Source organism: Silene latifolia, chromosome 9 (genome assembly GCF_048544455.1).
Source record: "Silene latifolia isolate original U9 population chromosome 9, ASM4854445v1, whole genome shotgun sequence".
Classification (NCBI taxonomy): Eukaryota; Viridiplantae; Streptophyta; class Magnoliopsida; order Caryophyllales; family Caryophyllaceae; genus Silene; species Silene latifolia.
Window position 1 is genome coordinate 133531691 of NC_133534.1, and position 144179 is coordinate 133675869.

The following is a 144179-nucleotide window of genomic DNA, read 5'->3' on the forward strand; positions in this document are numbered from 1 at the left end:
AAACATTTTTCACCCTTGGTTCTTCATACCATGACGGTTAAATCCGTGTTTCGGTGATAATATTTGGTTAATGACACTTAAAAGGTATTTTAAAGCCTTTTATTTCATTTCTTCATATTTTCAAACAAACATATTAGTCACCAACACGAAATCATCCTTGGTTCTACATACCATGCCGGATTTTAACCCGGGTACGATGATGAGTATCGACTAATTACATTCAAAATGGACTTAAAACAATTAGTCCATAATCATTTTCAAAGCTATTCATGTCAAGTTTGTCAAATCGAACCTGACACCGAATATTATCAAATAATGATGATTATTCGAGTCTAGTTCTTCAAATCAACAAAGGCGGTCTAAACGACCCTTTCAAAATCAAACCGGGTTCAAAAACCCATTTTTAACACGTTTTACAACGTTTTCTAAACAGTCAGAACACGGCATACAACCGTTGGCTAACCCGCGCCTCAAGCAGGCCTTTTCTTTCTCATTTTCAAAACCAGAGGGAGACCCCTTACACCGCCGGCTGGCTCGCGCCTCTTATAGCCGTCCCTGCAGTGCAGGCCTGTTCCCTTCCAAAGATTAGTCTAGGACGATCCCGACTCCGGCTAACCCAGATATAGGACGGATCAGATGACTATTCAAACCATATTTGCAAAATGCCTTACTAAGACAAATGGATCATGTTATGCACCCTAAACCTAATACGGTAAATGGATGTTTAATTTCCGTCTTGCATGCAAATCAACCATTAATCCAACTCGACATCTTATACTTGATATTTGGATTAAATCAACCGACTTAGAAAGCTCTCACATGTTAGGTTTAAATTATTGGATGCCCATTCATGCATTTAAACCGTTTTATCAACTTTTGCATTCAACCAACCAAGATCGATCAGTAGAGGCCGCTAAACGCGGGCGGGATTGGGTGTCTGATTAAAGGGCTTCCCAATACGTATCTTCACCTCTTACTCAGAAACTTTGGATAGTGGACGACCTTATCCAGGGCGTACGAGAGTCATTCTAGAAATAGGATTCTAAAGAGGGACGATTTCCTTATCTTTAGTACCTATGTCAAACGCTGCTTTGTGCTTCGATTTGACCGAGGTATAAAGTGGAATTCGAACGGGTTCCAGGCATCCCACAAATGCTTGGTGGCGACTCCGAACATCTCTAATCGTTTCGAGACCCTTACCGAGACGAAACCGACCGATCTAAAACGATCCGGTCGAAGGCATTTTTACGCCGCCGAGCGTGGCTTTCAAAAGACCGCTATACGTCCACAGATTGGTTAGGCGTGTAGGTGGCCATGTCCACAGATTGGCGACTCCGCTGGGGAAAACTAGGACACTTACGTCTTTGTGATCCCTAGATGGTGAGACTCGAACGAGGTCTTGGTTGGAATGCATTAATTGATATTACGGTCAAGGTCGGGTTCCTTGTCCGGGCCCACAACCTAACCCTTTTCGACCAATTGGCTCGTCCCGTCGGTGTGAGTTTTCTCATCCCCGCGTTTCGAATCCCGATTGAGTCAAGCATACCATTGACGTTACACATTTCTGTTTCGTCAAAGAGCTTTCATCACTTTCGAGCACGAGGCTAGGGCACCCTCCTTACACATTTTGTTTGGATTGGTATCCCTCTCGCAAATCGGGGTTTGATTGCTTGGTGTGTAACCCACCCTTCTAAGCCAAAACCCGTGTCAGCATGATGCATAATATAATGAACTGTGAGTGCTTATGTGCTATCTGATCATAAGTCCTTCCGTGTCATTTTCAAACTTTCAAAAACACCCTTGTTGCGCCGTTATAATGGCCATTTCAAAACTCGGTCTTTCGCCGACCGATGCACGCCTTTCTAGGCCGTCGTAATGACGATTTTCAAACCCGGTTTTGTATAACCATTTCAACACGCCTTTTTAGGCCGTCATAATGACGATTTTCAAACCCAGTTTTGTATAACCATTTCAACACGCCTTTCTAGGCCGTCATGATTACGATTTTCAAACCCGGTTTTGTATAACCATTTCAACACGCCTTTCTAGGCTGTCGTGATGACGATTTTCAAACCCGGTTTTGTATAACCATTTCAACACGCCTTTCTAGGCCGTCGTGATGACGATTTTCAAACCCGGTTTTGTATAACCATTTCAACACGCCTTTCTAGGCCATCGTCATGACGATTTTTCAAACCCGGTTTTGTATAACCGTTTCAAATCACCTTTTCACGCCGTTATAATCGCCGCGTCTAGACACGGATTTTAACCCGTTTCGCGCCGACAATGGCTTTCTTTCAAAACCCGAGAAAAGCGCACACCCTTTTCTCGAGACACTTTCGGGATCCCGAGGACCATGCACCGTCCCCGAGACCTTTTCAAACATTTCAAACTCGATTTTCAAAACATACAATTTTGAATTTCAAAACCGTCTTGGGAAGCAACACACTGTTTTCCGAGCCGACTCAAACCATCGTTTGCAAACAAACTTAAGACAACCTTTTTCAACTGATCGACTTGCAGGGATCTCTATCCTCGGAAGCCGCCTTTTAAAGTGACAAATGAATCTTTTTGAAAATTTCTATTTTTGAAAACTTCAGTCCACCATTCCAATTCCGCCTCGTGTCTATCGAGTCAAAGCAAACGTACTTATGGGTCTTTACTTATGAGTCGTCTCACCACGATAACCGTCCAATGGCGTCACGCCGTCATGATTGGACTCGTGTCAAAGGTTCGGTCAAACACCGTCACGTCATAAATCGAGTCAGCACCGAGGGACCACACACGGTCGCCCCGTCTTGTTGAGTCGATCTTTGTCTCGTCCTCTGTGTTGTCTGCGTTCAATCTTGGAACCGTGTCGGATTGAGTTGTAATATGAGCCGTTTTTCTGCCTCAGAGCCATGGCCCCGTCTTCAACTTCGTCTGTTAACCACAACAACAATGATAACAACAGAGATGTCACAACTGATCAGCTAGCCAGCCTGCTTACCGCTCTTATGGTCACCCCCGGATCGCGTCGAGACCCGTGCATCAAGCCCTGAGAACAAGGAAGTTGGGGAACATAATACCCCACCTCGATCGAAATCGGGAAGAGGTCAAACTCTTGGAAGAACAGCTCCTAGCTCGGGGCAACAATATCCACCTTGAAAATAACCGAAGGTTCGAACCTGTTGGGGACCACTTACCTGACAACTTCACCCTGACTGACGTGCCTAAGTTCAAGGGAGTGGAGGACCCACTCAACCACATCCGTGCTTTCAAAGACTACATGGCCATTAAAGGGGTCAAACATGAGCTTTTTACCAGGATCTTCCCATTCTCTTTAGAGTCGATTCCTCGCCAATGGTACTACTCCTTGGACCCGAAAAACCTTACCACTTGGGATGAGATCGCAGTTGAGTTTGCCAAACAGTATGCCGACAACGTCGAAACCCAGGCCAACACCCGTACTCTCGATGTGCTAACCCAAAACGACAAGGAAGGGTTCACTGAGTTCCTAACCCGCTGGAGGAGGGTGAGTACTCAGTTGGTCAGTAAGCCGAGTGAATCAACTCTGGTGGAAAAATTTATCAACAACCTCCGCCCGGTTTATGCCAACCTACTGAGGTATCAGAATATCAAAACTTTTCAAGATCTGCAGATTCTGGGGACACGAATTGAGGACGACCTCCGAAAGGGTGTCTTAGTAAAGACCACTGGCAGGGGTTATCAGGGATCCACCTCAACCGGGTCACGCCCTTACGGTCAGACAAACAAGATTGATGAGGTTAACCTCGTCGAACCATCTGCCAAGAAAACCGAGCGCCCCCAGAGAGTGTTCACCAACATAGGGTCGACTTATGCAAGTGCCTTGAAAAGGCTCAACCGATCGGGCCCACCCCGGACCCGGCCGACGCCAAGAAGTCCCGATTTTGGAACCCCAACGCCTACTGCCAGTATCATCGAGGGAAGGGGCATGATACCGAAAATTGCTTCAAACTCAAGCACCTCATTCAAGACATGATTGAGAAGGGAGATTTGCCTATACCCCCGCCAACTAAACCGAACAACAAAACGAATCCCCTAGGAATCCACGCCATCTCTGACGATAAGCTGACCCAAGACTGCTCTCATCTCATCTCGCCAATTGACGACGAGATGAATGTTCTGGAAAAGGATCCTTCAGATGGAGGGTTCGTGTTCAGTGCTGCCACCATGCTCACTATGTTTCAGCAAGTTGAAGAGGCCATAGCCAGCCTCTCTGAGAGAATCACCCGACTCGACGACGCCTACCGTAGACTCATCTTCAATCCCCCAACACCGCGTCCGAGGGAGAATTCCCCAAGCATTCAAAACTACTCACCCCAGGATAGATTGCTCCCGCGACCATTCTGGCATAGACCTCACGAAAATCACCCTCAAAATAACTACCCTCAAAATAATTACCCTCAAAATAACTACCCCCATAAAAATCGCCCTCACAAAAATATTCCCCACAAGAACTACCCACCGAGGAATACCCCTCCAAGGTATCCTCGAGACCCTGAAATTAACGGCATATGGCGGGATGATGTTGAGGATGTCTAAGTCATCCCGGGGAAGGAAAAGCGGACGAAGGAAATCGGACATCTCACCCGGTCCGGACGTCCCTATCAGAATCCGAGCAACCCAGCGGTCGTTCCAACAACGAATGACCAAATCGTCCCGGAAGCGGACACTCAACCAAAGGCTCCCGAGAACTCAATCCTGAAACAGCTCCAGAAAGCAAAGGCCGAAATCTCAATTTGGCAACTGATCACAACGTCTTTTGAGCATCGACAGGCCTTGCTGCAGGCCTTGGGAAAATTAACCGTGCCCTCCACCTCTTCCCCAAAAGAAATAGTGGCACACATGATGAGAGACGCCCCTGATCTGAGTAACCCGGTCGTCTTCTCCGACGAGGATATCCCTCTGTTCGGAGCCAATCATAACCTGGCCCTGTACATCACCCTACAATGCCTCCAAAAGAATATACCAATGGTCCTCGTGGATGATGGTTCCGCTGTGAATGTCATTCCTCTCAAAACTGCCCACAGGCTGGGTATCAAGGAATCTGATCTAATCCCGACGAATCAAGGAGTACGCGCCTACGACGGCACTCGTCGCAAGGTCGCTGGGCTAGTCACTTTGACCGTCGCAATTGGGCCACTGGAAAGACAAACCAGTTTTCAAGTGGTCGACATCGACGCGTCCTTAAACATGCTCCTGGGACGTCCCTGGATTCACGCCGTCAAGACGGTCACATCAACGCTCCATCAAAAGATCAGGGTCCCCTTCAACGGGAAAACGATCACGATCCCCGCTTCCCCAATCAAAGCAGTTATGATAAGAGGGGTAGCCTCCCAAGCCATTGAGGAGGACGACAATGAAATGTGGGGTTTCCAAGCCGTGAACGCCATAATTGATGAATCGGTGATCTCTGAGTGTGACCCGTTCACCAACCTCACGATCAACCGTATCATGATGCGTCAGGGTTATTTCCCGGGTTTGCCGCTCAATCCACTAAAGGACCCATTGCCTCCCTTGAAACAGGCTAAGGTCCCCAACATTCCCTTTGGGCTGGGATACGAACCTACTGACAAACATATCCAGGAGATGAACCTCCTAATCCGAAAACGCAAGAAGCACGGGGTTATCCTCCGTCCCTACCACCTTACCCTCAACGGATACTTTGTCCCCGAGGGAGAGTCCGAGCTCTACCACGGCTTTCCGGAGCCGATCTATGACTCTGTGGCCAGGGCTAGATAACCGAGAGTGGAAGTCTTCCAGGACTGCTACTTTATCCCCGACAACATCGAAGTTGCGTCAACTGAGTCCAAACCGTCACCATGCCTTGACGGACAAGCTGTCACACTCCTATTCGGGGAAGATAACGTCAAACACCTCGACTATGAGGACATCATCAACATCGCCCTGAAAGACGATCAGTTTGACCCAGCCGCCTTGATCTCCGATACTAACCCGGAGAAAGCCACCCAGGGCTGGAGGAAAACCATCAAGTGGACCGATCGCCAAGGCCGCATTCTCAAGATAACAACTGGAGAAGGCCCTATGTTCAAGGAGGGAAGTGAGGAAGAGTCTGAGTCGGAGTCGGAGTCAGAGTCTGTCATAGCTCCTAACACTCCGGATGTCCCAGTCAAGGTCCCTTTCCCACTGTTTTATCACAAAGTCGTGGCTGATTGAGAGGCTGAGTCTACTAGGGTCACCCCTACTCCCATGAAAGGTGACAACCCGGAGCCTGTTCCAGGGGCCACTTCCTCCGTCGTGTCGCCTCTGACTGACCACGAGATGTCTATCCTTTCCGAGCTTTTCGCTCGTGTCAACTTAATGAACGCTAAGTTTGCTTATGACTCGTCTCAATTTAACTGCAATGCAATTCTGAATGATTATGAGGAACTTGACTTGAGTGACTACCCACCTCACTTAGCCAAAGAACTTGACAAACGGGAAACCAGAACCCCCATCATTGAGGAAACCGAACCTATTAACGTAGGAACCGACAATACACCTCAAGAACTTAGGATATGGACAACCCTGGACCCCTCGGAAAGACAACAGTTCATTGACCTCCTCCACAAATACAAGGACGTGTTCGCCTGGTCTTACAGAGATATGTCTGGGATTGACAGAGAAATTGCAGAGCACCGGATACCCATTAAACCCGGAGCTAAGCCTGTGAAACAGAAGCTACGCCGGATGCGTCCTGAGTGGGCCCTAAAAATCAAAGAAGAAGTGGACAAACAGTTCAAGGCTGGGTTCATCAAAGTGTCTAAATACTCGGATTGGGTGGCCAACATTGTGCCTGTGCCAAAGAAAGACGGAAGAATTCGGGTTTGCGTCGACTTCAGGGATCTGAACAAGGCAAGTCCAAAAGACAACTTCCCTTTGCCACATGTTGACATTCTGGTAGACAACACCGCCGAGCATGCTCTCCTATCATTCATGGACGGGTATGCTGGGTACAACCAGATTAAGATGGCTGAGGAAGACATGCACAAGACTGCATTCACTACACAGTGGGGTACATATTGCTACACGGTCATGCCTTTCGGCCTCATCAACGCCGGAGCAACCTATCAAAGAACCGCTACCACTCTCCTACATGATATGATGCACAAGGAGGTAGAGGTATATGTCGATGACATGATCGTCAAATCAAAAGAACGGGACGGCCACATCAGTGCCCTCTGGAAATTCTTCGCTCGTCTGCGGAAATATAACATGAGACTAAATCCTCAGAAGTGTGCATTCGGGGTCACCTCCGGAAAACTCTTGGGACATGTCGTTAGCAAAAGAGGAATTGAGATTGATCCAACCAAAATCAAAGCCCTTCAACAAATGCCTCGGCCTAGGAACGAGAAGGAGATTCGGGGATTTCTCGGTCAGGTCCAGTACATCAGCCGGTTCATTGCCAAGCTCACTATGATCTATGAACCAATAGTCAAGAAGCTTCGTGCCTCCGATCACACCGATTGGGACGACGACTCTCAGAAGGCATTCGACAGGATAAAGGAAATCCTATCCAAACCTCCTGTCCTCATGCCACCTCAACCGGGGATTCCTCTATCCCTATACCTGACTGTTACCAACACAGCCATGGGAGCAATGCTAGCACAAACAGTCGGCAACGAAGAGCGAGCCATCTACTACATCAACAAAAAGTTCATTGATTACGAGACGAGGTATACCCAACTGGAAAAGACATGCCTTGCCCTAGTATGGTCAACAAAGAAGCTGCGGCATTACATGCTCAGCTACACGGTCCACATCTACTCCAAGATGGACCCAGTTAAATACATCTTCGAAAAACCCGTACTAAACGGAAGGCTGTCTAGATAGACACTCATGCTGTCCGAATTTGATCTCAAGTTTGTACCTCTCAAGGCTATCATCAAGGGAAGAGAAGTTGCCGATTTCCTAGCAGAAAATCCCATTGATCGGTCCGTTTCGTGTTCACAATTAAAGGTGTGGTCGTTGGGTCACGTCCGAATTAAAACACAATTTATAGCTTCACAAACAACTCTACAATTAGTAAAGAGGCAAGTAAAGGTCGGATCCCAAGGGACGGGTATTGAGATGAGATTTCTATTGAAACTAGTGGTGTCTTAGGGGTGTCACAATTTAGGTTGATGTAGAAGGTCACTAACTAAAATAGCAATGAAAATAAACAAGCAAGATGAATTAAAAGGGTTGTAGACAATTGATAAAAAGCACTAGGGTGTCATGGGGTCATAGGGGAATCATGGGAATTGATCATACAAACATGTTCTCAAATTATAAGCAAGCAATTATTGTTGTGATGGATTGAGTTGGGTTATATCTTACAATCCTAGGAAAGTTTGGGTCCCGGAGCCGAATCGATTAGATTGTACAACACCTACAAGTCGACTTAATCTTCCCTACTCAACAACATGCATGGTCTAATGAGACTCGAGTTGGTTTATGTCTTACAAGTCTCATTGAAAAGATAGGTGATGGTAGTAAATGCAAGGATTCATAGGCTTAGCATATCATCAAACATAACATGTGCATGAGTTGAGATCAAAACAAGCAAGCAAATAAAACATGAAAGCATATTAATTTAAGCATGAATCATTCCCCATGTTGGTTTCCCCTAATCACCCATTAACCCTAGCTAAGAGACTACTCACTCATTATCATGTTGATCATGCTAGCAAGGTTGTCAATCATACCAACAAAATGAAACATGATGAATAAATGAAAGTAATTAACAATAATTAAAGAGGAATTAAGAGAATTATACCTACTAATGATTCCAATAATAAAGCAAAGATAAAAGAAGTACTTGATGCTTGATTGAGAGGTTGTCAATCTCCCAATAATAACCCAAATAATCTTCAATTACCCAAAATAAAGGATGAACAAAAGAGAGATTAAGGAAATAAAACTTGTATTAGAACTTGATTAATTGTTGATTACAAAACTAAAGAGAGATTTGATTGATATTAACTACCCTAATTATTGATAAGAAGAACATGCTCTTCTAATTAGACTAATGGGGTATTTATAGTGGAAATTAGGGGGATGCATTAGGGTTAACTAAGGACTAAACTAGTAATTACACTTTTTAGATTGAGCAGGGAGGAGCCGATATTTTTCGAAGGAAGGGCTTCTTTCTTTGTAGCTTGGAGAAGACGAAATTGTGCTGTACAGGAATCCGTGCGTTTTGGAGTCGGGACGGGCGGATTCTGGCGGTGGAACACGTGCGGCTTGGGAGGAATCCGGGCGGATTGTGGTGGTGGAAAACCCGAGCGTCTTGGGAAGAAACCGCATGGATTGTGCATATGGAGGATGGCCGGATTGTAGACAATCCGCACGGATTGTTCCTCAGCAGGATTTCTTCTTCTTTTCTTCCCTTTTCTTCATAAATTCCTTGGGGATTTCCTTGGGGACTCAAGGATCCTTTCTCAACATTGCTCATCTACTATAATATGTACAAAGGCCTTCTAATCTTGTCTCTCCTTGATGCTTGGTCATTGGATTCGATCAATTTAGTCTCGTTTTGCCATGAAAATGCAAGATTCTTACTCCTTTCCTACCAAGGGATCAAAATCTCAAAGAATATGCAAAACAAAGAACTAAAGATAATAAATGACCCAAATATGCACTAAAAAGCATGGGAACAAGGCTAATTCGGGGGCTAAATATGCGCTAATTATGGTCACATCAAATATCCCCAAACCGAACCTTTGCTCGTCCCGAGTAAAGAGGTGACAAAGACTAGGACCATTATTTAAACTAACCTAATAACATAGCCAATATGAGACAATTAGCGGGTCTCACTCCGCCCCTTCAACTCACAACAAGACAACCATGAGGTAGGATGCCTTCTTGCAAGGCAAGGTGGGTCTTGCCAAAATGGCGACACATCCAAACATTAAGCACACAAAATCACATAATGGATGCATCTACAAAAGGAATAGCCACTTCCTCATCAAGTGGCGGAGGCACTAAAGAGGAACAAATTTAAGAGCATGTAATCCTTCACAAATACTAGTTCAACAAATTACTAAGGCTAAGAGGATGGCACTAAATCACCTCTAAATGGTGTTAAACTAGACTACTTTCGTCCTCAATTTCCAAATGCTTTCGTCAAGAGCGATCGGATGGTGGTGGAATGATGATCCCTATGATGCTAGTAGCATATGACATGACAAGTCTCGAATTCTCTACAAAAGTAAAGGTCATGGATCGTCCCAAGCTCGACAAAGTAGCTTGACAAAAAGGCTTTTTGGGAATGAAATGCTCAAATCTTTATACACAACGGGTGGATATGACTAGTATTCAAAAATTGACCTCATTTGACTTTCACATTTCAAAAATTCAAGATGGGGTTTGTCCCTTCCGGGCTAGTGTCCTTTGCTTTCGCCAATCGCTTATTAAGCAACCGGTTAACCTCTAGACAATAGCTTTTCGAGGTGATAGTCACTCTGTCTCTGGGCGGCCGAATTCACAACCGTGTGGGGGCCCAATTCAATGGATCCCGCTCCAAAGCACATCGAAGTGGTACGCCTCCATCAAAACAATTAAATTTCTCAACATTTCATAACATTTGAGGTTTCCTTGGCATTAAATTACTTCCACATGACAAAACTTTTTGAAATGAGCACTTCAAACTTATTGATAGAAAGTATTTTTGGGTTGCCTTACCACAAGGTCAATCAAGGTCACCTAGACAAGTTAACCAAGTCCACATCGCATCACGGGGTTGGATAGGTGACTCACATGCAAACCCTTGACTAGGCTTTGGGTCATGGGTCAAAAGACACTAGTATGACACTATCTAGGGTGTCTTACAACCATTCTAGTAGGCAAAGTCTTAAGTTGAAAAAGTATTTGAAATGGCTTAGTTGCTCTTGTCAAAGTTCCTAATTAGGCATTTTTTCAAAACTTTTCTATCATGCAACTACATGCTATGATGCAACTAATATAAACATCCTAATGCAAGTGATTCTATCAACTAATATGACATATAAACTAAATGCAAGTCCTAAATTCACATTTATACCGCATCAATCAAAATAAAGCCACATAGTCATTAACATAAAGAGGAAAAAGGAGATTGGAAAGATCATACCATGCGGTCTTCATGAACCTCATGTCTCGGATGTGGCGTAGTCAATCAATGTGAACAAGGATGAACAAACACAATATATACAAAATAATATATACAAGACTACACTACAAAAGGAAATAAACATGTTTTTGGGTTTTCAAATTTCAAATTTTTATGATTTTCGAAATTTTTCAATTTTTTTGGGTTTTTGAATAAGAGTTAAGTGTTAGAATTCCCATCCCCACACTAATATGGGCATTGTCCTCAATGGCCAAAATGATGGGAAATTATGCAAAGATGATGCATGATTTCTACACTAAATGCAATCTACACTAGTCTACACTACATGATGCATGGTTTTTGTTTATGACGGAGAGGATAATTTAGATTACCTCCCGTTGTGTATGCATTAACTTCCCCAAACCGAGTGAGACACTATTGCTAATGTCCAAGGATGGGTGTAGTTCATGCACACACTATGAAATGCATGAAACTAATTTGTCATTTTGGATTTTGAAAGTGGGAACAATAAAATGAGAACACCTCAATGGTACCGAGGTGTGAGTCCTCTATGGTGCTAGGACTACTCCAACAATGATCAAGAAAAATAATTAAAACAAAGAGAGAAATAGACAAACTATGAGAGGGTAGGAGCCTCCAAGGCTTGCTTATCTTCCATCATATCATCACCATCATCACTTTCCTTATTAGAAGTGGTCTCATTGCCACTTCCCTCTTCATTTGCTTCTTCACTTTATTCTTCACCTTGCTCATCATCTTGCTCACCATCCTCTTCTCCTTCTTCACTTGCTTCCTCATCAATGTTATCATCAACCTCTTCATTACCGACAACCTCATTGTCACCCGAAACGACCCTAGATGCACCCGGAAAAAGGACTTCTCTATCCGCCCAACTAGGCAAAGGACATGATGGGTCAAGTAGTCCTTGCCTAGCTAAGTGTAGGAGGGGTGGATATTGAGCCAAGTAAGCATTTTTCCGATCCTCAAAGGCTTGCTTGTGCATTGCTTGCATGAGAAGAGTTAAATAATCATTTCTTGCTTCAACACCTTCCGGCTTGAACTCTTGGTACTCAAAAGGGTAAGGTGGTGTGACAATGGAAGAGGAGGGCATTTCAAGTTCACCCTTTTGTTGTCGGATAATATACTCGACCTCTTTTGAAAGGGGAAGTAGATAATTGGTCCGGTGGACGCTTAAACGACAAATCTTTGAAGGCAAAGTAAACGATCTAGCCTCACTAGTGAGCCATCCATACTTGGTGTCAAGAGGGTTATGGGCAACCCACTTATACTTGTGTATCATAGTATGCATATCAACAAGATGACCACCCTCCTTTGCTTCATACTTGTTATCTTTGTTGAAGTTAGGATCAAAGTACTTAGCTAGGACAGTGACTAAGCCGCCATTCACAATAACGGTAGTGCCTTTCTTCCCACAATCAATGTTGAGCCATCTATCTACCAAAAGCCTCAAAGAGTTGAAAGGCTTGGTGTGTACTCTTCCAATGTTCAAAGCCGACTCAAGAAGAATAAAATCAAGTTTGGTGAAATGGTTGGTATCTTTCCTTGCAATAATGGTGTTTCCTATGACCTTGTGCCATACTCTTATGCCCGGATGGTGGACTAAAAGAGCACGACTCGCATGAAAGTCCTCAAATTTCCTTCCCGAAATTTCCTCCCAAAGAGGGTCGGGGTCATACTTTCCATAATTCTTAAAATAACTCGGTTCATCACTAAGACCCAAAATTTCACCCAATTCCCTAAAGGAAATGCATCTACTAACATTAGCTAGACGAAACTCGAGGTTCTCCCTAGTCTCAACTTTGTTGACTTTCAAAGAACTCAAAAATTCCAAGGTAAGGGAGGGGTATGTCAATTCTTTTGATTCAAACAATTTCTTCAACCCCATGGCTTTGAAGAAGGCTCTAGTTTGCTCAAGGACACCCAACTTATCTAAGGTATCTTCACAAATAAACTTGGTGGATTGAAATGATTTCCTAGCAAACTTGGCAAAAGTATCTCTATGGGTTTTGGAAATAAAAGTTACCTCCGGATAATGCAAAAGTTGATCAATTTCCGGAGTAGTAGATGTTGTTGCTCCCATAGAAGGTTGTTGTTGTTGTTGCACTTCCAAGTTTGGGTTTGCTACCACCATAGCCAATGCTTTCTTTGCTTGAAGAGCCTTTTGCCTTGATGAAAGTGTCTTTGGTGCCTTTGTTGCCTTTGTTGCTCCCTTAGTCCTTGCCATTGATGAATTAACCAAGAAAAGAATGAAAAATCTTCAATTTGTAGTGTACCCAAATCGATTTAAAGGTGAAAGGCTTTGCCTTTATGAATTCGAAAATGGACTCAAAGGTTGAAGATTTTGTGCTTGGTTTTGATTTTTATTGAAAAAGGAGTGATGGATTTGTTGTTGAAAGGATGGTTTGATTTGATTTTGGTGAATGTAGTTGAGGGATTTTGTTTTTGTGATGGAGAGGATGAGGGTTTTGATGTTTTTGAGTAGTGTTATGAACGAATGAATGAAGAAATGAAGGTGGGAGGGGTTTTATAAAGGCCGAAAAAATTCGAACTGCAGGGGCAATCCGTGCGGTTTCTGCTCAAGACGGGCGGATTCTGCACTTTCTGGGTTGGGAAAAACTCGCCTAAAGACGGGCGTCTTTCAGTGAAGACGCTCGGATTCGCTGACACGGGACGGGCGGATTCTACAGAAGACGGACGGATTCCTTCACAGGGATTTTTCCTTGTTTTCCTCAGCTAAGAAGACGGGCGTCTTCCCTTCAATACGGGCGGATTTTTAGAGACGGGCGGATTTTGATTCAGGACGCCCGGATTCTCTTTCAGTCAAAAATATTTCAAAAGTTCGGCTCAGAGGGACGTGCGTCTTCTACCCAACACGGCCGGATTGCACGAAAACGGGCGGATTCTTCTGAATCCGCTCGGATGCGACCCTTTTGTATCCGGATTCAGTTCCATCCGTGTACAATGCATATCCCTTGTCATTCTTCCATTCTTCTTCATATCTTGTGTTCTTCATTGTGGGGGCACTACTAAGGCATGGATAGCCTAGGCAATTGTCATCCCCACATTAAGCTAAAGCACTGCACATCAATCAAAATTATTAGTCCCTCCCTCACTTCTCTCAAACATGACAATTATCTTGATCAAAGTATATAAAAATCCAAAGATGACAAAAATGCAACATAAGAATTGAAATGCGAGTTAGGGAGTTAGAAATATTTACAAATGGTGGTTTAAGGAGGACTCCACCAAACTCTCATTCTTGATGAGATGTCAAGGGGGCATGTTCAAGGTGTTGTTGATGTTGCTCAACACCTTGAAGAAATAATCAAAAGCTTGTTCATTGTCGTTATAAAGCTCTTCAATAGACCTTGGCCCTTGTTGTCGGTCTTGATCGATGGCATTACCAATGTAGGGATTAAAAATCCCTTCAAATTCGTCGTCCCAAAGACCACAAACTTCATTAAGTTGATCATTGAAAATCTCTTGATTTGATGGAGACAACTCTCCCAATTTCTTCTCTTGGCCAATGAGGCCATCCTCTTCTTCTTTGCTTGATTTTGATGAGCTTTGCAAGCTCTCCTTGTCACAATTCACTTGCTCTTTGAATGGAGCATCTTCAATTTTCTTCTTCCATTGGAGTTCCGACTTCTTCCTATCATCCTTTCGGCTATAATGATCAATCATGAAACACGGTTCATGCAAACGAGGAGCTCTCATAGTCTTGTCAAGATTAAAGGTTATGCTTTCATCTCCCACTTCTAGAGTGAGCTCACCATGTTTCACATCAATCACCGCACCCGCGGTGTGTAGGAAAGGTCTTCCTAGAATGATTGGAATGTTGGAATCTTCCTCCATATCAACAATGACAAAGTCCACCGGGATGAAAAACTTCCCAATTCGTACGGGAACATCTTCCCATATCCCTAATGGTGTCTTCGTCGATCTATCGGCCATTTAGAGTGTGATATTGGTGCATTTAAGCTCTCCCATCCCCAACCTTTTACTCACCGAGTACGGCATAACACTCACACTAGCCCCTAGATCACATAAGGCTTTGTTGATCGTTGTGTCGCCAATGGTACACGGTATTGAGAAGCTTCCCGGATCCTTTAGTTTTGGAGGTGAACTCCCTTGAAGTATTGCACTACTCACCTTAGTGAAGGCGATAGTCTCAAGTTTCCGGATCGACTTCTTCTTTGTGAGGATATCTTTCATATATTTCGCATAGGCCGGCACGTGATTGATTAATTCCGTGAAAGGAATCGAGACTTCCAAATTCTTCACAATTTCCACAAACTTTCCAAGTTGGTCATCAAATTTGGGCTTGGCTTGACGACTTGGAAAAGGAAGTCTAATCACAATGGGCTCCTTCTCCTTGACCTTGTCTTCATTTTTCTTTGAACTTTCTTCTTTTGATGATTCTCCATCTTTGGAGTTTTGCACAATTTCTTCCTTATCACTAGCTTCCACAACTTCATCCTCAACTTGCTTCTTCGGTGCTTCATACCTTGTACCACTTCTCAAGTGAATGGCACTAACCGTTTCATGTCTTGGGGGATTACTTTGAGGTGGTAATTGCCCCTTTTGTCTTTGTGAGCTTGAAGATGCTAGTTGAGTCAATTGGGTTTCCAACATCTTGGTGTGAGCTAGGATGTTGTTGATGGTGGTTTCCTTTGCTTGGCTATCTTTTTGCATTTGAGTGAAAAATTCTTGTTGATTCTTTTGCATTTGGAGGACCGCTTTTTGGACATCAAAACCTTGGTCATTTTGGTGATTGTATGGATTTTGAATTTGGTAACCTTGGTTTTGATTGTAAAAGGGTCTTTGATTTTGGTTTCTCATGGGAGGTGGGGTGTATGTTGTATGAGGGTTTTGAACATTTTGGCTTTTGCATGAGAGATTTGGGTGGAATTTGGTGTTTTCTTTGTAATAGTTGGAATAAGGGGTACCACTCTTGTATGCTTGGAAAGCATTCACTTGTTCATTTGTTCCCCTACATTCACTTTGGTCATGTCCCAAAGTTCCACAATTCTCACATATCCCACTTGGGATTGATGAAGATGCCGTCATGGCATTAACATGATGTTTTGGTGATTTTGAGACTTCTTCAAGTCTAGCCATAGCTTTTTCAAACTTCAAATTGATTGTGTCAATGTGAGCACTAAGTTGAGCACCCAATTGAGTAACGGAGTCCACTTCATGCTTTCCTCCTCTAGTAGCCTTGCGAGGTCTACTATATTGTGAGTTATGGACCGTCATTTCCTCAATTTTGTTCCATGTTTGATTGTCATCAACTTCGGTGAACATTCCATTTGATCCCATATTGAGAATGTTCCTTGAATCTTCATATAAACCGTTCCAAAATTGTTGTACCAAGAACCATTCGCTAAGTCCATGGTGAGGACATGAGCGACAAATTCCCTTGAACCGCTCCCAAGCTTCATACAAAGATTCTTCATCCCTTTGCTTAAAACCCGTAATTTGAGCTCTTAGCATGTTAGTCTTTTCCGGTGGGTAGAATTTTTTGTAGAAAGCTAGAGCCAACTTCTTCCAAGAATCAATTCCGAGAGTGGCCTTATCAAGGCCCTTTAACCATTGTTTCGCGGTGCCAATTAGAGAAAAAGGAAATAAGACCCATCGAATTTGGTCTTGAGTTACACCGGTTTGAGAAATCGCATCACAATAGTCACAAAAGGTTTCCATATGAGAATGAGGGTCTTCACTAGGCATCCCCCCAAATTGGCTCCTTTCGACTAATTGGATAAAGGCGGATTTAGCAATAAAATTTCCGGTTAGACGTTGTGGTGTGGGAGTACCATTGGGTAGGTTCTCCTCGGTGGGTACGGAATGTGATGAAAACTTAGGCATTGTAGGTTGATTTTGTGGGGTATTTTGTAATGGGTTCTCCTCACCTTCTCTTGCAAAAGGGTTGATGAACTCAATAGTTAGTTGAACAACCTCACTAATACCTCTCAAATTCCTCCTAGCAAATCTCCTATTGGTTGTCAAAGTTCTTTCAATTTCACGGTCAAAAGGTAACAAGTCACCTTGTGATCTTCTAGACATGCAAAATATCAAACAACTCGAAAACAATAAAAACAAACCTTGAGGAGTTTTACTTCCCCAAGGCAAAGAAAGACACAACTAATAACAATATAAGGAAATCTAAATCAAGCTAAAACCGTCCCCGGCAACGGCGCTATTTTTGATCGGTCCGTTTCGTGTTCACAATTAAAGGTGTGGTCGTTGGGTCACGTCCGAATCAAAACACAATTTATAGCTTCACAAACAACTCTACAATTAGTAAAGAGGCAAGTAAAGGTCGGATCCCAAGGGACGGGTATTGAGATGAGATTTCTATTGAAACTAGTGGTGTCTTAGGGGCAGTGGCGGATCCAGGATTTGAGTAAAGGGGGGGCATACTAAGAAAAAAAAAATGTGGACACTAAGAAAAAAAAAATTGTGACTTTCGACTCAACAAGTATTGTAAGCTATTCGTGTTCATCATCAATGATTCAATCTACAAACAAACAACAAATTCTAAGCTAAATTAATTGAATAGGAACAAATTTGGGATCTAGGTTTTGGGGAACAAATTAATCAAACTAATAACTAATAAGAACAAATTAATTGAATTTGGGGAAGAAATGAATCGAATTAATCAAAACTAATAACTACTAACTTACTAAGAACAAACTAATCTAATTAATCAACAATCAACAACAAATTAATCGAATTAATAAGATTATAAGAAAACATACCGAGACAACCGAGTACGTCAGTGACGCCAGACGGTGACGGACTGACTGCCGGAGTAAAGATGAGTGAGGGATGAGCCAGACGGACGACGGACTGTCTTTATCGTCTTCTACAGTTCTACCTTTATGTTTGTGTCATTGTGTGGTTTATGTTTATGTTGTTTCTGACTTTCTATGTGTGGTTCTTTTTTTTTTTTTTTTTTTTTTTTTTTTTTTTTTTTTTGAGGGCACGTGCCCTCACTTTCCCCCCCCCCCCCCCCCCCCAAATCCGCCCCTGCTTAGGGGTGTCACAATTTGGGTTGATGTAGAAGGTCACTAACTAAAATAGCAATGAAAATAAACAAGCAAGATGAATTAAAAGGGTTGTAAACAATTGATAAAAAGCACTAGGGTGTCATGGGGTCATAGGGGAATCATGGGAATTTATCATACAAACATGTTCTCAAATTATAAGCAAGCAATTATTGTTGTGATGGATTGAGTTGGGTTATATCTTACAATCCTAGGAAAGTTTGGGTCCCGGAGCCGAATCGATTAGATTGTACAACACCTACAAGTCGACTTAATCTTCCCTACTTAACAACATGCATGGTCTAATGAGACTCGAGTTGGTTTATGTCTTACAAGTCTCATTGAAAAGATAGGTGATGGTAGTAAATGCAAGGATTCATAGGCTTAGCATTTCATCAAACATAACATGTGCATGAGTTGAGATCAAAACAAGCAAGCAAATAAAACATGAAAGCATATTAATTTAAGCATGAATCATTCCCCATGTTGGTTTCCCCTAATCACCCATTAACCCTAGCTAAGAGACTACTCACTCATTATCATGTTGATCATGCTAGCAAGGTTGTCAATCATACCAACAAAATGAAACATGATGAATAAATGAAAGTAATTAACAATAATTAAAGAGGGATTAAGAGAATTATACCTACTAATGATTCCAATAATAAAGCAAAGATAAAAGAAGTACTTGATGCTTGATTGAGAGGTTGCCAATCTCCCAATAATAACCCAAATAATCTTCAATTACCCAAAATAAAGGATGAACAAAAGAGAGATTAAGGAAATAAAACTTGTATTAGAACTTGATTAATTGTTGATTACAAAACTAAAGAGAGATTTGATTGATATTAACTACCCTAATTATTGATAAGAAGAACATGCTCTTCTAATTAGACTAATGGGGTATTTATAGTGGAAATTAGGGGGATGCATTAGGGTTAACTAAGGGCTAAACTAGTAATTACACTTTTTAGATTGAGCAGGGAGGAGCCGGTATTTTTCGAAGGAAGGGCTTATTTCTTTGTAGCTTGGAGAAGACGAAATTGTGCTGTACAGGAATCCGTGCGTTTTGGAGTCGGGACGGGCGGATTCTGGCGGTGGAACACGGGCGGCTTGGGAGGAATCCGGGCGGATTGTGGTGGTGGAAAACCTGAGCGTCTTGGGAAGAAACCGCACGGATTGTGCATATGGAGGACGGCCGGATTGTAGACAATCCGCACGGATTGTTCCTCAGCAGGATTTCTTCTTCTTTTCTTCCCTTTTCTTCATAAATTCCTTGGGGATTTCCTTGGGGACTCAAGGATCCTTTCTCAACATTGCTCATCTACTATAATATGTACAAAGGCCTTTTAATCTTGTCTCTCCTTGATGCTTGGTCATTGGATTCGATCAATTTAGTCTCATTTTGCCATGAAAATGCAAGATTCTTACTCCTTTCCTACCAAGGGATCAAAATCTCAAAGAATATGCAAAACAAAGAACTAAAGATAATAAATGACCCAAATATGCACTAAAAAGCATGGGAACAAGGCTAATTCGGGGGCTAAATATGCGCTAATTATGGTCACATCACCCGTCAACGAGGATCCAACGACCGACACATGGTCACTTCCTGACGAGGACATCCTTTGTGCCGACTCCGACGCTTGGGACCTATACTTCGATGGTGCATCTAATCTGAGAGGCTTCGGGGTAGGAATCCTTCTAATATCACCAGAGGGAGAACACGTTCCGATCTCGGTCAAGCTGGACTTCGCCGTCACCAACAATGCCGCTGAATATGAAGCATGTCTCATCGGCCTACAAGCAGCCATCACACTTGGCATCAAGAGATTGAGGGTCCATGGCGATTCCTCACTCATCATCAATCAGGTATCCGGATCATGGAAAATCCGATCTGACAGTTTAGCTCCCTACCGAGCAAAGATAAATCAAGAGGCCGAATTCTTCGACCAAGTCGACTACTTCCACTTGCCACGAGAGGAAAATCAATTTGCTGATGCCCTGGCAAAACTGGCCGCGCTCGTCAACATACCTGACGACATGACATCGATGCCCCTATGTGTCGAGAGAAGGAGCGAGCCAGCTCACATTTGTGCCATTATCGACGACGAGGAAAGCCATGATGAACCTTGGTACCAAGCCATCCTCAATTACAAAACCAAAAACGAATCCCCTCCTAACTCTGATCAAAGAGGACAAAGAGCCATCCGTTTACTTGCATCACAATTCGTGATAAACCAAAATCAACTCTACAAAAGAACGCCCCAAGGAATTCTCCTCCTTTGCATTAACCATCACAAAGCCAAGAAGGTCATGGGAGAGGTCCACGACGGAGAATGTGGCCCTCACATGAGTGCAATGATGCTTACACGGAAAATCATGCGGCTAGGTTACTACTGGACAACCATGGAAGCCGATTGCCGTAACTACGTCAAACATTGCCACAATTGCCAAATTTTCGCCAACATACAACACGTACCACCATCCCTTTTATACACCATGACATCACCCTGGCCATTCTCGACCTGGGGCATCAACATCATCGGAAAAGTCAACCCGATAGGCACCAAGGGGCATTGTTTCGTCCTCGTCGCCATCGACTACTTCACCAAATGGGTGGAAGCGCAGTCATATGCAGTCTTGACCGCCAAACAAGTGGCCAAGTTCATTCAAAACAACATCATCTGCCGATATGGGGTACCCCATGAAATCATCAGCGATCAAGGCTCTCACTTCCGGGCGGAAACTCAAGCCTTGCTGGACAAATACAAGATCAAGCGACATCGATCATCCCCCTACCGTCCCCAAACCAGCAGAGCGGTGGAGGCAGCGAACAAAACTCTTGTTACCATTATCAAGAAAATGCAAGACAACTACCGCGATTGGCCGAGCAAACTCCCATTCGCACTCTGGGGATACCGAACCTCCATTCGAACACCGACAGGCGCCACACCCTTCTACCTAGCATACGGTATGGAGGCGGTTCAACCGGTAGATTTAGAGGTCCCTTCTCTACGCATCCTACTGGAGAGTCAAGTCCCTGAGGCGGAATGGACCCGTCGAAGGTACGAACAACTCACTCTTCTAGACGAACGGCGACTCAACGCCTTGCACAACGTCCAGCTATACCAACGACGTATACAACGGGCATTCAATAAGAAGGTTAAACCCAGAAACATCCAGGAGGGCGACTTGGTCCTCAAGTCAGTTCGAGCACCATTACCCGTCGATCCGAGGGGAAAGTTCAAACCCAACTGGGCCGGGCCATACCTGGTCAAGAAAATACTTTCGGGGGGCGCGGTGAGACTGAGCGACCTAGACGGGGAGGACTTTACAAACCTGACCAACCTAGACCAACTCAAGAAATACTACTCTTGAGCCGCAGCAACCGACAACCTAGCCTAGTTTTGCAACTAGCATCGACCTCAACCCTTTTCAAGTCAAGTTCCTCAATACGTTCTGATTTGAAATTGCATGTTTTATCGAGTCTAAGCTGCGGCACCTTGCCCGTTTCGAATGTCCTTTGACCCGTCAAAGGCAACGTCCATTTGCACTACAAATTTACCAAACCCCCTGAACTACGAGCATGGTTTGATTTCACCTCTTCAGGTGGATACGTAGGCAGTCCCTCTTACGCCTGAGGGATACAACCACAAAACCCAATTCAAATTCACAAAACATTTCGAACTACGATCATGGTTTGATTTCACCTCTTCAGGTGAATACGTAGGCAGTCCTTTCTTACACAAGAAGGATACAACCATCCCCACAATCAAAAATAAAACATCCAAAAAAAAGAGGAAAACGGAAAACCATTCCCTTTCCCCACCAAAACACAAAATGAGCCTTTCTCCCTTTCCACAAAATACCACTTTCCCAAGTGCAATTGTTTAGGACGATTTGAATTGAATTGCCTTTACCAAACGGATGGAAGAAATAAGTGTTCACGATTTTCAACACGAGCATTCCTCTTATTTAATTAATAATGGGAGGGATTACAATTTCAACAACAAATAAAGCTCGACAAGTCTACAACTTGTCAAGGCTAAGGTGTCCACTAACACACTTCACATAGTAAAACTAGCACAAAACACACAACAACTAGCTAGTACAACATAATAAAAACACACAACAACTAACTAGTACAACATAATAAAAACTCACAACAATAATACAACATAATAATAAAGTGGGTAATGGAGGTCCTCACTCTTCCATTCTACCCTTGCCTTTTCCCTCGGGGTACATCTTCCCCTTGTTCTTCTTGTTGGCCCGCCTAGCATGGACTTCTTCCTCGGAACGGATCCTAAACGGATCTAAGACGGCGACGGCCTCCGGTCTAGCACAAGACCACATGTTCGACCCAAGACGAGCCAATGCACGGCCCACCATATTCTTGGGGCCGGAACTCCTCCTCTTCAGTGGTCTCATCACATCGGGGGTAGCTCCATCAACATACTCCTCAAAGAAGGCACGGTTGGCCTTCCCAACCTCTCGGTACTTCAAGTCGACAACCTCGTCCTTACGAAATTTGGATCTCTCTTCCAAGGACGGAGCACGTGACCACTTGACATAAGCGGGAGTCACCCATGTCGTGGCAACGGGGTTTGGCACCTCCCAAAGCGGCCGAGTGGCCCACCATCTTTCGAAGAACTCCACAAGCTCGGAGTTCCGGAACACATTCTCTTGAACAAGAGTATCTTGAGCGGGCACCTTTTGTTGACGCCTCATTTGCCTCATGAGCCTTTTGGGATAAATGAAGGAAACAACCTTCAAACCCACCACCATCAAAGAACGAGGACTAGCACCCGAAGCGGGCAACCCCGTGAAGGACCTCAAGTGCCACCACGGCACCACCCAACGGATATGAGGACCACCCTCCTCCGCCAATCTTGCGGCCCAATAGGCCTCGGTGGAAGCAAAACTATCCGGGTACAACTTATTCCTCATGGTAAGGTGACGGAAGGAGTAGGAAGAAGGATTAACCGGAGGCTCTACATACCTTAGCCTCTCCAATAGCCACACTTGAAGGATCCTTGGCGATCCAAAAGAGGGAGCTCCTCCACAAGAGCCTTCCTTGTCCAAAGCTTGGATAATCTCTCCAAGCACCAACCATGATGGATCTCTACCATGCTCCATTTGCTCAATCACATGGATGAGGGTCATGCTACCATGGCATCTTGGCCCCTCCTTCTTCAAGACATCATTAAAGAGGTATACATGGATAAGGCAAAATGCAAGAGCCCTTCTCCTAGCCACCTCCGAGACATTAGCATCTAATCGGTTTGAAAAGATGTTGATAAGAGCCAACATATCCACACCATGTGGAGCAAGAAGAAAGTTGACTTGGCTTGTTGATAAGCCCAACATGGAACGGAATTTCTCCTTGTAGCACAACCGAGTCGGAGGAAGCACCGGAGCACAACCCGGCCACCCACCAATGACTCCAACTTCTTCGGCAAGAGGACAAAGCTCACCTTTCGGGAAAACGAAAACATGATGTTTCGAATCCCAAAACCGAGAACATGCTTCAAGAAATGAAGGTTGCACCTTGACTTGACGAAGCACCAACAATTGACCAACTCCCATGCAATCGAGTTGATACTTCTCGGGAGGCGACAAATCCCGGCACCATTGTCGCAATGCATTCTCAAAAGCATCCATGAAATATTTTTGTGGAAGAAGAGGAGGTTTTGTAGAGATGTTTTTGTGTTTCGGATGATGAAACAATGAAACGCAAACGTCCTTATTTATGCAAAATGATCAGCGCATTTTTCAGGAAAAGAGGAGAGCCGGCTTCCATCGCCATGTGTTTTCTCTTGACACCTCAAACCTCCCGCCAGGAACCTCGCGCCTCTTCAGGATGATCCGGGAAATTTTGTGTTTCTTCACACTCACATTTCCTTGTTTTCGCGTTTTACGAAATCCGACACGGTTTCCATGACGAAGCTTTAAACATACGGATTTTTCTTTCTTTTTTAAAAGAGGGGAAGGGCTAGTCGCCCCGATCCGCGATGGATCGTTTCCATGTCAGTCGAAATTCCGAAAAAAATTTCGCTTTTTCGCAAATCAAAAATCAAAATCGAAAATTGATAATACGACATCAATTTTCCTCAAAAATTCAAGCACTCACAAATTCGAGTCTCCAAATATACTCGCAAAAATCCTTTCCTAAAAAAATTCTTTCCCGACGGTTTGAGTTTTTATATTTTTTTCGAGTCAATTTTCAAAATTTCAATGCAATTTAATTCACGGCACGATTTAATTGCTCAAATTTTCAACAATTCCTTTTGAATTCCAAACGTGACGATTTGTCACAGAATTTTCAAAATTTCAATTTTAACTTCAAGTCATCTTGGTTAATTTTGATTTTCAAATGCTTTACGTGTTTTCAATCAAATGCTTCTACGTGTTTACATTTATGCGTATGTGCTATCTGTTGCCTGTTTTCTATACTAACGATGCAGGAACTGGTGCAAAGCAAAAGGAGAATCAACAGCCGACAAGCGCTCCTCCGAAACACAACACAAAAAAAAAAGCCAAAAATCACAAAACAAACCACAATCCAAAAACACATATATACAAACCGCCTTACGTAAAATACATCGACAAACGTCTATCATACGGACGTACACCGCCTAAAACAAACGTCTATCATACGTACATCGCCTAAAATAAACGTCTCTCATACGACATCGGCCTAAAACAAATGTCTATCATACGTACAACGGCCTAAGACAACGAATCGGGGCTATCTCGCCACCTACCGAACTAAGCACCTCTATCCTCTCAAACAGAAAGGAAAGGGAGCAACACGGGAAACAGGGAGCAACAAATAAAAGCAGAGGAGGTTACCATGACGATAACCCCTCACTCCTGCTCCATGACAAAAAAGAAGACAATGTCTTGCAGATTTCGGACGATACGACAACCGAGGACCGTAGCTTAGCATGCTACCCCGATGTTGGACCCCACTCAGCTGAATTCAACTGCGATCAAGGTCAACACCAGGGGATAACACACTCGTACTGACCCCCAATCATCAGTCATCCTGTCCATGAGCCACAACGAAAAGGACAAACCGGCCATATTAGCCGCCCATCCGGATCTCTGCAGACGACGACCAACGATCGATACCCGATCATTGGCCGGACAAAGGCCGCCAGGGAGAAACACAACCAAGCCTGTAAAAAAAAAAACAGTCGACCCCCCCTCCAGGATCGACTTCCTCCTCCAAAGACTCAACAACGGACCCCATCGGTCCCAGACGATACCCTGCGATCAAAAAACAACAACAAAAAAACGTCAACCGAAATTTCGGCATTACGACGGCATGAGATGGATAAACCCAAAAACAAAACTCAACCTGCAATACAAAAAACAAAGGGTAATCCCGCCCCCAAATCACTCACAAAAAAACAACACAAAAACGACTCGCCCCTCTTTTCAAGCAAAAGACGAGTCAAAACCACAAAAACGACATTTCAAGACCCATACAAGGTCTGCCAACAACCCAAAATACATTCCCGACACAATGGGGATTTTTCTACGGTTCAAAAATGCAATTCATACGCTAATTTGAGCCCAAACCGGTCAAAAATTCAAAAACGACCGCAAGAAGACAAACGTGATTTTATCACGCCCCAAGGTGACCTGAAATACAAATAAGGTCCATTTCAAGGCAAACTGACTCAATTCAAGCCCAAACAGGCGCTTATTTTGTCAGACGTAAGACCGTCGCAAAAGGCAAAAATCCAATTTTGCCCACAAACACCCAACGAAGGTCCTTAAATGGCAAACACGGGTTTTCCCAACTACAATGCAATCTAGTGGGACCCACTACCCAAGCAAATAAACTTGGCATTGTGAAATGAGACGATTTCTCGCCTCACTCACGTTTTTCGAGCATAGGGAGCGGGAACGGGGACCAAAATGCAAACTAAAAGCACCCCTATACTCCTAAACAGGTTTCTAACCTAATGCAAACATCAATTTCACTCGAAATTGGCTCAATCAAAAACGCCCAATTCGATTTTTAGGGCAAAATTTCGCCCTAATTCAATCAAGCTAAAATCGACAAATTTGAAAGGATTCAAGAGGAAATACTTACCTTGAGATGACATTTGTTGACAATGGCACAAGCGAAAGCAAGCTAGAAGGTCCTTTGATGGCGATTTTGCGAGATTTTTGAGGTTGAAGATGAATAATCATCCGCAGCTCAACCTCGCGTCTTTTTAACAGAAAATAGGGAAGCCGACTTCTATCGCCAGATGGCTCGCGCCTAAACCAGGCCTCCCCTTTGCTTTTTCAGCAAAATTTGGGCTTTGGCCCAATTTCCACACAACGAATTCGAGTTTTCATTGACGATATTGAATGTCGTCATTTCCTCGAAAACAAACAAAACCAAATAGTGAAAATTCAAATTCGCTATTTTCAAAAATTTCAAGCAAACAGCGATCAAAACCGCCAACTTCAAAAATAATGGTGAAATCAAACTCGCTATTTTCCTTCAATTTCAAAATAATAGCGAAAATTCAAAATCGCTATTCCTCAAAATCCGAACGACGGCATTTTAAAACCGGCAATTTCAAAAATAATAGCGAAAATTCAAAAACCGCTATCTCTCCAAATTTCAAGCAACGACGGCACATAAACCGTCACTTCAATCAATAGTGAAGATTCCAAATTCACTATTTTCATCAAATGTCAACGGCGGCGCATAAACCGTCACTTCAATCAATAGTGAAGATTCCAAATTCACTATTTCCATCACATGTCAACGGCGGTACATAAACCGTCACTTCAATCAATAGTGAAGATTCCAAATTCACTATTTCTTTCAAATGTCAACGGCGGCACATAAACCGTCACTTCAAACGCAATAGCAAACTCAAATTTGCTATTTTCCTTCAAAATTAGAACAAACGGCAATCAAAACCGCCAATGCGAATCCAAGCCGACGAATGGTGAAAATTCCAAATTCACTATTCCTTCAAATACCAGCAGGGGGCTTCCTCGCGAAACCCACTCATTCCAAAAATAGTGATAGTGAGAACCCACACTCACTATTTCCCCAGCGACATCACGAGTTCGCTATTCTCAAAACAAGCCCAATCGACACGGCTACTCCCAGGGTCCGTTAACCGACCGTATCATTGGCTGGCGAGCCTTTGTCCGCAACCATTCAAGGATAGATCCCGAAGATGCCTCGGGTACATTTCCGCACCATGGCTGGCGAGCCTTTATCCGCAACCTTTCAAGGATACATCCCGAAGATGCCTCGGGTACATTTCCTTGTCTCGGCTGGCGAGCCTTACAACGCATCTCGGCTGGCGAGCCTTACAACGCATCGCGGCTGGCGAACCCTCCTCACATACGCACCATGGCTGGCGAGCCTTTGTCCGCAACCTTTCAAGGACACATCCCGAAGATGCCTCGGGTACATTTCCTTGTCTCGGCTGGCGAGCCTTACAACGCATCTCGGCTGGCGAGCCTTACAACGCATCGCGGCTGGCGAGCCCTCCTCACATACGCACCATGGCTGGCGAGCCTTTATCCGCAACCTTTCAAGGATACATCCCGAAGATGCCTCGGGTACATTTCCTTATCTCGGCTGGCGAGCCTTACAACGCATCTCGGCTGGCGAGCCTTACAACGCATCGCGGCTGGCGAGCCCTCCTCACATACGCACCATGGCGGGCGAGCCTTTGTCCGCAACCTTTCAAGGACACATCCCGAAGATGCCTCGGGTACATTTCCTTGTCTCGGCTGGCGAGCCTTACAACGCATCTCGGCTGGTGAGCCTTACAACGCCCCACGGCTGGCGAGCCTTACAACGCACCACGGCTGGCGAGCCTTACAACGCATCGCGGCTGGCGAGCCCTCCTCACATACGCACCATGGCTGGCGAGTCTTTGTCCGCAACCTTTCAAGGACACATCCCGAAGATGCCTCGGGTACATTTCTTTGTCTCGGCTGGCGAGCCTTACAATGCATCTCGGCTGGCGAGCCTTACAACGCATCGCGGCTGGCGAGCCCTCCTCACATACACACCGCAGCTGGCGAGCATTTATCCCCAACCATGCAAGGACATATCCGAAGATGCCTCAGGTATGACTCCTTCTTATGGCTGGCGAGCCTTTGTACGTAGTCTAACGGACTTTAAACGACCCGCACGGACAGTCGACAGACTCTAAAATGTTCCCGACGATAGGTCCTTGACTCATACCCTCGAGTCGCCTTGGTGTCGCCCTTCCCGACGGCAGGTCCTTGGCCTGAATCCTTTCGAGTCGCCTCGACGTCGCTTGGGTGGTTGTAATCTTCGATTGACCTGGTGACTCTACTTTGACTTTCGCCCTGTCCAAGCCTCAGTCAAAGTGGGGGCTCTGTAGATACCCAGTATCTGCTGAGACTCCAACAAACACCCGATGATTATCGGATTACAACATGTTTTGGAATCGCAGCGTTTGATCGACAGTTTGTGTACAACTTTACGTCGGAAAACTTAAAACGATTTCGAAAACAAAACATTTCAAAACATTTCAAAGATACCTGGAGTGTTTAATGCACGACGACGGGGTCGCAATGACACTAAATAGAGTCAAAACCGGCACCGGACCAAAAACCGACTCAAAAATTCACATCCCGACTCCAACAACGAGTCAAACCGAGTCAACCACAAAAAACAAACATTTCAAACCTTCTACCTTAAGTTTTCCCGGATTCATGTTGGTCAAGTACCAAACATGTGACTACAAAACCTAGGATAGAACAAATCATGATTGCGTTTGTTGTGAAAGTGACAACACAAAATCGAAGACCCGCGACGTGGCTCGCGCCTCTTTGAGCACCCAGTGGCCACGCGCTCAAAACTCACACAACCACTCATTCTCCTATAAATACCCTTCAAATGCCACCCATTTGAGACTTACGCGAGTGTCCGCCCCCTCTTTTCTCCCTTAAAATTCTCGACTCGACTTCTTAAGTCACAATCCGACGCGTATTTACGACCTACCGATCGTAAACACGAGCCTTACACATTGTTTGGTACCGTCATCGTGCATTAAACCACTTGACCGACCACTTTGACCACTACACCATCACTAAACTTTTAAAACACTCTTTTACTTGCCAAAACGGTTTTAAACCGAATTTTTTCCGATCAAACGAGTTGTTACACTTACGTCGGTCACTCGCCATAACCAAACATGTAAGTATGAGGGTGTAAAAATCCTCTTTTATTATGTTTTCATTCGTTTCATGACTCTAACATGCTAAAACATGCATAACATGAACCAAAACATGGAATAAACGAGCCAAAACCGATTTTTGGTCTGAGGCAGAAGCCCCTTAGGTCGCCAACTGGCTCGCGCCTAAATGGGGTACTCAGACCAGAGATCAACCGTGTTTGTTCTCGTCATTTCCTTTAATCCATTTTTCATATTTGTAATCGGTTTTTACCATTTCAAGTATTTTCGAAACCTTTTTGTTTCATTTCACATGTTTTAACCATAAAATATTTTTCACCCTTGGTTCTTCATACCATGACTGATAATATTTGGTTAATGACACTTAAAAGGTATTTTAAAGCCTTTTATTTAATTTCTTCATATTTTCAAACAAACATATTAGTCACCAACACGAAATCATCCTTGGTTCTACATACCATGCCGGATTTTAACCCGGGTACGATGATGAGTATCGACTAATTACATTCAAAATGGACTTAAAACAATTAGTCCATAATCATTTTCAAAGCTATTCATGTCAAGTTTGTCAAATCGAACCCGACACCGAATATTATCAAATAATGATGATTATTCGAGTCCAGTTCTTCAAATCAACAAAGGCGGTCTAAACGACCCTTTCAAAATCAAACCGGGTTCAAAAACCCATTTTTAACACGTTTTACAACGTTTTCTAAACAGTCAGAACACGGCATACAACCGTTGGCTAACCCGCGCCTCAAGCAGGCCTTTTCTTTCTCATTTTCAAAACCAGAGGGAGACCCCTTACACCGCCGGCTGCTCGCGCCTCTTATAGCCGTCAGTGCAGTGGCTGTTCCCTTCCAAAGATTAGTCTAGACGATCCCGACTCCGGTTAACCCGGATATAGGACGGATCGATGACTATTCAAACCATATTTGCAAAATGCCTTACTAAGACAAATGGATCATGTTATGCACCCTAAACCTAATACGGTAAATGGATGTTTAATTTCCGTCTTGCATGCAAATCAACCATTAATCCAACTCGACATCTTATACTTGATATTTGGATTAAATCAACCGACTTAGAAAGCTCTCACATGTTAGGTTTAAATTATTGGATGCGCATTCATGCATTTAAACCGGTTTATCAACTTTTGCATTCAACCAACCAAGATCGATCAGTAGAGGCCGCTAAACGTGGGCGGGATTGGGTGTCTGATTAAAGGGCTTCCCAATACGTACCTTCACCTCTTACTCAGAAACTTTGGATAGTGGACGACCTTATCCAGGGCGTACGAGAGTCATTCTAGAGATATGATGCTAAAGAGGGACGATTTCCTTATCTTTAGTACCTATGTCAAACGCTGCTTTGTGCTTCGATTTGACCGAGGTATAAAGTGGAATTCGAACGGGTTCCAGGCATCCCACAAATGCTTGGTGGCGACTCCGAACATCTCTAATCGTTTCGAGACCCTTACCGAGACGAAACCGACCGATCTAAAACGATCCGGTCGAAGGCATTTTTACGCCGCCGAGCGTGGCTTTCAAAAGACCGCTATACGTCCACAGATTGGCTAGGCGTGTAGGTGGCCATGTCCACAAGTATGTACGTATATTAAATCGTAGAAGTTGAAGAGGCGTATACAGGAATGTGTACGTATACTAAAGGTATACATAAATATACGAAATATTAAAGGTATACATAAATACTAAAAATAATAAAAGGTATTAGTAATAAATTAGAGTTAAATAAAAAATTATAAGAAAAGTAATTTTAATTAATATGGTTGTTTTGATTACCGAGAAACAATTATTAGGGGTGTAATTAATGAAGGAATCAAGCTAATTAAGGGATTAATTGAGATTCTTCAAAATTGATAAGTGGAGCTTTTTTATTGGTGGTGTATAAAGGCCTCATACACCTAGTGTAACTCTAATACGTTCCACCCTAGTGAAATTAAGTCCAATAAAAAAGGAATTCATTTTTGAAATAATGCTCAAAAATAAAATATTTGTTGTTTTAGGTCGATTTTGAAAATATTTGTCAAAATGGTGTCCACGTAGGCTCGAGATTTCTGGACCTAAAACACGCCACTACCAATGGCGTGTTTACAATGAGTAGGGAAAGACACTTCATTAAAATAGACTAAAACAAACACGCCATTGGGAATGGCGGGTTTCGGAGCGGAAACACGCCACTCCCTATGGCGTGTCTATGTATACTTTTTTTTTTTTTTTTTTCAAGTTCTGTCAGTTGAAGAAAAAAATTGTTGTAAAGACACGCCACTGCTAATGGCGTGTTTCCTTCACAAAATACGCCATTGGTAGTGGCGTGTTTCAGGGCTAGAAATCCCGAGCCTACGTGGACACCATTTTGACAAATATTTTCAAAATCGACCCAAAACGACAAATATTTTATTTTTAGCATTATTTTAAAAATGGATTCATAAAAAAAGTCTTTTTTTTTTTTTTTGTTGACAACATAAACTGATATAAATAAAGAAAGTCGACAATTTTATTAATTTTTAATAAGTCAACAATCTCCTCTTGATCTTCAATTTTAGATGTTGATGAATTCAAGTTGAGGACCCTTGTATGTTTCCCAGAAAATGCAAACAATCGGTGAAGCATGGCCTGAATTCAATGGTGGTCTCACCTACAACGACGTCGTATCTGCTTCTCACTCAGGTTTTCGCTCCCTCCTTTTTTTTCAACTTCATCTTCATTACTCCCTATTTATTTAACTATTCATGTAACATTAATTTTTAAATATTATGCTAATTATTTTCTATTATTTTTTTTTTGTCATAAGGTTTAACTTTAATCCAATTTTACTCCTCCAAGTACACCAGCTCAGCTCCTCTGCACGGGTATTTTTTTTTTTTTTAACTCGATTCAATTTTTTTTTTTTTTTAATTTGTTAATTTGGGTGCATATACATGAATTATTAACGTTGACAATTGTCTTTTTGTTGTTGTTGTTGTTGTTGTTGTTTGATTAGTTGGTTGCAGCGAATTCATAATAAACAGGTTAGTAAGTTTATATATTTATGTTACTCCCTTGAAATATTTTACTTTGAGCTAAAGCTCAAATGCTTTATTAATTAATAAAAATGTTGACTGACTACGGTCAATCGATACGCTCATTATGAAAAGATGATGTACCATATGAAAGAGTTAGTTTGAGCTAAAAAGGTTACGAAAAACACATCAAGAGATACGGAAAAAAAGTGGTTATTCAATAACTTACTCAGAGAGCGTCTCACAAGTCACAAGTCTTTGTGTTACTGCATCAATCATTACTGTACTATAAGCAAATATCAATCTTTTTAATTTTTTTTTTTTTTTGAAATTGTCTGAATTGCGATTGTTTTCCATTGTAGATTATGATTGACGGTGAAACAGTGATTGATCCAAATACTATTCTCAGGTAGTAATTCTATAATTGATTCTTTAGTTTTGTTAACATTTGAGTTGAGATATGTGTTTTTCAAAACTCATCTCGTCTGTCTGTTTGCCTTTCTTTGCTCTATGTCTAAAAGGGTGTTTGATTAATGTTGTCAAATCACAAATGTGTGTAGAGTTGGTTCAGAGTTGGTATATCACCGGCTTCCATGGAAGGAACCTGAAGCACCCTACTTGCTTGAAGTTCTTTATGAAGATGATGCCATGGTAAGACATTTTCGTAAGTTGCTTTTTTGGATATAATTGTGCTTAATTGATGTTTTCTGCAAAGAACTGGGCTTTCTTCTGAGAGTGGTTCTCATGTTATATTGGCTTTGGTGACTAGCATAATATCAGTTAGCCTTGTAAATTAAGATGATAGTCTCCCAACTTAATTTTGGTGGGTTTGTTGTTCAAGAAGTTGAAATTTGATAGTTTTATTGCTGTTACCTACACATGATTGCCCAATCAAGCTTGTATTTTGTTTTTTGTGTAATTAGGTTGAATAACAAGTGCTCTTAATTGAATTTGAGAGATCCCTCACTTGGTTAATGGTTTAGATTGTCGTATATGCAAGAAAGATGATTGGAGAACCACGACTCTGTTGCTTTTAATGTTTAGTCACTTAGATTCAACTTTTACTTCACAAGAATGGATTCTGTCAAATTTACACGTAGTGTTTGTTGTTGTAACTGCATGAGCTGTCAGACTTAATATTTTCCTAACAAATCACGTTTCAGCCTAAAATGAAGTGTCAAGTTAAGCGTTTCTATCTACTGTCGAGTGTAACATGGGTACCTGAGGAACAGCGAGTATGAGCAACATAGATCATAATAGACTATATCTCTTTTTTGATAGATCACTGCTATTATGTTCATATTTTCAGTTCATTGAGTAAGTTTCTCTTCTCGATGGTTGTATTAACTGGCTATTTTTGATAGATTGCTTTGAATAAGCCATCTGGCCTTCAAGTTTTACCTGGGGGACTCTTCCAGCAGCGGACTGTTTTGTCGCAACTTCAGTGGCATGCTAACAAAACTAGCAAGCAACGATTGAGCCGAGAACCACATCCTGTTCCTGTTCACCGTCTAGGAAGGGGTACCTCGGGTTAGTATTTTGCTTTGTATGGACAACGACAGGTGATAATATATTGTTGATATGGCTTATCCTTTGGTTTGACGGAGAACTTAATGCCACTACTATTTCAAACAGAACTCCAAGGTCTCCAACCACCTAGATTGTTTGTCATTTTCAAAAAAAAGTATTTTCTAACTTTGCCAGACCTTGTTTGGTGTAAATACCTTTTTTAATGAACAACATTACATTTTTATCTGATTTCATCTAAATATTACCGAGCAATCAGATGAATTTTGATCTGTGATCTATACAATAATTGTTACTCAAGTTGGTGCTCTATGTTATGTGTTATCGTGGTCCAGATCTTGATATATCCACATGTGCATATATTTGGATGACATACAAAGCCTAAAAAAAAGCTCCATGCCAAGGCTTGTGTTTCTGTGTACAGAGTAATTATTTTGTTATTCCCACGAGCAAGACCTACTTTATAAACAGTTAACATTGAGACCATAGATCAAAATTCTGTCTGATTGATCAGTCATATTAGGTGCAAGTTTCATAACAAGGCTATTCTGATCTTTCTGTCTGCTTATGTGCATATGTACATATATGCAGCATATAGTTGGATGGAGTCACCCCCCACCCCAACAAAAAAAAACCTAAAAAACTCTGCCATTAAAGCGCGTGTTTCTCTATACTGAGTGGTTGCATTGACCTTATGCCTAATGGCTGAGTGCCCTACTGGATACCTTATTTCTGGGTTGCTAACTGTTGTTACCGTGTATCGGTTTATGCTCAAATACCTCATCTAGCTGTTATAATGGCATAGTGTCATACAGGTGTATTACTCTGTGCGAAGACTAAACATGCAAAGACTTGCCTTGCAGCATATTTTGCCGATGGAACATCATTATTGCATGGCAAAAGGCGAGTAATGAAATACTTGTTTCTCTATATCTTTGCATTACTATTAAAGTCATGGATATAGGCTATAATTGGCACATGAAGCATGGCTGATATATACTTTTTGTTGATCTCAAGTACTGTTATAAATATTTTGTTCTTCCGTAAAATTTTGATATCCTTGAAAAAATATATTCCTCCTGCTTTTATAGAACTTCTCTCATTCATTATTACATCTCCTTAGTTCAGGGTCAACCATTATAAGTGCTTCTGCTGACCAAAAATCACCAAGAAGCCCCTTCATCATTTTCGTTGTATAAGTTGGTCTGTTTTAACCTACATGCATCACCAGTTTGTTATGATCCTAAGAATCCGAAACTTCTGTCTGAATCCTTTGTAATTTGGTGAGGATACTGGATGCACACTATTGATTTTATGTTGGTTAACTGTTAGTAGATGTTTTCTTTTGAATGAGACCTATTGTTATCTTCAGCTCTGCAACGTATTTTGTGTTGGTTAACTGTGATGGTGCAAATTTAAATTTCTGGCAATTCAGAGCGATAAATGTCAGAGAACGGAAGATTACGAAGATTTACCGCGCATTGGTGAAGGGAATAATAAATGAGAATGAGGTAAATATGAGTAAAGTACACTAAGCCTGTGTGTGTGATGTTAAAGAATTAGTTTGTGATATCGTGATATGTAATGCGTAACCTGTGTTCCTTTCATCACATTCAAGTTTTGTTCAGTGAATTGTCTAGTACTTCGGTAATCCTGACATCTAATGACGTCTTTTTTATGATGTATAAATAGATTGAGATTGACCAGCCCATAGGAACAATGCGCTATCCTGGGGTTTCAAGGGGTCTATATGTCGCCTTACCTTCAGGTAATATCTTTTTCACATTTATGCTTTGTCTGTGGTTCAGCTGTAGTGCTTCTGAGGCACTTAGGTTAGGCTACAGATGGGGTATTAGATAGGTATTTAAGTCACTATTCAATATCTTGTGACCAAATTTGTAATTTTAGAGAGCTAGACCGTTGGTAGCGTGAGTCCCATATAGAGCTTCAGGTATAGGACAAGTCCTAACTGACCAAAAGTCCGAAACACAGAACATTCAACGGGTGAGCACCTTTACTTATCCCTGTGCAATAAGAGCAAACAATCTTAGGCTAGAAGCAAAGATAAATAGAAATGAGATTTTGAAAGGTAAATTGACGAGAGAGTTGCATGCTTCAGAGGGAATATGTGTACAAGTGCATCCATGACTGTCAAATAATAAATAACAAGAATTTTTGTTGCAGAATTTTATGGCTGACTTTCCTCGACACATGCAAGCAACTCGTGCGCGTGTGCCACTCTTCAGTTGTGACACCCCGCGATAAAGCGGAAAATATAACTACTAAATTAAAGCGGAAATTTGTGATATTTTTAAAACTTTTAAAATTACTAGTTAAAGAATAGCACGCGGGTGCCACTAAAGAAATGAAACAAAAACAACAATAGACAAATTTAGGTTATTACAACCCAAGTCTAGAAAACGGGGAAAAGATATCCCACGAATAAACAGATAAGGGGTTTCTAAACTAGCAACTAAGGTCCAAGGGTTTAGTTCTCGCTAGCCCACACGTCTTCCCCACGTAAGCATCTTCACCACCTGTCATTCATGTAAACATGAACGCCACAGTCAGTGGGGAGTAACTCAAGGTTCTCCCAGCCACAAAATGTCGAAACGAACATAACAAAGAACTAAAACCGGTAAGTCATATAGGATACTTACAAAAGATAAGGATATCAAGTTTATATTTAAACACGGCAATTGAATGAGATGGAACAAGATAGATCAACCTTAGCATGATAACGATTAAACTATTCATGTGAGACAATTAAATAATATGAAACACGAGAATACGGTAATCTACACCAAAGCACGCATTTCAAGGAAATACAACATAGATATGAGATTAGAATCTGAATCATGTGAAGCAGTTAAGTAAGGGATCAATCAATGCAAATTTCAAGAATAGAAACTGTAGCCATTACTTCGAAAACCACTTAGCAAACATTGCACGGGACGTGGCTACTAATGTCACATTCATACTTATGGCTTGCATCTCACCATAAGAACGGATGGGAACATCAATCCCGACGATCATATCGCAACTAGAGAGCTTATAGCTCACCCGTAGTATCCGATAGGACCAAGACAAACAACACAAGGCATAACTCTTACCTTGAAAGATAAATGCCAATATCTATAACCAAGCAAGACCTTTACTACTCATATATCAATATATAATTCCCCTGGTAGGACGACAATGGTACTCCCAAGACTCAGTCCTAGTCTAAATCTAGTCTAAATCTGGCCAGACTCTCGGGACAACACAGTTCCCGATTCGACATGCGGCAGAACAGTCCGCATCCAAGACCCGAACCCTAAATCGGAAATCGAGAACCCACAATCGGCAGGACAGTCCGAAAGAGGCGGAAAATATGAGCTAAACCCAGAATCGGCAGGACAGTCCGAAAGAGGCGTAAAGATAAGTCAAGCAATACGGTATAGCATAAAGGCATTATCATAAGAATACGACTCAACCAAGCGATACGAATCAACTTGGAAAGAGACTACTACAAGTAATGAACCGATGATAATCCAAGTGAGACATTTAATGCCACATCATAATCATGAATATGAATAAGTAACCCATTTCCTCAATATTGTCACTTGAATAAAAATGTAAACAAACGGAGATAAACCATTTATGATGAGCAAAACAAGCATTCAATCATAAATAACTCAAATGTAGGATAAACCATTTACTACTCAGAAGGCACAAATAATTAAATTGGATTCATATTAAAATGGAAGCATGTCATTTCATAGACAAATGGGATGATTAATAAATGTATTCCATAATTATAAATCATGTGAGAAGAATATAAAAATGAACGATATTTAACGAATTACGTAATATGAAACAAGAGACGGGATTTAAATAATTCAATCAACCCGAAATTGGCACCAAAAGTACCTATAATAAGTGTGGCCCAATAATATAAAATGTGAGCAACCAAATCAGAATAACATTACTAACCCAACCTATCAAACATAACTAACCCAACTTACTAAGTATAACTAGTACAATTCATTAAGCCTAACTAGCCCAATTTATCAAACATGACTAGCCCAAATTACCAAGTATAGCTAGCCCAATTACCAAAATCAAATGAGCCCAACCAACTAAATCAAATGAGCCCACAAAATGACTATGTGAAAGAACGATATTATCGAATTATCGTTATATAAAATACGAGACGGAAATTAAATAATTTCAAATGACCAAATTTGCGCCAAGGGTAATATACCACAACAAAGAGGCTGTTGCACAACTCCATACCCGTCACCAAACAACCCGCCATTACTCCACCCAATTGACCACCCAACCCAGTCACTATAACCAGTCAAGTCAGCCGCAACGACCGTACGACACCGACAGACCATAGGCAGTCCCCCGCACTAGGGTACCCACCGAGCAAGACAGTCCATACTTAGGGTCGCTCAACCCGACTCAAATACTCCTGCAGAACCAGAATTTAGACGGGCCTGACCCTATTCAAATCGTTTACGCATGCTACCCAAAACCACCCACGACAAACCCAAAACGGCCCACAAAACAACCATCTAAACACGCCAAGCACGGTCGTGTCGGGCAACCTGCAAAAACCATACAAGCTTGATCTCACAGAGACCGTGACAGTGGTTCACAACTCCTATCTCGACTGCCCCAAACACACGACACTAGTCCCGCGACCATTATTACGACGGTCCCCAAAACAGAGGACGAACCATCCCAAAACAGCATTACCAACAACAATTTGAGACGGAACTTTACATATGAAGGAGAAAGGACGCAAGAACCAAACTTTATCGAATAAAAGCATATAAAACGACCCATAAGACGAAAGTTTGACATTTTGTCGAGTAACCTTTCACCGTTACCTTTAACTCTCGAATTCCCGAGTAAAAACGTCCAAAACACGAGCCTATCTTCAGTCTTCAACTAAAAAGGAGGAAAAACGAGTTGTTTGAGACAAGAATTCGAGCTGTCATTTAAGACGGTATTTCGAAAGCTCAACAAAATAGAAGCTTTCTTACCTTAAAAGAACGAGGAAGGGACGAGGAAGCTAATGGTACAAAAATAATGGAATTTGGTTGAGAAATGAAGGCGGGATCGGAGTTTGAAGGGTCGACTAAAAATGGTGGTTGAAAGTTTGTGTTGTTGCTGTGTGTGTTTGTTTTTCGCAGGGGAAAAGGAAGAAGAAAGGGGGGTGGGGACGGGACTCCTAATAACCACAACAATAAATAATAATAATGCTACTACATAATAATAATATATAATAATAGTGATAATAATATATAATAATAATGTGTAAGATATTTAAAAGTAGAGTTTGTAAGAGGTAGGTGAGCTTCTTGTCAAATTCTGGTTGGTCCGGATTAAAGTAGGTACAAAGTGAAATGTGACGGTCTATAGCTAGACGGAATAATGTCTCGAGTTTATTTTAACTTGAGACGGAAACTAATATTATTACTGTCACTATTATTGTCCGACCAAAAATACGTATATATATATTCTTATATAAATTATGTCTTAAAAATATAATTTAATAATACGTATTTTTATATAAACGAGCTTTTATATAATACGTTCATAAAAATCGTGTTTGACATAAAATTAATTAAATTGAATAATTCAAAATATATAATAAAGTGATTAAACGGTTTAATAAATTTTAAATGTCAAAAAGGGAGATTCGCGGGTGTTACATCAGTAGTCAGTAGTCAGTAGTCAACTGTTAACGAGTCAGACTTCCCAAATTGGCTCAATTTTGTGCCTCTCATTTTTATGCACCCATGAGCTAAGGATTGATGCTCATTATACACACAAAACTTGATTGTCCCTCACACGTTTTGTATCCAAGTGTTATGGGACTAAGGTCGAAATAAAGAGAACACTCAGGAGATTTTGGGGAAAGGTTGGATGAAACTATTAATCACTCAAATGTAGATAATAGATATATAAGCCTTGGTCTATTTATAGAGCTTCAACCCTATATTTAACTTCCTAAGTTCTACAAACATGCATCCTCGAAATCCCAAAAAACATTCTAGGCCTAAACTAGATCATTCTACACACAACTACATGAACATTCTACAATATACAAGATCTAGAATCATCTACACAACTCTTGAGTGTTCTAATCCTCTCTACAAATATCTAGATGAATCCAAGATGTGTAGATGATTCTAGCATGATCTAGACGTGTCTAGAAAATTCTAAACAACTCGTGAAAGTCCTTGAAACTTATTGAAATTTCCGCCAAATGTAGCACATCGAACGATTATATCCGAACAAACTAGTGCTTTTGGATCGGTGATGTGCCATCACTCCATCAGTGACATGTAGCCTCAAAATACTTTGGATCAGCTAACATGAACTGTATCTAAAACTATGTACAAACAAATACTACCTCCATTTTTGTTAACAAGTCCCTTTGTTCAATATCCTCTAAAAGAAGAAGGCTAGTGGAACTAATTGACTAAAATGGAGGGAGTAATGAGGTAGAAAGAAAGAAATAAAGAGGAAGGGGTAGAAAATAAGGAAAAGATGGCAACAGAAGGATATGGAGTAAACGAGAGTAAAATAACATAGGGATATAAGTGATACAAGGGAAGAAGGGAAGATGGAGAAAACTGATATAAAAGCAAAAATTCGAAGAAGAAACTCAAAAGGAAAACCTAGACACAACAAACCCTCCATCATCCATTAAGAGTCGTCATCTTCATTCCTTTCTTTTCAAACTCTTACTTTCTTCAATACCAAATGTGCTTATGTCACTCTCACATCACCTTTACCCAAGTATGTGGGTCTTCCTCTACCCCTCGCAACAGAGAGAATTTACTAGATAATATGCATGAGTATATAATATATACTGGAAAGTGCTACAGTACCACTAGGTGGTATGGTAGTGTGTTTCTGTACCACCGACTCAGATAGAATATTTTAATTATATTATCACAGTATAAAATGATCGAATGTGTATTGTTTTTTTTTTTGGTGACATGATCCAATGTGAGTTTGGTGGTACCCAATTTGGTATCCCCAGCTGACGCTATCTCATTTTACATATATTCTTGCTGTATGTGTTGTTTTTCTTTTCTACGGATTCCATCTTTTATGTTATTATGCTTCTTTCCTTGCCTCAGTTTTACTTTATACTTCTATGTCTAGGTAAACCCGCTTTGAGTAAAGTTGGGGTTGTTGAAAGAGATGTACAAAAGGATCAAACATGGGTGAAGGTAATATGTTATTCACTTAGAGCTACAGTCTCCCATCTACCAACAAACTTAAAATGATCTAAAATGATTGTGGTTTACTTGAGAAAATATAATATCGGAGATGACACACTGGAGGAAAATAATCCTTTTCGATGAGGAGTTTGGCTTGTTATTTTTCCCTCTTACCATATGATTATTCTTAACTTTCTTTTGTTTTTTTTTTCCCAAGAAAAATCTTTTACATTAATTATATTCTTTATTATCTCTGCCAGTGATTTGTAACACTCTTTATCGTAATTCAATATCTGTTTAACTCTCTTTTAAAATTTTCTCCACATTGTCATGTCTTTTCCAATGCCTTTTATTTACACCATACTACTTTTATTGTATTTTTTGCTTTCTCCATTTTTCATTATTTTGCCTGTGTTGATGATTCTAATGATGATTCATGTAACCTGATCCCCGAGATCATTTTGACCATGGCTCTGCCCATTGTTGTTATGGATTGTCCACTTTTAATACAAGACGACTAGTTCATTGATCTTGGTCCGTGCACGTCATTTGTATACTATAGAATCAATAACTTGTAGCTGGTATGCTGCTTCTGACAGGTTAACGATGGACTGCACATACTTCACCTGCTAGAAATCTAGATACAAAGTTATAATTTTTTAGACTGTCAAATCCAAATAACTTCTCCCTCTTAATTTCTTAGCCGATAAATTTTCCGCGATATCTGTCAAAAGTTCATCGAGTAGAGTTACGAAGTGCATCTTAATGTGGAATGTGAATTACAATACTTTTGAATGTGGGATATAATCATGAATCCCTAAATTGTGTTGAGAAATTGCTTCAGGTTTTGTGCGTGAAACTCTATTAATATCCAAATCTCAGGCTCTTTTTTGGATTCTTATGGCGTATGGATATATGTGATCTCATGCATGCGCCATGCAGTGGTAGAAAGGTGGTTTGAGCCTGACGTAGAACTCCACAATTACTTCAAGTTAGTTTAAGTTATTGCATTACAAAGCACAAGAGCTGACACATTTAGATTGTTCTGTTTTTTGTAAGATGGTTATGGTCTACTTCTTTCCTCTGTTTGAGTTCATTTTGCACTAGTAACTTCTCTTCATCTTCAGTAGGTTGCATTTCTATGTTTCTTAGCTGTTGATTATTTGAACAGGTGGAGATACAGTCAGGAAGACCTCATCAAATCCGTATTCATCTTTCCTACATAGGACATCCTCTTTTAGGTAAATTTTTATGATGTTGATTCGAACTCCTAGTTTTCAACTGGGTTACCTGATTCGGTCAACCCCACAGCAAATCGGGAATCTGTTCGGGGCTTATTAACATCATGGCGTGTTCTTGAATTTATTTATCAAATTATTTTTTAAGAGTGTTACGTAGATCATATATTACGTTTTCGTAAAGAAGTAGGCAACCTTGACTTTCAGCTTCATGGTTTGGTGGTTTGTGAAAGAGACTAATTCTTTTTACACAAATTCTTGTTTACAACTGTTGTAAACAAGAACAATTTACAACGACAGTGGAAAATATCCAAACTCACACTTTTTTTGGGGTGATGGTGCTTACCACCCCTTCGTTGTAACTTACAACGGTTGGAAGCAAGACTTACGGTTTTTTTTATGGTAGTAAAAAAGGGGGGGAAATGGAAAGTTACCAGGACTGAGTTTTGCCGTTTTCTCATATTACCCCTCGTTTGAACGTTCTTCACATGGTACAACTGTGATTAGGATTTACTTCCAATCATGCCCTTCTTTCATTTTTTTAATCATAATATATAATTTTGCTCATTAAGACACTAATAACCTATTTGGAACGACAGAAGAAGCTGTAAAACAATCTAATTTTTCGTAAATTTACAAAATTTTATTTGTGCACATGTTACTCTGGTTTTTGATTATGCGCAAGGTATCCCTAATTAAGTTAATTTCTGCACATGGTACCCGTGATGTATTAATTACGCATAAATGCCCCATTATCATTTTTGAGATTAAGGTTCTAATGTTGTTAATAAAGTATCCCTAACTTGAAAAATATAACTTCTACTTTTATAATTGTTAAAATAGTTACAAATTTTCTCTTTTTTGAGAATTTTATGATGTCAGATTTCTTCGGATATCTAGGATGTATTATTCAAAAAGATGGGGAGTTAGACAGAGATGTGGCTAACGGAATTAAAGCGGGATGGTTGAAATGGAAAAGTGCTATAGGGTTTTTATGCGATAAAGATATGCCCCAAGGATTAAAGGAAAAATTTTATCGTATGACGATTTGGCCTACCTTACTTTACGGCTCCGAGTGTTGGGCCGTGAAACATTGTCACATTCAAAAGATGAGTGTGGCGGAGATGCGTATGTTGAGGTGGATGTGCGGCCATACAAGGAAAGATCGATTAAGGAATGAGGTGATTAGGGAAAAGGTGAAAGTGGCGCCAATAGAGGACAAGATGATGGAAAACCGACTAAGATGGTGTGACCATGTGAGAAGGAGACCTATGGACGCACCATTTACGAGGTTGGAGACCTAGGGAACAGAAAAGGTTGCTAGGGGTAGAGGGAGACCAAAACAGACATGGCTAAGAGTGATACAACACGATATGAGGTTTTTAGGGCTTGATGAGGGAATGTTGACGGAGAGGGCAATGATACATGTGGATTTTTAGTATTTGACATTATTTGAAATATTTAATGTTTTTATTTAATTTTTAAAAATTTATTTGTTCTTTTCAGATTTATTACACCCTTTTACCAACAATTTTCTTATATATTAATACTTGGTTTATTTTTAAGGTATTTCGGACCCTTAAGTTTTACTTCGGTTTTCAAAATCGTTTTAATCTTTATTCTCGATTTAAATTCTAAGTTTTTATAAAAGAAATCCGGACTTCGATTTTAAAACCTATAAGTTTACCTGGCTTTTGTATTATGTTTCACTCCCCTTTTGTTTTTCACTTTTTCTTTTCTATTTTTTTCGCATTTTGAGGTGTGCGTTCACCCATAGACGGTTCTAAAGGATGATTCATGTCAGACGACCCCAAATCATTTTGGGATTAAGGCTCTGATGTTGTTGTTGTGGTGGTTTGAGAATTTTTAAAATATATTTTTGTAACATTTTAATCTTCTTGATTAGATTGTTATAGTGTCTAAAGTAAACTCGAATCTCATGGGTACCAAGCGAAGGAAGTTAAAACGAGGGGTAATATGGGGAAAACGGTAAAACTCATGAGTACCATGAGAACTTTTCCAATAAAATAAGATGCCTAGTTAAATTTTTAAAATTTCTGAGAGACTCATTGATGTGATGATGTCGTAGAGAATTATCATAAGGAACAATCCTCTGCTTAAGTATTTTTTTTTTTAAATTATGGGAAATGCACTGAGGGACTCTTGTTGATACGCTTCATATGGCTCAAAGTTACAATGTGCACCTTGTCCTTTATGGAGTATCAATATTTCTTTTTTCAAAAAATGTCACGTTCCTGGAGGCCGGGGTAATGTTGTTGTTGTTGTACAATGTCACGCTTCCAACACACCAGTGCTCGCGACGGGAAAATTAATGACTCCATTTTCACTATGATTGAGATGACACTTTAACCGTATTTTATAGTGTATATTGCATGTATGCATTTCTTTTCTGATGGTGAAAAGATTGTTTTGTGAACGATCTTATTATTTATGTAGATATTTTAGTATTATATTATAATTTTTTATATTTTCCAATACATTTGAAGCCAAAGTTTTGAAGCTTTGACCACAAAAGGCCAAACATGAAGATCATATTGAAAAGGATACAGTACAAAACTAAGGTGTCATTGGTGTTTACTTAATTTTAACATGTGCTGCTTTTCAGGTGATCCGCTTTATGTTGCCGGGGGTCAGCCACAATGCTCTGATATGGAGCTTGTTGATGAAAGTTACGCTGAAGATGGGTATGGAAGTTCATCTTATTTTCAACTAAGCTTTCCCATTGACAGTGATGATGAAAGTGTGTGAAACAACTTGCAAAACATCAGCGTAGTTTGAAACAACAGCATCTTATACGACGATTATTTCACTTTTGACTTACAATTAAGTCCCGACTCCTGAGCATAAATTCACTACTCTTTAAAAGAGACTTCACGACTATACAATGGCCGGTCGTCAAATTTATTGTCACCTGAGCGAAGTACAGAAACAGATATGGAGTTGAACGGAATCTGTAGTGGTGTCCTTTCTGTGAGGTCTTGGGCTCTTGATGACAAACTGACAGTGTGGATGCTACATTAAGCTTTACCTAAAAAATTCCAATGCATTTGCTCAAAAAAAAAAGAAGAAATTCCAATGCATGGTGGTCCAACTTCTGTTTCTACATGACTTCTTCATTTGCGTGGAAACTTCAATTTGCACTGTACTCTCTGTTGTCCTAGAGCTATTTGTCTTTTGTATATTGACTATTGATTGTATTTTTCCTTTTTTTTTTTTTTCCTACTTTCTTATGATTATTACTTGTTATTGACTAACAAATGATGATTCATGTTAGTCAACCCTAAATCAACTTGGGATTAAGGCTGTACTGTATTGTTGTCTTAGTGTTTGGGATAAATTAGTGAATGACATAGGCAGTTACATGCCTGTCGATTAATCTCATTGGTTCCGTTCTTTCCTGCTGTCATGCAGTGGTTATCAGCGGCCTTCAAAACCTGTTCCAGGAGACATTGGGTATCACCTGCATGCCCATGAAGTGATCCTTTCCCATCCAACCACGAATGAGGTATTAACATTTTCAATATACATTCTTCTTTTTTGTAGCTTGGCGGCATACCTGATGTGCTAAGCTTATGATCTATTTCCTGCTGATCCTTATAACAGTAGTCACACTTGCATCTAATGCATGTGTGTACAGCTACTCGATTCATACTTAGGATTATCAGGTAAAATACATCATACCCATCCACGTGTGAAATTCATCATGCCTCAAATTTTGAGACACGAGAACTCTGTTCAAGATGAGGATACGGGGCTCGTCTTCCCAATGAATTTAGTTCGGAAATTAAACTGTTATTTGAGAGTGAAATAGACTAAGAGCTTGTTTGAATACAATGTTAGGAGGGAGTCGGAAGGGAGGGTAATGGAGAGAAAGGGAAGGAGAGGAGGAATGAGTAGGTCCCTCCAAACTTTTTTCCCTATGTTGGAGGGATTCTAATTTCCCTTGGAGGTGGCCCCCTCCTTTTCCTCATACCTTATTTTCCAACCAAGGAAGGGAAAGTGTATTAATCCCTTTCATTCCCCTCCCTTTTTCCCCCTCTAAACTCCTCCATCAAAACAAGCCCTAGTAGAGAGGACGAATTCTGTAAAAATTATACGTTATACAATACATCAAAATGGCAATCCGCTATATTGAGCGGTTTTGTAGTGGGGATAACTGGTTGGTCGAAGGGAACTGGAGGGATTGCATCGGGGTGGAGGTGTTTGCTAACAATGGGAGATGTGGCAGAGTGGTGACTGGTGGTGGTGGGTGGCAGTGGAAAATGTGGATTGTAAGAGTTAAGTTGTAAGGAGAGAAATAAAATGGTGGCTTACATTAGACGTAGTCAATAGAGAGATTTTTGAGAAATGCTTTATGTAAGTCTCGTTCTCAACATTTGTAATGTGAGCCTTCATGTACTAGGATAAGTGTCAGATTTACTAGGAAGAGTCGCGTGCAAATTCATGCCCATTTCCGTGGGTGTTGTGTTAGACATGGTTGGCCCCCGGAAGTAAAGAGTCGAAGTAACGTACTATACATGATAATACAATATCTCATCCTTTTTTATGTCCACTCCCCTTCCCGGTAAAACACTATCTCCTTGTCAATTGTTGGAACAACTTCTATTGTAGTTTGTTCTCCACCTATTTATCGAATGTATAACTTTGCCTAGTATCAACTGCGTTGGTTACTTCTTCGCATGCAGACGCGTGGTTTAATTTAGATGGGGCACTGAACCACAAAACCCTCAAGGGTATAAGGCAGCTACAAGCCTACAATGGTTGCTCTATTTGACTTTATTTAAAAGCTCCTTGACAATAAGTGTCGCCTTATAAAGGAGTAGGTCTAGCTCATAGAAGTTGATTCTTTGTTTTTGCAAAGGAAGAGGTGAAAGAATGTGGGGTTCATTTAAATATCATTTGTGGTTTTTCGCTTCTTTGTTTTTAAGAGGTGAAAGGAGGAGTCCATTTAAATAATCCCTCCATTTTCCTAATTTTTTCCCACTTTCTTTTTTGCTAATTTTTTTTCTTTTCTTCCCACTTCCCTTTGTTTCCCAGGCGGCATTTTTTGTGCATTTTACCATATTGCACTTATAACTTTCTTGTAATTACCCAATAATCCATATACCTACTTCATTGTCTCTTTCCTCCCACTCCAGCATAGTGCATCACCACCATCTGTCCACTGCCTCACCACCACCTGACATCCCCACTTTCCCACCAACTCCTGACAGCCCAACGCCTCCACCACCATCTCCCGGCCAGTCAACCCCACCGAACCTCTTTCCTCAACCACATCAACGCCACTAGACTGCCACATCACTTCCTTCATCTCCTCAACAACCTCCTTGCGCTGCCTCATTTCGTCTAGTCGTACACTCCACCGCACGCTTCGCTCTCCCCACCTCTTCCTCCTCTTAGTTTATGGTGTTAGAGTATAAAATCAATCTTGGGCCTCTAACCATCAACTTAAACTTGGGGGTCGTCTGTTGTGGTCGTCGTCAGAGAGTGGCTGAGGCGTTGATTTGATGGTTATGGTGATGTTGTCGTTCACGTGTTGGGTGGTGGTGGTGGGGTTGGCAATGGAGGGAAGGGAATCAATGAAATGAGCATGTGAGGGTAGAATGGTCTTTTGGGCCAGTTTTGTAAAGAGTATGCAAAATTAAGTTGGAAAAAATTAAAAAAATGGAGGGAGTATCATTTGTGGTATAGATTTTTGGAGAAATTGGGTATTGAAGTTGCATTTCCTAGAAGATGTTTTAGTAGTCATACTCGTCAACTCAAATTTGCTTTCTAAATTATCGAGAGGTTAGATGTTTTAGTAGTCATAGACCTCATAGTAGTCAACGCAAATTTGCTTTTTGAGTTGTCAAGAGGGTACATCTTTAGAGAAAAAAAAAAATACTTGATTGTAGTGACTATTATACCTTCTTGAGGGTTGATGGTAGTGGCTTGACTAATTTGGAGTACACTCTCGATTCATACTTGATTAAATCCAGGTTGGTCCCCGTAGCAAAAATGAGTTTGTTTTTTGTCTACAATAAGGTGCTCTCTTATGTTTGTGTGCTCTCCAACAAATAAAAGGGTGGTGAGAAGCTCTTTCGGAGCTCTTGGGGACGAGGAAAGGAGAGCTATGGGTCACTAACATGTGAGGATGTGAGGGAATATTGGTTTTTCCAATTTTTGTAAAACATAAAAAAGTTGGCACAAGGTGTGAACGAATTTCTGCTCTCCATTGAGAGTTGTAAGGAGAGCGAAATAGATGTTTTTTTTACATGTTTTATTGATTAGAGTTGCCAAACAATCACACGACACAAAAAAAAAACACCATGAAAAGACATTAAAAAACACGACATGGGCTTAATGACCTATTTATTTAAGTGGGTTCGATATGACACGAGATTTAATTGGGTCGGATTTACGTTGAACTTTCTAAACAAGAATAAGCTGCTTAAATTAACTCCTCTATATTAATCCCCCATTATATTTACACTTTCCACACATTGACATAGACGAAAACACGGCATGAATCTGACACGAAATTACGGGTTTGGGTTGACGGTTGATGACCCATCAATACGATCACGAAACGAGATTTATTTGGAGTGGGTTGGCTTAAATCTGACGGTTAAAGGGTCCGTGACCCGTTTACTTGTGATACAAATACAAACCCGACATGACCATATCTATGTGATACAAATAATGATTGGTCTTTTCTCTCTTTTGTGGGCAGGTGATGAAGATTCTTGCCCCGCTTCCGTCAATGCTGAAGTCAGTGCATGAGTAATACCTGCTTAACTGCTTTGAATTATAATTTCAATTATCACCTTCAATGTCTTGTTAAATTAGCATGTACCCATTAGTTGTATTTCGCTGTTATCTTAGAAGTTTCTTGCTTTCAGGACATCAGGACATTGGTAACACAGCTACGTGTTAGAAACCAAATTTGATTACAAGAACATTAAAGCTTTTGATCTAAATCACCTAATACTTCCAAAAAAATTCGAGCTAAACCAATGCATTCGCATGGGAACAAACCCAAAAACCCAAGAACATTAAAGCATTTGATCTGTCAACTAAATCGCTTAGTACTTTCAAAAAAAATCACACTAAACTAATGCGTTCTATGGGAAATCTAGTACGATCACTGAACAATAACAAAAACCCAAAAACCCTTGTGTATACCACCAAACTCCTCTGCCTTGCAATCTCATCGCTGTACAATACTCAATTAGACCGATTCCTCAGCGTAAACTCTTCATTTGCTCCAAACCTTTTTATCTTTTCTTAAAGTCTAACGTGAAAATCGGATAGTCCACCAAACTGCCATTCGCATCGTTATATTCCCTTGGTGAAAACTGACAGGCATTATTTTGATTGCATTTACCAGAAATCACAGGTGGATATTTGGCCAATAACAAAGCTGAAGACGACTCTGTCGAAGGTGGATAGCCCACAACCTTTATCTTATTTCCATCCCATATACCATAGTTCCTAACTGGAACATTCTCAAGGCCCGCAATGCCAACTGAAGATGTTTTGCTAAAACTATTTTCGAACTGTTTAACACCACCACTACCTCTACAAGTGTCTGAAGATCTGCTCAGACCCATATGATCATTCTGAGAAGCTGAACCACTGCATTTCCTGAAATGACGCTCTTGAAAAGACTGCACTTTTCTACTTCCCGGCTTATGAGTACGGTCATCGTTCGATTCCGTCTCAACTGTCAAATCAACAAGCAGATCTGTCACAACTTCACAATCACCGTGGTTAGAGCTGCCGGAATACCTTGAGTGTTTGCATTCCCCGTTGCGAGAACTGGTGCAGTCAGGATCTAGAATTTCACATGAAACAACTGAATTCACATTGGTAGCCTCTGAAACTGATTCAGGATCTATAGCACATGATACATGGGATACTTCAGTACTGCCGTCAAATACCCCACTAAGACCAATATCTGAAATATCTGCTGGCCATAAAACTTCAGCTTCCATATCAATTTCATTGCAACCCAATTGCCCCGGGCCACAATTCTCCGTAGAATCAAGCTTTGAAACGTTTTGACTCACATGTTGCAACTCTCTTTCTGTTCTAGAATCTGACTTACCACTACAACCAGCATACCTCATCTTTACAACTCCGGCTCCATCTTCAATATCACATCCACTACCTTTTGTAGCGTTGCTTCCAAGAAGTCTTCCACTACAACTTCCCGAGATCAAATTTTCGAGACCTAGGCACTTCCGACCCTTACTGAAGAACACTTTGCACTGATCTCGAGTCTTTGTCCTCACAACTCCTGATATTGTCAAAAAGTCCTTCCCATGAGTTGAAAAAGCCCGAACAAATAAAAATTTCTCTTCATCTGTCCAGTCCCCAAAATCTCTCTCTCCACAAATTTCATCTGAACAAATATCCTCGTCATCGTCATCGTCACCAACATCCAGTGAGATATCAGGTGTTGAGAGTCGCCTAACAATTACTTTACGGTGTTTCAACTCATGCTTGCCATCGTTGGGATCCAAAGAATTAGTGATGCAGGAATCCATAGCCTCAGAAGACAAAAGATCAGCTTCGGGACTTTTTGTCGCTACTTCAGTGACAAAATCTGATTTTCTGGAGTTCTTGTTGGTTAAAGTTTTCATGGCTTGATCAGTTAGGGCTGCAATAGCTGAAGCTTCTCCCAAGATATCAAGAGAAGCCGATTTCACCTCTCTACCCCATTTCTTCTCAGACGTCAACATGTATGTATCTGAATACAGAGGCTTCACTTGCTTTTTCGCACCCAGCTTTTTAATTTTCTCAAAACTTTCTGATTTATGATTTTTGTAATAGAATTGAATGCAATCTGCTATGGTCTTGTGATCAAGAAAAGAAGCAATTTTCCTGAAATCTTTTCCATGAGTGATGAGTTTGTCCATGAAAATTTCCTTCTCTTCGAAGGTCCAAGGGTTGATCAACGCTCTCTCCTTCTCAACTGCACATGGATCTTCAACTAATCCATTACTCGACATAAACCTTGATGACATCTTGTCCTTCTCATCTAAGACCATAGCTGGCATCTTCAAACTGCTTCTGTAGTTTTTCATATTGGTATCTGAGAGTAGGTTTCTAGTAAAATTCAAGATCTCAGTACTCAGATCTGAGCTCAAGCTTCCAGCTGAAAACGCAAAAAAGAAGAAAAAAAACATAACATTCAATGTAAGCAAATAATTTATACACTGTTGATCTGCATTAATATTGAGATTAAACCAGTAAATACTTTGGTATGACCGTAACTATACTGAGATTGAACCATATGAGCAAATAACATTTAGACCACACAATGATATAGATACCTGGAAAAACCTTTAGTACATGGGTTACTTCGAGTGTCACCAACCCTCACTAAAGCGGTATGGGTTTGGCATACTTAAGATTATCCTTCTTACTATTGCTCAAAAGTCAAAACCCACAAACCAGACTTGATAAAAGTTTACCACAGAGTCGGGGATCCAAGGCTGTAAAATCTCAGTAGATGGACACATGGAACCCCCATACTACCATAGGCTGCAAGTACTTCTCTAACACATAACACAGATATGATAAAAACAAAATTCCTACACCATCTGTTCTAGTGACTCGGTGTTTATTTTTATGAAGACAACAACGCAAATCCACAGACCCACCACTTATTTTTCCTTTAGCTTGCCTCACATGGCTAATAAGGAGGGCCATTTCTTTTAATTAATCTGTGTATTTTCTGTTCCTTTGCAAATTGCCAATTCAAGGTGACATTCAATAAGCTATGTGCCATTAGAAATATAACATGAGGCAAACGAATCTAAAAAAGTACCTAATTCTGACCAAAAGAGGGTAAAGAGTGCACAGGCATGACAATTCCAATGTCAATAACTACTATGTAAATATCCAACAGTACTCCATTCTTGAATTTATTTTCTATTTCATAATCGTGGGTAGTCTGACTTCCTTGGCATTTAGCATGCTCAGTTTCTTCAAATCATGTCTCTTTTGCCAAGTACATACCCATAACTTTCATTAAAAATGCGAAATTCATAGGCATGTCGTTTATTTAAGTGCATCATACCTTGTGAGCCAAAGCGTGCACGAACGGCCGAGCGACGCTTTTGTTTCCCCTTGTGCAACGTTTGAGAAGTCGCATCAAGCTTCTTATGTGATTTCAATCGGTGATTTCTCAAAGAATCTAAGCATAGATCCTCCTTCCAAAGGTGATAAAAAGCTCTATACTTCAAAGAAATCACTCTCTCCTTGAATCTGAGAAGCTGCTTCCGACTCCAAAACTTCTTTTTGATTGTGATATCAGGAGTCAAGCAAGAACGTCTACAAGCCTCCATACCACGAGCCCTATTATCAGTATTGTCATCAGGAAGCAGCTTAGTAAGCATCTCAGATGCTATACAAGACGTTTCCTTGTTAGAAGCTAATATGAGATCACATATGTTGTCCTCTTTCTTATCGCACACATGTGGGTTCTCAACCACAGCAGCAACACTAGCATCTTTAATAGCCTTCTCACCATTAACATGACGATGTGTCCCCTCAATCGTCCTCTTATTATCACAAGTGTGCACATTTTCTAGGGTAGTTCCAGAGGATTTGCCAAACTCACTGTCTGAAGAACACGAGTTTTGCCACCCACAAGGGGAGACTGCCTTCTGAGCAAAAAATAGTTCAGAAAATTCTGAAGTGGCGGTTCCAGGACTACCAATATGCTCACCCTTGCTTTCTGCATGATTATCTCTTGCATAATGACTAGGAAGCGCACTTTCCATAATTATGTCTTCAGATGAACCTACTCCCAAAGGAAGCGGTCTAGCAAAGCCATTCGGACCATCACCATGAACATTTTTATCGTCTATTGGGGAATATTTTGACAAATCAGAACATGGAATACCTTGAGAAGAATTGCCATTTAATGACTTCAGTTCAGTTTCAAGCGAATCAGTTTCAGTTTCAGTCAACTCTAATGTCTTCGAAATTTCACCTTTCCACAACAGTAGCTTACTTAAAGCTGATGATCTCATTAATCCGGAATCTGTAGAGAACTGTTCATCTACATGCAGCAATTCATCAAGCAAAGAACTTAAATTGGCTATCAAGTTTAGTTCCAATTTCTCCAAATTGAACTGCATTCCTTCAGTCTGTTTCTCAGACAGAGGTATCAACGACGCACTAAAGTTATTAAAATCATCCCCAATTGTCTTCGCATATGTCTTTTCCTCTAGCCCTGTCACAGGTTGAAAATATGAGAATCTAAAGATTCACCACATGATACATTGTTAACTTGCATCCACAAGATGACATTATTAAATGTTAACTTTGCATATATTTTCTAATCTTATACAATCGAACATCTCATGGAACATTAGAGAGCCAACATTTCTAGTAATAAACCTGCTTGTCTGATCTAAAAAACAAAACAACTGCATGAATCAGTGAGCTTTATTAAAGACGTTTATTTGTAGGGTTTCAGGAAAGGGAAAGAAATTTGCCCATTCGCTTGCTGTTAGTTTGCTTCTTTTTTTCCTTTCTCTTTACCCATTTTTCAGATTGAGTTACCCCTTAGGCCCTTACTCTTGCCCACCCCCAAGGATTTCCCAAACCCTTTCCCTATAAACTCTACTCATCACCACCATTCACCACTCAACCACCAACACGACCACTAATAAACTACAAGCTTCCACCACTACAAGTTTCGGTGCCCGCTCCCCATACCCCCAGAATTCCACAAATGACTACCACTTTCCTCTTGATTCCCTTCTAACCCCTTAGCAAACCAAACGCCCCCTAAAACGAAAGGAGACTGGTACCAAGCCAGGCGCACAGTATTTTGTCTATTGAATCTAGATTCAAAATCATATTTCCCATGTTTCAGACTAGTCTACAAGGCTCTAAAACAAGTTGTGTGGCTTAAATCAGTCTGAATCATTTAAACTTCACAAGAATAGAACAGTATGTGGCTCTATCAGCTTTAGCATAGCAGACCAAATAAGGTAGCCAAAAAAAAAGATATGTACTGCACACACATTTAATTTTAAACCCTTTGAGATTCAGCAAACTGCACATATAAAAACTACCGATATATATCCCTGGTCTACACTAGTTAGATGGCCACAAACACCGCAACAAGGACTATTGACATGAATAGAATAAAAATGAAAGATGAAAACAGAGAGTAAAGTGAACTTTATAAATATACTTTGCCAAGTTCATATATTTCTGGATTTTGGGCAAGTACAGAAGCATGTACTCATAAATCTTCAAGTTGGAGATTAAGCTCCAATAACAGCAGCAGCAAACTTATTACCCTTGTCCCTCACTCCCTCAGGCCTCACTCATGCACACCAGTAACAGAAGTCAATAAAGGATCTAAAGTTAATCGCTTCACGAGAACTGAAGGAAGAAAAACATCTAAAGACCGAGTTCCTCAAACGTAGCCAAAGAAGTTCCATTTGTGAAGTTTATCTTATAGAGAAGCCACTTGTTTATACTAGTTTTGAATCTTAAGTAACATTTGAACTCTAAATGTCCCATAGCATAGTATCACGTATCCTTTGGACCTATCCTTTCTAATTCCTGAGGAATCATATCTCATCTTACAACTCGCTACTCTCATTAACTAACTTTCCCCATAAGACTATCATTATGTAATTGCTTAATTTTCACTACAAATGAGGCGTAGCGAGCAGCCAAAAAAGAACCATGAGCACATACCATAAACACAATCCAATAAAAAGGTTAGAAACTGATAAATTCCTATCAAACTCCTCAACTAGCAGAAAAGAAAAATACACAAGCTACCCAAAAATACTCCAGCCAACAAATTCACATATTCAGGCTGAAGAATTTAGTCAAAGTCTTGAATCAAGAAAAAACATCAACTTCAACATAACTATTAAATACTAGCCTCCTCTACTCTTTTTCCTCTCAAAAAGCTCTTGCATCCATCCATCATATTCGGAAATACCATCGACAATTAATCGATGGTAAGCCCCAAAATAGCTTTATTTATCAATTATCAGTATGAAAATGTATGAATTAATCAATAAAAGTCTCCCTTTCGGTAAGATTCGTTTGTCAGTCTCTATTTTCAGAGTATTTTCGATCCTTTACAGTTTTCTAGGGTTTAGTTTTATTGGAAATATAAGCAGAAGTCGTTTGCTAATGGTTCGCCACAGGTCTATACAATAGATACACATTATTTGTCATCAATTTTTGGTGCCAACAAAAGGTAATTTTTCCTCAACATTGAATCAAACGAAAAATCCCCTCAAAACATGCATAAAGATAGCGATACGGGGACTGGCCAAATATGGTTTGAGATCCTTAGTTTTACAGGAGAAATTTTTTCGTTGGCTTCTATTAGAATTGTTTTAATTTTACCTATCTTTTGTATGTGCCGCTTGGCATTTTATTAATAATTTATCCTTGGTTTCAAAAAAAAGAAAAAAGAAAAAAGGAAGAAACATCAGAAATTGCATTTATGGAGAAATGAACAACACCAGTACCTGGTGACGAACTGCAAGTGAAGGATGACGGTCTGGCAGGAGATGAACAGTCAGAGAAACCTGTAATCTCGGGACTCATCTCAACCAAATTTGAGGTGACAGGATGTGCGGGCTCCACAATACCGACTGATGCTATATTTTCAAAAGTAGTTGCATTTTCTTCAAAGCCTTCAACGTTCTTTTTTTCATACTTTGCCAACCCCTCCCCCCAACCAATTCGTGGCTTCTTTATAGAGGTTAAATCTTCAGCAGGAACAGCAGAGGGAGAACAAGCAACAATATCTCCTCCAGAAGGTGATTGAACAGGAGTAACATTCTTCAGGGTCTTTCCTCCAATACTCTTCAAGGCACTTGAATGGCTGAAAAAAGAACCTCTGGATGTCAAGCTTCCTGTGTGAGAACACTTCAAAGGCTTCCAGTGTAAGCCTCCCAACGAGTTCTCCCTACTAATTCTATGACTCACACCTGACCCATTGCCATCAGATGTTATATCAGCTTGGTCCTTGGAGAGGGAATGAAGACTGGGATCAGAATTAGGATGGGAAGCACGGACAGGTGAATTGGCAACTGACCTCTGATTTTTCACACTAATTGGCCGTCTTGATGTATTTGCTGGTCCGTTGTAATGTCGGTTGTCGTCCCAAGAACGGCCTCTCCATTCTTTCTGGCCTAAACCATCACGATTATCCCTGTAATTTCTACCATATCTACCATTTCTCTGAGGCCCAGATGGCCTGAAATACTCATCATCCATAAACCGATCACCAGAACGAGGTGTAGAATACTCATGCGGAGAACCTTCTTGATACAAATGCCATTCAGCCTGCTTACCATGACCTTTAAGGTAATAAATATAAACAGAAAAGAAGAGGGAAACAAATATTAACACAAGAAATTAAATGCTTGGTTGTGCAGACCATAATTCATTCAAGTAAACTTAGAGAGAGCAGCATAAGCTCGACAATCAATTAAAAAAAGGAAGACAACAACATCAGAGCCTTAATCCCAAAATGATTTGGGGTCGGCTGACATGAATCATCCTTTAGAACCGTCCATGATGAACGCACACCTAAAAAATGCGAAAAAAATAGAAAAGAAAATGTGAAAAACATAATACAAAAGCCAGGTAAATAGGTTTTAAAATCGAAGTCCGGATTTCTTTTATAAAAACTTAGAATTTAAATTGAGAATAAAGATTAAAACGATTTTGAAACCAAAGTAAAACTTAAGGGTCCGGAATACCTTAAAAGCGAACCAAGTATTAATATACTCCTTCCAATTCACCATATTCTTCCCTATTTCCTAAAACGGATTATTCAGGTTTTCTTTCCTTTCTATTTTTGGTAACTTTTACTCTTATTTTATTCATACCTCTCTCCTATCACCACACCCCACTCAACTCTTATAATCCTATTTTATTCTTTACTTTACTATTTGTGGCCCAGAATTCATTATTTAACTCCTAATTATCCATCCCTCTCTCCTATCACCAAACCTCACCCAACTCTTTATCAATATAATACTCTCTTCCTTAATCCTTGTACCCAAACTAAAGAGGAAGAAAATAGAGGATTGGAGGGAGTATAAGAAAGTTGTTGGCAAAAAGGTGTAATAAATCCGAAAAGAACAAATAAATTTTAAAAATTAAATAAAAACATTAAATATATCAAATACTAAAAATCCATATGTATCATTGCCCCCCCCCCCCCTCCCCCTCTCAATTGTGCCCTCTCCGTCACCATTCCCTCATCAAGGCCGAGAAATCTCATATCGTGCTATATCACTCTTAGTCATGTCTGTTTTGGTCTTCCTCTACCCCTAGCAACCTTTTCTCTTCCTCTACCCCTAGCAACCTTTTCTGTACCCAAAGTCTCCGTGCGTCCATAGGTCTCCTTCTCACATGGCCAAACCATCTTAGTCGGTTTTCCATCATCTTGTATGGCCGCGCATCCACCTCAACATACGCATCTCCACCACACTCATCTTTTGAATGTGACAATGTTTCACGGCCCAACACTCAAAGAGCCGTAAAGTAAGGCAATAAAAGTTTCCCTTTAATCCTTGGGGCATATCTTTATCACATAAAAACCCTATAGCACTTTTCCATTTCAACCATCCCGCTTTAATTCTGTGAGCCATATCTCCGTCTAACCCCCCATCTTTTTGAATAATAGATCCTAGATAAGACGCTACACAGCCATGGGATGAGTGTAAAACTTGACTAAAACGAAACAAAGAAAAGAAAGTGAGAAAAGGCGAAAATGAAGCAAACACCTGAATTCCTAGGCTAGAAGCTAAAGAACAATGAAGCACAAGCAAAAGAAGTAAACACCTAGGCTAGAACCTAACCAGAGTGGCGGGGAAATAGAGTAGAAAAAAGAGAAGCAATTAAGTAGGGTGGGTACTAACCAGAGTGGCGGCGAAAGTGAGAAGGGAAGGAGCAGCGAGGCTGAAACTGGTAGGAATAACGAGATCCACTGTCAGCAAAAGCGCCATCATGACCATATTCGTAATCGTAATCGGGTTTACGTTGTTGTTGTTGTCGATCCCAATGAGGAGGCATCAACAAAACAGGTCCAGTTTTAAAGCCAATAAAATCTTCTTCTCTTGACCTCTTATCCCTCCTTATCCCCATCCTTCTCCTGTTATTGTTGTTGTTGCTGCTGCTATAGGACATCCACACTAACTCTATATTCAACCAAAAACCCAGAAAAATCACGATGTGTTTCGTGAATTAAAGGACGACCCAGATGAGATAATCCTAAAATAACATACACCCACAAAATTGAAGCGAATCTTGTTAGGTTAGGTGGGCACTGCAGTTTTAGGGTTTTTTTGGGGAAGGAATTAAGGAAAGAAGAGAAAGATGATGAAGGAGAGGATGGTGTAGGTGTAGGTGTAGGTGTAGGTCTCAACACAAAAGTTGAACTGAGTTGTTGATTGTGTCTACATAACATAACGCCCTTGCGTCACTCCGTCTTTACTCTCTTCTACTTCACGCCCGCCTTCTTTTTCTATTCCTTTGCCCTAATTTTCTGTTTTTTCTTTAGAGCATCCGCAAATTTGTAAAACTACCTCCCCATATGCACTTTTTTTCCTCATATGGAGAACCTTACTAAGAGCATCCGCAAAGGTGGAAAAATAGCTCCCCATATGCACTCTCTCTCCTCATATGGGCATCCTCATTGTTGCACCAACCTCCCCATTATTTGAGGCTCCACTGTTTTTAGGGAAGGTCCCCCAAAAAAAAAGCAAGACAAATTGTGTTACTTATGGGGAGGTTCCCAAATGTTTGTGTGTGAATTGGGGAACCCCATTATTGCATAAATGTAGTTATGAAATGGGGAGGGTAAATGGAAAAGTTAGTGGAAAATGAGGTTGACGAATAAGAGAAGGAAAGAGAAAATATGAGGAGCCCCACCTTTGCGGATGCTCTTACACCAAACCTCTCCGTAATTTGAGGTTCCACCATTATTAGAGGAGGTCCCAAAAAAAAAGTAAGGGTAAACTATGTTCCTTTTGGGGAGGTTCCCAAATTTTTATATGTAAATGGGGAACTCCATTGTTGCATAAATGTAGTTATATATTGGGGAGGGTAGATGAAAAAATTAGTGGAAAATGAGGTGGACGAATAAGAAAAAGAGAGAGAAAATATGGGAAACGCCATTGTTGCGGATGCTCTTAAGCGCCTATTAGAGGTGGACTTGGGTGTGGTTCAGCCCGGCTCGCAATGGCCCGGCCCGCCATCTTGGGCCATATTTTTCCCAGCCCGCCCAACCCGCCAAATAGCCCGCACAACCCGCATGAAATACCGGGCCAGGCTCAGGCTGTATACTTCTTAACCCGGCCCGGCCACTGACCCGCACCATTTAACCCTACCCCACACAGCCCGCCCTAGCCCGCATAGCCCGGTCAGCCCCGTCAGCACAATGGGTCGACAGTTTGGCCCATTACCCTAGGACTTGTACTTTTTTTTTGAATTCAAATTGAATTGTAATTTCCCCCCTAATTTGTTCTATAAATACCCATTTCATTCAAGCTAAATACTCACACAATTTTCTCCAATCTATTCTCTAGTAATCAATTAATCATCTTCTTAATCTTCTAATTAATTTCAAATAATCAAGTTATTTCAAGTTGTGAAGTTATAAATTATAATCTAAAGTTCTAATTCTCTCTTAATTTATCTTACTCTTTTTAATTCTCACTAATTGTATCATAATGTCTCAAAATATCAACATTGATATTCCCGAAGCAATCGATGAAGAGGAGATGGAAAGAATGTTTGGTGATGGTAAATAATTTATACTAGTAATTATTAATTATTTTTATCATTTCATGTTATCATGAAGTATATTATATTAAAGCAGAAACCATCTGCCACGTGTCATCGGCAGATGGTTTCTGCCACATGTCATTTGCAAATCTAATATTCAATTTCCGTATAATCAGCATAATTTCCATATTTGAAAGATTTTTAACATATTTTCCAAAACAAGATGAGTACCTTTTTAAAAATCTATCATTTTAAACTCATTATCATATATTACCTATAAATCAAAAAGAATCTTTTCTGAAATCCCTAAAAATCATGTGCAAAGATGTTCATATAACTTGGCCTAATATTATAACTTTGATTATAACTATGCTTTTCAGTGAATTAATATTAAAATTTATTCAAATTAGAAGAAATTGAAATACAAGTAAATTTGAAGATAGAGTATGTTTGATGAGTAGGATGAAACATTAAGAGTTGATGATAATTATGAAAGACCGAGTCATCCGTTAATACTTAATAGCGCCGCTTTCATCTTTTATTCTTTAGGATTTTTGGTAATTTAAATACTTTTCCTTATTTTAAAACTCTTTTTCTTTTTTTTTTTTACAAAAAATATTATTTCATCCGTTATAATATTTCATCCGTTATAATTTGTAAAGATTTGAAGACGATTTTAATTGTTGAGAAAACAATTAAACTTTATGTATTAGTTATATCATTCTAAACTCACAGATTGTAGAATAAGACGGTTTCACATATAAGGCGTCTTTTTATCTAAGAAAACAATAATTTAATGCTATTAGTGAATAAATATGTGTTTTTTATATAATGACAATCACATACATTGTAAGACCGTTTTATACAGTAATTATGGAAAAACCTTATATATAACATCACTATTCGTGAGATGATTACTTTATGAGAGGTTATATTCTATAAAGAATTTGTTACTATTAATAAATATATTATATAGATAATTAGATAATTAGATAATTAGACATTGAGCAATATTTTACGAAGATATGAAAGTATTGCTACTTGGTGGCACAAAAAAAGAATATATTTTTTAATTTCATATATTAATGTGTATCCTTAACGCACACGTTAAAAAATATTTTTATTATTTATCGAAAACATATTTCAGTAAAATGATACTCTTTCATTCCACTTTTATTGTCTTATTTTCTATTTTGAAAAAAAGTTAAGAGACTTGGGTAAAGTAACAGTTCTACCCTTTAATTAAAATAAACGGAGACAATGTCATTTTGACCAAGGGACTGGACGAGTGATAGTTACAGTTTTATGAATAAGATTGGTTGTTAATCCATTTAACATACTAAATTTAAAAATAAGACAATTAATTTGGATTAAGTTTTAGAGTATGAATAAGATTGGTTGTTAATCCATTTAACATACTAAATTTAAAAATGAGACAATTAATTTGGATTAAATTTTGGAAAAAGAAGAAAATGAAATGGAAGAGTAATTACTCAAAAATATTACCAAGACAGCGTATAGAAAAAAATGAGTCATTTTTTCAACTTATGAAGTTTGAACTCTAAGAGAATATCATTCAGTCACTTACATGTACGAGGTAATTAATCATTAGACTATTGCATCAAAGTATGGAAAATAGCTAATTAAAGTTGTGAAATAGCTAACCAACCGACCAGTAAGAAACTGATTAATTTTGTTACAACTACAAATTTGTTTGTTTGTGTCAAAATATAAACGACGAAAATAGAATTGAGGTAAATGGAAAAAAAATGGTTTAAACTGGTGAAGGAAATACTAAAACCTAAGAATAAATATTTTTAGTATATAAAGAGTTTTGGCCAATTAAATTTGAGTTTGATCAACTTAAATGCTTAGTCTGTAAATTTAAGCATCATATCATTATTTCACACCTAATATATGAACATTAACATTTTAATAACATTGTGTACCCAAAAAAACATTTTAATAACATTTCTCCAAATAAGTCCATAATATATATCAGGTCATGAGCAATAGATAATATAGAGTTACAAAAAATCAATTTAGATACTTAGTATTATTTTCAATTTATAAAAGTTGGAGTGACTTTAAAAAATTATCTAACAATTAACGCATAACTGTAATACCCGTATTTTATTAGCGATTTCGTGTAATGTTTTATTTTAATTCGAGTCGTAAAATTATCGAGTTTATATCGTAAACGATTTCTGGGTCGAGTTTAATTGAAACCGAATTTTGAGCCAAGGATCGAATTGGGTAGAATCTAATCCAAATCTTTTAACCCAACCCATTTACCCTCTTTTACGATGATAACATAATTTACCCTAGTAAAACCCTAAACAAAACAACCGCTCCTTTCTCTCCCTCACGTTTTACACCAAAGGTTTCGCATCACCAGTCGATCAATAACGACGGCGAATTAGAGTGAGAGCGAGTGAGGTCAGGGGAGGAGGCAGTGCGTACAACAGATCTAGGTGGCTGTAGAGGGTGTTCGTTGGCGGCGCAAGGCGTTTCAGGCGAACTTTAGGGGTGGTTGTCAGAAGAGGTAACCGGTTTTTCCCCTTTGTTTTCGTTTAATCGAATCCGGGTCCAGTGTCTTATACGGGTCGAGTCAGCGTCTTTTGGTAAGGGTTATGGGAAGTCGGGAAAGAGACGAGTCTTGTGGTGGTGGTGGCGACGACTGCCGTCGTGTGTGGTGAACGGGACGACGCAGGTCGACGCCGGTGGGGATCTGGGTACGGGTTATGGGAGCGTGTCATGCAGGGGCTGCCGGTTTGGGGGCTGTGGTTCGACTCACCGGCGTGAGTCGACCACGGTGGTAGTGACCGGTGGTGGCCGAGGCCGACACAGTGTCATGGCCTGGTGGTCACGGCGTTAGGTGGTGGTTGTGCGCGTTGTTCAAAGGCGGCGTAGGGTTGTTTGTTGCGTGTTTTGTACGGTTTTAATTAGTTTATCGTTTTGATTTCGATCGGGTTTCGTTAGTCGGGTTTCGTTTATATTTTATTATTTTTGTCTTCAAAAAACGTTGTTTAACAAGTTGAGTAGCAAGACGTGGTGTCGGGTTTGTTTCGAGAAACTTTCTAATTTGGGTAGGTTTCCATTTTGGGAAACTTTCTATTTCGGGGAAGTTTCCATATTTAGTAATTTTCGTTTAGAAGCGGGTTTTCGGGTACGAATAATTGATTGGCTGTACTTACATGTTTAGGTAACAAGTTTCGAGTAAAGTGCTGTGAGTTGCTGTTTTTGCTGCGGCTACGAGGTAGGGAAATACACTTGACTTATTATCGTTGCTGTTGAATGGTGTGGACTTGTTGTGTTTCATATGACCAAGTTGTGAATGTTGACTTATTTCGTGGTTGTTGCTTTATGCTACGACTCATATACGGGATTGTGATTGACCAAATTGATCGTATTGAGTATGCTATCACAACATTTTGTAGCTGGCATGATTTTATAATTGATCAGTTCAATGATATACATATTGCATTGCATTGTTTACTGTTAAGCATTTCATATGCATTGGAGTTGGAGGATAGTGTGGTGGTGACGAGGTTGTGATACGTTGTGATGTTGTGATAAGGCCCAGGCGGGTTCTGCAGACTGCCTTGGATAACCTCAACCGCAGTGGTATATCGACGACGGTCGATTGATAGTCTGCCGGGGATCGGTATGGCTGGGCGTTCCGGGTTATGAAATATGAGTTGAGATGGAGATGGAGGTGACGGAGGAGCATGCATATCATATTTTGTTGCTTCATTGTATTCCCTACTCAACCTCGCGGTTGACCCTGTGTATTCGTGTACGCCTGTGATGATCCATTTACTGGGGAGCAGATTGACAGGTTGTTGAGACATATGGAGCTGGCCGGGGAGAGAGCATGGATCACCTGACTTAGAGCTAGCCCACTTTTATTCTCAGTTTAGCTATTAGACTTTATTTACAGTTTTGAGACATGTTCCATTTGTGTTGTAAACATTTATAACTTTCAATTTAAAGTACTGTTTATTGTCCTTTGTTATCTACTGCCTCGGGTTTCCGAGATGGTAACACCCTTCTTTATCTGAGGAGTCCTAGTCCAGGCCCTTAAATAAATGGGGGTGTTACAAAGTGGTATCAGAGCGAACGATCCTCAGGCCTAAACCAATGAACCCAATGAACGTAGGATGTGTCTAAATAAAATGAACCCTGGGAATAAACTGTTAGGAGCTCACAGTGCGGTTAAGAAGGCGCCCTTAATGCGTGCTCTTTTGCCCTCTCAGTTTTGAACCAGGTAACCCGAGATAAATTGAGTGAATGAGGTAGTTAGAAGGAAAACCTTGGATATAATCGAGTTGATGTATACCTTGAGACCCATATATTCTAACCATTCTGCAAGACAACTTTACGGTAAGTATTTTGTATGAATGATGACGTGATCATATGATGTTGTGGAGATGAGAAATAAATTTTCGTGTTCAGGTTGATAATCAATGAAGTGTTGGGTTGTGGTAATCGTGAGCGTGAAAATAATTGCGAATTGATGATATTTATCTGGATGGATGTTGAATGACGTGTTGATAGTGCTATTATGTCTAGCGATATGCGGTTATGTGATCCCGAAGCCATGCTAGTATAGTATTGTGATAGTAATCAGAAACACTATTGAATTGCATGTTTCTAGTCATAGCAATCGTGATTTAGATGCAAGGAGTAGATCGAGATGCGAAGGGATTCTATGGGATAGATGTTTACGTAGGTACAAAGTGTGAGATTTAAGTTGGGATGGGTTAGTATACATAGTATGTTCATGAGAGCTTGTAACATAGTAAAGAATGACCTAGTGCTGAAACTCGTTTTGTTTGATTTTACTCTTTAATTGACCTTACTGACATTTCTTTTCTGTTTATTGCATATGGATGAAAATTTTATGAGAGATAGCCTCGTGAGTTAGTGTTCATTTGGCGTTGGTTTCATGCTTATAGGATATACGGATTAGGAGTAATAAATATTTTAGTGGGCTGTGGTCAGGAAGTTCCTGTGCAGTAATGTTTTGACCAACGATTTTGTAAAACTCCTCATTTAAATTGTATTAATAATTTTTGCATAATTCCAACTCCATCGATCAGAAGATTCGCATATGTTTTCAAATTGATAAGCCCCGAAAATTCTTGATGTCTCTATATTAAATGGTAAGTTTTTCAAACTGACCTAAGTTTCGGACCAATTGCTGTCACATACTTGTTTGGACCAACTGAGTTGTAAAATTCTTTAAAAATGGAATTCTTGTGCTTTAGACCTAATTCTTTTTCCCCTGTGTTTTTAACTCTCCGTATTTTATAAAAGTAATATGAATCAAGTTTTAATCGAACGGTTATTTGTTCGTGGTCTTTGGAAGTTACAACGTGAATCATGACTTGTAAAATGTGCGTTCTATGTTGAGTTTTCATACAATTGTTTGGTTATTTCATGAGCCTTATTAATGTGACCTTATAATGTTTTTATAGGATGATAGTAGCACGCATGTTCAGTAGTTAGGTATCTTAACAAGTGATAAAATTAAAGTTTAGTTGATAACATTGTTGGCATGATAGTATGAGTGAAATTGAATAGCTTAATTTGATTCTTAATCGAGGGTGAAATATTTTATACGAGTCCAGTTGTTTGCATATTTTATATATGTTTGGCATGTTGTAATATCTCTGGTGTGTTCATCATATTTGTATAGTGGTCGGATATATATAAATATAAAACTATATTGTCATATCTTGGTAAAGTTGGTGGCGTTAAATGTTAACTTGATTGTTCTAATATACTCGCATGAATATTTATAATAATTATGTTTAAATGTTTACACATGGATGGTAGTAATGAGTATGTCTAAATGTCCACACATGTAGGATGTCATTTGAGTTCTAATGTCTTTTATGCGAGTCTGTGTGCCTATAGTTATACTTATTACTTTCATTGCATTAATTTATTTCAGTTGAACCTAAACTTATAATATGATAATAAAATAGTGTTGTTGTTCCTTATTGGATATGTTCATAGTTGTATTGTCATGAAATGCTAAGGTGATTGTTGCAATTGTTACGATATTTGAAATATAGTTTGATATAGTTACGATATTTGAAATATATTCTCGAACCGTCGCTATGAATTATATTTTGCCGGAAATTTTTTTTTATGTCAGCTATGTTGGCCAATTATAATGAAATAACCCTTTGATGATTCACATGTTATGCGTATGTTTAAATGATAGTCGTTATAGTTACGTTTAATTTAGCCGCGAGTTGCCTATTTGTTCAAACCGTGCAAACCAGAGAACTTGTTCACCTTGCTAATCTTTTATCATAGATAATGTTTTACAAGTTATATGATGGTATATGTACATGTTTAAGTTGTTTATGCGATATCTTTTATTTTTGCTGAAAATGAGTTATACTAAGTTGCTGGACACAATTAAACAATATGGTTGCTAAAATGTTAAACACATGTGTGATATGGAAGTAATGTTGTTGTTGTCATGGATCATATGTTGTTACTTTTATTGGGAAATATGTTTTCAGAATTTATATCATGCAAACTGACTAATTTGTGTTGCATATCTGATGAGTCAAATGGTTTTGGTTGCATGTTATGTTTTCTGTGGTTCAAAGTGTTAAGGAGTGCATATGCACAACATGTTTTAATACTCTTGGTGATTGTTAGTAGTAGGGCGGAATGAATGCGCATAGGGATCAATTGTTCAGAATTAGTAATAATTTTGGCTTGGGAGAGGAATTTGGTGGGGTCAATGTTAAATTATATGCTGGTATAAGTATATTCTTATGGTTGATCTTTCTAAGGTTGTTGTCCTCTAGTAGATAATGCGGGTGTTCTGTGTTGTGTGAAGGATCATAACTCCTTGTTAATATATCTTGTTGATCAAGTCGTCTGGCAGGGTATGGTTAATATCTTTTGCTCACATGTCCACACGTATGATGTTCCTCTTGTGTGTTAAACAACTGGTGGCATAAGATGTTGTGTGTTGTTTATGCCCTTGATGGGTGATTTCTTGCCTTAGTTAAGTGAAGTGCGTTTATCAATTACAAACCAAGTATATATATATTGCATAGTTAAGTGTTTCCATATATGTGCACAAGATAGTTAATGAACCCCTATATGTACCTGAAACCGAATACCTTGGTTGATTGTTCCTTTAGATGTAACGTGGGGGTAGGATGAGGTGAGAGTACGAAGTGAAGGGATGGATGAACTAATTCGGGAGAGACAATAGTAGGCGAACTGTGATAATCTCGAGTTGACCAAAACCTTGGTACTATAACAGCTACTCTGAAAACTTGTTATATGACTTTCGCACACTTAAACCTCGTGAATGAATCCTTTATCTTAACACCCTTCTACGGTATCACCCCTGTGTCCTAATTGTTTAGCTTTCAACTCTGTAGGACGGATCCCTACAATGTACCACCCGGGGATCTGCTACATGTCACTTGATGCGACTTCAATGAGCATTGTGAGAAACTTTGTCTTTGCCATGGACAAGTATGGCCATAATGGACACCCCGAGTACTTAACTAATACTCGATTAAGAGCGTATACTCTTATTGATACTATCCCGACTGCATACTAAAGGACAACAAACACTTCTATATGAGAGAGTTGTCCACCCATTGCATGAGGTTATGCCGTGACCCCACCATCGCGACGGGGCCGATTACCCGCCCGAGCATACTTTTGACTTTATATCGGGCAAAGACACGAGGTACGAATTTTATGCTAATGTACCTGATGCCGAAAGTACGACTGAACCACCCAAACCAGACATTGGGGAGGAGGTGAACCAAGAAAGGAATGACATAGAAGTCACAGGGGATGGAACGCGGACTGGCGAGCTTGACGATGATAACGAGCGCATCTATAGTAAATACTTTCCTAGAAAGGGCCTACGAGTTATAGACCGGGATAGATGGGAGAAGAAAGGAACGCCTGAAACTAAGTCACCAGAGTCAGATTAAGCGCGACCTAAGGACTGTTATGTTAGAGCTAGTAACACCATGATCGGTCTGTTATGAAACCGTGTAAACCTTTGGCTCTTTTCTTGTTGATCTTTTAGTTTGATGTTGTGTTTTTAAGTTAAGAATGAGCTAAGTAATAAGTGTTATTTGTTGACAATCAGTTAATTCCATAATAAAATCTTGTTTTCGACTTTAATGTTAATGCGCAATTTCTTACCATGTGTTCTTTTCATTACTTTTGTTGACAAAGATGATGTTGTCGTATATGTATATGAAAGTTGAAAAGAGGTTACGAGGACGTAACCATGTTTTTAGTTGGGTAGGATTGTGAAATCTTAATGTTTATGTTGCACTTGGTTGTAGATTGTGGTTTTGATTAAGTTGATGTTTCGTTGTGTGGTACCTATGCAAATGAGTTCTCTATGTTTTGTTTTTACTTCTGGTAGTTGGTTGAGGTGAATGGCGGTAGTAGAATGATGGAATGATTTTCGTAGTGATATGTTGAAAGAGTATTCTCATGGTTTCAAGTTATGCTGTGTTGAGTATGCTGTCGTATAGGCTCTTGGTGGTATTTTGGAGCGAACTTCGGGACGAAGTTCATTTTAAGGGGGGAAGACTATAATACCCGTATTTTATTAGCGATTTCGTGTAATGTTTTATTTTAATTCGAGTCGTAAAATTATCGAGTTTATATCGTAAACGATTTCTGGGTCGAGTTTAATTGAAACCGAATTTTGAGCCAAGGATCGAATTGGGTAGAATCTAATCCAAATCTTTTAACCCAAACCATTTACCCTCTTTTACGATGATAACATAATTTACCCTAGTAAAACCCTAAACAAAACAACCGCTCCTTTCTCTCCCTCACGTTTTACACCAAAGGTTTCGCATCATCAGTCGATCAATAACGACGGCGAATTAGAGTGAGGGCGAGTGAGGTCAGGGGAGGAGGCAGTGCGTACAACAGATCTAGGTGGCTGTAGAGGGTGTTCGTTGGCGGCGCAAGGCGTTTCAGGCGAACTTTAGGGTGGTTGTCAGAAGAGGTAACCGGTTTTTCCCCTTTGTTTTCGTTTAATCGAATCCGGGTCCAGTGTCTTATACGGGTCGAGTCAGCGTCTTTTGGTAAGGGTTATGGGAAGTCGGGAAAGAGACGAGTCTTGTGGTGGTGGTGGCGACAACTGCCGTCGTGTGTGGTGAACGGGACGGCGCAGGTCGACGCCGGTGGGGATCTGGGTACGGGTTATGGGAGCGTGTCATGCGCAGGGGGCCGCCGGTTTGGGGTCGTGGTTCGACTCACCGGCGTGAGTCGACCACGGTGGTAGTGACCGGTGGTGGCCAGGCCAGACCTGGTGTCATGGCCTGGTGGCTGTCGGCGTTAGGTGGCGGTTGTGCGCGTTGTTCAAAGGCGGCGTAGGGTTGTTTGTTGCGTGTTTTGTACGGTTTTAATTAGTTTATCGTTTTGATTTCGATCGGGTTTCGTTAGTCGGGTTTCGTTTATATTTTATTATTTTTGTCTTCAAAAAACGTTGTTTAACAAGTTGAGTAGCAAGACGTGCTGTCGGGTTTGTTTCGAGAAACTTTCTAATTTGGGTAGGTTTCCATTTTGGGAAACTTTCTATTTCGGGGAAGTTTCCATATTTAGTAATTTTCGTCTAGAAGCGGGTTTTGGGGTACGAATAATTGATTGGCTGTACTTACATGTTTAGGTAACAAGTTTCGAGTAAAGTGCTGTGAGTTGCTGTTTTTGCTGCGGCTACGAGGTAGGAAAATACACTTGACTTATTATCGTTGCTGTTGAATGGTGTTGACTTGTTGTGTTTCATATGACCAAGTTGTGAACGTTGACTTATTTCGTGGTTGTTGCTTTATGCTACGGCTCATATACGGGATTGTGATTGACCGAATTGATCATATTGAGTATGCTATCACAACATTTTGTAGCTGGCATGATTTTATAATTGATCAGTTCAATGATATACATATTGCATTGCATTGTTTACTGTTAAGCATTTCATATGCATTGGAGTTGGAGGATAGTGTGGTGGTGACGAGGTTGTGATACGTTGTGATGTTGTGATAAGGCCCAGGCGGGTTCTCGGACCTCGCCTGGATAACCTCACCGCGAGTGGTATATCGACGACAGTCGATTGATAGTCTGCCGGGGATCGGTATGGCTGGGCGTTCCGGGTTATGAAATATGAGTTGAGATGGAGATGAAGGTGACGGAGGAGCATGCATATCATATTTTGTTGCTTCATTGTATTCCCTACTCAACCTCGCGGTTGACCCTGTGTATTCGTGTACGCCTGTGATGATCCATTTACTGGGGAGCAGATTGACAGGTTGTTGAGACATATGGAGCTGGCCGGGGAGAGAGCATGGATCACCTGACTTAGAGCTAGCCCACTTTTATTCTCAGTTTAGCTATCAGACTTTATTTACAGTTTTGAGACATGTTCCATTTGTGTTGTAAACATTTATAACTTTCAATTTAAAGTACTGTTTATTGTCCTTTGTTATCTACTGCCTCGGGTTTCCGAGATGGTAACACCCTTCTTTATCTGAGGAGTCCTAGTCCAGGCCCTTAAATAAATGAGGGTGTTCTAATAACATTATGACATTGTAAGGAAATGAGTAAATAAGTTGTTAGTAAAAAAATGTTTTATCCATTTTAATTTTATTGTTCAAATCACTCATTTTAAATTATCTCTAATTAACAATGTTGAGAGACAAGTGTTAACAATTAACATGACTCAATAAACAAAAAAAAAATATCATTTGGCGACTTGAAAGGCGAATGAATAATGAGCGGTGTTGATGGTGGGAGGTCGTGATAGGGGATATGTGAACCCCCGCTATAACGCGGAAAATATAACTTATAAATTCAAGCGGAAATTAGGAATTTTTTTGAAACTTTTAAAGTTTAAAGCGCGGGTTCATTAAAACCTAAAACATAACTAGAGAATGCGGAAATAAATATTTAAATTATACAAACGTGGTAGTCAAGGTGAGGGAAAATATATCCCTCGAATGACAAATGATAAAAGGTGAGTCTAAGCAATTCTACTAAACCGACTACTAGTCCAAGGTGCTCGCTAGCTCACACGTCTACACCCCACAAATACATTTTCACAAACCTGTCATTCATGTAAACATGAAAGCCACAGTCAGTGGGGAGTAACTCAGGGTTCTCCCAGCCACATTATGTCAAAACGAATATAACAAAGAACATGAACAAATAATCATATTAGATAAGTTATGAGTGAATCGACTTATAACTAAACATGGGATCATACGTGTTTAAACCAACAAGGATAAAAGAAATGATGGAATAAACAAGTAAGTAAGGCATAAGCAACAATAAAATAAATGGAGAAGAAAGACAAGGAAATAGACACGACCACTTAGGCACGAGCACGTATTTCAAGGAGATATGACCAAAGTAACCATCCAAATAATGCAAGACATTTACTACTCTTAGACTATAATTTCCCCGGGTAGGATTATGATAATGATACGGTCCTAGTCTAAATCTGCAGATTCTCGGGTGTACATCCCAATTCGACGTGCGCCAGCACAGCACGCACCCAAGACTCGACTACTCATGGAGACTGAGTACCCCAATCGCCAGAACAACACGAAAGTGGCGGAAAGACTAAGATAAGACTCACTTGCCAGCACAGCACAAGTGGCCCAAAACCACACTTGCCAGAACAACACAAGTAGGCCAAACCCGTACTTGCCAGAACAGCACAAGTAGGGCGTAAATGCATGTCAAGCACATACGATGGTATTATGACATTTCTATAAGAATACGACTCACAAGTATAAGACCAACACAAAGTGTAGATGGAGTATCCGACTCAGAGGCTACCTTGAAAGCATGTCCGAGATACCACACACAAGACTACATCCTAGACTCCAACCTGCTGGTAGGACGACGATCATATCGCAACTAGAGGGCTTATAGCTCACCTCTAGTATCCGATAGGACCAAGACTCAGAGACGGGATTATTAATGTCACATTCATACTTATGGCTTGCGTCTCACCATAAGTACGGATGGGAACATCAATCCCGACGATCATATCGTAACTAGAGGGCCTATGGCTCACCCCTAGTGTCCGATAGGACCAAGACTCACACAACCGAACAATACTAGACATTATTAAGAATACGACTCACTACAAGTAACTATTTATAATAAATATCTCATACTTGCATTATGTTAATAAATATTCTATTTTATAATTTAACATGCCGGTTAAATACAATATAATAATCGATAATGACTAATTTACGTTATGTGAAATCTACAGGATAAATGTGACCAACTCAAGCGGCTCATTTATGAACCCATCAAACAAGTCATAAAAACCCAATACTTGAAGTCACAGGAAATCCATCAAGTTAATCATGCAAAGTCCAACCATGTAATCATGTGAAGTCCAACATTTAAAACATAACAAGCTCAAAAGAAGGAAGTATGTAAATTCCCCATATAAATTAGAGTGAACCCAATCTATAAAATATAATGAGCGGTAATGAATAAACATTTCATTTCTCATTTACATGTTACTTGAACAAAGTATAAATAACCGATAACAAATGAATTAACTAATACGGGACACGAGGCAAAACGTAAACAAACCAAAATCCGAACCACCCATAAGCATATACGAGTCAATAAGGGAAAACTTTGGTCATGATACGAATAAAAAGCATAAACAACCATCATACACAAAGGATATATATATTTATAGAACTTGAAACGGTAAAACGGGCGCCATTTACTCATAAAGACTCCGAATCGAGTGATTCAAGTGGCTAAACCACCTAATTTTTCGACGCCGGTCCATCTGTTATATTTTCAGTGGCATTGGAAGTCGCACCGGTAAGATATGACGGGTTCCAGGCCAACACGGGTCACCCAAAATAGTCTCAAAAATGCAACTTTAGCAAGCTAAATGGAACAGTCTCAAAACTGAAACTTTAAGCAAGTAATGATACTAGTGACATATAACAACAACCACATCTAATTACCCATCTCATAAGAGAGCCAAAGATACCATCTTTACTCAATTTAAGCAAGTAAAACCTTGTATAAATCCATCTTAAACAACTACACATATAATCTCATAAGAATCACAATTACTAGCTTATAACAACAAAACATAACATATAAACATACAAATGACATAATACCGAGTAACCCATCACCGTTACCTCATTATTTCTTCAAAATGCAAGATTCCGACTCAAAACCATGCCGGTTGCCCAAAAGGAAGCTCAAGAACCGAGTTCCCAAGTAAGACATCGAAAATTGTGCCACAAAAGTCACGGCCAGCAGCAAGGGTGAGGGAAAGTCAAGATATTTCTTACCTAGGAAGATGTAGGGTGAGGAGAGGAAGAGATAGGCGCGAAAATCGTTGAAAACCGATAAGAAACGAAGGTTTTATGGCCATTTTAGTGAAGGAGGTGGAAGTTGTGTAACAATGGCGTAGTTGTGTGTTTGTTGCTGAAAAATGAATGGTGGAGGGAGAAGATAGGGTTTAAGCTCTTATATGGGTGGAGGGAAAAGAGTAGGATGAAGGCCCAAAGTTATCTTAGGCTCAAACTATCATTTTAAGTCGATTTTACCCTAAAATACAACCCGGACCTACTACAAATTTAAGACGGATATATTTTTTTAATCAACATTAATATTATTTTACATGTAAAGCCGCATTTTTATAAAAAACGGTTTTAAAATACAAATAAAATAATAAAATGGCTAATTAAATTATAAATGCCAACACGGAAAATTCGTGGGTGTTACAATCATCCCACCTTTTAAAAAGTTTCGTCCTCGAAACTTGAAAGTTGAAAAAGTAAGACCGCAAAGTTGTAGTCAGATATTTCAAAGTCGACCATCCAAAACGTTTACAAGATTTTATGCCATAAAAATTTAGTGTTTCTTAAAAAGGTCTCATAAAGAATTTTCTAAAAGCCCAAGTTTCTCGTCAAAGGAACGGGAGAGTTCTCGTTGCGCATTCAAAAACATCATCATTCCAAATCGAAGACAAGGTAAAAGAGAGAATCGTACGTCGATAAGCGTAGAACCCGTTATTAGACGTCTCTAACAACAAGTCCTAACATCCGATCAAACGTTAAAATAAATTAAAAAGATAATCCAATTCAAAGTTTCTAAAGACGTGACAAATTAAAAGCGAACTTTCGTTTCCAAACCCTTAAAATGAGTAAAGTTTTGCAATAGTAATGTGAGATTTAAACAGAGAATTTCAAACGGGTAACTTAAAACGGGTTGAAGTTGCACAAGATGGAAAACAAGTTAGGCATCATAATCATTAAGTACGATAACGGGGTTCAAACCCAACAGACCAAAAGACTAAGTCAAACTTCTACGGGTAGGAATCTGAGGAAAAAGTGAACGAGGAGGATAAAGGGTATAGAGTTTCATGAGTCACTAGCTTCAAGTCCAAAGGAGAAGCACAGGGAAAAGCGTAAGAGGGAGTACGAATGGTAAGGCTTACGGTCAAGGCAGAGAAGAAAGTTATGGAGCTTAGAACTACCACAAACACTTTAGAAAAAGTTGCACCCTCATCCAAAATTGTCAAGTCAACAAGTCTCTCTATTATTTCTCCCACAACGGATTCCCAAAGGCAAAATTACACTTAATTGAAACATCATTTCATTACCTCAAATACTCCAACAACTTCAAAGTTTCGAAACCATAGGATCATTAAAGACTTCTCTATACTAAATTTCTCTCAACTCAAAACTCCTAGGAACCAATTCAACAAATTTCAAGTCTTATCCTCAAACTATTTATGGTTATCAACATTCCCCAAAGTGTTTCTTTTAAATTTCACATCTTAGGACATTACTTACCATCAAGCTCGCAAGAATTCAAGGCTTTAGTTGTAACAACACTTCATCATCACTTCATATCTCTATACTCTAATATACCACAAGGTGAAACCATATTCACCACTTAACAATTGGTGTCAACTATACCATTACCTCTTATGACTTCCAAAACAAGCGCTAAGACTCTCCAATAACGCAACTTAGTCTCACTCTCATCTCATACCTTGAGTAGTATTCAAATTTACTCACTTACACCGACTAATAATCCAACAACTCCTCTAAGTCGCTAGAAGAGGCTCTACGGTACTCAATTAAGGTGGCTCATGCTCATGAAAGTCCTTCTAATATAAACGGTTTATAGTTTTGTTTACAAGTAGTATGAGTAAAGTCATTTCCCAATAATGGTAAATTCAACAAAAGTTTTAGCAATAAAATTTCATTCATATTATTTGTATTATAATCAAAATATTATAATTGGAAATTATACAACTTGATAAAAAGGTTTATTTTGATGAAAACAGAAACTTTAATGGAAAGATAAAATATACCAAAATACATTATAATTACCAATTTCTTATAGAGTTAACACACTTAAGTGTCAATAATTTTCTTATTTAAAAAGATGTAATTTTGTTGGGAAAACTTAGTTTGCTAGTCTACTATTTTAGAAGATAGGGAATTACTCACAAGGTAGTTCTCTCCCAATTACACTCTCAAATCCATGTATGTTCCATAACGTCAACCACAACTTCAAAGCTCTAGTCTCACATATAACTCAAACTCTACGCAATCGATTGTTTAGTTAAATCACACTTATTTCAAATTAAGCATCTAAACTCTAAAATACCCAAGTACGCCAACTCACCTTCCAAGAAGTTAACCGCTCATCACAGGGGTTGGGGTTCAAAACAAAACGCTTTCCTCAAAACAAAACTCGACCAAGGTGAACATCTCACAAAGGAAAAAGGGAAGTGCCTTCAAAAGGGTATTATAAGAGGGGGAGATACAAATGCTAAGTTGGAAGGAAAGATACAAGAGTCATTAACAAGGGGCGAGAGTCGAGGTAAGGCCAACAACGATGTCAAAGATAGAGTTTTATAGGTTACCATCATCAAATTTAAAGAAGGAGCATGACGAAGTGAGGAAGAGAGGTATGAACGGTAACGCTTATGGTCAAAGAAAAAGGGAAATTAGACAACAAGGAAACGTCGGATGCTCAAAACTCAAATAACAACATCATCCTAAACGGTTCCTAAAACTTCCTAATAAAATCAATCTTACAACCACATTACCTACAAGGATTCCTCAAGATAACTTACGCTACTTTACATCTAAGCTAATCTATGAAACAAAGTACTTCATCACTCTTGTGATTCAACAATTCCCAATCACTAAACATTCACAACGACTTCCACAAAACAAGGTCAAAACTATTAACAAGGCTATACTCATACCCGACAAACGTCAAAAGGCAACAACAATCTATGTATGGATATCAACATCCTAAAGGTATCTCTTTCCAAACTCAAATCATAAACATTACTCCATGTTTACTCCTAAGGTAACAACGCTCAACCTACTAAGATTTAAAATCTCAAACATAAACAACAAGGCCAAGTTCTATAACCTTAGTATCATAGGCAACTCGCACTTAACACACAGAATCCACCAATCAATTAAACTCACTTTATCAAGGAACTAGGTATAAGAATCACTAAGTATGTCTCATCACACTACCTAAGTCCTTCTAAAATCACAACCCCTAAACCAAGGTTATGGGTCAAATACAAACAAACTCCACAAAGCCAAAGTATCCAACCAAGATTAACATCCCACAAAAGAAAGAGAACTATCTAAAAGGCGTCAAGGGAGGACAAGCAAGGAACAAAGGACAAGTTAGGAGGGTACAAGAGTAGCTTCCAAGGAAAAAAAAAGAGTTTAGAAGAAAGATAGGCACCAAGAGGTAAAGAATAAGGCAAGAAACACAAAGGAGGAATATTTTCGCAAATCAATTTGTTGTTAAAAGGAGAACTTGTCCATATTAGATGTTGTGCTCACATTGTTAACTTGTCCGCCCAAGAGGTACTAAATTGTTATTTCCTTTGTTAGATCCAATTAGAAGTATAATTAAATGGATTAGAAATGGCATGAATTTTAGACGTGAATATGTTGTATTGTGTGAAAATTTGGGGTTAAGGTGTAAAAAATGGTCATTAGATACACCAACAAGATGGAGTTCAACTTATAAAATGCTTAATGGTGCTATTAGATATAAAGATGTTATCGCACCTTTGTATAATGAACATGAGGGTAATAAAGACGATGTCAACTTAATTGATGAATCTATGTGGGTACTTGCCCAATATGTATGTGAATTGTTAAAAGTTTTTAAAGATGCAACAACTGTTTTTTCACAAGTTTATAATCCTAATGTTCATTGTGTTATTTTGCAATGTTGCTCAATTGTTGATGCTATGAAACAATGTGAAATCGTACCATGCTTAATACCGGTTGTTTCAAAAATGAAGGAAAAATGGTTAGAATATTTTATTACATTTTCCACTATTATCGTGTTGGTTTGATATTTGATTCATGTGTTAAAGCAAGTGGTTTAAAAGACATGCTTGATTTTTATTACAAAACTTTAGGTTATTCATATAATGCCCAAACCGATGTTGATTATGCTCTAAATATTGTCCATCAATTATATGCTATTTATGAAAATGAACTTGCGCGGGAATGTGGACCTAGTTCTAAGAAGTCTAAAATGCCGACTTAACACTATTTTTGATCACCCAATTGCTAACAAAATCTTTAAAAATACACTATCATCTACTTCCTCTTCTAGAACAACTTCCACCTCTTATACTATAAACGAATATTTAAGCTATGACCATCGATCCGGTGGGGGGACACAACCCGACACTCTAATATGGTGGAAAAATTACTCCGCCCAATTTCCCGTATTATCCAAAGTTGCTAGGGATGTACTAGTAGTACCCGCTTCTACCATTGCGTCTGAGTCTGCTTTTAGTGCAGGTAGAAGGGTTGTAGATGAAAAAAGATCAAGCTTGGATCCAAAAACCGTCAAAATGTGTGTGTGCAAAAAAGATTGGGATCAAGCAGAAAAAAGACGTCAAGGAGAAAAGAATGAAAAAGAGGATAGTGATACGGATGAATTATTGACAACCGATGCTTCTTCCGTTGCCGAAACTCCCGACGATGCCGACGAAGATTATTGATCACCGCCCAACACCACCAATCCGCCATAAAGGTAAGTAAGGTAAGTGAAGAACTACGTGGGTTTTGATTCTTTCGAGAGACGTAGGCATCCTAATTAATGTAATTTGAAAAATAATATCAAATAATTAAAAATATTTGATATCGTTTTAAAGAGTTACATTAATTTCGATAAAGCCCTTCTTTTTTTCCCCCTTTTTCCCCTATTTTATAACACTAAATAACTTAAACTTAAAAATTTTTTTAAAAAAATAATACTGCTAACTTACAAAACATATTACAAATTTACAACTAATACCCATAGTCGCGATAGACGATACTCGATAGTCGATAGTATACAAATAATCGTTAGCCCGCTTAAAATGATTTACAAATTACAACTTACAACTTACAAGTTACACTTTTAACATATTTTTTTTTTTTTAAAAAAAATAAGTAACAGGCCCGCCCAGCCCGCACCAGCCCACCAGCCCACACCTCAAACGGGCCGGTTCAGAGCCAGTAATCAACAGCCCGACCCGTGTTCAGCCTGCCCCCTCACAGCCCGTGTTGCGGGCTCGGGCTCCACTCTCCCCAACCTGGCCCCCTTCCAGCACGGGCACTGGCCCAGCCCATAGTTCAGCTTTAGCGCCTATCCCATCCCAACTCCCAATTAGATATACATACGTACGTCTTACTATTCCATACACAATTTTATTAACGTAGTTGCTCTTCATGGACAAAGATTACTTTTCCATAGACTTCTTGCCATTATTTTTTCATAACTTACCCTTCCCCCAAAATTAAAATAAACAATCTCTCTCTAATTCTCTTCCTCACAAAATCAATCAAATATAAAATTCGTCAAATTACTCGATTATGGACACTAATTCTCATGTCGATCAACTAATAATTCTAATTTATTAATTTTATTAACTATGCTATATCAAATTAGGATGATTAAATTAATTTAGACTAATAAATTTATGGTTTGAAGAAATAGCATGGTCGTTATTGATGACAAAGTTTTGACATTTATCTACTCCTTTTTCCCGTCGTCGGAAAAGTTGACAGGAGTTTTGGAAGTAAAACAAGATTCTCCCAATGAATTTCAGCCATTGCCTTTCCATTATGTGGAAATCTCTCGGATTCTTTTTGATAAGCTATGATTTATCGGATGAGTTGAGAACTCATTTTTTTTTGTTATATGCCACAGTGCTAGGGATGACATTTTCGACGTATACATGGTACATGAGGGGGTATTATAGCCGGCAAGGTAATGGCCGGCGTTTTGGAAGAGGAGATGTGGTGGTACAGGTGGTGGAGTGGCTAGTCAGGCCGGTGGTTGGTTGGTGTGAGTAATTGAGAGATTTATTGAATTGAACTAAAAAGTGAAAATAATGAGGGTGTAAAAATGATAAGGGCATTATGGTCATTCATATCCATAATTGAGTAAATCATGTCCATGAATGAGCATAACCCTTTATTAAAACCACCCGTTTTATACCTGTGCAAAAATACACGTTTTTTTTCTTAAATTTCTATATTCATAGTATGTTAAGATGTAACAACAATTAGCCGAATTACTATATATTCATAGTATACTAGTTTCACACTTGTGCGTTGCAATGGGGTAATTAACTTAGTTACAATGTTACATTTCTAGTTATTTGTTTACATATGATTAAAATATCTTTTTCAAGTAAAATAAAAGAGAAAACATTTTGTTAAAGAAAAAAGGTTGTAAGGCTTAATATTTGTATGTTATTGTTGTAACTAACGCGTACCGTTAATACAAACTCTTATAAGAACTATCTAAGACAATATTTTAGAGACCTAATAGATTTTGTATTGATACCTCTAAATTCGATGATACTCTTATTTATAGTCATGGGATCACCCCCCCCCCCCCCCCTTATGACAATCTTTTGATGTGGAACAATTCAACTATTTATACGTAGTATATTCATCACACCTACATTATTTTTCAATGTGGTACAAATAATATACTTAGAAGTACACCATATTTTTCGCACCTAATTCGACATCAAACCCGGTTTAATAATAAGCAAATACTATATTATCTATTAATATTCGTACATTTTTGTTTTCTATTTTTTTTATCATAATTAAAATATGTGCAAATGATATAAAATTTATATTCTAAAGATAGCATTTTTTGTTACCACGAATCTAAATATATAATTTTCATAATTTTTTTTACGATACTTTTTTGCCAATATAAATAAAAATTATAAACATCATTTGAATATATAACATAGAATATATATATATATATATATATATATATATATATATATATATATATATATATATATATATATATATATATATATATATCATATCGTCGAGATAATGATACACTCTCTTAAAAGCTCTTTAAGGCATACCGAAAAGACTCAAAAGATTTTGGATTGTTACTGATGCAAGAAAAACAAGGATATGCAATAAATAAGAATGCTTAAGACATTTTTAAACTTCCAGATTCGTTTAGTTATCTTCAAGGACGAATATCTAAAAATACGTGACTCGTTTTGCGTTGAAATCAATTGGAAATGAAAGTTCATGATGTTAGCTTTCCAACAAGTGGTCTTATGCGTGATTCGGCTGATTAACGAATGAGATATGCATGTTTTAAGTTTAGCTGTCCAAATCCTACGGGATTGTTGCAAATGAATTCGGATATGCAAATGAACTCGGATATAGTTGGCCACGTTACAAGCTAAGGAAACGGGATCAAAAGATTATATGCTGCTGCTATTTTATTATATAATTAGTTATTATTTCCTCTTAAATTATGTTATCTTTTAGTTATCTTATTTAGCAAGAATAAGATATTAGAAGATCGTTTGTATTTGACCAAATAGTAGCTCATTTCGTGTGCTATATAAACTGAATGGCTTCATTGTATTTGGCAGACTTGGAATAAGAAAATTACAGAAAATCGATCAAGGTTTGATCAACTTTTCTTTTGATTTGAGAACGTACTTCAAATCTTTGCGAACGAGGATTGGGCTCCAATCGCTTTCGTTATTAGCTGCGATTTCAGGAGGATTTCAAAGCTAAATATACCTTCTATATTTCGTTCTTCCTTTTAATTATTGTTGTTGTTTCACATCTAAAAACACACAAAAAAAATGTGTCATTGTTATTTCTTGCTGCTATAATTCACGAACCAAACACACAACAATATTGTTCAATTTGTTGCTGTTATATCGTCCCAATCTAACAAACAGTAAACGAGATAGTTCATTCTGTTGCTATATTATTATGTCGGATCTGATTTCACATCAGTTACCTAAGTTCCAATGATGCCTCCTATTTATAATCATAGAATCACCCATCTTATGTTAATATTTCGGTGTGGGACAATTCTATTATTTATACGTAGTATCCACATTATTTTTCAATGTGGGACATAACATACTAAGAAGTACACAATTTTGAATATGTGAAAAATTATATGAAATTTATACTCTAATGATAACATTTTTTTTTACCACGAATCCAATTATATTATTTTCATAGTTTTTTTAAATAAACATATTATAATATCACTAATATATAATCGCCATACTTGAGAGACTCAAAATTTTTTCTGCTGATACCTAAGTACCAATGATGTCTCTTATTTTGTAACACCCCTTCTTGCCCGGCCAAGGTAATGGGAGGATGTTACCATCTTGGTTTCCCGAGACAGTGTTTCAAAACTCCAATTTAAAAAACAACTTAAATAAATAACAAGTTTAGTGATTTACAAATGAATGAATAAATGAATAATAAATATGAACTAGACATTATAGAACTTGTCTACCATCTAAGTTATCTATCTATGCTACTCGACTCCAAGTTCGATGCTCGTCCTGTCTCCCGCGTGACATCAAACCAACCTGTAATTAACCTGCTCCCCATATGATCGGAAATATCATATGGATCGACACAGGTCACCCCGGAAATAGGTGACAATTTACACACAACCCAAACACGTCAGTTTCAATAAATAAACATAAGGCACGACACACAATATATACAAATATGAAACATGCCAATGATGTGAATAAGACACTATTATACAATCACCACGCTAGTATCGGGACACGCCCAGATGTACCCACAACCACCGGTGTCAGGGACACGCCCACGACACCACACATCGCAAACAGGTACTCGGAACACGTCCGTGGTACCGGGCCCGATAGCGACTCGGATCCCCTGCCAGACGTCGTGCCTCAACCACACGAGTCCCTCCGTAACTCAAGTCATTAATGTGTACATCCCTCTTGGCGTGGGAAGCTCCAAGAGGCGATTTAAGCGTAAGACATATTTTGGGGTTACCATCTAATGCCTTCTTGTAGTGCATTCTTCAACTAAGTGATAAATTTTTTCCCTTTGACAATTTAACTATATGATATTGGACATACCATAGTGTGTATGATGCACGCATAATTCGTTTAGAATGTTTTTAAATGTAGTCGGACATATTTTGGGGTTACCATCTAATGCACAAATAGTCGATCACTTCAACAATATAAAAATTGTCAAAGATCTTTACAGTCAACAATCTTTCTTGATAATATTAGAATACTTATCCGGTAAGACTTTTAATTTGATTAGAATCATAAACTGGCCACAATTGTTATTGTCATGCAAACACTATGTTAAGAAAGTAAGGTGGCCGTAACTTCTACATATAACACTACAATAAATAGCTTTCATTCCTATGGATGACAAAGTTGGTCGGTAATTTCACATTCCGACGGCTACTTACTACCACCATCTAAAGTAGTCAGCTTGTCTGACGGAAATCACATATCACCGCCGAATTTTTGTCAACTTTAATGGATGGAAAATGAGATAAAGTTGGCGCAAACTTCATCCGACAAGGTCGGACTGATTTATTCGTCGGATGGAAAAAGATCTTACAGAAGTGTGGAGGTTCCAACGGTAAACATGCGCGCAATAGTTCTAGTCGAATCACTGTTCTGATGAATAGCCGTAGGAAGTAACAGTTTTCGTAGGCTCCTAAATTCAATAAAAAAGGCCTCATAATTTAGCCACTTATAAACATAATATCCTATTCTGCAAAAAACTTCTCAACTACCAACTGCATCACTCAGCTCGCCGTCGCTTACCACAACACGCACCGTCTCCCACCATGCACACCGCTCAACACCACCCCTCGCCTGCCATACTTCGTCCTCCTCATAACTTTGGTAAGAAATTTAAGCCCTAACCATTCGATCTTTTGTTAATTTATTGATAATTTTAATTTGAAATTAATTTGTTTATATGATTGTGTGATGTGTTTGTTGTGTGGTTCCTTATTGTTGATTAACTAGGACTTGTTGTATGTTTTGTGAATGTCGTTTTCTCATTTTTACCTTTGCACTTCTGATTTCTCATTTATCGCCCCCGTCATTCAATTTTTCTTTGTTTTGCTGTACAAAGATTGTGCAATGATGTACTTAGAGTATACGAGTATATATGATGTATTTAGTTTGGTACTACAAACATGGCTCTAAATAAGTTTAGAACCACCAATAATTGTGAAGCAAGTATAAGCAAGGCTGCAAGTTCCACCTGCAAGCCTAAAGGCAACTAAAATAGGGAGGAGTTGCAGGAAGTCAAATAACAATATTATGTAGTAAAGGTGTTAGTGTCATTGTTGATGAATGATTATATATCTGTAATATATTAGTTGTACAATATACATGTGCGTCCACCTGCATCTCTGCATGTCCAAAGCTAATTGTGAAACAGCCCTAATTTCCGTTTAATATTTCTTTATTTTATTTTCCCATATTTCATATTTTATTTTGCGGAAAAATATCCGTTTCGTATTATTGGCTCGTTGGGTTCGAAACGGGTGAAGACCCGCTCTTTTCTTGGGTTTCACGTGTATATAGAGTGGATGGGTTAAGTTTTGGGCCTGAGCTTGGAATAAACTGTGGACATAGCCACCCGCGCAGCGCAGCATCCAGCGTGTTGGTTTCGAGGCGACGACCCTTCTCCTACGGAACCCTGGCGAAAGGCCAAAGCATGTCATGGGCCGTTACCAATTTGTGAGGCATTGAAACCAGTGAAAGGTTTGACCAAGCCTGCATTTGTTGAGTCACCACCAATTTTTATGGAAAATTGAAACCGTTCGAATACTTCATGTCATGTCAAGACACAAAGTAGTGACATGAACACTAAGAAATCCGTTACCCTTAGCATTCTATGTCTAGAATGACTCTTGCGATGCCAATGAACATGGATGCTCACAGATATCTGAGTAAGGGGTGAGGGTACGTATTAGGAAGCTCTTTAATTGAACACCTAATCCCGCTCGCCTCGATATCGGTCTCTACTAATGATCAGGGAAGTTATTTATATTTGATATGTTGTCAATTTTATGCATGTAATGCGACATCCAAGTTTTAAACCTAGCATGTGAAATTAGACTATATCAGTTGACAAATAATTTAGCACTCAATTGAGTTAAAGTAGGAATTTAGGTTGATTAGATGTGAATATGCCAGATAAAATAAATCATACAAGAACGATATGAATAAATAAGGAATTACAATGGATTACAATGGATTAACTTGAATTTACGTCATAAATATGCTCAAAAGGAAGGATTTGAAAAGAAAAGAGATAAAAGAAACAAAAGAAATTAAAATATGAAAATATGTCGAATTATAACGATAATATGAATAATAGTCGATTAGAAGCCTAATTAGAAAGCCTATGTTAAGACGAGAAAGAGTTCAGGGACAGAAACCAACCCAGAACAGACACAGCAACAAGTGCGTGACCTTGCGTCTGTTCTTGAGCTGGGTTCTGGCTGTGAAAGTCAGACCCGCGGATTAGTTATTGTTCGTTGGTTAATTTACATTTGTTATTGATATACGACTCGGATAGAAGTGATTTAGCATGTTTATGTACTGAAGATCGTCATAAGTCAGATTAAAGAACGAGTTAAACAAGATATTACAGTGGTTTACATGGTTACAATTATACGACGTCGGGTTTACAAAGATTGAAACTTTGAACTTTAAAACGAACGAAAACGGAGTTAGACCGATGAAACTGGAGGATAAAGAAAATCATGTACAAAAGACGAATTCTAAGGACTTGATATGGGAGAATCGAACTTTGAAAATCCGGGTTTGAATAAGATGACGAAAACCCGCAAATATTAGTTATAAGGGATTTAGGTCGAAAAAGACTTGATAAAATAAATTAAGAAACTGGAAAAGATGAAAACTCGAAAGGAATAAGAAATAAAATGAGAAAAGACCTTCAGACGAAGCAATGAAGAAACACGAGGAAGAAGAAGAAGAGCAACAACGGCTAAGCAGCCTCTAGAATAGGCGCAGCAAGTGCTGCGACTGTTCCAGGAGGCGCAAGAGCTGTTGCGTTTCTTCTCGAGAGTGTTTCTCTGTTGTTCCGTCAAAAGGGTTTTAAAAAAACATGTTTTGAAGACGGTTTTGAGCATATTCGTGATATAATTTCTTACATTAATTATATTTACAGAAAACAAAAGAAATAAAATTGGAATTTACACCCACAGACATACATGTTAACGAAGCGAGATTAACTAACTTGTCGTTTAGTGATTGCTCAACTCTATGTATGATTGAAAATGCCCTTGAAAAAGGATTTAGAATAAATTGATTAAATTGATTAAGGTGGAGTTGGTCAAGTGGGTCGGTCTATGCAATATGACTGGTACTCAGAATGATCTGAGCTTACGTGGTCGCGTAGAGCAAGCACATAGGCGTCGAAAAGCAAGAGCGTGGTCTTAGAATGCAAAGGTAGAAGAGAAGGGCGGACACTCGCGTGAAAAATATGTGAGGCGGATGCCTCTATTTATACTAATCACGAGAAGGATTTTAGGAAAAGGTCGGATTAGGAAAGAAATCCGGAAAGATTCGGGAAACTGGGATAAAAGCAGCCCAAGAAGAGGGGCAGCATGAACTACGACCTTTCCAAGAGGCGCAACTCCTGCTGCATTTTCTCTCGGGTGGTTTCCTCCTCAGCAAGAAAGATTTCTGCGGTTTAAAATAGGAATTAGGGAAGATGTATGTTTCCTTATTCCGTAAAGAAGATATTTTCGGGATTTAATCATAAACAATAAATATTTTAGGAGTAAAACTCTAGAATATTCTAGAACATTCCGACTCGGCTTAAGACGGTTTTAGAAAATGGAAACGGTTTTTGACCCGGAATCCAAATATACTCTAATTACTGTCAAAATGACCGTATCGGTGCATAGATGACGAACATGAGTTTGACTCGACTGTTTGAGCTATCACTTGTCGACGAACTTACGAAATGTCATAAATCGCTCCGCTTGATAAACATGCGGCCCAATCATCACTGGGTGGTTGGCGGAAGGTGTAGAAATGAGGTATCTATAGAGCCCCCACTTTGACTAAGGGTTGGACACGGTAAAAGTCAAAGTATAGCCTTAGGTCAATCGAAGATTATAACCTGAAGACTATGGCGGCACGAGGTGGCTCAAGGGAACTAAACCAAGGACCTGTCGTCGGGAACATTTTAGAGTTTGTCGACTATCGGGGAGGGTCGTTTAAAGTCCATTAGACTACATGGAAAAGCTCGCCAGCCATAAGAAGAAACCATACTTCAGGTGTAGGTGAACTAGAACTTCGTGGGGGAACCATATGAGGGTCAGCAGGACGTTGGAAGAAACTGCTGGAAGGATATAAGGCAGGACTTTATGAGAACCGCCGGGGAAAACAAGCTTGCAGGTAGCAGAACGTTGGTAGAAACTGCTGAGAAATAATAATCTTGTAGGTAGCAGAACGTTGGTAGAAACTGCTGGAAAATAATTTGCTGGTAGAAGAACGTTTGTTGGACCATATAGTATATGTTCATGTTTTGATAATGCCAAGAGTACTTTATATATACATATATATGTATATATACACTACATATAGTATAAGGATCATATAAGTCCTTATAGTAAGTGTGAGTCCATAAGTCTCATTGTATACCCTTGGATGTTGGATATGGATGGTTGAGATTAAGATGGAAAACCCACTAACTCTATTATTTTATTGACTATCTTAATTACCTCTCTCCTCCTACAATCATAGGGTAAGTAGCATGCATGCAGGCTTGTCAATCAACCGTCAAACACACACGTTACTTTTCCTTCCCTCTCTTTCTCATTTCACTCATTTTTTCAAACTAAAACCACCCTCATAATTAAACCTTGATCAAAATAAACTTCCCCCAAATTTTCAATAAAACAGGAACCTTATTGTCTTCTCCGTTTTCTTCAATCAGTTACCACTGGCCATTGTTGTCTTCTCACTAAAGAAACTCGTTATTGTCCATTTTCGCCATTTTCGCTAATCAAGGTAATCATTTACTGGTTTTTATAGTCTTGTGTATTATTATTTACATCTTGTCATTGCCATTGTTGTCTTATTACTCACTAAAGAAACTCGTTTTATATTTTTTCGATTATTGCCCATTGTTATGTTCATATTAATTAATTTTACCCAGATTGTTTATCATATTTTGATACCCATTTTTTGTGCCTTTTGAAATTTCATTTATGTGCGTCAATCATTTCAATTATGTTCATCAACCATTTCGTTCTTCATTGTAATTGTCTTTTGCCATTTTATGCTTTTATGTTCATTTATTTTGATTTTTCATTCTTACTAATTACTCACTTTGTAGCGTTAGTTTATTTTGTATTGTTTTGTTATTATGTGAAATAGTTATAATTATTATTGTTAGCCATTTTTTGTAGTTTAATTGTAGTTTCATACATTTTGAATTTTATATATCTGCACATTTTTTTGATTAGGGCAAAATAGATCAACACATTTTTTTGATATATCTGCAATCAGATGAAATTACACTTTTCTCTACAGAAACTACACTTTTGTGTGTGCTGAAATTACAGTCTTTCTGTGTTACAGTTACATTCTCTTGACATATTGTTGAAATTACACTTTTGTTTTTTAAAATTACACCTTTTGTTGTTAGAATTACACTTTTTATCATTACAGTTATATATTGCTGAAATTACACTTTTGGTTGTTAAAATTACACTTTTTGATGTTAGAATTACACTTTTTATCATTACAGTTATATATTGCTGAAATTACACTTTTGGTTTTTAAAATTACACTTTTTGTTATTGGAATTACACTTTTTATCATTACAGTTATATATTCTTTGAAATTACGTTTTATAATTACGATTATATAGTTAAATCACACTTCTGGTTGTTAGAATTACACTTTGTGTTGTTAGAATTACACTTTGTGTTGTTAGAATTACACTTTTGTTTGTTAAAGTTACACTTATTATTAGGTCTTGAAGTTACTTATTTAGTTGATACAATGACAGTCTTTCTGTGTTACAGTTACATGTTTTTTATTTCTTTCTTGTATTAACTTGTTTGTGTATTTCACTGTCAAAGTTCAGTTTACCTTGCTTTGTAAACAATAATTACATACTACCATCCTTCCTTTTCAGATGTCAGATTCTGAAGAAGAAATTGAAAGTCAGGAGGAGGATGAACAAGTTAAAGTAGTCACCTCTACACTTTTTATCATTACAGTTATATATTGTTGAAATTACACTTTTGGTTTTAAGAATTACTCTTTTTGTTGTTAGAATTACACTTTTTATCATTACAGTTATATAGTTCTGAAATCACACTTTTGTTGTTAGAATTACACACTTTTTTGTTGTTAGAATTACACTTTTTATCATTACAGTTATATATTGCTGAAATTACAGTTTTTATAATTACAGTTATATAGTTCTGAAATCACACTTCTGGTTGTTAGAATTACACTTTGTGTTGTTAGAATTACACTTTGTGTTGTTAGAATTACACTTTTATTTGTTAAAGTGTCACTTATTATTAGGTCTTGAAGTTACTTATTTAGTTGATACAATGACAGTCTTTATGTGTTACAGTTACATGTTTTTTATTTCTCTCTTCTATTAACTTGTTTGTGTATTTCACTGTCAAAGTTTAGTTTACCCCTCTCTATACCATCCTTCCTTTTCATATGTCAGATGCTGAAGAAGAAATTGAAAGTCAGGAGGAGGTTAAACAAGTTAAAGTAGTCACCCCTAAAGTGTCTGCTAAGTGCCGGCCAAAGATGCTTGTTGAGCTGATTGAAAAGCTGAACAAAGCTCAACAAGAGGCTGTACGAAGAGTTGGGTTTGGGGGGATCCTGGAGCTTAAGTTGAAAACGTATCCGCTTGCCCATGTTCCACTATTTCTACAGGCATTTAGTGATGAGTCTTATGTGTTTCGGGCCTCTGAACTGAAGGAGTTTATGGTCACGAAACATGATGTTTATGACCGTTTCATGCTACCGCGGGGCCCTAGACCCATTGAACTAGTTCCTACAGGCCGGCAAAAGGGTTCTCAAGATCCTGCAAACAAGAGGTTGAAAGATCGTTGGCGGAAAGCGTTCAACGGCAAAATTGGAAAAGACGGAGTCAACTTAGGACTCGTCTTTGCAGAAATTGAAAAGAAAAAATACAGAGATGGAGGGGATCAGTTTGTCAGGTTGTTTGTTCTGCTCGCCATGTCATCCTTCCTCGCTCCAACCTCAAACAGTGTGATAGACTTCAAGCTTTTGAAAGCCATTGAAGATGTGAGTCTTATCTCGGAGTTTGACTGGTGTAGTTATGTTCTTGAATGCATGGTTAAGGCTGCAGCAGATGTTGGCAGAGGGAAAAAGATACTGCTTGGCTGTATCCCTTTCTTACTCATCACCTATTTCCAGCGATTCAATTTCCGGGGGGAGAGCTGTCCCCATGAGCTCCCACTAATTTAGCACTGGGATCGGGTAAAATTTTCGGCACGATTGCACGGTGAGCTAGACAATGGGGGCCTGGGTCGTCAAACTTTTTCCGAGGTGAAGTATCCTCGTTGCCTCCAAGAGCAGCAATTGACCATCGGTGGCGTGGACACTGACAAACAAGTTGTGACTATTAGAGATATGGGAGCTACGACTCACCTGAAGAAGTTTGTTGAGATTGAACTCCCACCGGGAGTTGAAGATGACGATGAGTTGAAAGCTCGGGCTGTTGATGTAAGTTGTTCTCACCTGATTGTTTTTATTAAGTAAAGATAGATTTATTTGTGTTATTGTTCAACAATTTCACTATTCTTAGTTGGTGTTACACTTCTCTTAATTACACTTTTTCTGAACAAAATTACACTATTCTTCCTTGAAGTTACACTTTTATGATATACATTGAAGTTTGAGGTTTCTGTGCTAAAGTTATACTTTTCTTCCTTAAAATTACAGTTTTCTTTGTTGAAGTTACACTTTATTGAAATGCATTTAAGTTTTAGATTTCTGTACTAAAATTACAATTTGTTTTGTTAAAGTTACAATTTTACAAAGTCAGATTGATACTCTATTTTATACTCTATTATGATATATAATTTGAATTTATTTTGCAATTTTAATGTAGGATGTCCATGAGGTTTATTTGAAGATGCAGAGGAATGCCATAGTCTTCTATTCATGGTATCTTTGATGCGGCTCAAAAGCTTAAAGGGTTAACATCGGTTCTTCCTCTTCAAGCGGCCTCGTCCCTACACAAAAGTAGCCAAGATTTTTTTCAAAGTCGGCAGATGAAGGTATATACTTGGAGATTCAAGAGATAGCTCAACGAATAAAGGATTCTGTTGATTTTGCACCCATACTTCAAGAAGGTGGGTCCGGAAATGTTAGCACGGAGAGGAGAGAGTCGGATGTTGATGGAGATGGAGATGGAGAAGATGTCGGGGATGGAGATTTTGGAGATGGGGAAGCTGTTTCCCTTGGTAGTGATGAAGTAGGCCGTGATAAGGATCGTGAAGTCGCTACAGAACAGATAATGGACACTGTAAAGTTTTACAACAGCGGTGATTTTAATGAAGGTGCTGATTCAGGTCAAGAGGAAGAGGAAGATCCAATGGGGGATGTAGGTGTACAAGTAATGGAAGTTGTTCAGGGATCATCTGTTAAGGATGTACAAAATTCTCTTGAGTTGAAACTCTATAAAAGGCGTCAAGAACAGGAATGCAACATACAGTATAAAAGGCGTAAAGTTGTCCAAGAGCCGGTGAAAGTAGTGGAAAATGTTATTCCCGAAGATTCCTTAACCGATCGTGAAATTCTTGAGCAATATTATTCAGCTGAGGATGTTGACGAAGCTATTAGGAAGGGGGCCCTTAATGTTGCCCGTCAGATGGAGCAAGTACAAGCTGCTGATGAGGGTGGGCCTATTGGTGGCGATGCTGAAACAGGTGAGAAGGAGTCAGTGGATGTGAAGTCAATGGAGATGGTGCCTCCTGCTACTCAGTTCCTTTTTACGACCGCTGAGCTTAATGATGCAGAGCGGAGAATTGTGGAAACTGAGTCACAATTGATGGGAACTCAAGTTGGATGTGAACCAGCCGCAGTAGACCCTGTTAATGGTAACATTGTCACTGGTGATTTATTGGGAAATGAACACGCGGTTATGGATGAAGGTAATGATGTAGCAAGTAATCCGGTGGCTTTGGTAAAGGATGATGCTGCGGAGAAAGTGGTGGACAGTGTGGTGGAGACTGCAATGGAGGACGCGACAGTGAAGGATCATGGAGGTAATCAGTTGTAGTTAAGCTATGCTTCCTAGAGTTACATTATTTGGAAGTTGGAATGATAGTATTATTTGAAGGGGCATCATTGTGTGTTGCTGTTATTTTTTTAGTGGTTAGAGTTACATTTTTCTTTTCTGAAATTACGTTTTTGTGTTTGTCTGGCTGAAATTACACTATCTACTATCAAAATCATACTTTTTCTATTTACAATTACCCTCTTAAGTTGATTGTTATTTGTCATTTATTAGTTTTGTTTGAATCCATTTTTTGATGTTGAACTTCAAATTAGTAATTTGCGTGAAATTACATTTTGGAGGAGACATTTGACTTTTTTTTTTCAAATTTCGTAACGTGTCTGCTATTGTTCATCCCCAGTGGAGGTTACACCGCAGGATGCGACCGAAAAGTCATTCGACTTACCACTTACTTTTTGGTCTACCGCTGAAGTAGATGAGGCCTTTCGTTGGGGTGCGGTTCAAGATAAAGGCGTCCCCGAACTGGTGAGGTTGCAACAAGAGACCCTGGGAAAGTCAATGATGTGACTGATGAACAATTTGGAAATGAAGACGAGGATATTCCTGAAGATAATGATGCAGCAAATAATCTTGTTGTTGTTGGAAAGCATGTGGTGGATGATTTGGTGGAGAATGTGGTGGACAATGCGGTTGAGACTGCGATTGAGGACGGGGCAGTGAAGGATCATGGAGGTAATCATTTATAGTTTTGATATTCATTTCCTTTAGAAATTTTTGAAATTACACTTTTTGTTGTAAAAATTACACTTTTCGTTGTTAGAATTACAGTATATACCATTACACTTTTTTTGTTAAATTAACACTTTTCATTTTTAAAATTACGCTTTTTGTTGTTAGAATTACGCTTTTACATATTAGAATTACACTTTTTACCATTACGCCATTACACTTATTTATATAGTATTGAAATAACACTTTTGGTTGTTAGAATTATACTTTTCGTTGTTAGAATTACAGTTTCTACCATTACACTTTATTTGTTGTTAGAATTACAGTTTCTGTTATTAGAATTATACTTTTTAGCTGTACAGTTACACTTCTTTATATAGTACTGAATTTTTTTGCATTACAGTTACACTTTCTAGAATTATACTTTTTAGTATTACAAAAATAAATTTACTAAGAGTCACTATTGTTCATCTGCAGTTGAAGTTAACGTGCAGGATTCTCCAGTAAAGTCACTCGAGTTTACGTGCACTGTATATCCCACTGCAGAGTTAGATGCAGCTTTTCGTTGTGCTTCAGTTCTAGAGAAAGGGGAGCCTGAGACTGGCGAGGTGGCGGCAAATGTAGATCCAGGGGCAACGCATGTGGAGATCCCTGTCCCAGAACCGTACGTGCCCTATAGTGATCTAAGCTACCATCCATTTCTACTTCACTCGTCCGAGGTCTTACCCTGCATGGAGCACGTCATTGAGAACCTTGGTTGTTCGATAGACTGCGGTGCACCTGCTCCTGATCAGAAGATCGTCACGTTTGTATCGGATTTGGAGTAACCATACCCTTGACCCGGTGTTCGAGGGAGGAAAGATGTGATTGATTATGTGTTTAATGAATCAGATGCATTTGACAAATTGTGAGTAATTGATGCATTTTGTTCTTATAAATGGTTATGTATATATTGAGATTGTTTTTGCTAATTAAATATTGATTTTGCAGGGAACATTTGGTAACATTTAACGAGTTTTGGTTCATAACCCGGAAGACATTGTCACTCTGAGGCCCACGCAGACAAATTATGACTAGTGTAATTGATGGTTGGTGCCTACTTCTCAACCATATCATGAAGCCTACAAACAGTATCCCGTTGTTTCTTCGGGATGAGTCACACAAGATAAGTCATTCTTCTCGTTAATTAAATTTGTGTTGCGGTTAATTGCTACATTATGGTTCGAACAATTACGTGTTAGAATATAATTACACTTTTCTCTACAAAAATTACACTTTTGTGTGTCTTTGAAATGACAGTCTTTACGTATTCTGATTACATTGTCTTTACATATTGCTGAAATTACACATTTTCTTTGTTAAAATTACACTTTTTGTTGTTAGAATTACGCTTTTATCATTACATTTATATATTGATGAAATTACGCTTTTGGTTGTTAAAATTACACTTTTTGTTGTTAGAATTACACTTCTCATAATCACGCTTATATATTGCTTTGGAATTACACTTTTGGTTGTTAGAATTACACTTTTTGTGCTTAGAATTACACTTTCTATCATTACGATTATGTAGCTACTAATGTCATTAAAATTGCACTTTTGGTTGTTAGAATTACACTTTTGGTATTTATCAACCTTTTCTCGACAACATCATCTTTCTTATCGCAACATTAGGATCAGGCGCGGTATATTTGGAAGGACAAGAAGAAAGGAAAAGTGTTGAATAAAGATGAAGATGTTTTCGGTGGTCGGGACAAATATTGGGCGATATGTTGAGTTCTTCACCATTTCAGCTTGACGCAGATATGGTGAGTTCTTCATATTTCAAGATAGGGCATGTGTAGCATTATCCTGCACAATGTTTCGCTAAACATTACATATATATGTTCAGATCTTTCTCCTGTATTATCCGGTGATGGTGATCATTACAAATTGTGTGTGCATTAACTTCTTAACCGAGCAACTTGAGTACCTTGACAACCGTAAGTATGATGAAGACTTAGAAAAGCTGCCTTATGGTGGGATTGCACTTATTACGGTAATTTTGCTATAAAGTACTCAATTTTGAGAATTCAATTTTTTCCAAAGAACTGTCTACCTAACACACTTACACGGTTGTATATGCATATATCAGGTTGCGTTAATGGGGAAGTATTTGGTGAGTAAAGGTCTGTCTAAAGGCTCAAAGGTCGCTGATTTTAAGCTCGTTAACATTCAATTCAGTTGGCAAAAAGTTGGTTATTCGAGAAATGACTGTGGTGTTTATATGATGCTTACAATGATGTTTTATTTTGGGAACCTGTTTGAATGTGGCCTTGGGAAGACTGTGAATATGAACCTGTTTCGTGCTGAGATTGCGGCAACCCTTGTCCTATGTGACATAAACAAGGAAAGGGAAGATGTATTACGTCGTGTTGATGCTTTCAAAGAGGTTGCTTCTCATCCACTGACTATCAACTTGGATGCCAATAAGAGAAAAACAGATTCTTGATATTGGGGCTAGCGGCAAGCATGTCGATGCTTCGATGATCTTTGAGCCTCGCCCGGTAGTTACGCTTTGTTAGTATGCGGCCACCTTCGGCCAAAAACTATCTCTAGTAAAGAGCCACCCTCGTGGGAAGGGGGATGGGTTGGGCTGTTCACTTGATTGGCGTAGTGGTGGTGGCAAGACTCAAGTGGTGTCCAAGCTTCTCAAGAACAACCAAAGTTTGATAAAGGATATTAAAACGTTCGTAAAAAGCATGTTGCGACTACTTTGTGGATGACCAAAATTTCGATGATGGGTCGGTTTTCATGAATTTCACCTAGTTTTGATTTAATTGTTAAAATTGCACCTTTGATTTTTAAAATTACACTTTCTTTGTTAGAATTACGTTTTACATTAATAGAATTACACTTTTTACCGTTAGAATTACACTTTTTTATATTGTCTTTGAAATTACACTTTTGATTGTTAAAATTATACTTTTGTGTAATAGAATTATACTTTTTAATATTACTGTTATACTTATTTATATAGTGTGGTTGAAGTTACAACCAAAGTTTGATAAAGGATATTTTGTGGGCTGTTGGGTGGATGTCCAAAATTTGGATGTCCAAAATTTTCGACGATGGGTCTGTTTTCATGAATTTCACCTCATCAGTAAATGACGCTATCTCAAAAATGTCAATTTTTCACTCATGTCAATTTTTCACTCAGTATTGTTTTATCTTATTACGTTCGCAGTGAGCAATTAGTTTGGTACACTAGGCACGCTCGGCTACTGACGGAATGACCTAATGTCTATGGCCCCTGATAGACCAATGACGTGGAATGTGATCGAGTGTTGGTCGATATTGCTTTGAACCATTAGAGAAGGAGGAATACGGTAAAGAGGCAAGGATGGCATTTCTCGGTATCGTGCACATGGTAATTAAAGTTACTCTTATATAGTTTTATTTATACGTGCTTTAGTCATTCAACTTTTGTGATACAGTTACGCTTTATAAGCAGTCATTTTTTCTTATTAGAGTTATACTTTCACTTAAAGCTGTTACTTATAGTTAATTGTCACTGTTTGCTTGTTTAGGAGACGTTGCTTGTATTGTTGGGTACTTTTGAGCAAAGCAGGGCATAGGCACACACAAAGCAGAGAACCTGGTTGATAAACTGCTCAACTTGTGGGACACCTTCATCGTCGACGATGTCGAATCTGCGACATGAATACAGATTTACTCTTTGTCCCATTCAACATCAGCGACCATTGGGCATGTGTATGTATCAACTCCAGAGCACGGACCATTGACTTGCTTGACCACCAGCGGCATGCAGATTTGGACAGATCACTCATGGGAAAGGCGACTCGTTTAATTGTACGTTGTCCTCCCAATCTTGCCATCTGAAACCTGTTAATATAATAATCTTTTTAATGTTCGTTCAAATATTTTCAGGGAAGTTTAATGAGCGACTACTTGGACTCAAGAAAATTTGACAAAGGAAAAGAGATTGTCAATTTTACAGTCCGCCAGATACCGTTTAGTGGTGTCTCAAGTGTTCTCAACATTCCAGAGTCTGGTCTGTTCACCATGATGGCGATGCTATTGTACGAGGGTGTTTCATTTGAGCATCCGGACATGGAAAGGAAGGTTGCAAGGCGTTATTTGGTGATACAGCTAGTGGCAACACTTGTACTAGCTGACATGAACATTATACGACCTGCTGTTCAGAAGAAGGTGGAGACCTTTATTGTTAGCAAAGACAAGTTATTCCAAGATTTGCAAAGCAAGCGTAGGATGAACAAGGGTGGCAAAAAAAAAAATAACAAGTGTTAGTTTGACAATCTAATTTTGAATGATGCTCTGTATGAAATTATCTTGTTGATAGCTAGCATCATGTGACAGTTAATTAGCTGTAACAATGTAAGTAGGATCATTTTCAGACTTTGAACTTTGTACTTATTTTGGCGTTTTCTGCCTTTAATGAAGATAAGATGTTACTTCAAAGTAATTGTCATTCTGAAGCACTAATAAAGTGTATTTCTAATCAAATAAACTGTAAGAATTCCAACGAAAAGCAATTCCAGTTGAATTACAATATAAGTCACCAAAATTAGGACTTTAAGAAAGATAAAATGGTACTTCAAATTAATTGTTATTCTGATCAGATAAAGTGTAATTCTAATCAACAAAAGTGTAATTCTTATCACACAAAGTGTAATTCTAATCAAATAAACTTTAAGTATGAACACACAATGTAATTATCCAATCAAAAGCAATTCTAGTTGAATTACAATATAAGTCACCAAAATTATGACTTTAACAAAGATAAAATGGTACTTCAAAATAATTGTTAAGGCTGACCAGATAAAGTGTAATTCTAATAAAAAAAAGTGGAACTCTGATCACACAAAGTGTAACTTTAAGTACGAAATGTTATAACTGGTGAATAATTATACAACCAAAAGCTTGTCCAGGGGAATTACAAAATAAAGTAGCAAAAAAGGACCTCATGGTTGCTCAATTATACATCAGAATTATTTGGGCTCTTACTCTTCTTCTTATTCCTCTTCTTCTTCTTCTTCTTCTTCTTCTTCTTGTTCTTCTTGTTCTTCTTCCTCTTCTTCTTCTTCTTCTTCTTCTTCTTCTTCTTCTTCTTCTTCTTCTTCTTCTTCTTCTTCTTCTTCTTCTTCTTCTTCTTCTTCTTCTTCTTCTTCTTCTTCTTCTTCTTCTTCTGATTCTGATTCTTTCCCAAATGATGCCCCAGATGCTGGTGGAGTAGGTGGGTGTTGTGCAAAAGGGTTAGGACAATTCCTCTTGTCGTGATTCGCTAATTGCTTGCAATTTTTACACATGCGCTTCGGCTTCATCGCCAAGGCTATTGCTTTAGTCTTACTCGACAAGAGTCTCTTTCCACTTCCCTTATTTTTCGATTTCTTTGGTGGAAATATAGTTACTTCCTGAGTACTAGAACAGCCAATAAGCGCAACCATTTGCTGTTCTTTACTCATTTGTGAACCCAATGGTGCCAGTTTGTCCTTAAAATCTTTTATGAGAGCCGAAAAGCTGTCAACTACTTCCTTGCTGCTTCCCATCAGTATCCCAACTGTCTGGTGTACTTCGGACCACATTTTTGACATGGAAATCTGCTTGGCATCTATTATATCAATCGCTTCGGCTGGATCACCATTACAATTGAAGGATTTTGCCCGGAGTGCATCTTTACACCATCTGTTCAAAACATACTCATCCGGTATAGTCTTCACTCCGTTAGATGAGTAAATCCATATTATATGCCTGCACAGAATTCCCTTCCTTTCAAGCATTCTCAACTGCAACTTGCTTTACACGTAACTAGTTCACCAATATATAGTAAATTGTTAGATAGTCACAGCTATAAATTTCATAATTACAATAGGAAAATGTGTCATTTCAAGTAAGAGTTAGTGTAACACTTTTCATTACTAAAATTACACTTTTTGTTGTTAGAATTACAGTTTTTGTTATTAGAATTATACTTTTTACCATTACAGTTACACTTATTTATATAGTACTGCAATTACACTTTTGATTGTTAAAATTATACTTTTGACTGCTAGAATTACACCTTTTAATATTACAGTTTCACTTATTTACATAGTCTCGTTGAAGTTATACTTTCTTTCCATAAGGTGTTTATTTTTTTATCTAGAATTACACTTTTAAACTTACTAAGTGTCACTATAATGTAACTTCAACCAGGAAAAAGATCAGAACTTCAGTACTCAAAGCTTTTACCTGGGCTGTACGTGACATCGTAATTCCTGTCCCTGCTTGCATCTCTTACAGTAGTCACCTCTAAAGAGTCGATTTCGGCAAAACCTCTACTCTTACATGTATCAATTGAATACTTGGCCTCCTCTTGGAACTCCTTAAAAACTTTATGAGTGTACACCTTTGCAGCGTCAGCCTCAAGAGCCAAATGCGTCTCCAATTTAGGAGAAGTGTGCTTGTCTTCGTTGTCAAGCTTCTTATGCGTATGCCGTTGTTGGTCCATAGCACTCTTAAAACGCAGCAAAAACTCAAGCAATGTACCTGATTTGCCCTCAAATCTTTTAAAAAAACTATTTTCACTCTCTGATCTTTGGGTCGTCCTCATAACAGCTCCCATCTCTAGGTCCCTGCAATGTGCCATCACCCACTGGTTCCTTTTCGAGAACATTTCCTTAAACTAGTCAATGTTATTGAGTCCATGTTCTTCGCCTATCTCTTCCCATCTGGCATCAAACTCTGCAGCTTCAATGTCCTCATCCCATATAATGGTATTTATTTTCCTTATAAATACAATATAATCTTCCCTTGTCACCCCATAATTAGTAGGCACTTTGTTCATGATATGCCACATGCAAAATCGGTGCCTCGCTTTCTTGAACACAAGTGGCACCGCTTTCAAAATGCCTGCATCCTGATCGGTAATAATATAATTAGGCTCCTTTCCACCCATTGCCACCAGGAAACGTTTCAAAACCCACTGAAAGGAATCAGCATCCTCATGTGCGACAAGGGCTGCACAGAATGTGACAGACCGCTTATGGTTATCTACGCCGGTGAACGGTGTGAAGGCCATATCATACTTGTTGGTTGTATACGTTGGATCGAACGACACACAATCCCCAAAAGCAGAGTAATTCCTTCTTGCAGCACTGTCAGCCTAAATAGCTCTACTCAAGCTACCGTCAGAGTCAACATCATAGTCAAAGAAGAACCCTTCCTTATTTACAGCCATTTCCTTAAAGTGATCTATGAACAATTTGTAACACCCCCATACTCCGAGTGCCTTACCAGGACCACTCAGGTATGAAGACGCCACCATCTCGGTCGCCCGAGGTATGATAATCAAATAGACAAAACAGAAACAACATATTTAAATAATAATTAACGTTTAAAGTGGTTACATGCCAAAAACCAAAACTGATAAAGAGATACAAATTCTCCAAAACTATCTACTATCAAAAGACTATAAAACTATCAATCACAATGGAAGACTTCTAAATCGCATCGTGGTGACTCCTCCCGATTATCCCATACGCATCGGCTCATACCGCTCAATAATCGCTCACCACCCCCGAATGGATCACCACAGTTTTAAAACATTTAAACGGGTCGTACTAATCACACAATCAATATAGATAACCATAACAAGACACACATAACAATGAACACACACACACACACACACACACCAACTCCCATCATCTCAATATCGATCGTCCACCGGACCAGACCACGCCAGATGGGGACCGCAGCCGTTCCCACCTAAGCCCCGCTCATCGTACGAGCGATAACCCCGTCCATTAATGTGCACATCCCCTTCCGTGGCGGGTTCCACGAAGGGCGAAACTAGGGCGTGAGATCACTCCCGCAAGTGACCCCACTCAGCCGAGAACGCATCTCGAGAGCCATAGAAACCAATCACAATCACAATCACAATCACAATCACAATCACAATCACAATCACAATCACATATTAAACAACTAACTACAAAGACATCACCAATATCCCATTATGGGACTAATACGAGTAGGAAATCCTGCCGGAAAGCACAATACGCAGACGGTATCTACAAATTGTATCAAAACGGCTCCTCTACGAACTCTCCTCCTATCATACATAACACATAAAGACTACCATTCAATTACTACTCATAAAAACCCCCAATTCCCAAATTAGGGTTTCATCAATCTTATCAAAACATAATATAAATAATACTAAAAGCTTACCCTCGACGCAAGGAATCCAACGACGCGAACTACGATACAAACGACCGTCTCGAACTCCGGAATTGTCAAGAACGCGATTAGGAAGAAGACTAGTTGCTTTCTCTCTTAAACAGGTTTTAGGTTTTGTGAAAAGTGATTTAGAACAAGGACGAAAGTGTTTAAATACCTTAATCGCGTAATTAACAAAACCCGAGAAAACTCCCCGTAAAAACCGGACACTCGATCGAGTACCCAAGGTACTCGATCGAGTACCCCTACTCGATCGAGTACCCCAGACTACTCGATCGAGTACCCAACAGTCGAAACTATTTTATTTCGCAACTTGCCCTTACTCGACAGAGTAAGGGCTACTCGATAGAGTACCCCAAGACATATAAATACGGAGTATTACAGTCTTCCCTCCTTAAAAGGAACTTCGTCCCCGAAGTTCAACCCATACATAAAAACAACCATACCGACTCGACCAAGACACAACAACTTAGCTAAGGACTCAAGAACTCGACCGAACATAGAACATGAACTCCTAACCCCCACTCTACCAACTATGTTTACTTCCACAACATGATCACTATATCGTATCTACCACATATATATATTTCTCACGACACCAACTCCATACATAATCAATTACCATCCTCTAATGTTGCTAGCTCCATAATATCATCAACTATCAAATCTAAAATCAAGACACTCATAGACATCAAACGGAATGTTACATTCTACCACCCTTAAAAGGAACTTCGTCCTCGAAGTTTACTCACACTCATAAACATCCTCGTTCAACCGCCAAGACTATCGAACTCATAACCGTCATCATCCAACTCACAACACTATCCAAATATTCTCACACTCCTAAACATCGAACTACTACCAGTCCGGTCATGACCTTTAACAAAATTAACCACAACACGAATCAACCTTTTATTCGACATCAAGACTCAAACTTCCAAATATATTACCATATGCACACCCATTAAAATCTCTTTTATCACATCCTACTCCTCTTAAGATAAATGTTACGTCCTCGTAACTCACTAATACTAAATCCTAGATACATCTCATTACCCTCTTTACCACCACATGTGCAAGACAACCGTTTATAAACCAAACACTCACCATGCATATATCTAAGGCTCTCTTACTTAAACAATTCTCATACTTTAATTCACTCATCAAACCACCTAACTTATACCTCAAAATCTTTAGCTTAACCCAAAACTTCAACTCTTCCACATTACCGCAACACGACATACCTCTCTATATAAACTATATAAAACTCTCATTGCCAAAAGCATAACTCACGATCCACACTTGTTACGTACACTCACACTAGATCCTCAAGTTCTTTCTTCCATTACCGCAAAACTCATACATAACTCAACATGGCACTAATTCCCCAACATCCTGCACTCATTGTCTTCAATAAAGGATTATGAACCACCTGCATCCTTCGGATCATTACCACACATGTTCTACGACTCACTTGCCATTACCATGTCTCAAAACCTTAACTAGAACAGGATCAAAATTACAGTAACAACCTCTCACAACCGTGTCCCATCAATAGAACATCACTATACCATGACAACAACGAAAACATTTTCAACTCTATTTCATATCATACTCTACCTCATTCTTAACTTAACCTGGTAAAGAAAACATCAATAAGCAAGACAACTGTCTATCTGCACAAATCGAAACTCGCAGGGGCAACATCAACCAAAGCAACAATCTATGTATAATCGGTATGTACTTTGAAACTCGAATCATAATCATCCCGCCTACTCCACCACAACTGGTGACGGCATCACAACATCGCCACCAACACCTACACCGTAGTGCGAAAATACCCGCATCACAACACTATGTACCGTGCCCGGATCACCACCCGAGGCATCACAACCACATACACCGATAGACATCACAATCGCATACAATTCCCATAAACACTGACTCAGCATAACTTTCCAGACAAGAAAAACTTACTCAAACCCACTTATTAATTCACCACGCAACATATGATATGGATAAACAGATAAGCATCTCATGAACATCATCTCTACCATTTCACGGAATACACGCGTGTTATTAATACACACAAAATTATAACTAGCCATGTTAAATTAATCAGATTATTACCCTTTTGGATATCATTCAATTAGTATACCGTACCCAACATAAATTACAAAACAATCATATAACAACTTTATAATTATCACACCATACCACTTCTTGTGAGGTCAGAACCTCACACAAACATTTATATATAACATAGACCCATAATCACATCCAACCAATCAATCCTGATCACGTAAGTTACCACTCAACCAAGGTTACCTGTCACCCGAGTTTAACTCGCATGCCCCTCATCACATTCTTCCATTCGCATGCCCAACACCTTCTGCCATACATAACCATATAGCTAACACTCACTATGAGAAACCGCCTCCCAAGACTATGTCTTATACCTCCTCACAACCATACTTATCAATTCAGTCTCTACAAAATCAGCCTCTTTAGAATTACCATCTCTCTAACATACCGTCATTCTTAACCTTTAGTCAAAAACCATAACACTACCACTATCCGGACATTGAACCCTTTTCACTCATCTCTAAACATCACGATTTCTTTCCTGTCTTTGGTTAACATCCCAAACAACGAACAACAAACCCATCAACAAAATTACCTCAACATTATTCCCAATCTTTGTTTTATTTGTATTGTCATCTAACTCTCCACCAAAATCTCATATCATGCAAGTATTCTACCAACTTCTTGCTTTCCTTAATTCCTCAAAACTCAAAACTAATCATGTTGTTCGGAACTTCTATATAACTCAGAAACTCAAATCCTCATGATAGTATCATACATCTCGACGATTCCTTACTTTTATATCACATGACCTCGGTGGACATTTCCTTAGTTTTATTTCCCCTCATTCCTTTCTTTTGCCCTTGACAAAATCCCTTATTACCTCAACTCTTCATTATTTCTATCTAACTCTCTAGTGCTCCGGTTACCTTCTCATTGTTCAAGAACTCACATCTCATTATTTTATATCGATATCATCTCGCTCTTCCTTACCATAGGTATCCTCTTATTATGCTATCACTCACCCTTGCCACTAATTTATCCATAAAATCGACGTTCACTGTTCAAACAATTGCATTTCCTTTGTACCTCTCTAGAAATCCAAATTTATTTCATACCATTAATTGCCCAAGGAAGTCACACATTAGTTTCACCTCTTAATGAACCAAATCTCCCAATCTCACTCACTATCCGCAAATCTACGTCGCGACATGCCTCCATTAAGTTCGCTATATACCACTATTTCCAAACGACCTTTCATTACATATATTCTTACTCAACACTATTTCTAACCATCTCCCTCCATAATTCATTATACATCTCAGGTTGCTATTATCCACATCCTTTCTTTCAATCTTTTCATTCTCACGTTCCTTAAACTTACATCATGCCTTGCCCACATTCACTTACATTTTCATTACTCAACATACAATCATGTCACTCATCTCATTTCATCTCAGAAAACATGCTCTATGTCTTAATTAAGCCATAACAATCCCAACACATATAAATCATGTCCTCCCCACCGAACTCATACTCATCATAGGTGTCACTCTTTACACCACAAAATTGGGTAACTTACGCGTCAAGACCAACATACATGTAGAACAATGCATAAAGAAGCAAAACAACGCCTTTGAATTAAACATAATATGCAACGAAGTCAAAAGATAAGCATATGACCCAAAATAGGGGTCACTAGATCGAGTACAGGACACTCGATCGAGTAAGGGACTTACTCGATCGAGTAGGTGAAGATCAGAAGCACGTAAAACAAATTGCCAGGGACACTCGATCGAGTAACTTACGTACTCGATCGAGTACTTCCCCTACGATCGAGTACCAAGGCTACTCGATCGAGTACCTACGCATTTCTCAAAGACTTTGTCCAGTTTTTCGTAAAACAGTCATAACTCACTCATTTCTTGGTCAATTTGGGCGTGTGACCTATCGTTAGAATCGTAAAAGGACAAGCTATCACCTCCAATTGGAATCACATCAAAATAATTTATGCATCTCAAGTTATAACAGTTTAAAGACAACTTTGCTGTAATTAGACGACATAACTATTCGATTTTCTCTTTCAAACACTTAAACGATAACAATGGTAAACAAAACAACTCAATACTCACAAAACCAGTATCCCTAACCACATGTTACTATTTTCAAAAGTTAAGCAACAAATAACTCGATGCACATATATCATTCAACTTACCAATCACATATTACCCACATGTTTTAATTTTATAACTTTTCGCAACACAAAATATTCTCATACATTACAAATACACTTCGTCACTTAAACATATTCATAATCACAAAATTCATATTCTCATGCAATTGCTACCCCATCTTTTCCAATCACTTCATCATATTAAAGCCACATTGTAAACATCCAACATGTTATTTCAACATCAAATCTACGCATATATTACTTTTCTTTCACATTCTTAGCTTCTCCTTCAACATCCAACAATACACACTTCATCACATTGTTAACAAGTTAACCAAGCACACATATACTCGACAAACACTTTCCCCCGTGACCGGTTCAAAGTTGTAGGGCGACCCCGCGACTTTAGGACGTCTCCCAAGCCTTTGCACTAGCTCCTACAACTTTTACCCCGGATTCATTTTAATTGACTCCCTATGTTCATTACGTTCATTGGTTACGAGTTTTGGATCGTCGCTCGATACCATTTGTAACACCCCCATACTCCGAGTGCCTTACCAGGACCACTCGGGTATGAAGACGCCACCATCTCGGTCGCCCGAGGTATGATAATCAAATAGACAAAACAGAAACAACATATTTAAATAATAATTAACGTTTAAAGTGGTTACATGCCAAAAACCAAAACTGATAAAGAGATACAAATTCTCCAAAACTATCTACTATCAAAAGACTATAAAACTATCAATCACAATGGAAGACTTCTAAATCGCATCGTGGTGACTCCTCCCGATTATCCCATACGCATCGCTCATACCGCTCAATAACCGCTCACCACCCCCGAATGGATCACCACGAGTTTTAAAACATTTAAACGGGGTCGATTAATCACACAATCAATATAGATAACCATAACAAGACACACAGACAATTTGAATCACACACACACACACACACACACACCAACTCCCATCATCTCAATCTTGACGTCCACCGGACCCCACCCGCTGGGGGACCGCACCGTTCCCACCTAAGCCCCGCTCATCGTACGAGCGATAACCCTGTCCATTAATGTGCACATCCCCTTCCGTGGCGGGTTCCACGAAGGGCGAAACTAGGGCGTGAGATCACTCCCGCAAGTGACCCCACTCAGCCGAGAACGCATCTCGAGAGCCATAGAAACCAATCACAATCACAATCACAATCACAATCACAATCACAATCACAATCACATATTAAACAACTAACTACAGCACATCACCAATATCCCATTATGGGACTAATACTGAGTAGGAAATCCTACCTGGAAAGCACAATACGCAGACGGTATCTACAGCTGTATCAAAACGGCTCCTCTACGAACTCTCCTCCTATCATACATAACACATAAAGACTACCATTCAATTACTACTCATAAAAACCCCCAATTCCCAAATTAGGGTTTCATCAATCTTATCAAAACATAATATAAATAATACTAAAAGCTTACCCTCGACGCAAGGAATCCAACGACGCGAACTACGATACAAACTGACCGTCTGAACTCCGGGAATTGTCAAGAACGCGATTAGGAAGAAGACTAGTTGCTTTCTCTCTTAAACAGGTTTTAGGTTTTGTGAAAAGTGATTTAGAACAAGGACGAAAGTGTTTAAATACCTTAATCGCGTAATTAACAAAACCCGAGAAAACTCCCCCGTAAAACCGGACACTCGATCGAGTACCCAAGGTACTCGATCGAGTACCCCCCTACTCGATCGAGTACCCCAGCTACTCGATCGAGTACCCAACAGGTCAGAAACTATTTTATTTCGCAACTTGCCCTTACTCGACAGAGTAAGGGCTACTCGATAGAGTACCCCAAGACATATAAATACGGAGTATTACACAATTGGCCATCCCGTTCATGAATGTAACATTTCACATTTCTGTGAAAGTTCTTAAAATCATTTAGGCTAGCTCCAATGTTCTCAAAACCATTGACGTGTTCTTTCAACATTTTGTATGTCTTCGTTGCTCCTATCTTCAGCTGTAAATGAATGATATACTTTAAGGCATCAGCATAGGAAACATCTTTATGATGCCCCAAATAAGTGTAATTTTAAAAAGCGTTATATTAAAAAGTGTAATTCTAACTGTCAAAAGTGTAATTCTAAAACTCAAAAGTGTAATTTCAGCACGATATAAATAAGTGTAATTTTAATAGAACAAAGTGTAATTCTAACAGGAAAAAGTGTAATTCCAAATAAGTGTAATTGTAATAAAAGGCTAACTACATGACACACCCTACAATTATAAAGGATAATGATTTTCTGATAATCAGTTCAGTTGCATTTGAGCTGTAAATGAATGATATACGTAAGTGTAACTGTAACATGAAAACTGAAATTTCAGCACTATATAAATATGTGTGACTGCAATATAAAAAAGTGTAATTCTAACACTCAAAAGTGTAATTTTAACAATAAAAACGTAATTTCAAAGACAATATAAATAAGTGTAATTTTAATTGAACAAAGCGTAATTCTAACAGACAAAAGTGTAATTGCAAATAAGTATAACTGTAATTAACAAAAGTGTAATGTTAGATAATAAAAGTGTAATTCCACAGATTGGTGTCATAAATAGAGCCAAAGACTACCTCAATCACTCACCCTATAATTATAAAGGATAATCATTTTGTGGTAATCTGTTAAGTTGCATGACAGCTTCTGAAACTCTCTATCCCTGGCTGATATGAGCTCATGGTTGTGTCCTGCATGAAAGCGATCAATGAATAACCCCCCATTCTTCACAAATAGTCGAATCCTCGCTTTGCATCCCACGCGCCTGACTTTGTGCTTTCGCATCCCATCCTGCCGCCCACTTCTCTCTATTTCTTTTTTATATTTGAACCCTTCTCGGTTGCAAACCAACAGCTTTGACTTGATTTCCCCGTCACGCCATCTTTTGGTCGTGTATTTCCGTACATCGAAACCACAAGCAATTACATAGATCTTATAGAATGTGACTGCTTCCTCGATTTCCAAAAATTCCTGCCCAATATATGGTGTAAACTTTTCTTCCACTACCCTGCAAAATTCCTCCTCATTTGGCTTTCTTTTGCTATTGTCCTTAGCAGTATCTGTCAATGATTGAAACAATATTCTCCACAAGCTTCAGTGAATAAGAGTGTAATTCTAGTCGACAATGTTGTAATTCTATAAATCAAAAGTGTAATTTCAGCACAATATAAATAAGTGTAATTTTAATAGAATAAAGTGTAATTCTAACAAAAAAAACTGTAATTCCAAATAAGTGTAATTGTAGTAAAAGGCTAACTACATGACACACCCTACAGTTATAAAGAATAATGATTTTCTGATATACGTAAGTGTAACTGTAAGTCTGTAACATAAAAACTGAAATTTCAACACTATATAAATATGTGTGACTGCAATATAAAAAAGTGTAATTCTAACAATCAAAATGGTAATTTTAACAGTCAAAAGTGTAATTTCAGCACAATATAAATAAGTGTAATTTTAATCGAACAAAGTGTAATTCTAACAGGCAAAAGTGTAATTTTAACAATAAAAACTGTAATTTCAGCACAATATAAATAAGTATAATTTTAATAGATCAAAGTGTAATTCTAACAGACAAAAGTGTAATTCCAAATAAGTATAACTGTAATTAACAATAGTGTAATGTTAGATAATAAAAGTGTAATTCCATAGATTGGTGTCATAAATAGAGAGCCAAAGACTACCTCAACCACTCGCCCAAATAAGTGTAACTTTAATCAAGAAAATTGTAATTTCAGTAAATTAAAGTGTAACTTATCCATTTCTGCAATAGAATATTTTTAACTTTTCCATTATGTGATTCTAATTTCAGTAACTGTAATTTTAACTGAAATATGTTTAATTTCAAGTAACAAAAAGCGTATTTTCAAACTCACGTGTTGATACGTAAATTTCAGCGGGAACAAATGTAATATTTGAACTAAAGTCAAATTTAAACCTATTACCAAAATACAAACAATCCAACAAAATACAAACAATACACATTGATGTCAACAATGTTACACTGTACATGAATTAGGTTACAAAACTTGCTCTACAAAACTTGCTCTACACTCGACAAAATTTGCTCTACAAAACTTGTTCATATGCATGTTCATTGTTTTAAAGTATTTCATTTTTAATATAGAGAGTTTAGATTTTTAAAACATAAACAGATAAAAAATTATTAAATGTTAATAATTACCATCGATCATCATTTACAAGTTGCATGTCACCATTGTTGATGTTGGAGTACGCACTTTATCAGGCTTGTTGTTGTTCTTGACTCAACATCTTCGTGTACCTTTGATATCTTTGAAAATGGTATGATCAAAACAAATAACTTTATTTCCTACAAATAATGACCATGTAAGATTATCAGGAGATATGAAATTGTTGTTCTTGTTGGCAAATTGTTCTTCTTGTTGAAACGGGATTTTAAATTTAGTTGAAGGGCGGTTTTTGAGATGTTATCGCCATGAAAGAGAGGAAGAAATTTGATGTTTTTTTTGTTCATTTTTAATTTGGTGGTTGTTGCTGATGTTGTGTTGAGGAAGTGTAATAGAAAGTACATGCATGTTGACAATAAACAGTGGGTAATAGCTTTGTCCCCTGACACAACTCCCTCTCTCATGCTAATCCTATTTTCCTTTTTTTCCAAACGCCTAAAGACCCTATATTAGAAACTCCATCCAGGCGGTTCATTTAGAGGATCCTATGGCTCTAATAAAGACTTAGGGACTCAAATATTATGAAGGACTTATTAGAACTTAACACTATACATATATATGTATATATACATATATACATATATATGTATATATACATATATATGTATATATACATATATATGTATATATATATATATATATATATATATATAGAATTAGGATCACATGAGTCCACCCTATCTTTTTGAGTCCATGAGTCCTAATCTCAACCATCGGATCAAGGAGATCTAATGGCTGGTATAGCGCGCGGATAATAGGGGTACTTTCGTCATTTACTATCTGACTATATATACCCAAACATTCAGTCATATTTCATAATCTGTCGTTCAATTTCTCTCTCTACTCTCTCTTTATCTCTCCTCACACTCTTTTTTTTATTCATCCAGCTTCTCTTTGTGAATCAATCTTTTCTTCTCAAGGCTACACAATTTGATTTTATTCATCAATTCTTATAATCTCAATGCCAGGTACTCATTCGATCTCCTATTTTTGGCAGAAATCTTAATTTTATTCTTCTTTTAATTTTAATTATGTCACGTTTTATGTTGTAATCGTGATTATCATTATTATTATTATTATTAAGTTTTTCTTCTGCGTTTGTTATTAATCTTTCTATGATCTCTTTAGTTATGTGTAATATGATGTAATTTTTTTTTATATTAACCTAATTTATCCTGTTTCTCTTTTAATTCATTATTATTGAGTATGTTTTTTGTTGAAATTTGAAAATTTATCAATTTTTTTTTATTGAAGTATTGCCTCCTAAGCATTAGTTTATCACTCCTTGCATCATTTTTTTTGTTTTTATCTACCTGTTATCGTTTTAATAATTTATGAGAAATAATATCACACGGTCTTCTTAAGAGTATCACATGTTCTTATTAGAAGTATCACAATCTGAACTGTGTTATAATACATTACATTTTTTATGCTAGAATCTGTTAGCTCAACCTCTTATGTAGACAACCTGCTCATGTGAATGCTGGAATTCAACTTTCTTTTAGGTTGACCCTTAGACATTTTGAGCAGTGGATGAAGAGTCTACCTACTGAATATAAACTTAAACTAGGTTTAGCTTTTATGAAGCGTATGCATCAAGCCTGTGGATTTGAGTTTAGATTGTCAACAACTAAAGAGGTTTGATCATGAGATATAAAGTCAAAAATGATAGTTGGACAACGAGAAGGCATTAGAAAAATTAAAAAGAAAGGTTTACCCTCTAATGGTTGCTTAGAACACTAAGTTTAGAATTTGTTGTTGTTGTTGTACTTATAATATGGATGGTATGGTCATTTCTTTTGCCATTTCTCTCATGTCAATCTTTTAATCTTTTGATTGTTCATTGAATGTTGCTCTAAATGCCAATGTTGCTCTAAATGCTGTAAAATGTTGCTCTAAATGTTGTAATATGGTGTTTTCGATGTAAAATGTTGTTCTTTTACAGTAAAATGTTGTAAAATGTTGCTCTAAATGCATTAGTATGGTGTTTTTGCTGTAAAATGTCATTGCTATGCATTAAAATGTTGTATAATGTTGCTGTAAATGCTCTAATATGGTGTTTTTGCTGTATAATGTTGTTGTTTTGCACTAAAATGGCAAATATTGTTATTTTTTTATCCTGTAACCATTGTAATTTTGCTGTAAGCTGCTGTAATTGTTGGTATTTCCCCATTTTACTATTGTTTTACTGCCGTAACTACTACTGTTTTGCTAGCTATAAGCTGTTGTATTATGCGGTAATTGTTGGAGGAGAACTAATTCCAAAGGTGTGCCTTTGGCATAGGTTGTGCAGAGGAACTGATTCAAAAGATACTCATTTCTAATAAGCTTAACTGTCATAATCTAGCCCCTGAGCATGCTACATCACAACAATATAGGGATAACGTCTCCAAGGTTAGTAATTTTTATTATTACAACATTCATTTATGTTTCTTATTTTTTTTATATATTTTTTGTATTTACTTTTGTCTAAAAGATGATACTAAGATGATGTTTTGTACTTTGTATTCCTATTTTGCAGATTTCGTCGCTTTCGGAGGTTACTTTAGCGTATGTGTGCATGCTAGACGAAGTCTATAGTACATCATCAACTGAGCAAATCATGTTTTTTAATTCATTTCTATTATAAAGAGGAGTTCTTTATTCTTATAAAAACGAATTCTGGCGCGGATTGAGTTGCTAATCTTGGGTTGCACCTTAATCAACAACTCATTATCTTTGAGGGGACGGAGATACCGAATCATTTGTTCAAGCTAGTTCAGCAGGATATGGGAGGCGTTGCGTGGCCACGCCTTATGCCTCGTCATGTTGCTTAGTTTTGTTTATTTGTTAGACTTGTGTGTTTGGGGGGTAATCCCGATTTTCTCTACCAAAAAAAATATATCGTTCCAAGTGGTTATAATTTTGTATTCCTTTTCCATTTTTGAGTTGGCACAAAAAAATCATAGCAACAATATTATAGTTGTATCAGGATTTGCCATTTTTTATGTTATTAAATAAACAATATATGTTTTTTTAAAGTATTTCATTTCTTTGGTAAACAATATCACACGACTGCTTTAACAATATCTCAAGTTGTAGTAAATAATATCACGCAATTGGTTTAACAGTATCACATGATATTGGAAACAGTATCACGTGATATTGGAAACAGTATCACACGTTATAAGAAACAATATCGCATGATGTGGATAACAATATCACATACTTGGATTAACAATACCGCACTGTGTCATCAACAATATTACATAGTGGAATTAACAATATAAGCATTTGCCAGTAACAATATCACAGTAATATAGTCTACATTTTTCACCCTGTTGATAATGAAGTTCCAGAACTACCTTTAACAAAGAATATCATACTTTACTTAAAACAATATCACACTATATGAAAAACAATATCACAATTAAAAAGAAAATGTTCATACAAGATGTTCAAGAAACAATATCACTTCATACAAGACACAATGTCATTACTGCTCTTAAACAATATCACAAAATACCAACAGCAATACTAGTTTATGCCACCTAGATTAGACTACTTATCCTACCAACATTACATCAATTCATTTTCAATACTATTCTTAGTAGTCATTTAAGTTCCTTCCTCTACCCCTACATGATCCTCGATGCACCAAATGGATCCTCAATGAGTTCGGGGAAAGAAGTGAAGTTGTGGCAGTCATATTCATGTCTGATAGGTGGAATAGTTGCTCCATTTTCTTCCTCATTTGTCATTCTCTTGGTGCTACTCTTCTGTGCACCTTGGCTACGTCCCCCTATGAACAATATGCCTTACATCCATTCGGCCTCTTCTGTCTTTTAATTGTATGTCTCCTAACAAAAGGGAGATTGATAAGTATACGAGAAAATGAGAAATGAGAAATGAGTAAGTATAGTTTATCAAATACACAAGAATTACCAGTGATAAGAAAGTTGGTAATGAAAGGTCCAAGTGATTCTTATTATTTAGACGAGTAATTAGAATTTTGAAGTGACCTGTCCAAGTGATTCTTATTATTTAGGCGAGTATAGTTTACCAAATACACAAAATTGAGATTGAACGAAGTAGAAACTTTTGTTACAGGTACTCATAGTTTTTCAAAACGGAAGGAGGGCAATATAATTAAGAGATTATTGCATATTAGTTTATCATTTCACATAATTTCACTAATAATGTTATCTAAATCCAATATCATGTACATGTGACAGTAGTGTTGTTTAATGTACTATTAACAACAAAAGAACAACACGGTGCATTGATCCAGCCACCATCAAATGCAAACAAAAATATTTTGTTATTTGATATAAATATAATTCACATACAAATTTCCAAGTGAGTAAAACAAAATTTGACGATGGATACTATTTTCTCAATTACATGATATCACACCTTTTGTTTGTTTTTCAAGCCTTTTTCTTTGGTTTAATCCACTTACTATGCCATATTTATGATGATTAAGTATCACTAATGTACACATTCAATATCACAATATACTAACAACAGTATCGCATATATTTTTGTTTATCAAAGCAAAAAAAAAAAAATATTAAACGAGAGTATTGCATATAGTTTTGTTTATCAAAGCAAAAAATAAATTTCCGAGTGAGTAAAACAAAATTTGATGATGGATACTATTTTCACAATTACATGATATCACACCTTTTGTTTATTTTTCAGGCCTTTTTCTTTGGTATAATCCACTTACTATGGCAGATTTATGATGATTAAGTACTACTAATGTACACATTCAATATCACAATATATTAACAACAGTATCACATATATTTTTGTTTATCAAAGCAAAAATAATAATATTAAACGAGCTTTATAACTAACACGCATATCTACATTACTCAGTTAGTGAACATTAACTCACAATTTCTCAACTACAATGTCAAACAAATTCAATTTCATAATATAAACCCTAATTTTTGAGAATTAAAAAATATAAACCCTAATTTTCACAATTAAGCAACATAAACATCTAATAAACAACTACAACTACAATCAATGATAGTATCAGTTCAATATGTCGATATAATCACCAAAAAACGTTGAGTATCATGTATAACTAAGATATCTACAAATTTAATGCAAGAACATGAAAGTACCACAAATCACTCGACAATTAGTTCGATATTTTCGATTTAATCCTATTAAATTCATGTAATTCACCATACATACGGTAATTTCTAACAAATCAACATTCATAATCAGTTTAATAGTACATTAGTTAAATTAAAATCACAGAAATTAAAAAAAATGAGAAAAGAATATACCTGTATGATTTTGGAGCGAAACCTAGTGAGAGTATTCAATGTAGTGAACGAAATAATCTAGAAAGTTGAAAAGCAATTGAAATCGAGTTGAAATTTTAAGATTCTAGTGAGATATTTCGAGAAATTTTGTGATTTTGCTGTATTTTTGAGAGAGAAAAAAAACTGATTTGGGGAAGTGTCAGGAGGATTTTGTTTGTCAATTTTGTTTTGTATAGTATGTGATACATTTGTTGGACTCACAGACTCAAATATTTAGGTGGACTCACCGGATCCCGCCTATATATATATATATATATATATATATATATATATATATATATATATATATATATATATATATATATATATATATATATATATATATATATATATATATATATATATATATATATATATATATATATATATATATATATTTATACAGTGAGAACCACTAATATAATGAGAACCGTGAGAACCCTTACTATATCATCCTCAAATCTTGTTCCGAAAGTTTTGATGGATCATTTACCCTTAGTTTAGTTTATTCCAACACATTTTTGGTATAGCTAAACAAAAAATTTTGATTTTCTTAACAAAATATAAACTTAATGTACAAAAATACAATTAGGTATACTAAAATGCCTATAGATGCACTGAAACGAATACTAGGTGCATGAAAAGTGTTACGTGCATGAAAATGATTACTAGGTGCATGAAAATATCAAGCTCTAGGTGCACGAAAACGAGTTCTAGGTGCGTGAAAATTGTTAAACACATGAAAAATGACTACTAGATGCATGAAAATTAATAAAATGTTTCTCGTACTGCCTGAACAATCTGTTCCCTTTGAGGTGAGCGGAGGAACAGGCCTACCCCCGTTCCCCTCATGTTTGAAGCCCCGTCGACATACAACACCCACCTTTGGTCACCCTTGTCCTAACTCAGGGTCAACACATCCTTTTCGGCCTGTGGTTGGAGGGTTGAGATAATGTCTGATATGAAGTCAGCTAGGGCTTGGGAATTGATAGCTGTTCGAGGTTCAAATTTCAGGTCGTACCCGCTGAGGTGGACATACCACTTACCCATTCAACTCGACAGTTCTGGTTTTCTCATTATAGCTTTCACGGGGTAGTTCGTGATTACGGAGATGGTGTGAGACTCAAACTAGGGGCGTAACTTATATAAAGCAATAACAAGTGCTAAGACGAGTTTTTCTAGTGAAGTGTACCTGGTCTCTGTAGGTAGCAGAGACTTACTAATGTAGTATACAGGTTTCTGTGCTCCCTCGTGCTCCCGTACCAGTACAGTGCTGACTGCCACTTCGGTTGTCGATAAGTAAAGGTACAAGGGTTCTCCTGGCTCTGGCTTAGAGAGTAGCAGAGGTGTGCTCAGGTAGCTCTTAAGCTCATCAAATGCCTTCTCGTGCACCTCCGTCCACTCAAACCTTTTGCTTTTCCTGAGAATGTCATAGAACAACCGACACCTGTCCGAGGACCTTGAAATAAACCAGTTGAGGGCCGCCACTCTTCCTTTGAGTCTTTGCACGTCTTTCGGTTTCTGGGGGATTCCAGTTGTAGCACTGCTAGGATTTGTTCTATACTTGCTTTGATCCCTCTTTGCGTGACTAGGTACCCCAAGAATTTTCTGGAAGACACCCCAAAGGTACACTTCAGGGGGTTCAGCTTCATATGGTACTTCTTGAGTATTCCGAAGGTATTTTCCAAGTGGGCCATATGCTGTTCTGCTTGTTTTGACTTGACCACCATATCATCTATGTAAAATTCCATTGTTCTTCCAATTTCATCTTTGAACATTTTATTTACCAGACGTTGGTTGGTCGAGCTGGCGTTTTTGAGGCCGAACGACATCACGTTATAGCAGTACATGCCCTCTCAGATCTGAAGGCTTTTTTCTCCTGATCATCCAGTGCATCTTAATTTGATTGTACCCACTCCATGCATCAAGGAAGGTGAGCATTTTGTGGCCTGCTGTTGCATCCACCATTGCGTCTATGTGTGGTAATGGGAAGGATGTTGGAGTAGGTGTCCTCCAGAATAGCGCGTCTACATTATAAATCTCATTAAAGGAATATAATAGGGATGTTTATATATTTATAATCCTTGTCAGTTGATTAACGTAAATCAATAATGGTTGGCTGACTAGAGTTTGACGTTATTGTCGTGAGACGGCGATGATCAACTGATCCCTTTCGGTCACACCTAAAGGAACGAGGCCCGATAGAAATCTATTTGATTGTACATGATACAGTTTAATTAGTCCCTTGATAAATTGACAAAAAGTTAGTCAACTGAGTTAATTTAGAGAGATATCGAGTTAAGAACTCGGGCCGACGGAATCTATTATTTAATTAGGCGATAATTGAATAATAAAATATTAGAGACGTGTTTTAGTAATTAATTGTTAATTTACTAAAATTGTACTACTTGACTAATGAGATTATTGCTAGTACTTGTTATATACATGTAGGAGTACATGTATATATAATATGAGTGTTATTAGACAAAAATAATTGGGATACGTTTTTGTCATATAGTATGATAAAAATGGAAGATTTATATCAATTTGTGAGACAAATTGTAAAATTAAGATGGACCCATTTATGGGTCACTTGGACCATGTAAATCATCACAAAAGAAGGAGCTTGGACATCATGATTGTCCTAGTGCATGCTTTTGTTCTTTTCTATACATTTCTCTTTCCAATTACTTTTGCTCTAACCTAAGCAAGTAATTATTACAAGCATGCTAATAAAATATTGCACTCTATCCTTCTCTCCTCTATTGGCCGGCCCACTCATGCCTAATAAGGAGAATTTTTCTCCTTATTCATTTTACATGATCATTTTTGTCTAAAAACGGATCTCGGAATCATTTATATAATTTCCTGAGGGATCATTATATGAATGCTAAAACTTGATAAAATCGTTTTACAAGTAAAATATAAAACAATGAATGCATATATTTCCTTATTTTATTGTAGTGTTTTTAATTCGCAATGACAACACCATATTCCACAACTCAACTTGGACAAGACTCATGGCTAAGGTCCGTAATGGACAAATGTATTTTCAAAGATGACGGAAGTAATTCCGTCGAATGGGAATCGACTATCAAAAGTGCCGCGGTATCCGATAACGTGCTCCGCTATTTGGTTGAACTTCTTCCTTCCGAACCTGGCCCAAGGGCTACCACGGCGGTACGGACCGCCTATGATGACCATATGAAGGTCGCTAATGATGTCAAAAATGTCTTGATATGGTCCATGGCTTCTAATCTCAAGCTTCGTTGTATCTCCCTCAATGCATATGAGATATTCACTAGGGTAACAACAATGTTTTCACAAACACCTCAAATCCGCCAATACGAGGCCGCGGTGCACTTCTTTTAAGCAAAGCTTGAAAAGGGCGAAAATGTTGGTCCACATACACGTGCTCAAAATGGTTGAGTATATTGACACTCTAGCGCGTTTAGGGTGTGAAATTCCAAAGAAGCTTGCGGTGGACCGCATTCTCCACTCACTTACCAACAAGTTTGCCCACTTTAGGGTGAACTATAACATGAAAAACATGGATAAGTGTAGATACCCAGTATCTGTCGAGTGTCCAACAAACACCCGATGATTATCGGACTACAACATGCTTAGGAATCGCAGCGTTTGATCGACAGTTTTGTACAACTATACGTCGGAAAACATAAAACGATTTCGAAAATAAAACATTTTAACACTTTTCAAAAGTACCTGGAGTGTTTAATGCATGACGACGGGGTCACAATGACACTAATTAGAGTCAAAACCGACACCGGACCAAAAACCGACTCAAAAATTCAAATCACGACTCCAACAACGAGTCAAACTGAGTCAAACACAAAAAATAAGCTTTTCAAAGACTTCCATGTTAAGGTTTCCCGGAATCCTTAATGGTCAAGTACAAATCAAGTTCATCCAAAACATAGGATATAACAAATCATGATTGCACTTGCGTGATAGTGACAAGACACCTCGAAGACCCGCGAAATGGCTCGCGCCTCTTCGAGCAGCCAATGCGGCCACGTCGCTCAAAACGCACACAACCACCCATTTTCCTATAAATACCCCTCAAATGCCACCATTTGAGAGTTACGCGAGTGTCCGCCCCCTTATCTCTTCCTTAAAATTCTAGACTCGACTTCTCAAGTCACAAACCGACACGTGTTTCTGACCTACCGATCGAAAACACAAGTTTTACACATTATTTGGTACCGTCATCGTGCATTAAATCACTTGACCGACCATCTCGACCAACTCCACCATCACTAAACTTAAAACACTCTTGTACATTGCTAAAACGGTTTTCAAACCGAGTTTTCCGACCAAACAAGTTGATACACTTTCGTCGATTTCTCGTCTCAAGCGTAGCATGTAAGTATGAGGGTGTAAAAATCCTCTTCCATCATGTTTTTCATTTGTTTCATGACTATAACATGCTAAAACATGCATAACATGGTCCAAACACGGGATAAATGAGCCAAAACCGGATTTTTGGTTGAGGCAGGGGCTGCTTGTATAGCAACCAGGCTCGCGCCTAAAGCCCCTCTCAGCCTAAATCCAAACGTGTTTGGTCTCTTCTTCCCCTTTCGTTTTCATTTCATATTTGTAATCGGTTTTTACCATTTCAAATAATTGAAATCTCTTTTTTTATAACAAACTTTTAACTATGAAACATTTTTCACCCTTGGTTCCTAATACCATGACGGTTTAATCCGTGTTTCGGTGATAATATGTGGTTAATTACATTTTAAAAGGTATTTTAAAGCCTTTTATTTCATTTCTTTACATTTTCAAAACAAATGTATTAGTCATAAATAGAAAATCATCCTTGGTTCTATGTACCATGTCGGATTTTAACCCGAGTACGATGATAAATATTGACTAATTACAATCAAATGAACTTAAAACAATTAGTTAATAATCATTTTCAAAACTATTCATGTCAAGCTTGCGAAACCGAACCCGACGTCGAATATTGTCAAAACAATGATGATTATTCAGGTCTCGTTCTTCACATCAATATAAAAGCGGTCTAAAATGACCTTTTCAAATCAAGACGGGTTCAAACACTCTCTTTTCAATACATTTTACGAACTTTTTCAATGGTCAGAAGACGTCCTTCAATCGTCTGTTTACCCGCGCCTAAACATGCCACTCCTTTTTCCATTTTCAAACCAGGGCAGACCTCCTTGCATCGCCTGATGGCTTGCGCCTATATAGGCTGCCTAATGCAGGGTCTGTTTCCTTCCAGCATTTGTCTAGGACAATCCCGACTTCGGTTAACCCGAATACAGGACGGGTCAGATGACAAACCTGCCCATTTTACATCATATTTTCAAAACGCCTTACTAAGACAAATGGATCATGTTATGCACCATAAACATAACTCGGTAAATGGATGTTTAATTTCCGTCTTGCATGCAAATCAACAATAAATCCAACCCGACATCAAATACTTGATACTTGGATTAAACAACCGACATAGAAAGCTCACATGTTAGGTTCAAACTCGTGGATGCGCATTCATGCATTTATCCGTTTTATCAACTTTTGCATTTAACCAACCAAGATCGATCAGTAGAGGCCGCTACCGCGGGCGGGATTGGGTGTCCGATTAAAGGGCTTCCCAATATGTACCTTCACCTCTTACTCAGAAACTTTGGATAGTGGACGACCTTATCCAGGGCGTACGAGAGTCATTCTAGAGATAGAATGCTAAAGAGGGACGATTCCTTATCTTGAGTACCTATGTCAAACACCGCCTTTTGCCTTGGTTGACCTAGGTATAAAGTGGATTCGAACGGGTTCCAAGCATCCCACAAATGCTTGGTGGTGACTCCGAACATCTCTTGCATCGTTTCGAGACCCTTGCCAATCGAAAACGACCGATCTAAAACGATTCGGTCGAAAGCATTTTTACGCCGCCGAGCATGGCTTTCAAAAAGACCGCTACCGCAATCGCGCAGATCGGCTGGGCGTCGCAGGTGGGCCATGTCCACAGATTGGCGACTCCGCTGGGGATAACTAGGACACTTTGGTCTTTGTGATCGCTAGATGGTGAGACTCGAACGAGGTCTTGGTTGAAATGCATCAATTGATATTACGGTCATGGTCGGGTTCCTTGTCCGGGCCCACAAGCTAACTCTTTTCGACCAATTGGCTCATCTCGTCGGCGTGAGTTTTCTCATCCCCGCATTTCGAATCCCGATTGAGTCAAGCATGCCGTTGACGTTACACATTTCTGTTTTGTCAAAGAGCTTTCATCACCTTCGAGCACGAGGCTAGGGCACCCTCCTTACACATTTTGTTTGGATTGGTCTCCCTCTCGAAAATCGGGATTTGATTGCTTGGTGTGTAACCCACCCTTTTAAGCAAAAACCCATGTCATCATTATGCATAATATAATGAAACTGCGAGTGCTTATGTGTTATGTGATCATAAGTCCTTCCGTGTCATTTCAAAATCACCCTTTTGCGCCGTTATAATGGCCATTGCAAACCTCGGTCTTCCGCCAACCGTTGCATTTCAAACCAACACGCCTTTCTAGGCTGTCGTAATGACGATTTTCAAACCCGGTTTTCTACAACCATTTAAAACACGCCTTTCTAGGCCGTCGTATTGACGATTTTTAAACCCGGTTTTCTACAACCATTTCAAACACGCCTTTCTAGGCCGTCGTAATGACGATTTTCAAACCCGTTTTTTACAACCATTTCAAACACGCCTTTCTAGGCCGTCGTAATGACGATTTTCAAACCCGGTTCTTTCCAACCATTTCAAAACACCTTTTACACCGTTATAATCGCTGCGTCAAGACACGAATTTTAACCCGTCTCGCACCGACACGATGGCTCTTTCAAAACCCGAGAAAGGCACACACCCCTTTTTCGAGACATTTTCAAATCCCGAGGACCATACACCGTCCCCGAGACCTTCTCAAACATTTCAAAACTCGATTTTCAAAACATATAATTTTGAAGTTCAAAAACCGTCTTTGGAAACAATACATTGTTTTCCGAGCCGACTCAAACTCAAACCGTCTTTTGAAAACAAACTTAAGACAACTCTTCAACTCGTCGACTTTCGAAGATCCCTGTTCTTCGGAAGCCGTCCATAAAGCGACAAACGAATCTTTTTGAAAATCTCTTGTTTCGAAAACTTCAGTCCTTCATTCCAATTCCGCCTCGTGTCTACCGGGTCGAAGCAAGCGTACTTATGGGTCTTTACTTATGAGTCATGTCACCACGAGACTCGTCCAACGGCGTCACGCCACTACGTTGGACGTGAGTCAAAGTTCGGTCAACACCGTCACATCATAAATCGAGTCAGCACCGAGGGACCACACACGGTCGTCCTCATCTTGTTGAGTCTGATCTTTTTTTCCTTCCCTTGTGTTGTCTGCGTTTAGTTGTTAAACCGTGTCGGATTGAGGTGTAATGTGAGCCGTTTTTCTGCCTCAGAACCATGGCCTCGTCTTTAACTTCGTCCAACAACAACAATGACAACATAGATGTTACGACTGATTAGCTAGCCAGCATGCTCACCGCTCTTAAGGTCACCCTGGACCGTGTCGAGACCCGTATCGACACCCTGGAAAACAAGGAAACTGGAGAACACAACCCTCCACCTTTGACTGAAACGGAGAAAAGGCTCACACTTTTGGAGGAACAACTCCTAGCCCGTGGTAACAACATCCACCTCGAAAACAATCGGAGATTCGAACCCGTTGGGAATCAACTACTCGACAACTTTACCTTGACTGATGTACCCAAATTCAAGGGAGTGGAGGACCCGCTCAATCACATTCGGGCCTTCAAGGACTACATGGCCATAAAGGGGGTCAAACAGGAGCTCTTCATCCGGATCTTTCCATCATCCCTGGACCCGATCCCTCGCCAGTGGTACTATTCCCTCGACCCGAAGAACCTTATTACCTGGGACGAAGTCGCTGTTGAATTTGCTAAACAGTATGCCGATAATGTCGAAATCCAGGCTAACACCCGTACTCTCTAGGTCCTGACTCAGAATGATAAGGAAGGATTCACGGAATTCCTAACCCGTTGGAGGAGGGTAAGCACTCAATTGGTCAGTAAGCCGAGTGAAGCAACTTTGGTAGAGAAATTTGTCAACAATCTACGCCCGGTTTATGTCAAACTGCTGAGATACCAAAACATCAAAACGTTCCAGGATCTACAAATCCTTGGAACCCGCATCGAAGACGACCTCCGCAAGGGTGTCCTAGCCAAAACCACCGGTAGAGGCTATTAGGGATCCACATCAACCGGATCTCGCCCCTATGGTCAGACAAACAAAATTGACGAGGTCAACCTCCTCGAACCAACCATAAATAAAACCGAGCGTCCTCAAAGGGTATTCACCAACCTGGGGTCAACTTATGCAAGCGACCTAAAAAGGCTTATGGACTAAGGGAAACTACAGCCAATTGGACCCACTCCGGATCCATCTGAGGCTAAGAAAACCCGTTTCTGGAATCCCAATGCCTATTGCCAATACCACCAAGGGAAGGGTCATGACACAGAAGCCTGCTTCAAGCTCAAACATATCATTCAAGACATGATCGAGAAAGGGGAATTACCTTTGCCTCCACCAACAAAGCCAAACAACAAGACAAACCCCTTGGGAATCCATGCTATCTCTGATGACGAGCCAACCTTAGATTGCTCACACCTCATCTTACCAATTGATGACGAGGTGAACGCCTTGGAGAAGGATGCCTCAGACGGGGTATTCGTATTCAGCGCCGCAGCCATGCTCGCCATGTTCCAACAAGTTGAGGAGGCTATAGCCAGTCTCTCAGAAAGGATTACGCGACTTGACGACGCTTACCACCGGTTGATTTTCAACCCACCAACACCAACACCGCGCCCGAGGAAGGGTCCTCCAAACACCCAAAACTACCCTCACCAGGAAGGATTGCTCCTGCGACCATTCTGGCACGCACCCCACCATAATCAACCCCATAATAATCAACCTCACAAAAACTTCCCTCACAAAAATTACCCTCACAAAAACTTCCCTCACAAAAACTATCCACCGAGGAATACCCCTCCAAGGTACCCTCGAGACCCCGAAATCAACGGTGTTTGGAGAGACGACGTGGAGAATGTTTATATGGTTCCAGGAAAAGGCAAACAAACAAAAGAGATAAGTCATCTTACACGGTCTGGACGCCCCTACCAAAGCCCAAGCAATTCAACAGTCATTCTAATAACGAATGACCAGGTTATCCCAGACGTGGACACCCAACCCAAGGTTCCCGAAAACTCGATCCTCAAACAACTGCAAAAAGCGAAGGCCGAGATTTCAATTTGGCAACTGATTGTTACATCCTTCGAACATCGACAAGCTCTACTACAAGCCTTGGGAAAGTTGACAGTTCCCTCCACCTTCTCTCCTGAAGAGGTGGTGGCACACATGACAAGGGATGTCCCCGACCTGAATAACCCAGCCATCTTCTCTGATGAAGATATCCCTCCATTCGGAGCCAACCATAACCTGGCCCTATACATCATTATACAATGCCTCAAAAAGAATGTGCCTATGGTTCTAGTGGATGACGGATCTGCGGTTAATGTCATTCCCCTCAAGACGGCTCATAAACTGGGTATCAAAGAAACTGATTTGGTCCCAACTAACAAAGGAATACGCGCCTATGACGGCACTCGTCGTAAGGTTACGGGGCGTATCACCTTGACCATTGCAACTGGACCCTTGGAAAGACAAACCAGCTTTCAGGTAGTCGACATTGATGCCTCCTTCAACATGCTTCTGGGACGCCCCTGGATTCACGCCGTCAAGGCCGTTACCTCAACCCATCACCAGAAGATCAGGGTCCCTTTCAACGGGAACACAATCATAATTCCCGCTTCCCCAATCAAGGCTATCATGAAAAAGAGAATAGCCTCTAAAGCCATTGAGGAGGACGATAGCGAAATGTGGGGTTTCCAAGCTGTGAACGCCTTAACCGATGAATCAGCACCTTTCGATTGCGACCCGTTCTCCAACCTCACAGTTAACCGCATTCTGATGCGCCAGGGTTATTTCCCGGGTCTACCCCTCAATCCGCTGAAGAGCACCTTGCCTCCCTTAAAACAGGATAAGGTCCCTAACATCCCCTTCGGGATAGGCTATGAGCCTACCGATGAAGACATCCAGGAGATGAACCTCCTAATACGGAAGCGCAAAAAGCACGGAGTCATCCTCCATCCCTATCATTTGACTCTCAATGGATACTTCGTCCCCGAGGGAGAATCCGAGCTCTACCACGGCTTTCCTGAGCCGATCTATGACTCCGTGGCCAAGGTCAAGCACCCGGGGATAGAAGTCTTCCAAGACTGCTACTTCATCGCCTACAACACCAAAGCTGTGTCGACCAAATCTGAGTCAACCTTATGCCTCGATGGACGAGCCGCCAGTCTCCTCTTCGGAGAGGATAACATCAAGCATCTCGGCTACGAGGACATCATCGACATTACTCTAAAGGACAATTAGTTCGATCCCACCGCCTTAATCTCTGATACTGATCCAGAGAAAGCTACACAAGGCTGGAGGAAAACTGTCAAGTGGACCGATCGTCAAGGCCGCATTCTCAAGATCAAAACTGGAGAAGGCCCTATGTTCAAAGAGGGAAGTGAAGAAGAGTTTGAGTTTGAGTAAGAGTCAAGAGTCTGTCTTAGCTCCTAGCACTCCTGATGTCCCAGTCAGGGTCCCCTTTCCACTGTTCTATCACAAATTTGTGGCTGCTTCAGAGGCTGAATCAACTAGGGTTATCCCCACTCCCGTGGAAGGTAGCAACCTGGAGCTTGTTTCAGGGGCCACCTCCTCTGATGTGTCGCCTCTGACCGCCCACGAGATTTCTGTCCTGTCTGAGCGTTTCGCTCAAGTCGACTTAATGAACGCTAAGTTTGCTTATGACTCGTCTCAATTTAACTGCAATGCGATTCTGAACGAATATGAGGAATTTGACTTGAGTGACTACCCACCTAACCTAGCCAAAGAACTTGACAAACGAGAAACTAGGACCCTCATCATTGAGGAGACTGAGCCTATTAACGTAGGAACCGACAACACACCTCAAGAACTTAGGATAGGGACAACCCTTGACCCCTCGGAAAGACAACAGTGGCATTGACCTCCTACACGAATACAAGGACGTATTCGCCCGGTCCTACAAATACAAGCCTGGGATTGACAGGGAGATTGTGAAGCACAGGATACCCATTAAACCCGGAGCTAAACCCGTAAAGCAAAAATTGCGCCGAATGCGCCCTGAAAATCAAGGAAGAGGTGGATAAGCAGTTCAAAGTTGGGTTCATCAAAGTGTCTGAATACTCTGACTGGGTGGCCAACATTGTTCCCGTACCAAAGAAAGACGGAAGAATTCGGGTTTGCATTGACTTCAGGGATCTGAACAAAGCAACTTCAAAGGACGACTTCCCTTTGCCACATGTTGACATCCTGGTGGACAATACCACCGAGCACGCCCTACTGTCATTCATGGATGAATATGCTAGGTACAACCAGATCAAAATGGCTGAGGAAGACATGCACAAAACTGTATTCACTACACAGTGGGGTACATACTGCTACACGGTCATGCCCTTCGGTCTAATCAACGCCGGAGCAACTTATCAAAGAACCGCTACCACTTTCCTACACGATATGATGCACAAGGAGGTGGAGGTATATGTCGATGAAATGATTATCAAGTCAAAAGAACGGGATGGACACATCAACGCCCTCCGTAAATTCTTCGCTCGTCTGCAAAAATACAACATGAGACTGAATCCTCAGAAGTGTGCATTCGGGGTCACCTCCGGAAAACTCCTGGGACACGTCGTCAGCAAAAGAGGCATTGAGATTGATCCAACCAAAATCAAAGCCCTTCAACAAATGCCTCGGCCTAAGAACGAGAAGGAGATTCGGGGATTTCTCGGTCAAGTCCAATACATCAGCCGCTTCATAGCCAAGCTCACCATGATTTGTGAACCAATCTTCAAGACGCTTTTCACCTCCGATCACACCGATTGGGACGACGACTGTCAAAAGGCCTTCGACAGGATAAAAGAAATCCTATCCAAACCTCCTGTTCTCATGCCACCTCAACAAGGAACCCCTTATCCCTATACCTAACTGTTACCGACACAGCCATGGGAGCAATGCTAGCACAAACAGTCGACGGCGAAGAACGAGCCATCTACTAAATCATTAAAAAGTTCATCGAGTATGAGACAAGGTACACCCAACTGGAAAAGACATGCCTTGCCCTAGTATGGTCAACAAAGAAGCTGCGACACTACATGCTCAGCTACACAGTTCACATCTACTCCAAGATGGACCCGGTCAAATACATCTTCGAAAAACCCATACTAAACGGAAGGCTGTCTAGATGGACGCTCACGCTATCTGAATTTGATCTCAAGTTCGTACCGCTCAAGGTTATCAAGGGAAGGGTAGTCGCCAATTTCCTAGCAGAAAATCCCGTCAACGAGGACTCAACGACCGATATATGGTCACTTCCTGACGAAGACATCCTTTGTGCTGACACCGACGCATGAGACTTATACTTCGACGGTGCATCAAACCTAAGAGGCTTCGGGGTAGGAATCCTTCTAATATCGCCAGAGGGAGAACATGTTACGATCTCAGTCAAGCTAGATTTCGCTGTCACCAATAATGCCGCCGAATATGAAGCATGCCTCATCGGCCTACATGCAATCATAACACTTGGCATCAAGAGACAGAGGGTCCACAGCGATTCCTCACTCATCATCAATCAGGTGTCCGGATCATGGAAAATCCGTAGCGATAGCTTAGCACCATACCGAGCGAAAATCAATCAAGAGGCCGAGTTCTTTGGCCAAGTCGACTACTTCCACTTTCCACGGGAGGAAAATCAATTTGCGGATACCCTAGCAAAACTTGCCGCGCTCGTCAACATACCTGACGACATGACATCGATGCCCCTATGTGTCGAAAGAAGGAGCGAGCCCGCTCACATCTGCGCCATTAACAACGACGAGGAAAACCATGTCGAACCTTGGTACCAAGCTATCCTCAACTATAAAACCAAAAACGAATTCCCTCCCAACTCTGATACAAGAGGACAAAGAGCCATCCGTTTACTTGCATCACAATTCGTGATAAACCAAGAACAACTATATAAAAGAACAACCCAAGGGATTCTTCTCCTTTGCATTGACCATCACAAAGCCAAAAAAGTCATGGGAGAGGTCCGCGACGGAGAATCCGGCCCTCACATGAGCGCAATGATGCTGACCCGAAAAATCATGCGGTTAGGCTACTATTGGACCACTATGGAAGCCGATTGCAGAGACTACGTTAAACATTGCCACAACTGCCAAATCTTCGCCAACATACAACACATACCACCTTCCCTTTTATACACCATGACATCACCCTGGCCTTTCTCGACCTGAGGCATCGACGTCATCAGAAAAGTCAACCCGATAGGCACCAAAGGGCATTGCTTTGTCCTTGTCGCCATCGACTACTTCACCAAATGGGTGGAAGCACAGTCCTATCCAGTCTTGACCGCCAAACAAGTGGCCTAGTTCATCCAGGACAACATCATCTGCAGATATGGGGTATCCCATGAAATCATCAGCGACCAAGGCTCTCACTTCCGGGCGGAAACACAAGCCTTGCTAGATAAATACAAGATCAAGCGGCATCGATCATCCCCCTATCGTCCCCAAACCAACGGAGCGGTGGAGGCAGCAAACAAAGCTCTTGTCACCATTATCAAGAAGATGCAAGATAATTACCGCGATTGGCTGAGCAAACTCCCATTCGCACTCTGGGGATACCAAACCTCCATTCGAACACCAACAGGAGCCACACCTTTGTACCTAGCATACGTTATGGAGGCGGTTCAACCAGTAGAGTTGGAGGTCCCATCTCTACGCATCCTACTGGAGAGTCGAGTTCCTGAGGCGGAATGGACCCGTCGAAGGTTCGAACAACTCACGTTTCAAGATGAACGGCGACTCAACGCCTTACACAACGTCCATCTATACCAACGACGTGTACAACGGGCATTCAACAAAAAGGTCAAACCCAGAAACATCAAAGAAGCCGACTTGGTCCTCAAGTCGGTTCGAGCACCACTACCCGTCGATCCGAGAGGGAAATTCAAACCCAATTGGGCCGGGCCATACCTTGTCAAGAAAATACTTTCGGGGGGCGCTGTGAGACTGAGTGACCTAGACGGGGAGGATTTCACAACCCGACCAACCTAGACCAACTCAAGAAATACTACCCTTAAACCCTAGCGACTAGCAAACCTCACCCTAGTTTCACAAACTAGCGACCACCATAACCCTTTCAAGTCAAGTTCCTCAACGTGTTCTGATTTGAAATTGCATGTTTTATCGAGTCTAAGTTGCGGCACCTTGCCACGTTTCAAACATCCTTTGATCTGTCAAAGGCAACATCCATTTGCACTTAAACCAAAACACCTGAACTACGAGCATGGTTTGATTTCACCTTTTCTGGTGGATACGTATGCAGTCCCTTCTGACACAAGAGGGATACAACCACAAAACCCAAATAAATTTACAAAACTTTTTGAACTACGATCATGGTTTGATTTCACCTTTTCAGGTGGATACGTAGGCAGTCCTTTCTTACACAAGAAGGATACAACCATCCCCACAAAAAAAATAAACACCCATATCAACTTCAAAAAACAATAAAGGAAAAGGAAAAGACATTCCCTTTCCCACGAAAAATACAAAAAAGAAGCCTTTCTCCCTTCCCACAAAAATCCCATTTCCCAAGGGCAATGTTTAGGAAAATTTGAACTGAATTGCCTTTAAAAAATGGATGAAAGAAACAAGCGTTCACAATTTCTTCTAACACAAGCAATCCTCTTATTAAATTTATAATGGGAAGGATTACAAATTTGACAACAAACAAAGCTAAGCAAGTCTACAACTTGTCAAAGCTAAGATGTCGACTAAGACACCTCACATAGTACAACTAGCACAAAACACACAATACATAGCTAGTACAACATAATAAAAACTCACAACACTAATACAACATAATAATAAAACGGGTAATGGAGGTCGTCAATCTTCCATTCTACCCTTGCCTTTTCCCTCAGGGTACATCTTCCCCTTGTTCTTCTTGTTGGCTCGCCTAGCATGAACTTCCTCTTCCGAACGGATCCTCAACGGATCTACAATGGCGACAGCCTTCGGTCTGTTGAATGACCCCACACTCGGTCCAAAATGAGCCCATACACGGCCCACTACCTCTTTGGGACCCGAGCTTCTCCTCTTTGGTGGCCTTATTACATCCGGGCTAGCTCCATCAACAAAGTCGCCAAAGAAGGCACGGTTGGCCTTGCCGACCTCCCTATACTTCAAATCAACAACCTCGTCCTTACGAGATTTGAACCTTTCCTCCAAGGTTTGAGCTCTTGACCACTTGACATAAGTGGGAGTCACCCATGTCGTGGCAACGGGGTTTGTGTTGGAGCTAGTGTCCTCCACAGTTAGTGTGATAACGTATATAAATCTCTTATAGGTTCACAGGGTATACTTAGTATTTTATCAGTTGATTAACGTTTATTAATAACGGTTGGCTTGCTAGAAGTTTGACGTTATTATCATACTGATGGCGGTGATCAACTGGTCCCTAAAAGTCACACCTAAAGGATGTGTTTGAGAGATGTGATTATATGAAAATATAATCACATTGATGCCTTATATGACTAAAAGGTTAGTCCATGTATTTGACTAAAAGGTTAGTCAATGTGATGATGAGTCGATTATTTAATTCAATTAAATAATATCAAATTTGAGACAATTAATTGTTAATTCGTAAAATTGAATATAAACTGTTATATTTAATTAATGTATATAATGTTAGCTTAAACGAATTAAGATGTTAATTCGTAATTAAACGTAATCGGTTATATTTAATTAGCAAATTATAAATATGCGATATTTATAGTTAATGTATATATTATACGAAATTGTCATAATAAATGTTGACAGACCGGTATTAATAAATCGACTACAAACTGTTGTGTGTGGACTTATTAATACATGACGACATAAATGATAATTGATAATTATATACACATTTTATACAATATGATAACTACCAAAAAATAAGAAGATTTTTTCTCCTTATTTTGGTGTTACACGGTTTAACAAAAGAAAGAGAAGAAAAATATCTTCCTCTTATTCCTCCTATTTTCGGTTATATTAGGTGAGGGGGAGGATTATTTTTCTCACTTGATTTTGACTAAAACACTCTCATCAAAACCCTAAAAATAATTAGCAATTAGGGGTCTCTTTCTAGCAAGAACAAGGGCATTTCTCAAAGCATTTTGGGTGCAACGATTAGGAGAATATCGATCTCGATATTTGTTCTTAGGCCAAATTGCTAGGACTGAAGGTTATTTCTAATCTCTATTCTTTTGTTTATACAATTCGTTTATGACTAGCAATTTCATATTTCATAATTTCGTTATAATCCGAAATTTTCTTGATGAAATATACCGATATTTCCCACAAGTGGTATCACAGCATAGGCCACGAAATTATTTTATATGATTTTCATAAATGGATTTAAACAAAAAAAAAAAAAAATTTGAATAAAAAAATTTTCGGCCGCATAAATTTTTTTTTTGCCGAGACATTTTTTTCTTGTTTTTGATGCTTTGTTCCATTTTGATTTATTGATATTGTTGTTTTAATATGTTAAGATGATAATATGATAAATTTGTAGATGTTTTGATTTAATAAGAATTAAATTGAAATGTAAATGGGAATTATTTTGTTTGATGATGTTCATTTGTTTTTGCTATATAGTTTTGGCATACAAGTTAATTTAATAATGTTCAAATCAATCGTGATGATCGATTTAATCATAATTTGGATATTCTTTTTAAGAGGTTAAATTGAATCATCTAGTTTGATCTATGTTTAAATTAAACATTGATGATTATGCCAATCTTGTTCTAGTAGCAACATTAAACAAATTTGTTCATTTTAAAAGGCTTGTTTTCGAAAAAAAAGAAAAAAAAAATTGTTTTTTTTTATTTTTAGGGCAAATGCCGAGAGCAATGAAAAAAAAAAACTGTTTTTCTTTTTTTTTTGGGCAGAATGCCGTGTGCATTAAATTTTTTTTTTTTTTTTGTTTTTGTTTTTGTTTTGGCCAATAATTATTATTATACATCATTTCTATAATGTATAATTGTTTGTTGTGAAAAAGTTCACAAAATTTTAGATACCCAATTATTTTAAAGTGGTTTAAAATAATGTTAGATTAATTCATATTACAAGTTAATATGTATTAATATTGGAATTATTGTGAGTAATTGAGGAATTGTCACATAATTTTGATCATTTTAAAATAAGTGGTTTGGATAAATTACTCTACATAATTAAGGAATTATGTCTTGAATGATTAATTTATAGTTGATGCATTTTATTTAGTTGTATTAATTGTTGAATGGTTTTATTTATGTTTTTTTGCAATCGGTTGTAATTTTGTATTACCTAGTGTGACCTTAGTTGATTATGTTTTCGTAATGATGGAAACATAGACTTGATGTAATTTTGAGATCTCGAATCTCCTTTGGTTTTCTTTAGTATTATGGTTTTGAAATTAGAATGTAAATAGGTTTATTTTGTAATTTTTATTGTAATTTTGAGAAGACTAAAGATGGAGATTGGATTGCTCACTCCCGCTGCATGAACCAAGATGGAACATCAAGACAAGCTTCTCGGGTCCTAGGAAGGATTCCAAAGTTGTATTTATGTTCATTTTGGTAGATAGGCCACACTAGGACTTTATTTTTGTTTTACGTTTTTTCATTCTTGTTGCTTTTCTTCGCATGATAATTAATGCATCATATTCCGCCTAAACCAAACCACATACTTAAATGCATGAAAATTGACTCATATAGTTTGGATGTTAGTTATCATGGACATACAGATGTCACTCTTTTTTAAGCCATCATCTTAGTTTATTCATTCTCGCATGCTAGATATTAGTTCACTTAAAATGAATTAAAATAAAGTTGATGGAATCTTCCTCTAAAACTAAAATTGAGACTAGTCTTTATAGGCCAAACAACTATGAATCCCTTCTTCGTCGGTAGGCATATAGGACCTTACTCTCCATGTGACCCCTTCTACGTTGGGTAAGTAGTTTGTGTTGACTTATTTTACCTCAACATTATAATCCGAAGAGTTTCTCGTGATTATGATGGACTATAGATAGAATTTACAGAAATTTATCAACCAAGAATTCTAATAGTAGAATTAGCCAAGAGGTTGGCTTATCAATTTACGGATAATTGAGTCTTGGGATCATTTATATAATTCTTGAGGGAGGTCAATTGTATAAATGCTTGAGTCTTCACATTATAACAGTTTTGCATTAGACTTAAATCATAAGGATGAGTATGCTTATTATGTTTTTCTTCTTATTTTCGCAGTGTAGAATTCGTTTTATATTGATAATACTGCTTACAACAAATGGCTGGAAATAATGATATCCCTATGCCAAGTGCCACACTTGCACGCGAGTCCTGGCTCAAAACTTTCATGGACCACATGAATCACCACACAATCAAGAATGACGGGTCCAACTTTGCGGATCGGGAGGCATCATTACGGAATGCTTGCCATTGCTAACGGTAAGCTCAAGTACTTAATCGAGTCAATACCGCCAAACCCAGGCCCCAATGCAAAAGCTAACGAGTCAATTGCTTATAGTGACTTCGTTATGGAAGCGGTGCGATAAAGAACGTACTCATTTTTGCAATGGAAACCAATTTGCAAAGACGCTTCATTGCCCAAGGTGCAAACAAGATTTTCACCACGCTCACTAATGAGTTCTCAAGATCACCGAGAATCGTTACTTATGAGTATACCTGTCGCTTCTTTGATGCGAAACTCCAGAAGGGCCAACCGGTTAGCCCACACATTCTTAACATGATTGAGAATGTCGAGAAACTGGAGGCACTTGATTGCAAAATCAGTGAGAGCATAGTCATTGACCGTATGCTTCATTCACTTCATGATGGTTTTGCCCTCTTCAGGGCAAATTACTACATGAATGACATGAAGAAAAGTCCTCATGAGCTACACTCACTTCTCGTACAGACCGAGAAGGATATGAAATTGAGTGGGAGCATGAAGCAAGATGTTCTCATGATTTCCAACAAGAATAAGGGTAAGGGCAAAGCTCACGGCGACCTAACTGTAGGAAAGCCAAAGTTTAAGAAGTCAGGAAACGGTAAGTGTGGGCCTGGTGAGACTAGTGGCTCACAAGGTAAGGCAAAGAGCAAGGACGGTAACGTTGAGTGCCACCATTGTCACAAGACTGGGCATTGGAGGAGGAACTGTCCCGTGTACCGTGAGGACATAAAAGCAGGCCGCGTCACTCCTGTTGGTATGTCATCTTATATTCATATGATTGAGATTAACCATGCAAGTTTCGGAACTTGGGTACTTGATACTGGTTGTGGTTCTCATATGTGTAATCATTTGCAGGGCCTAAAAAACATCACACCTCTCGCAAAGGGTGATGTGGACCTACGAGTGGGGAATGGAGCAAGAGTTGCTGCAGTCTCAAAGGGAACATACGTAATCCAGCTCCCGAGTGGTTTTGAGTTATATTTATATAACTGTTACTATGTACCCAGTTTATCTAAGAATATTATTTCTATTTCCGTACTTGATAAAGACGGTTTTTTATTTTCAATAAAGGACAATAGCTGTATTTTCTCTTTTAATGAAATGGTTTATGGCAAAGCAGTTTCCATGAATGGAATTTATATCTTAGATCAAACCACAGAGATATTACATGTGAATAATAAGAAATTAAAGGTTGGTGACAAAGATCAAACTTATCTATGGCATTGTCGAATGGGACACATAAATCAAAAACGTGTAAAGAAACTCATTGAGAGTGGGACTATCTCCACATTTGATTTCTCATCATTTGGCACGTGTGAATCATGTCTTATCGGCAAAATGACTCGAATTTCCTTCAAAGGTGTTGGAATGCGCGCTAATGACCTATTAGGACTCATACATACTGATGTATGTGGACCTATGTGTGGACATGGCCTACCTGCGCATGCCCAGCCGATCTGTGGACAATGGAAGCGGTATTTTTTGAAAGTCACGCTCGGCGGCGTAAAGGTGCTTTCGACCGGATCGTTTTAGATCGGTCGGTTTCGTCTCGGTAAGGGTCTCGAAACGATTAGAGATGTTCGGAGTCGCCACCAAGCATTTGTGGGATGCCTGGAACCCGTTCGAATTCCACTTTATACCTCGGTCAAATGGAAGCACAAAGCAGCGTTTGACATAGGTACTAAAGATAAGGAAATCGTCCCTCTTTAGCATCCTATCTCTAGAATGACTCTCGTACGCCCTGGATAAGGTCGTCCACTATCCAAAGTTTCTGAGTAAGAGGTGAAGGTACGTATTGGGAAGCCCTTTAATCAGACACCCAATCCCGCCCGCGTTTAGCGGCCTCTACTGATCGATCTTGGTTGGTTGAATGCAAAAGTTGATAAAACGGTTTAAATGCATGAATGCGCATCCAATGATTTAAACCTAACATGTGAGAGCTTTCTAAGTCGGTTGATTTAATCCAAGTATCAAGTATAAGATCTCGAGTTGGATTAATGGTTGATTTGCATGCAAGACGGAAATTAAACATCCATTTACCGTATTAGGTTTAGGGTGCATAACATGATCCATTTGTCTTAGTAAGGCATTTTGCAAATATGGTTTTGAATAATCGAATAGTCATCTGATCCGTCCTATATCCGGGTTAACCGGAGTCGGGATCGTCGTAGACTAATGCTGGAAGGGAATAGGCCCTGTAACAGACGGCTATAAGAGGCGCGAGCCAGCCGGCGGTGTAAGGGGCCTCCCTCTTGTTTTGGAAATGAGAAATAGGGAGCCTGTTTAGGCGCGGGTTAGCCCACGGTTTATGTGCCGTGTTTTGACCTTTTAGAAAACGTTATAAAACGTGTTGAAAATAGGTATTTGAACCCAGTTTGATTTTGAAAGGGTTGTTTAGACCGCATTTGTTGATTTGAAGAACTAGACTCGAATAATCATCATTATTTGATAATATTCGGTGTCGGGTTCGATTTGACAAACTTGACATGAATAATTTTGAAAAATGATTATGGACTAATTGTTTTAACTCCATTTTGAATGTAATTAGTCGATACTCGTCATCGTACCCGGGTGAAAATCCGGCATGGTATGTAGAACCAAGGATGATTTTGTGTTGGTGACTAATATGTTTGTTTGGAAATGTGAAGAAATGAAATAAAAGGCCTTAAAATACCTTCTAAATGTCATTAACCAAATATTATCACCAAACACGGATTTAACCGTCATGGTATGAAGAATCAAGGGTGAAAAATGCTTTATGGTTAAAACATGTGAAATGAAATAAAAATGGTTCGAAAATACTTGAAACGGTGAAAACCGATTACAAATATGAAAAATGGATTAAGGGAAATGACGAGAACAAACACGGTTGATTTAAGTCCGAATACCCCATTTAGGCGCGAGCCAGTTGGCGACCTAAGGGGCTTTTGCCTCAGACCAAAAATCAGTTTTGGCTCGTTTATTCCATGTTTTGGTTCATGTTATGCATGTTTTAGCATGTTAGAGTCATGAAACAAATGAAAACATAATGAAAGAGGATTTTTACACCCTCATACTTACATGTTTGGTTATGGCGAGTGACCGACGTAAGTGTAACAACTCGTTTGATCGGAAAAAACTCGGTTTAAAACCGTTTTGGTAAGTAAAAGAGTGTTTTAAAAGTTTAGTGATGTTGTAGTGGTCGAAGTGGTCGGTCAAGTGATTTAATGCACGATGACGGTACCAAACAATGTGTAAGGCTCGTGTTTACGATCGGTAGGTCGTAAATACGCGTCGGATTGTGACTTAAGAAGTCGAGTCGAGAATGTTATGGGAGAAAAGAGGGGGCGGACACTCGCGTAAATCTCAAATGGGTGGCATTTGAGGGGTATTTATAGGAAAATGAGTGGTTGTGTGAGTTTTGAGCGACGTGGCCACCTGGGCTGCTCAAAGTGGCGCGAGCCACGTCGCGGGTCTTCGAGCTGAGTTGTCGCTTTCACAACAAACGCAATCATGATTTGTTCTATCCTAGGATTTGTAGTCATATGTTTGGTACTTGACCATTCATAAATCCGGGAAATCTTAGCATAGAAGGTTTGAAATGTTTGGTTTTTTGTGTTTGACTCGGTTTGACTCGTTGTTGGAGTCGGGATTTGAATTTTTGAGTCGGTTTTTGGTCTGGTGTCGGTTTTGACTCTAGTTTGTGTCATTGCGACCCCGTCGTCGTGCATTAAACACTCCAGGTATTTTTGAAATGTTTTGAAATGTTTTATTTTCGAAATCGTTTTATGTTTTCCGACGTAAAGTTGTACACAAACTGTCGATCAAACACTACGATTCCAAAAACATGTTGTAGTTCGATAATCATCGGGTGTTTGTTGGAGTCTCAGCAGATACTGGGTATCTACAAAGCCCCCACTTTGACTGAGGCTTGGACAGGGCGAAAGTCAAAGTAGAGCCCCCAGGTCAATCGAAGATTACAACCTGGAGACCCAAGCGACGTCGAGGCGGCTCGAAAAGATTCGGGCCAAGGACCTGCCGTCGGGAAGGGCGACGCCAAGGCGACTTGAGGGTACGAGCCAAGGACCTGTCGTCGGGAGTAGTTTAGAGTCTGTCGACTATCCGTGTGGGTCGTTTAGAGTCCGTTAGACTACGTACAAAGGCTCGCCACCCATAGGAAGGAGTCATACCTGAGGCATCTTCGGATACGTCCTCGCTTGTTTGCGGACAAAGGCTTGCCAGCTGTTGTAAGGAAATGTACCCGAGGCATCTTCGGGATCTGTCCTTGAAAGGGTGCGGACAAAGGCTCGCCAGCCATGATAAGGAAAAGTACCCGAGGCATCTTCGGGATGTGTCCTTTAATGGTTGCGGACAAAGGCTCGCCAGCCATGGTAAGGAAATGTACCCGAGGCATCTTCGGGATGTGTCCTTGAATGCTTGCGGACAAAGGCTCGCCAGCCATGGTAAGGAAATGTACCCGAGGCATCTTCGGGATCTATCCTTGGAAGGTTGCGGACAAAGGCTCGCAAGCCAAAGGTAAGGAAATGTACCCGAGGCATCTTCGGGATGTGTCCTTGAAAGGTTGCGGACAAAGGCTCGCCAGCCAAATGGTACGGTCGGTTAATGGACCATGGGAGTAGCCGCGTCGAATGGGCTTGTTTTGAAAGTAGCGAACTCGTGATGTCGCTGGGGAAATAGTGAGTATGGATTCTCACTATCACTATTTTGGAATGAGTGGGTTCCGCGAGGAAGCCCCCTGCTGGTATTTGAAGGAATAGCGAATTTGGAATTTTCACCATTCGTTTGCTTGAATTTGCAGTGACGGTTTTGATCGCCGTTTGTTTTAATTTTGAAGGAAAATAGCAAATTTGAGTTTGCTATTGCGCTTGAAGTGACGGTTTATATGCCGCCGCTGACATTTGATGGAAATAGTGAATTTGGAATCTTCACTATTGATTGAAGTGACGGTTTATGTGCCGCCGTTGACATTTGATGGAAATAGTGAATTTGGAATCTTCACTATTGATCGGAGTGACGGTTTATGTGCCGCCGTTGCTTGAAATTTGGAGAAATAGCGGTTTTTGAATTTTCGCTATTATTTTTGAGATTGACGGTTTCAATTGCCGTCGTTCGGATTTTGAGAAAATAGCGATTTTGAATTTTCGCTATTATTTTGAAATTGAAGGAAAATAGCGAATTTGATTTCACCATTATTTTTGAAGTTGGCGGTTTTGATGGCCGTTTGCTTGAAATTTTTTGAAAATAGCGAATTTAAATTTTCACTATTTGGTTTTGTTTGTTTTTGAGGAAATGACGACATTCAGTATCGTCAACGAAAATCCGAATTTGTTGTGTGGAAATTGGGCCAAAGCCCAAATTTCGCTGAAAAGGCAAGGGACGCCTGATTGAGGCGCTAGCCACCTGGCGAACCAAAGGGGCTTCCCTTTTTTCTGTTAAAAAGACGCGAGGTTGAGCTGCGGATGATTCATTATTCATCTTCAACCTCAAAATCCCGCAAAATCGCCATTGAAGGACCTTCTAGCTTGCTCCTATTCGTGCCATTATCAACAATGTCATCTCAAGGTATGTATTTCCTCTTGAATCCTTTCAAATTTGTTGATCTTCAGCTTGATTAAATTAGGGCAAAATTTTGCCCTAAAAGTCGAATTGGGCGTTTTTGATTGAGTCAATTTCGAGTGAAATTGATGTTTGCATTAGGTTAGAAACCTGTTTAGGAGTATAGGGTTGCTTTTAGTTTGCATTTTGGTCCCCGTTCCTGCTCCCTATGCTCGAAAAACGTGAGTGAGGCGAGAAACCGCCTCATTTTGCAATGCCAAGTTTATTTCCTTGGGTAGTGGGTCCCACTAGGTTGCATTGTAGTTGGGAAAACCCGTATTTGCCATTTAAGGACCTTCGTTGGATGTTTGTGGGCAAAATTGGATTTTTGCCTTTTGCGACGGTCTTACGTCTGACAAAATAAGCGCCTGTTTGGGCTTGAATTGAGTCAGTTTGCCTTGAAATGGACCTTATTGGTATTTTAGGTCACCTTGAGGCGTGATAAAATCACGTTTGCCTTTTTGCGGTCGTTTTTGAATTTTTGACCGGTTTGGGCTCAAATTAGCGTATGAATTGCCTTTTTGAGCCGTGGAAAAATACCCCATTGTGTCGGGAATGTAAAATCCCCATTGTGTCGGGAATGTATTTTGGGTTGTAGGCGGACCTTGTATGGGTCTTGAAATGCCGTTTTTGTGGTTTTGACTCGTCTTTTGCTTGAAAAGAGATGCGAGTCGTTTTTGTGTTTTTTTTGTGAATGGTTTGGTTGGATTTCGGGCGGGATTGCCCTTGTTTTGTATTGCAGGTTGTGTTGTTTTCTTTTCGGATTTATCCATTTCGGCTGACGTAATGCCGAAATTCCGGCTGGCGTTTTTTGTTGTTGCTTTTTGATCGCAGGGCATTGTCTGAGACCTATGGGGTCCGTCATTGAGGCTTTGGAGGAGGAAGTCGATCCTGGAGGGGAAAGACGACTGTTTTTTGTTATAGGCTTGGTTGTGTTTCTTCCTGGCGGCTTTTGTCCGGCCAATGATCGGGTATCGATCGTTGGTCGTTGCCTGCGGAGGTCCGGACGTCCGATGAGTGGGGTTCAGTACGAGTGTGTTATCCCACGTTGTCGCTTTCGGTCGTTGTTGAATTCAGCTGAGTGGGGTTCAACATCGGGGTAGTATCCGTTGTCCTGATCCCTTTTCATCCTCGAATTCTGACGATTGGAGCCAACGTCGGGGTAGCGCGCTGAGCTACGAGCCTCGATCATCGCGTCGTCCAAAATCTGCCAGGCACCATTTTTCTTTTTGTCGTGGAGTAGGAACGAGGTGTTACTGTCATGGTAAACACCTCTGCTTCCGTTGTTGCTCCTCTGTTCCCTATGTTGCTCTCTTTCTTTTCCGTTTGAGAGGATAGAGAGTGCTTAGTTCGGTAGGTGGCGGATAGCCGCCAGTTCGTTGTCTTAGGCCAGTGTCTGTATGATAGATGTTTGTTTTAGGCCAGTGTCTGTATGATAGACGTTTGTTGATGTATTTTGCGTAAGGCGGTTTGTATATATGTGTTTTTGGATTGTGGTTTATTTTGTGATTTTGGCTTTTTTGTGTTGTGTTTCGGAGGAGCGCTGTCTTACTGATTCTCCTTTTGATGTTTGCACCGTTCTCGCATCGTTAGTGTAGAAAACAAAGACGATAGCATATACGCATAAACGCAAGCACGTAAAAGCATTTGATTGAAAAACAAAAATTAACCAAGATGACTTGAAGTTAAAATTTGAAATTTTGAAAATTCCGTGACAAATCGTCACGTTTGGAATTCAAAAGGAATTGATTTGAAAATTTGAGCAATTAACTCGTGTCGTGAATTAAATTGCATCGAAATTATTGAAAATTGACTCGAAAAATTCAAACTCAGACCGTCAGGAAAGAATTTTAGAAAAGGGTTTTTGCGAGTATATTTGGCTTTTGAGGACAAGACTCGAATTTGTGAGTGCTTGAATTTTTGAGGAAAATTGATGTCGTGTTATCAATTTTCGATTTTGATTTTTGCCGAAAAATTGCGAAAAAGCGAAAAATTTTCGGAATTCGACTGACATGGAAACGATCCATCGCGGATCGGGGCGACAAGCCCTTCCCCCCTTTAAAAAGAAGAACGAAAAATCCGTATGTTTAAAGCTGCGTCATGGAAACCGTGTCGGATTTCGTAAAACGCGAAAATGAGGAAATGTGAGTGTGAGGAAACACAAAATTTCCTGAATCATCCTGAAGAGGCGCGAGGTTCCTGGCGGGAGGTTTGAGGAGTCAGGAGAAAACACACGTTGAAAGAGACAAGTCAACAGCGGGAATCCTGGAGATGGTCCAAAGAGGCGCGAGTAGCCTTGCGATGGAAGCCGGCTCTCCCCTTTTTCTGAAAAATGCGCTGATCATTTTGTATAAATAAGGACGTTTGCGCTTCATTATTTCATCATCCGAAACACAAAAACATCTCTACAAAACCTCTTCTTCTTCCACAAAAATATTTCATGGATGCTTTTGAGAACGCATTGCGACAATGGTGCCGGGATTTGTAGCTTCCCGAAAAGTATCAACTCGCTTGCATGGGAGTTGGTCAATTGTTGGTGCTTCGTCAAGTCAAGGTGCAACCTTCGTTTCTTGAAGCATGTTCTCGGTTTTGGGATTCGAAACATCATGTTTTCGTTTTCCCGAAAGGTGAGCTTTGTCCTCTTGCCGAAGAAGTTGGAGCCATTGGTGGGTGGTCGGGTTGTGCTCCGGTGCTTCCTCCGACTCGGTTGTGCTACAAGGAGAAATTCTGTTCCATGTTGGGCTTGTCAACAAGACAAACCAACTTTCTTCTTGCTCCACATGGTGTGGATATGTTGGCTCTTATCAACATCTTTTCAAATCGATTAGATGCTAATGTCTCGGAGGTTGCTAGGAGAAGGGCTCTTGAATTTTGCCTTGTCCATGTGTACCTCTTTGTTGATGTCTTGAAGAAGGAGGGGCCAATATGCCATGGTAGCATGACCCTTATCCATGTGATTGAGCAAATGGAGCATGGTAGAGATCCATCATGGTTGGTGCTTGGGGAGATTATCCAAGCTTTGGACAAGGAAGGCTCTTGTGGAGAAACTCCCTCTTTCGGATCCCCAAGGATCCTACAAGTGTGGCTATTGGAGAGGCTAAGGTATGTAGAGCCTCCGGTTGATTCTTCTTCTTATTCCTTCCGTCACCTTACCATGAGGAAGAAGTTGTACCCGGATAGTTTTGCTTCCACCGAGGCCTATTGGGCCGCAAGATTGGCGGAGGAGGGTGGTCCTCATATCCGTTGGGTGGTGCCGTGGTGGCACTTGAGGTCCTTCACGGGGTTGCCCGCTTCGGGTGCTAGTCCTCGTTCTTTAATGGTGGTGGGTTTGAAGGTTGTTTCCTTCATTTATCCCGAAAGGCTCATGAGGCAAATGGGGCGTCAACAAAAGGTGCCCGCTCAAGATACTCTTGTCCAAGAGAATGTTTTCCGGAACTCCGAGCTTGTGGAGGTCTTCGAAAAATGGTAGGCCACTCGGCCGCTTTGGGAGGTACCAAACCCTGTTGCCACGACATGGGTGACTCCCGCTTATGTCAAGTGGTCACGTGCTTCATCCTTGGAAGAGAGGTCCAAATTCCGTAAGGACGAGGTCGTCAACTTAAAGTATCGAGAGGTTGGCAAGGCCAACCGTGCCTTCTTTGAGGAGTATGTTGATGGAGCTACCCCTGATGTGATGAGACCACCGAAGAGGCGGAGTTCAGGTCCCAAGAATATGGTGGGCCGTGCATTGGCTCTTTTTGGGTCGAACATGGGGTCTTGTGCTAGACCGGAGGCCGTCGCCGTCTTAGATCCGTTTAGGATCCGTTCCGAGGAAGAAGTCCATGCTAGGCGGGCCAACAATGAGAACAAGGGGAAGATGTACCCCGAGGGAAAAGGCAAGGGTAGAATGGAAGAGTGAAGACCTCCATTACCCATTTTATTATTATGTTGTATTATTGTTGTGAGTTTTTATTATGTTGTACTAGCTAGTTATTGTGTGTTTTGTGCTAGTTTTACTATGTGAGGTGTGTTAGTTGACACCTTAGCTTTGACAAGTTGTAGACTCGTCGAGCTTTATTTGTTGTTGGAATTGTAATCCCTCCCATTATTAATTAAATAAGAGGATTGCTCGTGTCGAAAATTGTGAACGCTTGTTTCTTCCATCCATTTGGTGAAGGCAATTCGATTTGAATCGTCCTAAACAATTGCACTTGGGAAAGTGGTATTTTGTGGAAAGGGAGAAAGGCTCATTTTGTATTTTTGTGGAAAAAAGGGAATGGTTTTCCCTTTCTCTTTTTTTATGGGGATGTTTTTTGTATGTGGGTAATGTCTTTTTTTTTTATTATGGGGATGGTTGTATCCTTCTTGTGTAAGAAAGGACTGCCTATGTATTCACCGGGAGAGGTGAAATCAAACCATGATCGTAGTTCGAAATGTTTTGTGAATTTGATTGGGTTTTGTGGTTGTATCCCTTAGGCATAAGAGGGACTGCCTACGTATTCACCTTAAGAGGTGAAATCAAACCATGCTCGTAGTTCAGGGGGTTTGTTTTTGTAGTGCAAATGGACGTTACCTTTGATGGATCAAAGGACATTCGAAACGGGCAAGGTGCCGCAGCTTAGACTCGATAAAACATGCAATTTCAAATCAGAACACGTTTGAGGAACTTGACTTGAAAAGGGTTGAGGTCGTTGCTAGTTGTAAAACTAGGCTTAGGTCGTTGGTTTCTATGGTTCAAGGGTAGTATTTCTTGAGTTGGTCTAGGTTGGTCGGGTTTGTAAAGTCCTCCCCATCTAGGTCACTCAGTCTCATTTCGCCCTCCGAAAGTATTTTCTTGACCAGGTATGGCCCGGCCCAGTTGGGTTTGAATTTTCCCCTCGGATCGACGGGTAATGGTGCTCGAACTGACTTGAGGACCAAGTCGCCCTCCCGGATGTTTCGGGGTTTGACCTTCTTGTTGAATGCCCGTTGTATACGTTGTTGCTATAGCTGGACGTTGTGCAAGGCGTTGAGTCGCCGTTCGTCTAGAAGAGTAAGTTGTTCGTACCTTCGACGGGTCCATTCCGCCTCAGGGACTTGACTCTCTAGTAGGATGCGTAGAGAAGGGACCTCTAACTCTACCGGTTGAACCGCCT

The 144179-nt window shown here is 39.3% G+C and overlaps 3 protein-coding genes, 2 long non-coding RNA genes and 1 other non-coding gene across 14 annotated transcripts; 3 read left to right on the forward strand and 3 right to left on the reverse strand.

The window, feature by feature from the left end:
* Positions 1–16526: 16526 nt before the first annotated feature.
* Positions 16527–16633, forward strand: LOC141604447 (small nucleolar RNA R71). The gene has a single exon (XR_012526146.1). It is a non-coding gene; the product is annotated as a small nucleolar RNA R71 (small nucleolar RNA).
* A 15278-nt stretch (positions 16634–31911) lies between these two features.
* On the forward strand, positions 31912–64241 carry LOC141600085 (RNA pseudouridine synthase 5). 9 transcript variants are annotated; one of them, XM_074420267.1, is made up of 16 exons: positions 31913–32086; positions 32211–32268; positions 32400–32427; positions 32781–32827; positions 32979–33069; positions 33783–33948; positions 34761–34848; positions 35381–35456; positions 35638–35713; positions 41119–41186; positions 42349–42418; positions 45042–45120; positions 45848–45941; positions 49149–49198; positions 63429–63482; positions 64057–64241. In XM_074420267.1, exons 1-15 carry the CDS (start codon positions 32008–32010, stop codon positions 63430–63432), a joined length of 1074 nt encoding a protein of 357 aa, XP_074276368.1. In that variant the 5' UTR covers positions 31913–32007; the 3' UTR covers positions 63433–63482; positions 64057–64241. The 9 variants fall into 9 exon arrangements, with proteins under 9 accessions (XP_074276365.1, XP_074276371.1, XP_074276368.1 ...); XM_074420269.1 differs by having other exon boundaries at positions 49149–49186; XM_074420264.1 differs by lacking the exons at positions 63429–63482; positions 64057–64241 and adding an exon at positions 55885–55971 and having other exon boundaries at positions 31912–32086; positions 34809–34848.
* Positions 49330–59023, reverse strand: LOC141600084 (uncharacterized). Its single transcript, XM_074420261.1, has 4 exons — positions 58357–59023; positions 55948–56784; positions 52506–53666; positions 49330–51578 (listed from the first exon to the last, which is right to left on the reverse strand). Exons 1-4 carry the CDS (start codon positions 58622–58624, stop codon positions 49693–49695), a joined length of 4152 nt encoding a protein of 1383 aa, XP_074276362.1. The 5' UTR covers positions 58625–59023; the 3' UTR covers positions 49330–49692.
* A 4774-nt stretch (positions 64242–69015) lies between the features above and the next one.
* Positions 69016–70739, forward strand: LOC141598295 (uncharacterized). Its single transcript, XR_012523402.1, has 3 exons — positions 69016–69263; positions 69927–69980; positions 70555–70739. It is a non-coding gene; the product is annotated as an uncharacterized LOC141598295 (long non-coding RNA).
* Positions 70740–71155: 416 nt separating this feature from the next.
* LOC141598296 (uncharacterized) lies at positions 71156–73729 on the reverse strand. The gene is made up of 2 exons (XR_012523403.1): positions 73447–73729; positions 71156–71357 (listed from the first exon to the last, which is right to left on the reverse strand). It is a non-coding gene; the product is annotated as an uncharacterized LOC141598296 (long non-coding RNA).
* Positions 73730–97192: 23463 nt separating this feature from the next.
* On the reverse strand, positions 97193–99295 carry LOC141601608 (protein FAR-RED IMPAIRED RESPONSE 1-like). The gene is made up of 3 exons (XM_074421902.1): positions 98910–99295; positions 97908–98442; positions 97193–97201 (listed from the first exon to the last, which is right to left on the reverse strand). Exons 1-3 carry the CDS (start codon positions 99293–99295, stop codon positions 97193–97195), a joined length of 930 nt encoding a protein of 309 aa, XP_074278003.1.
* Between the last annotated feature and the right edge of the window lie 44884 nt (positions 99296–144179).

Coding starts and splice junctions, on each gene's coding strand:
- LOC141600085 (XM_074420262.1), top strand. CDS start 32,008: ATGCAAACAATCGGTGAAGCATGGCCTGAATTCAATGGTGGTCTCACC. Junction 34,849..35,380: donor TCATTATTGCATGGCAAAAG/GCGAGTAATGAA, acceptor CTGGCAATTCAG/AGCGATAAATGTCAGAGAAC. Junction 45,121..45,847: donor GAAAGTTACGCTGAAGATGG/GTATGGAAGTTC, acceptor GCTGTCATGCAG/TGGTTATCAGCGGCCTTCAA.
- LOC141601608 (XM_074421902.1), bottom strand. CDS start 99,295: ATGGGAGCTGTTATGAGGACGACCCAAAGATCAGAGAGTGAAAATAGT. Junction 98,443..98,909: donor AGCCCAGGTAAAAGCTTTGA/GTACTGAAGTTC, acceptor AATTCTGTGCAG/GCATATAATATGGATTTACT.
- LOC141600084 (XM_074420261.1), bottom strand. CDS start 58,624: ATGTCCTATAGCAGCAGCAACAACAACAATAACAGGAGAAGGATGGGG. Junction 56,785..58,356: donor TCACTTTCGCCGCCACTCTG/GTTAGTACCCAC, acceptor ATTACCTTAAAG/GTCATGGTAAGCAGGCTGAA. Junction 53,667..55,947: donor CACTTGCAGTTCGTCACCAG/GTACTGGTGTTG, acceptor AACCTGTGACAG/GGCTAGAGGAAAAGACATAT.